This window comes from Apus apus, chromosome 3 (assembly GCF_020740795.1).
Source record: "Apus apus isolate bApuApu2 chromosome 3, bApuApu2.pri.cur, whole genome shotgun sequence".
NCBI classification, from domain to species: domain Eukaryota; kingdom Metazoa; phylum Chordata; class Aves; order Apodiformes; family Apodidae; genus Apus; species Apus apus.
The window spans coordinates 102,752,533-102,874,428 of NC_067284.1; the positions used below are offsets into that span (position 1 = coordinate 102,752,533).

Consider the following 121,896-nt stretch of genomic DNA (forward strand, 5'->3'; position numbering starts at 1 on the left):
CCATGGTGCTTGCAGGAATGAGTCCTCTAAAGATTCTAAGAAAGTGGGAGGGTTTCTTCTTCACATACATTTCCACCTTCTCCTAGCAATATAACCTAAAGATTGCTCTGGAATCTGACAGGAGTGTAACTAACATGAAGCAATCAAACCGAAATTGCACCAAGGAACAAAGATGGCTTCAGGCATTGCAGTGGGTTATCAGCTCCTAGAATTTATTTAAATAAACATTACACAGATCATATACATTTCATGTTTTGGGAAAGGATGCTTTTTTCTAATGTCTTAAACATTGCAACAGGTGGGGTGCTAGTGTGGATTAATATTGGACATGGAGATTGAAATTCAGCAACCTTGTGTCATCAGAAAAGCTCCAATGTGAGCTGTGTTTATTTATAAATTATTGTGTCCAAAAAATCAAGATGTTTGGTATTAAATTTGGCTAAATGATTGATTTCTGCTATTCTCATGTACTTCAGCCCAAAACAAAGCATTTATTTCAGCTTCCTTTTCCCAGTACATTTTTTTTCAGATTTTAGAAAAATACAATTTTGAAAATAAATATATAAACTTTATTTCAAAAGTATGCAGGTAAAACATTTCAGTTGTTTCAATTTTATTTTCTAGTGCATTTAAATATTCACAATTTACAAATCTGAGAGTTTAAAGTCAAGCTGAGATCTGACCTGCATTTCAGTGAATTATCTATTTGCCCCAGAACTGGCCTGGTTCTGTTCTTTTGCTATTAAAACTAGTAGTATAGCTAATGTAATCTAAAGAGCTTCTTTCTTTCAAGTTGCTAGTGATAATGTACAAGCAGGGAGTGACAGGCAGAGAAAGGCATGGCTTTGCAGGTTATCAGATGAGAGATCAGAAGGCTGAGCCAAGTTACAGATGACTGGGCTTGTATATGGGCTCCTCCTCACTTACTCGCCCCGTTTTTGAGAGTCCTTGCCAAGCCAAACACAAGGACAGGTTGACAGCCTGTGAAAAGCATTTTGAAGGCAGGGAGGCACTGCAGACAAATGCCAAATAATCACAGTCCTGCTGCCGTATGCTCTTGCCCCTAACAATGTGATCTCTGCATAACAACAGCTCTACAGATGTTTTGGTTTCCTCACATTAGAAAGCTTCATTCAGTCTGTGTTAATAAAGTGAAGACGTAGGCTGACCTGATGCTAAAAAAAAATAATAAAAAATGAAGTAACATGCAGAGGCTGTTTAAAAAGGGAATGGTTGTGTCCTTCTTATGGAGTTTCACCATCATGCTTCCTTCTTCCCTCACAGGTGTAAGTGCTACAAACCACCTCTTGAAAGCAATGAAATAGGAATTGATACCCCTTAAATACCAAGTCTCCTCAGACTTTGGGACTGCCAAAATACCTTATAGATGCCCATACCAGGGATCTATCTACTCATATGAAAATTAAGCATGTGACAGTTGATCTGGGCAAGAAAAAGAAAGCTTCAGTTCCAGCTTTGGGGCAGCCGGCATCTTTCGACTGTCACAACAGATTAAGAAATAGTCCCAGCACAGTCCCAAGGAGCTGAATCTGCAGAAAGCTCTGGGCCAAGACACTGGCAATGAGACATTCGGTATCAGTTTTTGGGCAGAAAATGGCCCTCGGGCTAGGGCTGGGCTGTTCCAAACCTCCTCGGCAGAGGCAAGAGGCAGCACAGGCGGTGCAGGCATCTCACCCGTGGTGCTGGGGAGCTGCTCCTCTGCGATTGCTCGAGGGCAGTGAGGCAGCTGGCAGAGAAGCCACCACAGCACTGAAATTAAAGTTACAAGCTGCTTTCCCATGGCAGTGCTGGGTCATAACATGGTGCTTTATAATTGCTTTTATAGGAACCTCCACCCTCTCACCCTTATTTCCAATTCACAGTGGTACCCTTCCCAGTAGCAATTGCAAACAACCTGCAAACAAGGGGAGGAGGCCAGGAAGGACCATTCTGCATAGGTCAGTGGCAGGCTGCAATCTGGAGAAATTGCTTATCCTCACCACCAGCAGCTTCTCAGCCCTGACACCTAATTAATTTTCTTTTGTAGACTCACTAATGTTATATTTAAAGCCACAGAGAAACAGGGCCAGGAAGTGGAACGGAAGCAGGGGGAAACAGAGGCAAGGCAGCAGGATTCAGTCTGCAATACTTCAGTCTGGATATTATTTCTCTTGTCAGCCAACTGTGACTTGTCTAGAGTGAAACAATACGCTGAATGTTATTTTCTTTAGTTTGTTTTCCTAACTGTATCTGGATGTTACACAGTGTCTTCTCCAGTAGGACTCTTCTGTTTAGCCCTGCCTCATTCCAGATGACACAGAAATTGCAGAGAAACCAATGCTGTTCTGTAATCTCACAATCTTTCAAAACGTGGATGTCAGAGACCATTTAGTGACCTGCAAGGATATGTGGAACATCCGTTGTTGTCTCTTAACAACTCAGGATGGTGTCCTGTGTTAGGCAAGCATGAACACTGCAGGCAGGATGGCAGGCTATCCCACTCCCCCAGCTCCTCTCCAGCTTGCCTTCCCAGGTAAACTTCCAGCAGCTGCTCTGTGCATGTGCCACCCGCCAGGGCTCACCTTGAAAGAAGCCCCTCCCCAGCCCCGTTCCTGACTGCACAGCTGTGGACTCCAGAACCTTCTAGAAGGAGGAACTGTGCAAGTGCAGAAGCTCAACTGTATGTTGCCACCCCGAGGAGGGTTTCTGAGGGGACAAGACATTATAAAAGGGCTGAAAGCCACCACACACTTATCAACCCACCACCTGCAGACCAGGACCTGAGGTTGGAGGCTGCCAGAGCCAGACAACACACTGAAAAAGACCTCGCTGGAAATAAGGGCACTTGTTTTTTATCTGTTTCTCAACATCTAATAAGCAAGATGGGAATGCCAATGCAGGTCACTTGAACAGATTCAAGAACAAAGGAAAGGATAGTACAGAAATGAGAATGCAGCATATTGAACTGAGTGTAGAGCTGAGGAAAGCTAAGAAAGATGACCAGATGCTTAAAAGAAGAAATGTTAACACTTTACCAGATGATGCTACTTCTCCCATTCAAGCAAACAGGAGCAAGAAGGTTTTTGCACACTGGTGGGCCAAAGAAACAGTCAATGGAGTTAATAGTAATAACATGGAGCTTCAGCCTCGGGCTACTCAAGCTGCCAGGAAACTCCTTGCAACAGAGAAGCACGCTCCCAAAGACAACGTAATTTGGGCTGGTTTGATTTCAAAATTTGTCTCCTTCTTGGGTAGAGCAGGCTGCAGTCCCATGCAGTTTGAATCTGCCTGGGTGCTTACTGACATTGCTTCTGGCACCTCAGAACAAAGGCAGGAGTAGATGCAGGGGCTATTCCAGCCTTTATTTCACTACTGGCCTCTATCCATCCTCACACCAGTGAACAAGCTGTGTGGAGGTTAGGAAATACTGCAGGGGATGGTTCTACCTATAGAGGTTGAAAGTGGTGCAACTGAACCACTGCTGAGTCTATGAGATCTCCTGATCTCTGTTCTCTGGCTTCTGGGTGTTTATGCAATGTGACCTGGACCCTCTCTAACCTGTGTCAGAATAAGAATCCTGCACCACCTATAGAAGCTATTGAGCAGATTCTTCCAACTCTTGTTCCGTTCCTGCAGCATGACTCTGAGGCGCTATCAGCCACGTGCTGGGCATTTTCCTGTCACTTGTACTGACCGATGAGCAGACACAGATTGCGCCACTGACTCGGGAGCACTACGTCTTTCTAAGTCTCACCATAAGAACAAGCAAGGCAAGTACAGCAGGTCAGCAAAGACCGAAACCGAGCACGGGTGACGAGCCTCCCTTATGGCGGGAGACAGGGTACAAGTTTCCGAGGAGGAAACACGGGGGTCGGGGAGTCCGGGTGCGTTTCTGACAGCAGACGACAAGCGGGCTCCCTGCTCCCCGACGGAGCGCACAGCTCACTGCGCAGGCAGAAAAGCCGCCCCAGCCTGGGGAGACCCCGCAGCCCCTTCCCCTGTCCGGGCCAGAGCGACTGCACGGAAGCCTCAGGCAGCGCCTTGCCCGCAGCTGATGATGGGTGACGGGCTGTTAGTGCCTCATCAGCCCTCCCCGAGGCAGCTGACACTCAACCCAGGTAGACTGACACCCCCCTCCCCCCGAATTAAAGGTCTCCCTTAACGACTGCTCCCCAGCGGCGGCGGCCCCGGGCAGATCCCCCCGGCCCCTCTCGGGCAGAGCCCACTCCCACCTGCGTGAGATGGCCCAGGAGCTAATCCCTTACAGCCTCCGGGTAGGAATCCCCGGAATTGAACCCAAGGGGAAGGTGGTTAGGAGAGCGGAGGTGGAGCCTCGATCCAAAAGAAACTCGGGAATGGGGCCGACCAGGAAGCCCATCTGGAAGGAAGGACTGGCTAAAGGAATAGCTGGGGGGTTGATGCGTGAGACGTTTCTTTCTCACTTAAAGCTGTTAAAATGTGGAACCCCTAGCAAGGAGAACTCTCCTTCCTTTCCTCCCTCAGCTCCTCCCCGCCTGTGCCGACCCCCTGAGCTCGCCTCGGGTGAAGCCCCCTCCCCAGCCCCCTCCAGAACTCTCCGCAATGTCGGACTGCGCAGCTGCGGACCCCAGAACCTTCCAGGAAGATGAAGTGCGCAAGTGTAGAAGTTCAACCCTTTTCTGTTTTTGATCTCCTTTCTCCCCACGTGTTCAGGAGCGACAGACTCCTCAGCCGTTTCCCTGGTTGGATCCATTCATCCCCCGGTTGCACAGCAGTCATTGTGAGCCGACCTGGCCATTGCCCGCCCTTAGCACTAAGCACTGAGCTCTTCAAGCATCTGTTGTGGCTCCTCGGGGCCATTTGCCCTGGCTCCTTTTTTCACCGCGCCCTGCGGCAGAGGTGGCCTCGCAGACTTTTGGGGGATCGAAAAAAATTCACCTCCCTCGAAACCCGAGACAATGGAACATCTTAATTTTACAGCTAATAGAATTTTAATTATTTTTTTTTCTCTTAAATTTTGTGAACTGTTTCGTAAGCCGCTGCAGGTTTGTACACAGATTTTTAAGATGTCTGCAACTCCTGATCCCAATTTTAAATGCATAAAACCCACATCTTAACCTCCAAAGGTTGTCAACTCAAATTTTCCGGAGGCTTTAAATGACCAGTAAGCTGCTCTGAATGCTAAATAGCACAGATGAAACCCGGATTTGTGATGGAGGCCAGCAGCACCCACTGTAATGATGAAGAAAGGTGGCCATAACTGCTGAAAATGCTCTGGTTTACCACGTCTGCATAGTCCTTCTCTGCTGGGTTATGTTCCTGGGTCAGGAGGTTGCAACCGTGAGGGAAACATCACTTCCCCATCACACAGATTCTCTCCTCTGACGTCCTTTCCTTCTTGTTGGCTGGTGGAATGAGGATGGTTTCACAACTCTGAACCAACCACTCTTTTCATGTGGATATAAATTAAGGAAAGACCATAACCTCATGAGAGTAATTTAAAGGAACAACTTTGCACATTGTCATGATAGTAATTTAATATCTCCAATAGCATGTTAAAAGGATGTTTCACCCTTCATTTGTGTAATAAAGAGTTTGCTTTAAACTTTAATAGTCTTTGTTCTAACATCTATTACCAGCAGAATGTATTACTAGCAACAAACAGAATGTATATAATTAGGTATTTATGGATTTATATTGAACCCTTTACAAGCCTTTTTCTGTTTTTGCAGCTAGTAAAAACCTGGGTGGCCATTAAAATGGAAATGTGAAGAATGTTCACTTAGAAACTTTTTCTCCTGAAAAAAGCAGGTTTGGATTAAAACAAACAAAACCCACCATTTTTACGAACCAGTTTGATTTAATGAAGACTTTCACCCCAAAATTATTAGAACAGACTGTAACACTTAGTTTGCAGAGTCAGGCACTTAATTTTGATATTTTTATTAATACGAAACAACTAAAATAATGTTTAATGAGATGCATTTTTTTAATCTTATCAAGAAAACTTTGATCTTATGAAAATAGTAACTCCTTTAGATCTTTTAAATGTATCTCAAAACAGGTGGAAATATCAAAATATTAAAACATAAATTGCAGAAAATAAAATTCTGTCTAAATGGGGTTTTTGGGGATGTGTTTTATAGAAGTTTTTATACTGGTGAAATGATCTGGACTGGTGGTATCAACTGGGAGTTATTTTTCATTAAGAAACACATTTACAGGAAAAAAGAAATGTGAATAAATGTGGAAAAGGAAAAAAATCGTGTGCTTTGACGTAATGAAACAAAAAGGTAGAAGAAATGTGGATTCTTATGAAATGATGTGTGTCCAGTCCATTGGACGAGTAGGCACTAAGCCTCAAGCTCTGTAGCTGGGGCTTCAGCCCATTTGGCTAGGGCAGATGCTGCCTTAGGGTGAAGCCATGTTCAAACTGACACCCCAGTGCTGGCACTGTTGGCCTCAAGACAGCGAGTACGTGGCACATGTCTCCTTAGACCTGCCTGAGGAAGAATCTTGGGACAAAGCTGCAGGAGAAGCCCAACTGGATCCAGAGACAAAGCTGAATAAGAGCTTGCCTCATTCTTCATGATGGACGAAGTTACAACACCACCAATTTATGGCCAACGTGGCTGCTATTGGTAAGGATAATGTGTGGTAAGGGACTGGCTTCTGCTGCAATACAAAGTGGCATCTGTGACATTTTCTTTGTTTCCTGTATAGTACAAGGTGGATTACAAGCAAAGGGAAGAATATTGTATAATTAGCAAATGACTTAAGCTGAAATGTTACTGATTTAGTAAGAGGTTTTATTGCAGCACAAACAAGCAGCCACATCTCACATAAAAGCCTTTTGCTCACAGTTCTTCAGGAGTTATTAGTGGTAAAGCTTTTTGAAGCTGGCCTGGACTAAAAGGTTGACTGAGTGATCAGCAGCTGCACTAATTGGAAGTCTTTCAGCCTTCAATCAAAGAGGAAGCAGGGGCAAAGGACAAACACCTGTTCAAGACAAGAGTCTGCATTCCAGTTCAATGAGTTAATATTAACCCACATTTTTATACACTCTCATATGATATTACACTTGAAGTCTTATGATAGCAGGAATTCAGGACAGCTCATCCTTCCATTGCCTGAAGAAGGCTTTCCCTAAGTATTGCAGGGAAAGAAAACCCTGAATCCACACAGAAATTATAAAAACAATCGGGTTGCTTTTTTTGTTTGTTTTTTTTTCCCGGGAAATGTGGAGTGACCGTAACTGGTTGGGTCAGTGAGTGAACTAGAGTAGAAGCGAGTGATGTGAAGGAGGAGGGGGCCATGCTGAGACCCTTTCTTAAGGAAGATGTGACAGTGAGGAGGAGCTTGTGCAGCTCGAGGAGAGCTTGAAATGGCTGCTAATCCTCATGGGAGGCACCAGTATTACAAGTACTGCAGCAGATTGCTTTCAGTGTTGTTTTTCAATTACATCTTGTCACTGCTGCAGCTAGTGATCCATGTGGGAGTAGTGTGGGGAAAGATTTTAGCAAGCTGCATGTACAAACTGGGCTTTCAGTGTCATAATTTGCTTCAGGAAAGCCATCATCTTTCAGCAGTTTGTCATGTGTGAGGGTTTGGGAAGAAAGAGAATCTACAGGGGGTTGAATTTAGCTCTCATTTATTGAGTGGAAACCTCAGTTTTGCCTTCATGTGTGAATATGTCAGATGGACAGAAAAGCATGGCAAATAATCCAGTGAGCGCAGTAAGAGGGCAGTATAAGCCTCCAGTGCCACTTAACTCCTCTGCGCATCTGCTTCCACATAAAATGGGCATAACAGTATCCTGTAGGGCTGTTGGGAGGATGCATATTTGAAATTTATGCTGAAACTGTGGATGTTTTTGCATTTAGCTGTAGCTGATTGCTAAAGCTGGCAAACAGTCTTGAGGTTGTTGTTCTCAGGATGCCAATGCAGCCACTCCTCAAAGGCAACGCCCAAGGCAACACCCCACCACCCTGATCTGAAAAGAAATGAAGAAGCTGCTTCCTTTCCTCTCGCTCCTCTGTGTCCCAAATTCACAAGTTGCTCACGTCAGACACTGTGGTGATTGAAGCAGGTGAAACAATACTGCCCTTTGTGTCCTTTCCCATGTTTTAGGGAAAGGCTAACTGTGACAGCACAAAATAACTTCATTAGACTCATGTTCAAAGTACTCAGAATATTTTCAGTAACCTTTGTTGCTGATTTAGAGCAGCCTGCAAACTGTGTTGTCTTAAAAATGGGGACTGTCACTCAGTGTGCCAGAAGCTGATCCACACACTGAGCAGAGACACTTGCTTAAATATCCAGTTCTGTGCAGGAAAGGGAGCAGGGCGGTATTCCACAGAGCCAGCTCAGCTTCCTGAAAGGCAGGTGCTACTTTTATACCCAGAAACGTGAGAAAGAACTTTTATCTCTAATATTTGCTATCACTGGCACCCACAATTGGTCAACTAATACTTCACTTCCATTTAAAGTGGCAATGCACAAAGATTTCACTACGCCTGCTCAAAGAGTGAAGGGCTCTTTGCTAGCAGGGGTCCCTCTAGCCTGTGTGTGAATTGTAGTATGCTAATGGCTCATTAATATATTAATACCGTTATTTCTGTTACTCATTATGTTTTTCCCCGGTGCTCAAGGCTGTAACCAAGACAAGATGTGGGGAGTGATCCTTTCCATCCCTTTCATCTCTCCTGTAGGTGTCTTGCAGGCCTGTCTCAAAGCTGGGCTGTTGACTACTTGGGGACTGGGTTTCTATAATTTGAGGCCGGTTTTGTCTAATTCTTAGTGTTTTGCTGTTACCTAGGCCTTGTTTTTGTTCTGTGTGTCCCTTGTGTTCTCTTTTATGTGATTTTTTTTTCCAAATGTGTTTTTTCCCCAAAATTTGACTTATTTCAGTTAATAAGTGACATCATTTGGGAGGTGTACATGCTCCAGCAGAAATCAGCATAATTTTTATTATTTTGTTTTTTTGGCAGGCCTGGTTTAAAGTATGTTAGGTTAAAGCCTACCCTACTGTGATTTGCAGGGGTGGTGCTGTACAGGGGTAACTGCAGAGGACCAAGGACACCAGGATAACTTTATCATTGTTGCTTTTTAGCAGTGTTAGCTTTGCCATTCTCCCAGTTCATGGCACAGCTGTGATTTCCTCGGGTGTCTTGGAAGCTGCCCCATGGCAGAAGTCAGTTTGTTCTTGTAACTGAGCAACACGTTGCTGTCCCATGGGAGGACGATGAATCATGAGGGTGTTGGTTAAGGTTCGGCAGGGCTTGGCTCAGGGAAAGCACTAAACAAAGGAGCCTAACAAATCTTGTACAGACCATGAAAACACTAATGTTGTCATTGTCCAGGACAAGGACTGGCCCGCAACAGATAGCAGGGAGTGCACAGGAAAAATCCCTGGCCTCGCAGGCAGAGGTGCCAGCTAGCAGAGGCAGCCTCATCAAGTGATCAGAAACAAATCATATTTACTCTGATTTTTTTTTCCACCTTAGGGATTACTCTGTATTTAACAAAAGCAAGGCTCTACTATTTTCCTGTGTGAGAGTGAGCAGAGAGATGAACAGCACCTGGGCAACGACGTTTGGAAGAACAGTGGCATAAATGGATTTTAGGGCTTCTGGCAGAATTAAAAGCTTTGAAATTTGGTACCAATTTTAGAAACATACGCAGACTTAAGGAATGGATACTCTTAATCCATTTTTCTTTTAACTTTAAGCATATTTATGGAAGTTTGATATCCCAGAGTGACTATTACGCACATTTTCCTATTCCCTGCTAATGAAACAGGAAGTAATGAATGATGGGGCTGTATCAATTACATGGTTTGATAAGACCAGTAAATAAACAAGCAAACCAACCCATGAAATGCAGTTCTCGAGTCAGTATGTGTATAAATCAATAATTTCACTAATGAGAAATGTGCAAATAGTGATACATTTGGTTTAGGTTGTATGTGAACTGTGGGACAGATTAGTCTTTACCTCAGAAGGCAAACCTCGTTATCCAGAAGCCTCCAAGTGGGAATATAAAGGTAACCAACTGAAAGTTTGTCCTTTATCCCAGGTATCATGGGCCTATATCTTGAATCACTAATTATCTGTTGTTTCTTTTTAAAGATAAATCAACTTTGCTTTAGTTTCAGCGCAGACATTTAGAAATCCCTGTTCTAAATTGAGCTTCCTTGAGCTGTAGGGATTTTTGTCCATATCAGAAGCTGTCTGGTTCTCAAGTCTTCTAATTTGTCAGTATTGGAAAGATCAATTTTGTCTTATAAAAATGAGATGTAACTAAAGCTCTTTCATTCCCAAAACCTGGCAATGGCTGTGACAGTTTTTCAAAGCTGCAGTGAAGGATCTTCTTCCATTTTATTTCTTACTACTGCCTTTTTTAAATTCATATGGCCTCCTGCCATAGGTTGTACCTCACTGATTTGCCAGCAGAGTGACTTGCGTTAATGCTTCCTAACTTGTTTCAGGCACAGTCAGTTGTATTATTACAAACTTTTTTTCCCACCAAGTCTCTCCTTATTTAGCCTTGTTGATTAACAGTGATGTGAATTTAAAAAAAGCTTCAGCAATTGTGGTGTCGACAGGAGCTGTGGAAGAAAAAAGTAGCTGGGAATAACTTTTTCTGCTCTCACTGGATCCAGAAGAGGGCCCCTGTCCTTGCAAAATGAAGTGCATCTCTGAGAGCTTCTCTATCTGGGTCCAGCCATGTTTTCATCAAGGTCTTTGGCCAGCTTTTCTTTAGGAGTACAGGGATGTGATTTGTTTTTTCAAACACTTAATTCTCTGCCTACTTCATTCAAAAGCCCACAGACTTCCTTTAGAAACACCCACATAAAGTCACAATATAAAGCATTTCTGTGTAGGCCAAACATACAGGTAATTCTCCATTAATGCTTTATCTGTCTTTAAAGGAAAAATCCACTACCTGGGGAAAAAATGAAGATATAACAGCACATAAAAGGTGATATTTTCAACTGGACATGTAAAATATCCACAGGAGCTCAGGATCATATGGCTTTCTCATAACACACAACAGATAGTCCAAACTAATCAAGCAAAATCCAAATCAGTTGCCTATATTCATATTCCAAGTCACACATAGAGTACAACAGATGGGTAGTTGGTTTTGGGATTCTACAATTTTAAGAAAAATCCTCCTTTGAAACAGAGAGACAAAACTAAAATTATTTTCTACTGGTCCTAAAAAGCAAATGGAGTTAGTTGATGGACCTGTTGGAGAGGGTCCAGAGAAGGGCCACCAAGATGATCAAAGGCCTGGAGCACCTCTGCTAAGAAGACAGGCTGAGAGAGTTGGGGCTGTTCAGCCTAGAGAAGAAAAGGCTCCAGGGAGACCTTATAGCACCTCCCAGTACTTGAAAGGGGCTACAGGAAAGCTGGGGAGGGACTTTTCATCAGAGAACATAGTGATAGGACAAGGGGTAATGGTTTTAAACTGAGAGAGGGCAGATTTTGATTAGATACTAGGAAGGAATTCTTCACTGTAAGGGTGGTGAGGAACTGGAATGGGTTGCCCAGGGAGGTTGTTGATGCCCCATTGCTGGAGGTTTTTAAGGCCAGGTTGGATGAGGTTTTGTGCAACCTGATCTAGTGGTAGGGTTCCCCGATCATGGCAGGGGGGCTGGAACTAGATGATCTTTAAGGTCCCTTCCAACCTGAATGATTCTATGATTTGCACCATTAGCAGGAAGGATTGATTGAATTGAACTACCCTTTCTCAAATCAAGAGTTGAAACACATTAATAAGCTGGCACTGGGGAAGCTTGCATTGTTGCCTCTTACACTGTACCTGTTGGTAAACTAAGGGACGCTTGTGTCTTCTACCACAACTGAAAACTTCTCGGTCTCTTCATCCTGAATAAGAGAAGGCTGAGGGGAGACCTTATCAATGCCTATAAGTATCTAAAGGGTGGGTGCAAGGAGGATGGAGCCAGACTCTTCAGTTCCCTGTGACAGGATGAGGGGCAATGGGCACAAGCTGGAACATGGGAAGTTCCATTTAAATATGAGGAAATGGGGTGCTGGACTAGATGATCTCCAGAGGTCCCTTCCGACTCTTGACAATTCCGTGACTGTGACTTCATGCAAAATAAGTGTGCAGGAAACATGAAAATAAGGAAAGTTACAAACAGAACTTTGAAATGGATATGAGACAAAAATTTAGCTGCAGTGCAGACTTTGTTCTGGCTTTGATCCTGATCCCTGTGTTCCCAAATCTTTGTATTCTTTAATCTAGCTCCTGTCTGTCACTGACTCCAGGAGCCCAGTCCAGAACTTTCCTAGGGCCTGCCCTGCAGCCTTGGTGGTGATGAATTACTGGGGGGGGCGGGGTGATACTCATTTTGTATATATTTGTACATACTTTTTTTCCCCCCCATCATTTCATTAAAGCTGTGTAATTTAGTTTCCAATCCCTCTAAGTCTCTGTCCCTTACTCTCTTTCTTTACTCTTTCTGGGAAGGGAGAGGGGTTACTACAGAGCATCTGTCATTGATTTAATCGCCAGCCCAGCATTAAACCTCGATCTGCTGATACTGATACTGGTGGTATTGACATTTCCTATCGTAATACGAGTAAATGGCAATATCCCATCTGACTATATTTTATGGAAGGTAGTTCAAGAGCTGGGTTTGTATCTGCTTTTCTAGCCCAATTAACCTGTAAAGAGGTTCATTATCACCTCCCCCTCTGGAGATGATGTGATCTTGCCTTCTGCAATCAAGGCCCCATAATTTAACTCAAGTTAAACCTACAGCCACAAGCTCAGCTCAGGTTGGAGCATAGGAGGTTTTACTTCAGTTTTTTGCTTTATACCCCACTGAGCTTGACTTTTGCCATGCAGACCTCTTAGAAAAAAAGATTTAACTTAGTCATCTTGAAGTTTTCTATTCACCCCCTTTAAAAAAAGAAAAAACCCCTCTCAGTCCAATCTGCCATGCATATTTCAGTAAGTAGGGGACAGTGCACGCAAGAGGAAGAATTAGCTGTAGTGTTCAGAAAGGCTAGCAGTACTCATTGGCACTGTTACAGCCCAATATCTGTACGAACAACCTTCATGTGCCAATTTATTATTAAACAGGCTCAGAAGCAAACCTTCTGCAGCTCTAACAGAGTATATACGAGCCTATTCCACTTTGCCTAGATTTTCCTTTTATGCACAAAGTAGTCAAAAGACAGTTTTTAGGAGCCTTTTCACCAGGAAGAGTGTCAGAAATTCAGCTGCAGCTTATGCACTGGAGTTCTTTGTAATTTATCTTAAACCCAAGTAAACAGTAATCAGCTGTTGATGGGTATGGGTCCCAATCAGAAGACACAAAAGATTCATGTTTATTAATCCTCTTGCACCAGGTAAGTTTATCTCCCAAGTAGAAAAGTGTTAGGACCTTCCATGGCTCTCTTAAAAATATCACACAAGAATCTCAAGGATGTTACCCTTCCCAAACTGCTATAGAAAAGGCCATCTGCTTTCTCAGATTGAATACAACAACCAGAATAGTAGCTCCTAAAGTAAACCTTGAGGTATCAATGCTCTGCTTTGGGCAGTTCACTCGTGTTTTTTTACATCTTGAGTTGCTTGTTTCACACCATGAGAGCAGCTCAAGCCTTTCTGTGTCTGTGACGAGGAGGCAGGACTTCACTCTTTTAACAGCATTTTGCAATTAATAAGTTATTTATTATGTAGGAAAAACACCAATTTTTGATGCAAGGGTATAATAACCTTAAACATTGATCAGTGAGTCCTCCTACGTAAAATTAGTTTTTGATGTGGTGGGTGGTTAATTTTTGAAGTTAAGCTTTACTCAGTTGTTTGACTTAGAAAGCAGCCTTAGCTTTCTGTATTATTAGTAGCTCCACTGACGTTTCTGTATTTCATTTCTAGATACTTAGTTTTTGGAGCAAGAAGGCTGTCAGCCCTGCTAGGGAATTACCTGGCAACCTATAAGCACACGTCCTTGGCTAGTGTCCTCAGTGGGCAGAGCCAGTTGAACCTTGTGGCTATAAAGGTCTGTTGTTTTTTGGAAGGAAGAGCTGTCAATAATACAGATGGTCTGATGCTCTTAGAGAGCCTTTTAACACTTCCCTGCCACAGTGATTACTAAATTTAGGTGAAAATCTGAAAAATTCCTTAAAATCTAAAAGGTGAATTTTTAAGCAGACGTTAGTAAGGATTTCCATTCTTTTTCATCTTTATGACAACTGAGCACCTAGTTCCCTTCAGATCCTTTGAGAAACTCAGCTCCATTGACACAAATTATGTAGACCATGTATTTATAAAATAAGGACCACCTGCACTTAAGCTGCCTTGGAAGCTCTAAGTATTACTTTCATCTACTCTAATAAAAAGTTTTACCGTTTTCCTGTGGACATATGCCCAAAACAGCTTACACTGAGATTTTAATAAGGGATCTGAAAGACTCAGTGGTACAATGAGTTTCAACTTAAGGAGAAACTTTGGTAAATAGTTCAGGTTTCATAGCTCTGTAAGACAGAATTGATTTCTTGTATGTAGACAAAATAATTTCTTCCCCTATATACTAAGGGAGAAAACAAACCTGTTAGAGCAAGTCTAGAGGGGGGCCATGAAGATGATCAGAGAGCTGGAGCACCTCTCCTATGAAGACAGGCTGAGAGAAGAGAAGGCTCTGGACCTTAAAGTAGCTTTCCAGTATCTGAAGGAGGTCTACAGGAAAGTTGGGGAGGGACTTTTTACAGGGGCTTGTAGCAAGAGCATGAGAGGGAAAGGTTTCAAATGGAAGAAGGTAGATTTAGATTGGATATTAGGAAGAAATAATCTAATACGAGGGTGGCGAGACACTGGAACAGGTTGTCCAGGGAAGTTGTGGATGTTCCCTCCCTGAAAGTGTTCAAGGCAAGGTTGGATGAGGCTTGGAGCAACCTGGTCTAGTGAACAGTGTCCCTGCCCATTGCAAGGAGGTTGGAACTAGATGATCTTGAAGGTCCTTTCCAAGCCATTCTGTGATTCTATGACAATATTGCCTCCTCTGCCTCCCACGGTAGCAGGTGATTTTTGCTGGCTGTGCCCAGGTTGCAGGTGCCATGACAGGAGGGGTTTGTTTTTTTTTTTTGAATGTGAACATGGTGAGCAAGAAGGCTGAAAGTTCCCAGAGGGCTAAAAACTGCAAACAGAGCTATTGTAATATATCTAAATTGAGTCTCATGTGAGATTTGATGTATAGGCAGTTTAGACAGAGAAATTTATAGAAATCCCCTATTTCATATATTCTCCAAGACATTTTCAAGTGTGGAATCCTGCTCAAAAGTGCTAGATCCTCAGATTGAAACCAAAGCTCATTTTCTTAGTTCTGGTTTCAAGTTGTTGACTGAATCATTTAATGGACTAGCCAAATCCTGTCATCATGTGCCTCTTGGTGGCATGTGTCTGCATCGCTTACAAGGTTCACATGTCTGCAACAGCTGAGGTCATAGTTTCCCTTTTTTGTGTCACATTACAATGACACTGACTTCATATTTAGAGCTATTAAGCTCTTGGGGGCAGTGGAAGCTAAAGAGCAGTTCAACAACCTGCTTTTATTCAGCAGATTAGAGAAGGGAAGGTTTAATTTTCCAAACTTGCTGATGTAGAACATGCTGCATGTGAATGTGTGTGGGAGTGACCTATGCGGGAACAAACACATACTGATGGGGCCAGACTGAGGCTGCTAATGAGCAGGGTGGCATTAAGTGCTAGCAGGGTGTTGTGCCCGGTAGGAGTGCTGGCTGCACTAATTACCAGAGGAAGAAATGTGGCTTATGTAGTCAATTGTCTCTAAGGCAAAATAACAACAGTAAAAAATCGAAATAGACATCCAAAAAGACAGCTCCTCAGTGCAGTGCCTGGTGCTTCCTGACTGCAGCGCAGCACCCTGCCATAGCCACAGGAATGCCCTCAGCAAGAGGTCTGTGGTCTTGGAGTACATATTGTTCTGACCTCAGAAAATTATGAGGTATAGTCAGCAAGCAAGCCTAGGCCTCAGAGGACCACGACAAAGAAAAGCTCATTGTTTTGCCTGCCACTCGTACTGTGTGTCGCCTCGCGTAGTCACTTTGGGTAAATTAGAAAAGGACAGCTATGCTTTTAAAGATGCAAAATAGGAAACTTGAAGGCAAGAGCAGTTTTTAAAAACTACCTTAGTTGGAGTGTTACATATACTTTGCAGGGCTGAGAAATGTGATTTTTTTTTTCTCCATGTGGGACCTATAATTTAATATTTCCCTTAACCCAGACACCATGAGCTTCCTGAACTAAGCACTGGTCATTGAGACAGGGAGGAAGCTGGTAACTTCAGCAGGGGGACATGCTGCCAGCTTTGAATATAGGAAGCCACATGCCTTTGTCCCTGCTGCCTGGGATGTCTCAAGCCCACTGCTCCTCTCTGTCAGGTGGCACTCATTCTCTCTCCTAAGATGGGGACACTGGAGAGGAAAGGGAAATAAAAGAGCAAAGCAAGAGATGGAAGCACTGAGCTCAGAGATTAGACCTAAGATTCTGCCTTTTCTCAAGGTAGTAGTAATACATTTAAGAACTGTTACATAGTCATGAGTATGTATGCTCATGGACAGAGGTGGCTATAACCCAGTTCCTTGTGTCTTCTCCCTTCTCTTCATTGCTGTGCTGCAGAGCTGTGTTACCTCCGTAGCCCAGTGGGATGTGAAGCCATGAGGCTCAATGTGAGGAAAGAGGCTATAGCCATTCTTTCATGGGAAGCAGCTGAATCTAGGGCTCCCACAGCTATGTGACTATTCTACCTGCTGGTGCCTGTCAAGCCAGGCACCTGCAATGTTTAGAAACCTTCAGGAACAGACAGGAGCCAAACAGGAGTTTGCTGATCTGAGTCCATGTGCTTCATTCTGACAATGTACCATTTCATTGCTGATGTCATATCAAGTACTCTTTCTGCCCAATATTGAAGAGTGAAAGGAGAATATTTATAAGCAAACTGCAGGCATAAATATACTGAAAGGTTGTGAAATTAGACATCAGAATAATAAGCAAAAGTACTTCACATATCATGGCCTCTAAGTTAGGGATAAAGCAGTTAGCTAAGTGATTCCTTTCCAGCCAATGCAAGACCAACATTAATCATGTCTAACCATATAATTTGAGTTTGTAGAGATACATGCTGGCTCCTGTCCAGCTACTGAAAAGCTTAACCACATTATAATCACATTTTTATTATCTTTTGCTTAGGGAATCAGCTTCAGGCCTCCCGAAGGAATAAAGTTAATGTGAACAAAGGCCATCAGAATCCTGGCAGGCACCATCTTTTTTCTAAAAGCTCTCTAAGAATCATGGCAAAGATCTCCTTCTCTCTTGGGTGCATCCTTTCTCCTGGAGCAGGTGTCTTCTCCAGCTGCTGCCTCTGCCCTGTGCTAGTGTTGGGGTTGGGAGATGGTACCATTTCTACCAAGTCCAAAACAGAAGCTGTCAGTTTGGGAAGAAGAGCCATTGTTTGCATGCTGGCAGGAGGGGCAGTAAACTGTTAAGATCCACCTTTATGGCTGAGTAACAAATTGTTTGGTAGGCAGTGTGGCATTAAGGAGTTAATCAGCAGTGAGGCAGAGATTAATGTCTAATTGTAGCAAGTCCAAGCAGTTTAATTTGCTTCCCTTGGCCTAGTGACAGAGCAAAACTTCAGCTGGAGCTGGGTGAAGCCTGCTCCACCCAAACTGAGGTGGTTCCAACCAGAAAGTGCCTGCCAATCTGCCTGTCCTGCCTTCCTTCCTGCACACAGAAAATCAGAAATCATGTGCAACTGTCTAACTCGTAAACTCCAGCTCTTAAACACCTCTGCATCAAGGGAATCACCCATTATTATGTCCTCGATGGAAGCTGCCATCTCCTCAAATTGGTTAGGCACATTCACAGGCTGTAGAAAAGATAAAGTGGCTGAACAATTTGAGATTAGTTTCTGCCTCCTTCTGTTGGAGCCCTACTGAGAACGCACAGCTTTGGCCCCTGTGCAGGGAGCAGAACAGGATCAAAGGGATTATTACACAAAATTGCAGTGCTGCACTGAAATACTGTTTTCTTATCTGGCTTTTCTGTCAGTCACACTCCACTGCCCTAACTCTGGAGTTAGACCAGACTCCGGGAAAGAACATGCCTGCATTTAGCACTGGGGATTAATTTTGTACCTGCACATCTCCTGGAAAATGACTTGCGGAAATATCTCCACTGGAGCAGCTTTCTTTCAGAAATAAAACAACATCAGTACTTTGTACAGTAATTTATTTTTCACCTCTCCACACTGCCCAGGTCCTAATAAAGGAGCTGATTTACAGCATGCCACAGCAGTGGACAACTACTTGGAAAGTACCTATATATGCATGTATCTATATCTATATCTATATCTATATAGACACAACTGCATTAGCAGCAATAGTGGCTGAACCCGCTGTGGAACTTCCAGTAGCCTAGATCAAGACATTCAGATTTGAATTTGGAGAAAAGTCTGAATTATTTCCTTTAAGAAACCTGTGATGGAGACCCTAACGTCTTACACTGCATGAAAAATCATGGTCTCCCTAATATGGTAAAATTTGTCATTCACCAAAGTAATTTGAATTATTTTTCCTCATGCAAGGCCCTGTCTGGTGTAGCTGAGTGTCCTCTCCAGCCTTAATTCTGATTTTTTTTGGGTTCCTAGCTCAGAGTCTTCTGTAGCAGTTCTCATGCAAAAACGCAGAGAATATTTATAAGCAAACTGCAGGCATAAATCCCCTGAAAGGGTGCAAATTTGGGTGCACTCTGGCATGTACTTGGTGGCCTAAAGCTAGTGCAGTGAAACCCTTAGGTGGTGAGCTGCTCTGTGAAGGTGTCACAGGCTGCAGCAAGTGCCACTTTTGAGCCTCTGCTGAAACAATTATTGATACCATGGGGAGAACTGCTGTGAAAATTGACACGCTTTTTTAAAATGTGAGATTATTACTCTTGTGCCTCTTTTAAGTGAGAAAAGACAGGGTGCTTCTGTTGAAAGAGATCCTGGTCAATAAAAAAGTCAGGAGCAACTGCACATAAGAATCAGAAAATGCCTGAGCTGACACGATGGTTTTGGTACTGAACAGTGCCGTAGTGGAGAGACGGCATTCTTTTTTCTGTCTCAAGACCTTGGATTACTCTGGCCAGTGCTGTGACAAGTCGGCAAACCTTTACTTCCAGGCACAAGAAACCTGCCACCAGGAAGGAGGGTAGGGCTGAGCAGGGCACGGGTGAAGATGCGTCTGTGGAGCAGGGAAAGGAGGGAGGCAGAAGCCTGGATTCCTGCCGGTCAGGAGCCTGCTGCTGTCGGCTCTCCAGAGACCCGAGTTTATGGATCCATGGAGATGCTGGCAGGCCCCCAGGTCATCCTTACTCTTCTAATCCAGCTGCACCGGGGAGCTCCGCCTCGCCTTCTATGAATAATACAATAGCTAAACGCTGACTCTCCCAAGGGGACTCCATCTGAGCTGAACAGTTACCACTCCCCAAAATCTGCCGTCACCTCCCTGTTGAAATCGCCATGCTGCTCTGAGCCGGGGCGAATAGAGACAAGTCTGGCTCCGCACCGAGGCGGGACCAGCATTTATTTCCCTGCCAACCCTCCGCGCAGACGGGAGCGGCTCCCCGCCCGCTCCCGCGCCCCGCCCGCTCCCGCGCCCCGCCCGCTCCCGCGCCCCGCCCGCTCCCGCGCCCCGCCCGCTCCCGCGCCCCGCCCGCTCCCGCGCCCCGCCCGCTCCCGCCGCCGCCGCACGGCCCGGCCCGCGCCCGCCTCCTGGCGGCGCCCGCCGGCACTGCCGGGCCCCCGGGAGGCGGAGCGGAGCCGGAGCCGGTGCCGGCGCCGGGCGTGTCCCCGGGGCGGGCAGAGCGAGGCAGGGCCGCGCAGAACAGGGCGGGACAGGGCAGGGCAGGGCAGGACAGGGCAGGGTGTCACCAGCCGGGCGCGCCTCAGGAGGAAGGCGCGTCCGGGACAAACGCGGAGAGATCCCTTTTCGCTTCGGGCAATCGGTCGTTTACGAGCTTGTCCCGGGCTGGGGCTTTTCTCATGGCCATAAGGAAAAAAGCAGAGCTGTTAAGTTTCTCCACAAAGTGTTAAACCGCAAGAGTGGGCAGGGCAGGAAACTCCTGCGGCAGAGCCGTGTGTGTCCGGCAGCGGCGGGGCAGAAGGAGCTGCCATGGCTGCAGCACACGGGGCAGAAGGAGCTGCCACGGCTGCGGCACACGGGGCAGAAGGAGCAGAGGGAGCTGCCACGGCTGCGGCACAAGGGGCAGAGGGAGCTGCCATGGCTGTGGCACACGGGGTGTAGGTGGGGCAGTCATCCTCCATGGCATCCACAGTGCTCTTGAATGGCTGGCTGGCTGCAAGCCCAGCTTCACGCTTTCCAGCTTCCTAAGAGAAGGAATTGGCATCAGCCAAGCAACAGATTAGGCCACCTTCTTGCCTCGTGCAGCTTGGAAACTACCTTCTCCCGGTTACAATGGGCCACAGAGCTGAAGAAACTCACTTGAAACCCGGGACAGACTGCCCCAGAAGTTCCTTAGATTCAAAGCTAGATCTTCCCCAGATGGTGACCGACAGAGGGATTGGTGACCTCTCTCCAGGAGGAGGAAGGTACCACAGGCTGGCTGCATGGGATGGGCACACAGCACCACCCAGCTGAACACTGTCCCCAGGTGGGATGTCACCTTACCAGCTGCTGTGGGCATAGGGTTTGTTTGAGTGCTGAGCGCACACACACAAAGAGCTCTGTGGGGTCAGCTCCCACACAGCCCTGTAACAGTGCAAAGTTCAGTGACGCTAAATAGCATTAAAATAAAAGAATTTGCAACAGGACGGCCCTAAACCCTCTCTTCTCCATGGAGATCTTGATACTAACATCATGCTGTGTTGCATTACATCCTTAGTGGGATGGTAGGATGTTCTCAGCACAGTACAATTCATAACCGTCACTTCACTGGTTTGCTTTTGCTCAGACATCTCTTTTTGTGCATGAAAGTTGAGCTAGCAGGACATGCACGACTTTATGAATATACAGCAACAATCTGTTGACTAAAACACAGAAGATATCTGGGGCTAACATGCTACTGAACTGCATTTTAGCATGCAGACATGCGATATGTTCCTGCAGGCCCAGCAGCTCTCAGTGCCAACGGGAGCTAGCAGTCTTCATCGGTCCTTAGAATAGGCTGATGCTTGGTCTTGTCGGAGCGTTTTGATTCTCTGCTTTATTTCATAGGGGTTTGTATTGTTTCACATAGGCATTTGTCGCTCAAGTCTTCTTCTTAGCATTGAACCCTGCCCGAACAACTGTACTCTTGTCTTTGCTTTTACTTCTTTTATGTTGTATAATTTCATCTTAAGTACTCCCCCACAGCTCATCGCAATGTCCTCACTAAAGCTGCACCATAGTCATGCAGTCATGCCTGGCAAACCTGGGCCTTGACTTGCAGACACTCAAATCCCTGGGGTGAGGCCTGACTTGTGGGTGTGTGAGCTCCAAGTGGGAGTTCAGCAGGACTGGCTCATTGCTTTCCTGCAAGGTGGAATAATATTCATGCTCCAATGCACTGCAAGCAAAGGCTACCAGTGAAATTTATTGCTGTTATGATACAGGAGGTTAAACCAGGGAACTGGAATGCTTCCTCTGGCCCTAAATTTCTACATTTTTCTCACAAACCGGTATAAATTCACGTGTTCTCCTGTGTTAATAATGTGTGTCTGAAAGGGCTTGTCTTCATGATGTAGCTGTAACCTAAAATAGGACTTAGCACATCTGTGTGCATTTCATATTAAAATGCTGGATTTCTTCTGTGGATGAGTTACCACACAAGGTGGAACAAGCTGTATTGGTATGAGAATACACAGACAGTGAGGGTTATACTGTCTAATTTTGGTTTTGACAATTTAAGGGCTAGACTGTGATGCATGTCCCCAGTTAGAGCAAGTACCATTAAGGGCTGGAGTGGCCATCCTGCCTCTTTTCATGCATTGGTCTCAGGCGGTACAGCTGTGTGAGGCCCCTAAATAGCTCACACAGCACACAGGCAGTGTAGCACTGGGGGACTTGTGGCTGGGTCAGAATGACCAAAACTGCTTTTTCTTTCCTCCTGCTGCAATAAACCCATTCCTCCCACTGCCACTCTTCACAGTCCATTGGCAACTGCTTTCTGCTTGCAGGGGAGAAAGGGCGGGGTGTGTGGTGGTGCTTGTCCCAGACCAGCGATTAGCTGGCATCCTCTTGGGAAGTGAGGGGAGAAGATAAAACAGAAATGAGACACTAGTCGAATTCTGTTACCTTGTGATAATAATTAACAGGAAATAGAAGCTGATACTCAGGCCTTCCAGCAAGCTTTTCTAGTGAATATGCATTCGATCAATCATTGGTCATTTCTACATTCTTCTGCAATTCCTTTTAATTATTTGACTGTTAGTTAAATAGTAAGTATTCCTACACAGCCTATTTAGGATGTGTGAAGTTTATATGAAGTAAACTTGCAAGGTACTTGTGCTCTTCTTGTTTCAGTTCTCATGCATTTCTTTAAGATTCTTTGAATCAGCATTTCTCTGACCCAAAGTAGAAATGCTAAAATAGACCAAGGATTTTTTATTTTAGAAAGTAACAAAACATTTTATTTAGGAAATGAACTTGTTTTGTGTAAAGGAAAAGGTTGAAAAGTACACCAGGAAGTGAAGTGTTTGAGTATGGGATTATTATAGATCTGTAATCACATAAACACTGAATTAATACAAGGAACAATAGAACTGTTGCCATTTCTGCCAGGAATTACCCATCTGATATTGGTAGGCACTCAGTGCCCAGACCTCATTGTGGCTCCTTTTTAGAAAGTCTGCCCACAGCCAGAAGTTGAGATGGCCAAGTGGCTGCTTGAAGTCAGACTTCAAGGGTAACCCTCATATTCTGTACAAGAAGGAAGGGAATTTTCTTGCTTGTGCACCCTCATTCTCTTGGTCTTTCTCGACTTGTCAGCATGGTTCTCTTTTGAAAACTGGAATAAACGAGATTTAACCACTAGATGGCTGTGTTCAGTAACAAAAGGCCATACATATATTCTCATTCTGCTATAATGCATACTAAAGATGCCTTATTATTTTTGTAAGCTCGATTCATCTTTTCATAGAGAAATTCATGTGGACAGGCCAAAGAGGCAGGACAGCCCTCCCTGACAAGGTTATTTGCTATAGAAGAAACCTTGGTTATTCTGTGCATTCATAGTTGAGCTACCCTAGATAAAAGGAGGGCTGTAGGGTGCAGTGCAGTGCAGTAGCTCCTCACAAAACTAGACTGAACGGGACAGCTTGGTCAGCATTGGTCCTGAGCAGGTATATCTTGAGCTGTCCTCTAGTGCTAGACCCAGACTAATTCTAAGGGAGGCCAAGGATGACATTTCCTGTGCAATATAATTACTTGTTTTAAGGATTTTTTTTTCCCCCCTGCAGAGCAGCTTTTTTGTTTCCACTGATTAGAAAGAGTAATTTTTAAAAAGAGAAAGGTTTTAACCGTTTCTTGTACATTTAAAATATGAAAATTGTGGGTTTACCTTAAGAGAGGAGCAGAAGTTCAGAGCAGTTCTGCCTGATCTGAAGCGATGCTGCGACCCAGGTACCAAGCATTATGATGAGTGCCCGGGGATAGGAACACTTTGCTTCTGAATCCATATCTGATAAAATCTTTTAAATAGATTCCTATTCTTTAGTATAAAACAGTGAAATGTAAGCATTCAGTAAAGCACTGGGTTAGTCACTGAGGTGTCCTGGAAGAGTGCTGTGGCACCAGAAAGCTTCTCTGCCCAACAAGGCTGAGTTCCTGGTCACTGTCACTCATGGGGACTCTGATATACACTGCCAGGGATAAGAAAAAACAGCAATGGAGAATGGCAGACAGGTCAGGCAATAGCTATTACAACTGCCTTCAAAAATTTTGGAGCAAATTCCCAGGCAAAGTCTATAGGGTTTTTTTGTACACCTTTTCACTGCTCCAGCAGTTACATTTGAATTTAGATTATTAGCTACTATATTAAAAATGAAACTACTGGGGTCAGCTGAGAGTGTTTGAGATTAAATTTAACTGAGGCTAAATTAGTTTAATTAAATTTTTAGCTTAATCTTAGTTTTTTTGGTGAAAGGAAGGCTCTTTCTACAGGGTATGTCATGAGAAAATGGTGACTGCAGATTTATTTACAAGACTTCATCAAAATTGTGCAAAACCTTTTTTTCAGTTTTTCAATTCATGTCATGGCAATAGAAATCAGTATAAATGTCAAATTATGCAAATAAGGAATTACACAAATATACTCTAGAGTATTTTCTTATCCTCAGTGGTGATTTATTTATTAACTTTTTGTCCATTTATGTCAATTGCCAGTAAGTCTCTGGAGTTCTCTTTGTTGTTTCTAGTAACAGGCCCAGGACTCATGCAAATTCAGAGAAAATACACAGTTGCAGCTTTCTAAAATGGGAAAGAGAGGGGTTTCTTAACAGACCATGAAGCTAAACTTGCATCCCTGTTTAGTCAGTCCTTGGTGAAACTGTTGTGATGCCAAATAGAAAGTGAGTTGTGATTGTGAACGTCTGTTTAGAGCCTGCCAGCTACGAGCTCAGCTCTGACCATCATCTTTTCTTACAGAAACATTGTACCTTCAAGACATTATGGTGTCTTTTGTTTGCTGCACCAGCACTAGGAGGCAGAATTAGGTATGTATATGTAATACACCTTTTTATAGAATATCTCAAACACCTGATCTAGTATATGAAAATGTTATGCAGAGCAGTGTATCGAGGAATGCTATTAAAAAACACCAACAACTGAAGCATTGATAGGTTAAAGGATTTGTATAGGCTGTATAGGAAAATTCTGGGAGACTCAAGAGCTGCCTCAAATTTCCCCAAACCCACAATATTATCTTACACACAGACAGGCCTGTAGAGAGTGGAAACTGAACTCTGGTGCTTGTTTCTTCTCTCCACGTAATTAATACCTGGTTGACCTTTTCCTTCTTTCTGTATGTGGCTGAAAGTGCTGCAGCTGTACCTTGCTCCTTGTGGGCACATACTGTTTGTTCTGCATACCTTTAGCAGTTGTCACAAATGCCCATTAGCAGATGTGTGTATGAAGTTATTGCTATTTAGTTACAGAAGTGACACATAACATCAGGGATGAACACTGACAAAAAGGCAAGCTGTCAGATACTGATTCAACAGGCTCAGGACTGCTCATCTGGAACCCAGGGCACCACGAGGTCAAGTACTTCCCCTTATTCAACCACACACAATACTCCTGGCTGCTCTGTATTTTTAGTTTCAAGTGTTTTCTATCTTTGGTATTGCATTGTTCCACCAACAATCAAGATGTAAGAAAAGTTTTGAAGTGAAGAGCTGCCAGGAAACTTTGTTGGAAAGCTTGTGGTGTTAACCCAGGTGCTGACGTGCTTCTTGCACTCAGATTTGAAGGGATGACAATGGAAGATTTCAAGCTGCAGGCAAAGCCATGTCAGTCCTGGATGGTTTTCTGTAAGCAGGTGGAGGTGACACCTTCCTCAGGAAAGTAATATCAAGTAGTAAAAACACAGGCAGAGAGGCAGTGTGTAGCAGCAGGATTTTCTAGGGCCTTCTTTCTAGGAGAGCTGAAGTGCGTTTATGAGAAGCATTTTGCCTGGCTGGTGGTGCTCCTTGGGTTGGTAACAATATTAATGGCTGTTTGGGTCACTTTCAATTTCAGCATTGAAATTTGCATGAGGTTTAAAAGGAGAAGAGATTCTTTTCTAATCTTCTCCTTTTGCAGTTTTAATCAATGAATGAGTATGCTTAGGTAGGCAGGTCTTCCTCTGCTGTGCTGGTAACCCAGCCCTCAGAGAGATGGGTTTGAACTGGAGAGCCTCCAAGTGGTCACTTTAACAACTATCTGCCTCCTTAAAGCTGACAACAATGCTGTCCGTAAATAAAGTGTTCAGGCAAGTGTAGGTTGTTTACCTGATTCGTATTCAGTGTATCACCCCTCTTTTCTGTTTTTAAAAAGCAATATGTGTGAGTTCTTTCATGAAGCTCTGAGGAGCGAGCTGTAGCCCACATAGTTATGTATTTCTCATTGCTGTGGTATTTGGATATTTTTTGACTCTCTAGTGGATGAAAGTCAGCTACTGAAGCTTGTTTTTTCTCTGCCTTCAACAGACACTGGAAGAGGAAGGAACATGGAGAAAATTATTAAAGAGGGAGAAAACATTTAGGAGTAGTGACTATGTGATTTCTCAAGCCAAAAAGGCATTAAGTGGTTCTTCAGGGAGTAATTCTCCCAAGCTCTTGAGTCATGTTTAGCCTTGATCACATAAGCAGAGTGCAGCAGCTCTTGAAGGACTTGCTGGCTCCACCGGACACATGTGGGCACTCTGCCAGTCAGCCTGAGTGAGAAGGCAGAGAGGGCAGGGACGTGCCTCTGGGGAGGTGATGCCTCCAAAAAGGTATCTATAGACGATGTCTGTAGAGGACTACAGATGACTAGATGTTTTCTCTGGGAGGTCTAGAGAATACTTTTTGTTGTTGCTATTAGGTAACATTGTCCTGTACTTTTGTTATGGTTAGAAATAAAACCTAGACTTGTGGTAGGATGGATGCAGCACTGGCTGGTCTGGCTAGCAAGAGGCAAGGTGAGGTTGTACACCCACATGGCGTTCTCCAAAACCTGGAGGGTGCAGTTGGAGGGTGTGAGAGCCAGCCCTGCCTTACCCACTGAGGTGGGGACCCTTTGGTCTCTCCCATGGAGTGTAGGGATGGACACAGCTCACCCAGGGTGAGCTATTCCTGAGGCTTTCCCACAGCTCTTCCCATAAGATGAACACATCTTCAGCCCTTTCCTCTGAAAACAATTGCAGCGAGAAAGTGCAAATAGCTCAGCACAGAGTCCAAAGCCTGGGTGTGCTCCCAAGCACAGGGTGAATAAAAGAAACACACAGCTGGGTAGGCTGCTAATCACTTGGTGGAAACATTTCTTAATTATGCAACAGGCAGCCTTAAATAACCTCCTAGAAAAAAAACCCAAACACTTCTGCCCTCATGATGCATTACCTCCTTAAAGAGGCAGAGAAGCTCTGAGAGACAGCAGAGATGGGAAGCCACTGGGAAGTCCTGTGGGCTTCGCAGAGCAGCTGTGGTGCAAGGGGTAGCCCAACAAGAACCATAGGCTGGAAAGCCAGGAACTTCAGACAGTCTAGGGTGGTGGCTGGTTGTGGAGCAATGTGCTTGTTTGCAGAGGGGAAGATGAAATATAGCAGGCAGGAAGGCCAGCTGCCAGCCAAGCAAGCGGGAGACTGTGACAAGCAAAGGGGAGGCAAAAAATGGCTAAAAGAGGAACTGGGTAGGAGAATCTACCCACAAGCAAGCTTCTCAGCTAGCAGTGTGACAGCACTCTCACTGTACGATGGCACCTGTGCTGACCACAGGCACTGCCCTGATGCCCGGGCAAGCTTGGGATACTCCACACACTCAGTCCCATCCCAGCATGGGCAGGCAGCAACGAGCCTCTGCAACTGGAAAGCACAGAGGTGAAGATGTGAGGACATGAAGACCATGCATGCAGAGAAGGTGTTGTGATCCACCAGCCCCTGGAAGGCAATGGACTAGTGGGAACTGAAGGCATCATTTGAAGACATCAGACAAGTGTGCATGACTGCTGCTCCAGCCAAAATCCTGCTTCCCATCTGACATCTTCTCACAGCAATGGATGGAAGTAGCTGAGACATTTTAGAAAAATAGGACAATATTTTTGTCACAGTTTAACACTAGGCTAGCAATTAAATGAATGACAGATGTTCTTTATTAGCCCCTCTCCCTTCCCCTACAGGGAAAGGAGAGAGAATAAGGAAGGGAGAATTACGGGTTGGAAAGTAAACTACACAGCTTGAATGAAATAACTAATGATGAAAATGAAAATAATGAGATATATACAAAACCACTATCAGACCTCCCCCCATAATGCTTACATCACCACTGAGGCTGCAGGCCAGGCCCTGGAAAAGTCTCACACTGGGCTTCTGGAGTCAGTGGCAGACTGGAGCTGGAATACACATACTCAGGAGTGCATGGATTGGGATTAAAGGCAGACAAATGGACAGAGTCCTCTCAGGATGTGGGCCATGGACAAAGAGAGCTTGCCCCTCATCATCCCTCAAATTTATACCAAGTATGACACATATGGGACTTAACTGAAAAGTAAAATTACTAGAAAGAAAACTGGTTCTATCCTGGCTCAACCCAGGACAATTTTCACGTTGCTTGGAGAGATGCAGCTGGAGAACAGAGCTGTGTCTAAAACAACTCATCCTGGACTGAAATAAAGAAAAAGAGACTTACATACAAACATGTGCACCTAGGGTACAGAGACGTGTGAAAAGCATCTAGATATAGTGTCTGTGGAACAAGAACTATTTTCACATGGGAAAGGAAAAGGTTGCATGAACCACAATACACTTCCAATTTCTGTTTTACAGTAGGAAGATAAGATACCATCTGAAAGCTGGCACAATTTGTTTTTAAAACACGTATCTGTGGAAATCCTATACTTAAAAAAAAAAAAGTGACAGAAATCAGAATAAACCACTTTGTTTACGAAAATAGCTAGATGATCTAGAAAACTTTTCTTGTGATGACAAGCCATGTGAAATCTGTGCAGATAAGCCATCACCAGTGGCTTGTTTCTCCTGTGCCTCACTGACAAGATACGGGGAGGAGTATGCGTAATTAATACCCAGGGGAAAAGTAGAGGACATCTGTTGAAGTAATCCCTCCTTACTCACAAGTGGGTATTGATCAAATGAAATCAAATATGCTTTTGTACTTGTATTCCTCTGGACAGCAGAGTCTGGAGATGGTCCAAGCAGAAGCAGCAGAGGAGCTGCTAAGTGGCCTGGTGGTACAGCATCCCACCCACCACTGCATACCTCGAGGGGTGGAGGAGGTGGGACAGGAGAGACCCTCAGCTGAGATGTGCCCATGCACTGCTCTGCTGGTGGTCACAAAGGACAGACTCATCCATTCTGGGTGAATCTGACTGATTTTTTATTATTTTTTTTTAAGATTTTCACATGTGATCTTTTATTAAGCTAAAAATAGGAGGACAAAAATGAGTATTTGAAGGCTGGAAAAAATCACCTGTAATTTGTTCGGGAAACTCAGGTTATTCTGTGATGTGCAAGAGAAGTTTCTGGGTGTGGTGTGACCTGTCTTTTCCTGTTTCTCACTGTTATTCAGCAAGATGATGGCTTTTTAATTGCAGTTATTATCTTTATGTGATAAACTTAGTTCTGGTGACAAGATAAATAAAGTTGTAAACAAGAGCTCATCTGCCTTTCACCAGTTTCTTTGGTTAAGTAACTTAGGTTAGTCATGGAGTAAAGCAAGGTACAATGTAAATACCCTGTCCTTTTTAGCCAGCCCTTCAGTAATATTGTGCCAAGTAAGGACTTAAGGTTTTAACATTGTGTACAATGATATTGCAAAAAGCTTATGCTGTTTTACAGAGGGAATTTTACAGCAATAAGCTGCAGTGTTAAAGCAACAAAACTGTCTGCTTTCTCTTTCTTCATCCTGATCACAATTTTTCAGGGAAAATGAGTTACACAAAATTTTTACCTCTTAAATTTGTAATTACAGTTCCCTTGACATTTCAAATCCTGGAAATATCTAGAGTACAGATGCTGTGAGCAGTTCATTTGCTGTGAGCAAGGCTAAGCACAGCTCTGCACGTCGCTCTGTCGCAAGCAACTGGTGCAGTGTGAGCGTGTCCGCCCGTACTCGCGCCTCCGGTTCTCTAGAGAGTCATTCTGAGAAAAGCTGAGATGGACAAACCAGTATTTAATGGCAAAAAAAAGCTGTGTGCTTGTGGGTGTCTGGGGTGGTGTCAGTGGTTAGAGACTCACACCTAGCTGATGCTTCACTGCATGATTTGGGTGGGGGTTGAATGGCCAGGCTGGGCAGCAGACACACTGCTGAGGTCTTCCTTCCTCCCATGCTGGAAACACACTTGTTTGTGTGGGGGACACAGTCTGGGGACTTTCTGAGACAGTTGCTTTTGAAATTCATGGAAAATGTGGCAAAACCTGGAAAAAAACCTAGATTCTGCTGGTCTGTTTTTCTGGAAGCAGCAAAAAGATTTCCAGGGGGTTTGCCACACATCCTAGAGACCCTGGGCCATATTTTGTGTGATGCGGGTGAACTCATGGAGGCTGCATTGAGCTTGGGGTGAAAGCAAGTTCTAATGAGCAGACTTCGTCGGCTTTCCACATTGCCTTGGTCGTGCTGGAGAACCCAAGGAAAGGGCTTTGGCTCCTGCAGGCTGCCTAGAGGGGACTGCCTGAGGAACTGCTGGGCAGGGATGGATGTCTTGACCTGCTTGAGTGCCCTGCTGGGAACCACCTCAGTTTACAGCCAGGCAGACCTCAGGGTAAAGCTGCAATGCTGGTGTTTGGTGCCATGCAAAATACATGGAGAGGCGGAAAGAAATGGCATCCCACTGGCAGAGACTGCTAGTGGGACACATGACATTTGAACACCACCTGAATCTGGGCTGAGCTGGCTTGCAAAGTGGCTTGGAGCTGGACAAGGGGGATCCAGCAACCTGCCCCAGGAGCTGTCGAGCATAATAGACAAGCGTAGGTGTGGTCATGCTGAACTCTAGTCACCAAGATGCACCACATAGCATAGAGGTTGATGACAGTTGGTCTACTGTAAATTTGTCATTTTACATTTCTTTTTGTAAGAAAAATAAAAATATCTCAATTCTTCATGAGCTTCTCACCTCCTCCCCCAAATATAAACTAATCTGAGAGCTATTTAGTTGTCACTTACATGGCACTTTTGATTCTGATAGCAAATAAACTTAGTTCTTTTACTTGTGTTCCTTGGTGCAAATAATTATAGTTTCTTAGACTAATGCTTGAAAGTTTTCAGTGACCTGATGGAGGAAAACAATAGCACGTTGTTGTCTCCTATTTAATAGGAGGAGAGGGGAATAAAAATATTAATTATGTTTGTAGCTTGTTTAGCCTTTGTACAATACATCAATTGAGTAGAATTAAAAATAAAGACCATCACATTTTCCAGACTGAGGGACCAAAGGGTCCTTTCCTCAGCTGTGCTGGAGCAGCTGAGGAGCCAGAGTGGCAGTGGAGCTGGGTGGCTGGTGCAGACACGTAGGAGTAGCGAACTTTTGGCATTGCCACATAATGCCAAAACCTGACAGTTGAACTCTGAGTGCTCAGTGTGTCATCAGCTTGTTCTTTTGACACCTGACTTGTTTACAGCATGAATACTTGTCTCCCACATACAGGGATTGAAACTCCCTGAAGTCTAGCACCAGGTGCCAGAATATAGGGTGGTTTACACATTTTGAACAACGGGTAGGAAAAAAATGTTACCAGGTATGAAAATTTTTCAAGGGTTTGACCTTGCTTATTTTTCATGTAGATTAGGTGACTACAGAGGGGCTGCTAAAGGTTAATGACACTAGAGAGCCCTTATACTGTAGGTTTTCTCCCTCAGTCAATTTTTGTCTCAAGTCAAAAGTTTCTTGCATTTCAGAACTGACAGCTGATGGGCTGTGTAAAATTATTAGATTTTTTTAAGGGATTTCCACTTTATCAAAACAGAACATGAAAATTTGTAGAAGGATGAATTTAAGAACATTTTGGACATCTGAGTTGCACTCACACTGAGGGAAAATCAGAGTTTGGCAATTCTAAAGGCAATAAAGAATTTTTTATCATCGAATTAATCTCAGCAGTAGTAAATGTGTCCTCTGGGGATAATAAAATTCTAAACACAGAGGGAAAAACTGTTCAGTAAACATCCTGGTTCTGTATCTAACATTTCCTTTAAATATTAATGTAATGGAAAGTATTGTTCTTATGTGAAGTAAATAACGTCCCTTCTTCCTGAATGCAACGTACACCCAGAAATGCTACAATAGTTGCCTGAAGAAAGAAAACAACCATTGCAATTCTATGCTATTAGAAAACCAGGCTTCTTAAACCTGATTCCATCCTTTGCTGGTATCAACTACTAGCCTGGTGATAAAAGCAATTATGTAGACTTTTTTGAGGTATTTTGTTTCAGTATTGTTCAATGTTTCGGCAGAAAAATCCTTGCCAGCAACTCTTGCTGGCAAAAAACTCATGCCCATTAAACTGAGAACTGATGCCCCAGCAGAATTACTAATGGGTTGGCAATAAGAAATCTTCACCACATGACTTCTCTAGTTACTTTCTGCAGAGATCAGTGCCAGATTTGATCTCATTCTACATTTTCATCTGTGGCCAGGAAGAAATTATTAAGGCACTGGTGATAAAACCCAAAGATGACAGGAACACTGGGAAAGCGGTAAAAAAGAGGAGGCTGAGGAGTCAGACTGTGGAAATTAGATGGATTAGCAATCTAGACCCACTGAAACAAATGCACATTAATACAGGCAAATAAAAGGTGGAGTATTATATCCTAAGAACAGCAAAGTACATAGGGGGCACGGTGAACAAGTAGCTGAATATGAGTTCAGAGTTCATTACAGGTTTAGAAGGGAATGATGCAATTCATGGATGCATAACCAAGCTAGGAGAAGAGGTGATTCTTGCCCCTCTATTTCTCATTGCTGGGATTTCTTGCCATGCTAGTAATTCTAAGTCTTTTTATCAGTACATCCCAGGTCTCACTTAGATCATCATTTTATCTTTATTATGAATATTTATCCACTGTAAAAAAGGGTATTTATTCCTTGATTATGGCAATAAGACACTGCAGAAATAGGTATAAGCCAGTTGGATGAACTTCTCACTTAACTTCCTTGTTCATGCCACAGTGGTTTATTCTCATCTCCCTTGGTAACCTTGAAAACCTCGGAGTAAACAAGTGGGTCATCTGTTTCCCCCAGTTTGTAGCATTAATCACTGTGTAAGCCGGATACAAATTCCCTGGTACATCTCAGCTGTGTTATGATTCAAATAAGCTAAACATACTGATCTGCAGCCAGCTACAAGTGGTGTACAGAGATCTGTAGCCCAGTACTTTTCCTTGTCATTTGACAACATTTGAGATCTTTTGCTTTGTTAGAAAGAGAAATTGAGGATGGAACCAGGTAGTTCTTGGATGAAATTCCATTGGCTACAAAGGAAAAATGTGTTTTCTTGAATCCATTATTAAAGCAAGCAGAGGTTATATTCTTTGGCAACAATGCCAATATCCTGCCATTAACACTTATTCCAAACAGCCTTGCTGTGATATAACTGTATTTGCTCTGATTTTCTACCATTTCTACCATATTGAGCCTGAACTGGAAATAATTTGAGGATTCAAATACATTTCTAGAACCTAGGAAATGGTAATGAAGAGGCCTTAGTATTTAGCTGGTTTTGGCACAGAGACATGCATCTGGTTCCACACACTCCCTTTGGGCAAGTTTTGTTTTGATTCCTGTATATTCCATGGAGTACCTGAAAGAAAACAAGATAAAGTGACTTCAGAAAAATGAAAGAGAAGTATCAAAAGGTAAGACTTGGTTGATCCCAAAGTTACTTTGTTAGTCGGAAGTGAATACGTCCTCAATGCCGATAGAAAGTACTGTTATTTGCATACTGGACCTGTCACCTCAGGATGTCACTGCATACTCTAATAATCAGTGAACTTCATCACATAACTACTGAGGAGAGTTAGGTGAGTGTTATTTATCTGATTTCATGCAGAATCAATATATAAATGGAAGAAATGAGACGTTAATTACCCCTAATATGCAAGGCATTTAAAAGCCATTGATTTCACAAGGCACTAGTCACCATAAACCTCTACATCTGGAATAGTCATCTGGACGCTCCTTTAGTCAAGGGAGGGAAAGACAACAGAGGCAAATTCCACCTGGGGTGTCTGCACCACAAAAGTGGAATACCAAAATGCAGCCTACACCAGCTGTGGTCATCCACTTACCCTCATCTCATGTATTTGCTATCCTGAGATTCTCCGGAAAAAATTACAAAACATATCCAGGGAATTTCCATGCAGTCCTTGATGCTATCTTTAGAGTGCTCTAATGCAATTTCAGAATAAAGAACTTGTTTGTACTTTTTCATGTGTCTACTTGTCTCTGCTTCACCCAGCTCAAAACAAGAGAGTTTATAGATTAAACACTTACTGGTTCCACATACCTATAAAGTTATCATCTCTTGGTTTTGCTGACCTCTGTGATGTCCTGTGATTATGTTCCATCTACTATAGGCTTTGCTGGGTTTATTTTATATTATTATTATATTTTAATCATTACAGTATTAAAACAGAGGTTTATTCAATCTTTTATACATTAGCAATTTTTTTTAATAGCTTATTGCTCTTTAACTGGGCAAAAATAAGTCAGGATCAATATGATCTAGCTACACATTCTCTAGTATGGAAAGTATTTAGTTACACCCTGAAACATAATATAAAGAGTATGTTCATAAAAAGAGGGCTAGGTACAAACAGCTCCAGCAGCTACACTGCAGATGTTATTATTACAGGCTGAACCTTCCTTGTAGAGAAGAAAAAAAGAGATAAACCTACCCATGACTACTAATACATTTCCTGCTGGACTTTGATGAGAGCTTAATTCAAAGTTAGTTCCAAATAGGAAGCACTGTTAACTCAGAAGAGTAAATACTGTGAATTTGGAAGGTCAGTCCTTTGCAGAGCATGGGTGGACTTCTGTATTTCTACCGATGAAGCCACCTGCAAGATGAAGAAGGCAAACATAAAAGAGGAGCATTAGGCACCGGAAATTTTCTGCAAGCCAGGCTGTGACCTTCACCTTCTCTGAAGCCTCAGGAGTGGAGGAACATGCCTAACCCAGAAGCAGGTGTGAAGGTGGGGGAGCAGTGAGGTAGAAGTCTTGTTGCTGTGCAAAATGGAACCACAGGTAGCTTGGGGAACTGGCTGAAGCTAGAAAAGCTGTGCCATCTACAGCACATGTAGACACTTTTGTAAGTGAATATAGTCACACAGTGGAAAGTATAACAAGGCTCTGCACATTAGAGATCAGCTTGTTCTTGGTCACAGCTGTTGGCAGGTTTCTTTTCTGGGAGAAGAGTGAGCCTGGATAAGAAAACAGATGAGTGACAGTGAGGTAGCTCAGCATTGTAGGTAATGATGTGGTTGTAGTTAACTTCAAATATGCAGACACGTGAAAAACACAAATCTTTAGAAAAAAATCTTACCACTCTGAGGAGGACTGAGTACATAATGGAGCCCAGAGTGGAATCTGGTGTAGCCCCAATGCAGTGGAGATGAGCAAAGCTTAAAGGTCTGATGTCACAGCAAACTGCCTGAACTGAAAGTTGGTTTAATAAATAATGAAACTCCGATGATATTAAATTCTGCCTTAATAGGTCTTCCCTGTTGTGTGCCCAAAAGAAAAAGCGAGAGGAAGAAAATTTTGGTGATTAATATGTTAAATTTGACATTCATGTAGACTCAGGTTTTGCTGGGCCTGACGGGGCCTGAGCTGCACGTCTGGTCGAGTAATGCATTTTGAACTTTAACGGTGCACACTACTGATATGACTCAAATGCACAGGAGTGCCAGCAAGTACCTGAGGCTTTCCTGCCTCCAAGCACCTGACCTGGCACCAGCCTTCAAAGAGAACAGCTCTGCCAAGGGTCATCATTCATTGCTCTATCACCACCACCCAAACTTCCCTTTTTTTAAAAAAAACATATCTGGAAATGATGACTTTTTTCTTTTAGGCAAATGTAGGCTGGTCTAGACATGCATGTGATTGTGAAAAAGCCATGCAATATCATCCTTTTCTGTTAGACTGTGTGTTAATAATACGTAAATGAAAAATAATGGGATCTCTTCCCTCCAGTAGAAATAAGTCTTGTCCTCACTGCAAGTAGGAAGTTCCAGGCTAAATAAGCTATAACCTATCATGCTGAAATACCAGTTGGGATACTTTTCTTGCTTTTAAAGTGGTTGTGCATTAAGGACCACAGCAAAGGCTAAGACACTAATTCCCAGTAAACTGTAACCAGCAAGCAGTGCAAGAAGTGCATGTATTTAAATGAGATCTTAACAACAAGGTCTGCCTAGATAGGCATGACTTTATGGGATGAAGATTGCAATAAAAGCCGTTTTAGGTGCATCTTTTCACTACAGAATGTATAAGAGGAAGTGACAGACATTTTTATAAGTTAGCTGACCAAATGCCCATCCTAATTATCCTACAGCATGCCTGGAGTGAAGTTGCTGAAGTCAACTGAATTATTAAAGGTTTACAGCAATATAAATATTACTGGAGTTTGCAGTAAGGTGTTTGCCAGGCATCACTGCAGCATGCAGTCGTCTGTCACCAATGTCAGGCAACAGGAAGCAAAATTAGTCCTGCAACAAGTAATGTTAGTTAGTGGGAATTCTGACTGGTGATCTCATAGTACATAATTCTTTGCCTCATGACCAAATTCTGCCCCATGGTACTTAGCAATGTATCTCAGAGTGGTCAGTAAGAAAAGCGTTGATTTCGAAGCTCAAACCACTGCACTGAGCTGTGTTCCTCGAAGCAGATCCCCTGCTCACTGCCTTAGTTTCACATTGTAAATGATAGGGGAATTTTGACCTCTTCTTGTGATATGCCCCCAAACAGTCACTTTTAAAAAAAACAACAGTACTGGCTGGGAGTTGGACTCACTCATGATGTGCATTCATATGAGCTCACATGAATCCCATGACATGGAGCCATAATCAGAGAACAAAACCTATGTTTTTTCCCCCTCCAGTAATTCACCAGGGGAAATCTGACTTCCTGCCTAACACAGATGTGTACTAGAGCTTAATAAAAAAAAAAAAAATAAAAAAAAAAAAAAGGGAGGGGGAGAAAAAAGAAGCTAAATCAATAACAAGAAGAATAAGTGCTGTCAGGGCTTGAAGGTGGTGGGAGGTGGGGGAGGTTACATACATAATGTTATTCACTTTAGTGAGGCCGGAGGAGGGGGCAGTCTGGATAGCATGCCGTAGGCTGTCTTTCAATATTAGACACAGGGAGTTTTTGGAGAATTAACATTAGTACAAAAAGAAGTCATCGTAAAACTCCCAAGCAAAATTACCTGCTCTTATTTTAGGTTTCTGTTTGACAGGCATTAAATAAGTTTTTGGTTTTTTTAATATATATATATGTATGTATATATACAGACAGGCTTTTTTGGCAACAGACATTTATCTTGACAAATGGAGACATAATCACACCGGGGTGCCTAGATTTCCTACAGCAGTTGTTTGGTGTAAGAAGGCTGCAAAGGCCCCTTTGTAGGGGTGCTGGGCTGCCCAGAGCAGCAGGAGGACAGCCAGGGCTCTGGCCAGCCAGCAGGGGCAGGGGACTGCTGGACCTTGGGGGAACTGACTAGGTTGGCTCAGGTTGAGAAGCAATAATGCTCATAGAGGAGCCATGGCTGTTCTTCTAAAGATAAGAGGAATAACCCTTGTAGCTACTGGCAGTCTTCTCCAAAATTGATGGTCAAGGAAAAGGGGAATTAAGGTAGCAGCTCAATTAAACCACTTCTAAACATTTTGTCTTTCTTCCTATGCAGCTAGGACAACCCTTTAGAACCAGGCAAAGGTTGATGCTACCAGCATTTATCAGCAATGTAGAGAAGGCATCAGCACAGAAATGACTGAACAAGTTGACATTAGTGCATTGAATCTGCTCCCATCAGTGACAGGTTTGCTGCACTGTGTGTTAAACACAAGCACCTGAGAGATGGAGCACTTGGGTATAAAGGCACCTATACTTCTAACTCAGGGTTTTAAGGGGCAGTTTAATAAAAACTGAAATTGTAACTGTTCAGTGTTGTGGTTTTCTATTTTGGTGCTGTACATATTACACTGCATTGTCCTACTCAAGTATGCAGGACAGTTATGTGGTGGCTGCTTCCCTGTGGCTCTCACCTGAACAAAATCATATCACTGTGCTGAACTACTTATTTTGCACGGATTGAATGCGTAAGCTGACGTCATGCACTGTGGCCTCACGGCCCCAAGTGCACAAAATTATGCTCAGCATTAATTTTTTGAGATCTATATCCAAAACTCTCTTATAGCCAACATCTAGACACTACTGAAATCTGCACAGCCCTTCCCCCCAAATACTGCTTGAGGTCCTTCAGTTCCATTGTCAGTAAAGTCCCCAGGTACTGAGGATCTCTCTAGTGAGTCTGTGTCCCCATTACCACACTGCAGAGGTGCTTAGAGACTTTCCTGGTGCCAAAGTCTCAGCAGGACTCTCAAACAAAGCATCGTCCTGGGCATCTGAATGACCAGGTGTGTCCCTACCAGATATCCCTGACTCTCACTGCCTCCTAAACACTGCTAGGGATGAGCAGGTCCAGGCTGTTAGTGTGTCAGCTGGAATCTGTACACCAAGTTGCATGGCACACAACTCATGAATGGCTAATCAAATAACATCCTAACTTAAATAACCACTTCTTGATAACAACCTCAAAGAAACACAGTTTGTTGATGGGGTCTGCATGCAGCAGAGTAGCACTGCACATTTTGGGGCCCTGCATATGCAGGTAACTTTTCTCTTCCGCATTGCTGGGCAAGGGGGAGTACTGTGAAGGATGGGAATAAACACATGCAGGAAGGAAGGATGGGCAGATGGCTCATAGGCAGTAAATAGAATACCTTATCTTCTGTGTAAATGTAGAACATTACAGCCTGTACCTAAGCCTGTACCAGCAGGGACTCTATTCTTGCTTTCCCTGCAACGACCAACAACAGAGTCCTGTGTGGGGCTCCTGGGACACACACTTAGGTCAATAGCTTGATGTGTTTTGATCTAACTTAGTAAACACTGTTTGATGTTCCCAGCCCTACTAAGTGGCCTTAATACACCAAAGACTTGCTAAGCAGGGCACTGAAGTATCAAAAGATAAACTGACATTCTCTCTACATAAAAAAAATGTCTAAGTGCTTTCTTCTTTTCTTTGACATAAATTTTCTGTTATTATAGTGGATAGATCCCTGAGAAATACAAAAACAAGATAATATTCAGATCACCATCTTCCCAGTCAGGAATTACCGTAATGATCTAAAAATGTCCCTTTCCCAGACAAAATGAATGTGTAAGCACAGCCTCAGCAACAATCACTTCCTCCACTGTATTATAAGGAATTCCAGTGTAATACAAGTAGTCATGAAGTCAATTGTTTCATACTAGTTTTGCCTTTCCACTAAGAAAAGAATCTCTGTGAAAGATTTGAATCTTAGCAAAGAGACTTCCAGAAGTGGTCACAAGAAGGGAGAATCCAAATGAAAGTTCTCTTTTGCAGAACAGGAAGGAGAAAAATACATGAACTTGAAGAGGTGTCTGGGCAAAGAGCAGAAAGCATCAGAGGGTCAAAATCCCCTATGGACATTAGGGAAATACCAGAGTATATATTCAAAAAAAGGCCCTACAAGCTTTAATGTTCCCACACAAGTAAATCATTAGAGACAGGCTGGGTACTCATTTACATAGGAGGTTCAGAATGAAAGAAGCCTCATGTGACTTCAGGGTTATGAGTAACGGGTCCAGAAAGCAGCAGAGAAAAATCAGTGGGATCTGGGGCATTTAATCTGAAATCCTTCCTTTGTGCAGAAGCTGCAGTTAACAGCAACTAGAATTAACCAATTGTATGCTTACTTCTAGGTTGTATGCTGTGAAAGGAGGGGCACATGGGTCCAGAAGTAGATGGGCTAAATTTTAAGGAGAGCAGTGGACATAAGAAAGGTGGACAGGCATCAAGGAACATGAGCTAGAGAGCTGAGTGAATTACAAGGACTAGCTAACCTGTGGCAAAAGTACTCAGAATTTAACATCTACATTATTTCAACTGGGACAGCACTGAAGCACATGCTGAGATGTGCTCCTGAATAGTAAGGGTTTAAAGAGTTAACCAAGACAGAGAGCAGCTGCTGTAGAGAGGTCAGCCTCTTGGCAAAGGGTCCTCTTTCCTGACCGCATTTGCAGCCTCATTTTTTTCCTTCAGGTCATGAGCAGTACCAAGAAGCCATGGCAGTTTTCAGTACTGCCTGTCTGGGCAGAGGTCTGAAACACCCGCGCATCTCGTGCCACACTGGGGGAGCGCTACAGTGCAGAAATCCCCTGGCAGTTCTGCTGGATTAGGCAGAGCTTGGGAGGAGAAGAAAACACCACTTTCAAGTACTTTTTCAAGTAGCAGTTGGCAGCTTGCTTTTCAGGAGCTATCAGGCAACCCAGATGCTGAGGCCAAAAGGTAAGGGAGGCTTCCCTGCTGCCCCTGGTGAAGGGAGGTGGTAGGGTGGCGTGTGCCTCCCAAGGCACAAGGGTGGCCGCATTACCTCCCAAGGTATGTTGCAACTCAAGCATATTTCTTCACATCAGTTGAGAATCCCTGGCATAGCTGATGGATAAACGAAGAAAGCCAAGTCAAGTTACTCTAAGCTTAGCTTCTCTTGCAGCCTAGTCCTGACCATCCTTGCTTTCCCACACCCATAGTTATGGGGACTGAAGATACTCTCCACCCACAGGAGCCAACTCCTTATGCACAGGGACTGCACGGGTCTCCCACAGTACCAAGAGCTCTTCCTGAAAGGACAATGATGTAAGGTGGGAGTATGCAGAGACTTAGAGCAAGTTATCACCTCCTCAATTTGCTTAGCTACATCATCTGAACAAGGGAGCACCAGGTAACATGCTGAATGGTTGTCCTGAACAAAAATGTTTTCTTTAGGGGGTGTCCCATGATCAACTGTGCTCTTTCTCACAAATATAAAATAGCTTATTCAATCCTTCAATAATTTATTTATTTATATCAGATAATGTTTTTCAATTATACATTTAAGTTCATAACTTTCAACACAAGAGTAAATATATGTAAAAAAACAAACCCTAGCTGTGCAAATTTCAAGTTGCATTGTTTCAAATAATATAAATATTTTAATAAAACAGATGTTCACATTAAGGTTCACAAAATATATAAAACTTAACAGAAATGAGTAATGAGTTATTTAGGTTTTTTTTCTTTTTAAAACCTGTTTTTTAGTAACTAGAAAAAGATTCTAAACTTGAGAAGCAACTTAGAAGAGGTATTGCCTCCAAAATCATAGCAGCAAAACAGATGCTGGAAACTTAAAAGATGTGAAAGAAGAGAGAAGCCGGTACCAGGCACAATGGTAAAGGCAAAGTCACTAAAGATATTCCAAATTGAGAAGTGGATACATGAACTCTAGGAGTAAAATCTCAACCCCAAAGCACTCTGTTACTGAGCTCCGAGCTGTTAGCACAGTAATAGAATCGCATTTAGGATAAGAAAGAAGTGTGACAGAAATGGGGAGAGAGGTTGAACAGCAGCACTCATATTCCTGGCAGTTACAATGCAAGAGAAGAGATTTGCTCTGATTTCAGAACTGAAGCCAAAGACAAAGGCCTTTGGGTTGTTTTTTTTTTTGTGGTCTGTTGGAGGTAATTCCTTCCCTACGAATGGGGGACAGTGACATTCACTTTTCCCATCACATGCGTAAGTCCATTAAAGTTGTTTCTGTAATCACCTGTCTTTCCAGCTGTCTTGGGATTTGGGAAAGGACCTAAATGCTGTTTAGGTTAATCATGTTAAAGGAACAGATCACAGCCAGTTGTTTCTGGCTGTGGTTTGCTGAGGGATCTGCAAACACAGAACCACTTGCCATTAACACCCTGAATGCCTGTGGGAGATCCTGCCTTGACAAGCTCTGTAAGAACATCAGCAAGGACGCAGGCATCCCAAAACGATTTTCTTCAGACATCAGCTGCAAGCTGCATCAGCCTTTCCCAGCGGGATTCCTCTCAGGAAAGACTCGCCTCTGGTGAAGTACATGAACACAAAGAGCTCCTGCACCTCTTACAGTAGCTGTGGCTTCTCACCCAGGGGGAGGGCAGGTATTGAGGAAGAACTGGGAAGTTCTTTGGATTCAAATGCTTCACACTTCCTCCTGGGAAGTCCAAGAATTAAATACAGCACTATAGGAGCTTAGTCATGAACAACAGCTCTGTGCTGGAGGCAGCCTGCCTTTCTCAGCAGTCCTTGTATGCAGTGTTTAGAGGAAGTAGACATTTATTCCCATTCTTGGGAATAAACACGAACATGAGCAGACAGCTTATATTTCCCCTCACCCTCCCGCTCCCAGGACTGTTAAGTGTTTTGGACATAGCACCATTTCAGTGAAGGAAGTAGCTGGCATGGCCTTCTTGTTCCTTTACCAACTCCTCCCTTCTTCTAGCCATAGATCTGTTTGAACTGGTAGCACTCGTTGCAGTAGCCATGGCACTTGGCATTGCCATAGTGGTCGCAAGCAGGGGCTCGGCAGCGCTGCTTCAGGGGCTCCTCTGCAGCCGGGTCCCGGGCACTCCCCGACGGCGGGAGCTGACCGAAGCGCTGGCACTCAGGGCACAGATCGTTGCTTCTGCCAGCCAGGTTGTTTCTACACGAAGCCACAGCACACTGTCTCTTCTGGCTACTCATGGCTGCTCGCTGCAGATCTCTGTGCTGTCCCATTCTCTTGAAAAACATTTAAACACACCGTCAGTTGCTGTGCTGGCAGCACAAGCAGCTTTTCATTTACTTTCAACTCTGCTAATGGCTTCTATAGGCAACCATTGGGGGCTGTTGCAGACACATGCTGCTTCTGAAAAGAACAATACCAAGAGCCAAGTTGGCATTGAAAGAAAGTAACAAATTCTGACATTTCTTAGAAGAAAAAAAAGTGTGGGGTTTTTTTTTTTTCTTTGGTAACTCAATTCCAGAAGGGTCAAAACAAACCAAATTAAAAAAACAACAATCTGGAACAAAGAAATTCTGTAATGGACTCAATGAAAAAGGCAAAATGAAACCAACTACAACTTGATGCAGTTTGCATAGCTTTAAGGGTAAGAATGAAAATCTCCTTGATCAGTAAACAAGCCAACTGCTGGCTCAATTGCTTCCACTGAAATTGCTGGCAAAATCCCAGCTGAGGTGAAGTTGAACACAGCTGTGATAACCCTAAACAGAGAACAACTTTTAGGAATGCTGCTCAGCTGTAGCAGGGAAAAAAAAAATCCTAAGATCCTCTACACTTGTCTTTCCATGATACTTAGGATGCAGTCATTTGAAGATTTTTTTTTTTTCTAGTATATGCATCCTGAGTTGTTCACACAAGAAAAAAATGTGCAGGGCTAAACAAAAGGAAGATTTTGAGAAGTTCACACTTACTTCTGGCTGTCTCACCAGCTGTTCTTCCGTCCTCCTGGCTTCCTCAAATCGCTGGTTCTGGGCTTTAATGAAGCAGTTCTGGCAGTACCCTTCCAGCATGGTGCTGCCCAGGGTGCCGCAGTCGCGCCGCTGGCAGGACACGGTGTTACGGAAGGCGGCAGCGGAGGTCCCCGGCTGACCCACTACCAAGGACTTCCTCTGGGATCTCCTCTGTTGGCGTAGCAAAGCATTGTCTGTAACACAGAGTAAGCACAGGAGGAGTTTGAATGTGCCTGATAGATCTAATGACCCAAAGGAACTATGAAAAGCTCCTCAGTTTAAAAAAGAAAACACAAAAATAATTTTAAAACTCTGCTGGCCTCAAATGTGGGTTTTGGGCAAATCTGAAGCCACCCAGTTGATGCACTTTTCCCCATGTTACATAAATGAGATAATACAGCCTTCATATCAGAAGCTGTTGAAACAGCTGATTTGAGAAAAATTTACCCTCCATCAGAAAACTAGATCCCACTGAAGACAAAAGGAATTTCACCTTTGGCTTCAGTGTGTCTTCTGTGATCTACCCCAACACTTCCCTCTCAGCCTCCCCTATTTTGGGCATCAGGCAATAGAAGTACAGTGGCAGAGAGCATAATGGGAAAAAATGTCTTATGCTTTGCTTCATGAGACTCAAGTCTTATATATTCCACAATCAGAAGGAAAAAAGTTTCATTGTCAACAACGCTGGAAAATAAGCTATTGCAAGCTGGTACAGAAGTTGCCTAATTTGAAAGTATGGAGAGTGCAGCATTGGCACACTTGTCAGTAATGAAAATGCTTACAAAATAAGCAAAAGTACCTTTCACCCTGTTTACCCAAGGACTCTGCCTGGGTAAGAGAGCAGTTGCATGAAAAATAAAGATTGCATGCTGTGATTTATACACACACTACTACCTTTTTGAAAGCCTGCCTTTAAACACATATGTACAAACGTGCATGCATGCACTTGATACTATCAAAAAAAGACTTCAAGTTATAATAATACACTCCTAAATTACTCCAAAATAAAAGCTCATAATCTACAGTCAACTTCTATTTGCTCTGCTTATCAACACAACTTCAGTAGTTACTCTAGAGTGTTATACCTGTTACATCCAGAATGGATGTGGATCTTCAAATTCATCCCAAGCTCTCAAAAGCCTTGCTAACATAACTAGTTTTCAGTAGCATAAATACAATAGCGTCTCCTTCTTTGACTCCTACAACTTGTCTATCTGTGAAGAAAATTCATACTAAACCATGACTGTTCTAGATGGTGAGGAGGGATCAAAACCCACCCCTCTTGAGCTAGTTTTGCTTCCATGAAAGCCGATGGGAAGTTTTGTAAGAGATTTCACAGATCTTCCACTGTTACTGGGTGCCCCTTTACAGGATAATTGGCCAAAAAAGCACCGTCTTCTTGAGACTGCTGCTTCTGCTCCACACTGTTCTTGCTCCCGCCCCCCCGCCCTTTTAGCACCCAATACACACAGAGTTCCAAAGCTTGAGGAGGCTGATCTGCAGCCAAAGTGTGCCAAAGCTCACCCCATCTCCACTTACCGTGGTTTTCCCTGTACTCAAAGAAACACAGCGTGCAAAAGCCCTCATTCTGTGATGTCCCAAAAAACTTGCAGCCTGGTTTCCTGCAGAGGTTACCTCCCCTCTTCTCGGTAGGCAGCACCAGTGGCAGGGGCTCCTCACCACAGCCGTTGGGAGCCTGAAGGCAGGAGTGCTGGAGGATCTGTGGGATCTGGGACGGGTCAGACGTTGATCTCTGATGGCATGTAGGCAGGAAAGTGGGGCTGCCATTTGAGGAGTGCTCTGTAGTCCTTTTGAAGCAAGTGCTGCATGTGCCGTTGAAGGTTCTGTTGGCTTTCTGATGGCACACCTTGCACGTGGCATAGTCTAAATGTCTCTGGTCATCCAGGTTGTCACGAGGACCGACCTGTCTGGAGTTGTAGCAGCGTTCACAAAGTCCATTGTGTTGCACGTTCAATGTAAAGGGGCAGTCTGGTGTCCTGCATTTCATGGCCGTGGTTTCACTGTACAGGAAGAGGCTCGGAGCAGTTGGAGGTGCAGAGCGAGGCCCTGTTACGGGCTCTTCAGATGTCCATCCCCCAGGTTCACAAACATCTCCAGGAGAGGAGCCTGACCCAGCTGCTTTCAATTTCTCAGGTGCTGCTTTGGAGGTCTGCTTTCTTCCTTTGCTTCCCTGGGACCTCCGCTCAAAGCACTCATGGCAGTAGGGCTGGGTGTTCACAGACATGTAGAAAGGGCAGTTTGGTGTTTCACATTTCACCTGTAGGAGGGAGAGCTGGGAAACAGGCAGTTGCTGTCTGTTCCTGGAGCAGGTCTCTCTCCTGGCAGGTTCAGCGTTCTCCTGCCACTTCTTGTACTCGTGCTGTACCAGTTGAAAGTAATCTTCCACAAGGTTTATTTCTTTGGGTAGGTTGCCTTCATCTAACCTGGCAGTCAAAAAAAAAAAAGAAGATTGCATCAGTGGTTGAAAAGGGCAGAAAAGGGCAGATGGTGGGGGTGGAGGCAAATACAATACTGTGGGGAGGAAATGTAGAATTAATGCACATCCATATTACTCAGCTAGAAGATCCTGGATGTTAAACTGTGGCTGTAAATGGAAATAATTTCAAAAGCAGGTGTTCAGTGATGTCAAATGGAGACTTTCACATCTAAAGAAATGGTCTGACACAAGGCTAAACAGAAGTATTCTTAAAAGGATTTTCTAGGTGACAGTTTTCTGTCTGAGAGCTGTTTACAGGAAGAATATGGATAATTTCTCAGAAGCTAAAAGAAAGATCCCCCCAGCCCTAAGTTCTTCTGAAGACCAGTGCTCAGCTGAGCTAAGATTAGTGGAAGACCCCTCTCGTCATCAGCCCACACAAGCCTTTTCCACAGTGGGCTCAGCATTTCCTGGTAACAGTTTATAATGAAATCTGCTCCTGGTTTTTCCCTTTTGGGTCTGTATCTTCCAGCAGAATTCTTCAGGCAAACTACTGGGCTTCACTGCAGTGTGTGTAACACTAGCATCCCTCACACCATTCTTACTCTGCCCCTGACCACAGGGAAAGCCCCACAACAGAGCTTCACCATGCTACAGAATGAGGAGTTAGCATTAGTGGTAACACACAAGAACACATCCATGCAGAGGGACTAGGGAAGCTGGATTGGTAGTCTTTATGTATGCATATATCCTTTGGGTTGGAGGACTTCACTTTTCAAGGCTCCCAAACCACCACTCCCTGTGCAGTAACAGAAGAAAAGACAGTGGATACAGGGAGTTGCTTCCTTCTCACACTCATGAAGGGGCTGGGCAGACACTGCTGCCAGTGTTCCTTAAACATCAGAACCCAATGGGTGCCTACAGCTGCCTGCTGCATGTTACTGACACTCAACCATCAGGGGGATGAGCACAGGTGCTGGTTCCTCCTCCAGCCACATCTTTCTGTCTATGCCACACTGCAACAGCCCAGGGTGCCAAGGCATCTGCTCTAAGGACACACTGTCAAGCACTTTCCCTAGAGCAGCCAAGATTACACCAGCCACCTTTTATGCTATATGCCCTTACATAAAGCCAAAATGTTCAGTCTAACTAGTTCTGGGTTTAACTACTTTTCAGCCACCCTCCTGTGTAAATCCCACTTAGTCAGTGAAAAAAATCTACTGGGTTCACTCCTCTAAAATATTAGTTTCAGTCTGCTAAGTCTGAAGACATTTTGGCCTTTATATTGAGACTAGTCTGAGCTCATACCACTTCAAAGCATGTCGACAGGAATACCAATATTTTATATCTCAGAGGGTAAACACGTGTGCTACCTTGGAAAGAAGAAAAGACCAAAGGAACATGCTGGGCTGCCAAGCTTCTCCCACCTCTGTATACAAGATTACTTTGGGAAAACAGGAATGACACTCACTTTGCAGCATTAATTAGATGAGTTGTACCATGATCCCAGCCTTGCACTGGAATTTCAATCACTATCAAGTAGTCTTTTAGCAGCTGCTCTTTTTCCCTTTCTTCTGAGTCTGTCAGAAAGTGCACACTCAGATCCTCAAATCTGCCTCGTTCACTGGTGACCAGAGGGACAGCCCGGATTTCTGTCAAGAAACAAGATGGATTAGCATATATATATATATATGTTTGTTTGTTTGTTTGTTTTTACTAGGCAGGAATAACCACAAGATGCAACACATGGAGATGTCACCACTGCTCCTAAATTTCGGAGAGGAGAATGGCTGGCAAGAACAATAAGTTTCTAAACAGTGGTACTGGGAAAGGATGAAGACATGTCTGTACCACAAACCTAGCTCCACCCCATGGGAGCTTTAATGTCTCCACAGCAATTTTCTTCTCAAGTGTGGGAAGTATTGTAGATCTCAGTTTATTATACCTTTCCATGGGATGATGCCCTAACTTGAACCTACAGAACTGCTATCCATTCAGAAAAGATGCATTCAAAGCAGCAAAGCACATATCTCATTATCCCTGCCAGGAAGTGGTACACTGCTGAGAGACCACGTCCTTCAAAGCTCCTTCTCTTAGGAGGGGGTGAGGAAAAGAAGCCAGAACACAATGAAGCAGAGGCCACCCTTTGACTGATCCCAGCCTGCAAACATGTGAGTTATGCTCCACTTTCAACCATTTTGGAGACAACCTTCAGTTTCTACTTCAATTTACAGACAAAGCTGTTTCTGATCCCATTTTAAGAATGTATTCCAAAGGAATCTTTTACATTTATTTTAATTTTTGACATGCAAATCTAAACGAGATTATATTTTAAATCCTTTATCAGTATGATGATATTGAAGAAGCTACTTAAATACCAAACAAGGTACTTGAAAAATACCTGGCCCGCTGTCCTTCAGAGTCACTAGTGGTGTAAAATGCATGTTGTCGTAGCCAAGCACAATTGGGTATCTGTAGCATTCTTCAGCTGGCCAAAGGAGAGGCAAGTAAATACCACCAACATTCAGAGGAGCAAAACTGGAGCCTGACTCTAAACTTCTCACCACTTTGTCTGCATAAGGAAGTAAAAAAAAAAAAACAAACAACAAATAAACACAAAGAAGTATGTGCTACACGCAAGAGAAAAGGTATTCCGAGTGGTTTAGAAAAATTGCTGAAAACTCCCCAGTTCTGAAACACATCTACCAGAAAACAACAATGAGCAAAGGAAGATTAGTAATGCAGCACAGAGTAAGAGGGTCTGTAACATGAGATGACCGTCTGGGAAACTCACCTGCAAGGACAATGACCGGCCTTCTGAGGATGTTAGCAAGGATGAAGATGTGGATTTCTTCCAGTGCATTATATGGAAGCCTGTTTCTAGCCCCAGATGTTTCTGGGGAGGTCATTTCAATGAGATATTCCCACTCCTCCTCCCAGTTCTGAGGAAAGAAACATTCCAAGACATGAAGGTCAGGAACCAAGTGCAGCACAGCAGTGTTCAAAATAATCACATTTTCCCGTTTCCTCCCAAGGAAGACTATTTTTACTCTCCGTTAGCAGCAGAGTCCATGAAGCCAAAAAGCAAACAAAATCAGCAAGGCAAGGCTGATGAGTACCCAGAAAACAGCACCAATCCCTCAGGCCACCTTACCCGAGTGTCATAGTGGAGTCCTGTTTCTACAAACTCCTGGGATTTAACAGCCTCTCGCTGCCAGCGAAGCTTGAAGTTCCGTGTGTCATTCTCCCTGAGTGCACTAAACAACGTTCTTCTTAAGACAAGGTCAATATCCTCAATACCCCACATGTACTGTGATGCAGCGTGCATGAGGCAATTTCCATCGCCTGCAAAGACAGGAAGAGTACATTATTTTTAAATGGCCACTTAAATAATGGATGTAGAACTACACTGCACATATGCGTATTCCCTCTGCACTCCTCTCTAAGCCTTGGACAGAAGGGTTTTAAGAAGACCACAGCTATCAGCTCTTCACTCAGAGGAAGAAAGGAGAAAGTCTCCACTCTGCTGGCTTTGTGCCCTCAGCAGTGGGTGTGAAGCTGTCATTCAGCAACGATGGGAAGCCTGCCCCTTACTTATCTTACTTAACTTTGATTGATATAATTAACTAAATGTTGGTGTCCACTGCAAATCCTAAACAGCTGAAACATCTTTTAAACATGATAAATTCAATTTAAAATTACAGAAGAATGTGTAAATCTCCTTTATCAGTGTTTATAGAAGAACACCTGATGGCACAGGTTAGAGATAATGGAAACAAGTAAAAATACACTACAGTAACACCAACCCTCATAACCCTTGAGGAGCACTGCATGGCAAGGCCTAGCACTCAGCTGTGCTTGATGGAGGAGTTGTAATTAAAAAAAAAGACAGAGAGGGAAGAGCAGGTGATTCATGCAAAGCAATTGTAGGCACACCTCTTGCCTTCCTCTAAGAACTGATAGTATGTTGGGTATTTTATTCAGAGGGTTGTTTCTCTAAAACACAAAATTAAAACTGACTGAATGAAAAACATAATGATTTTATTTTCATTTAGACACACTTAAATTGAAAAAGTCCTCTTTACAGGTAGGAAAGAGATGATCCACAATTTCAGAGGGGAAGAAACTAAGAATCAGAGGAGTTAACTAACTTAATTAAAAGGTGTGACAAACTATATTTTGTCTGAGTTTCAAATACTATCTCTAGCCAACTTCTTCAAAGGAGGATGTAAAGAATCATTACTGTCGTATCCTCAGATTCAAAATTAAGTCTGGTGTTTACTACAGTAGTAAACAGATTCACCAAATGCTAAGAAACCACAGCAATTTTCTTGGAACAGAGGACATCAACCACGGGCTATAGATTTTTCTCATGTGGGAAAAAAAACACACCCAAAGAACCTCCACAAAAGACTTCAACCCAGCTTGCTACATGCATTATGAGCTCAAGTGTACCATTTGTGAACACTTTCACCACTTTTTTCTATGAAAATCCAGAGAAAAACCTACAACAGACCCCAGATCCTGAAAAAGATGTAATTTGTTATCTACGTAATACTTCCTAACTAGTTATGGACTCTGTGTATATCAGGTTCCTGCGAGTGCCCTCTGGTCTCTGAGAGCTGTCTTGTAAAGCTTACTTCAAGCCTGCAGGCTGCTCACGAGCTCAAAAATCAAGGAACAACACATAAAACAGAAAAACTGACTGGGTTTCCTTCTGACCAAGAAAGATGACATATTAATCCCATTAAAATTTTCCCTTCGCAAAATCTAGAGCAAAGATAAGATTTATTATTTTTTTTCTCTCTCTCTGAGAGCTCACTTTCAGTTCTTGATTGAGAAGCGCTGCCCAAAATTCCTTACACAGCACTTGGAATTCCCCCGCGCCGTTTGACTGGCAATTGAGCAACAGTTGTACTTTTTGTTCTGCTGCGTGCAGGGCTGCTCAGTGAAGCCGCCCTCGGACTTTCCCAGGGGGTGTGGCTGAGGGAGCTGGAATTAATGCCAATTCATTATACAAGTGAAATCTCTACAGCCAATAGATGCTGGAATTTTAAACACCTTTTTTTTTTTTTTAATACAAAAAAGAAGTTTCAATTTTTATACCTCCTACTACTTCTATCCTCCATTTACATGTCTGCAAAGAAATCTGTGGTGATTCAAAAGAGCCTTTTTAATTAAAACAACAACAACAACAAAACACCACTTCACAAACTCTTGTACATATTAGGTAAAATATACATTGAAAGATCCTGTAGGAAACACTTTCTCTGCTTTCAATAATTAAATCCTTCATTAGAAAAAACCCCCAGAATTTTCCAAAGAAAGCCCACTGTTGACTGAAAGAACCAGTATATTCCTCCCACATCTGTGGGTTAAGCAGCTAAATGCTTTTTTAAGTATTATTCAAGTCACATGGGAGAAAAAACACATAATTTTCTGGGATAATACAGACTTTCTCGAGGTTTCTGTCCCTTCTTTCAGGGATCATCTCCTTCAGTGCAGTCTACCTTCCCTCCCTTGCACAGGTCTCTCACTTCAACTACTTTGCATAAACCACAGGTTCCCAAAGCCACTCCTTCCACTCATACACTTAATGACCCTAAAGCACTGAACTGAAGCCGAGTTCATTGGCCATGTGGGGTACAGGGGGACCACAACTTGAGCCCTTGCTTTGCCTTCCCTCAACTTGTGCTAATATTTCAGCATCTTGCACATCAGCACGTCTGCTCACAGATGGGATCCAAGTCACCAGTCCAACAATTGTTCCCATTTGGAACACCAGCCAACAGTCATCAGACAACACAGAAGGTTACAGTTCCTCAATACAGTCAGCAACAAAGACCTAATCAGGCAGCATTAGCCCCTGCAGGATTTGTATTAACAGGAGATGTGGGATTCCAAAACTGTTGGTCTTTGCCCCGTGCAAAAATGATGCACGTTGTCTATTTTTCTAGTTGATCTGTTAGTTTATCTCCTGGGTTGAAGTTTTGAAGCTGCAGCACTTGGGAGTACCTGCAAACTGTTGCCTGCCCTAGTTGGAACTCCAGTCCTTCTGGAAGGGCAAGCGTACATGATCTCCCTGCACAGTCATGAGAATTCCACACATGTACAAAAGCCTACCAAAAGGTTAGTGCCCCTATGTCAGTTACTGCGAGACACGTTGGGATCAGGTTCTTCTAGGTCATGGCAATGCCATCTACATGGTGGTTCTGTTTCTATGGCTTTTGCACAACACAGCCATGTGCAATCAGACTGAGAAGTATGGCAGAACTTGGGACAGGAAGAATGTGGACTATGAAGATAAGGGCAATAGATATGAAAAGAAGCATCCACAGGACACAACATAAGGACTTCAGTGAAGCTGCAGGTCCACCACACCCAGTATTTCTATAACAAGTCATCTGGACCTTGAGCAAAGAATATGTATATTCCATGTTCTTGGAGTCCTCACTGTCCTTGTCTGCCTTTGTGGTTTGCAATCTGTGCTGCTCCCTACAGCAATCTGTGCTGTAGGGAATCCTGAGTCCAAGTTTGTAGCTGTGTGACCGTAAGTCATAGCCATTACCAAATCTTTCCTCCACTGAATGTGAAATGCCTAGCAACTCTTAGAGTCATGTGCAAAAGTTTCCTGCTCAAGACTGTGGACACACGTACCCTATTAAGGAAAGATTTGAGCTACTGCTGCACTTTTTCATTTACAGCACTTGATGCAATACACACAAAGTAACCCAAAAGCCAAGTCCTAAAACCAGCACTGACCCTTGAAAAACAAAAAAAAGGGCACTGCACACTTTGTGTTGCACAAAGATGGCTGTCAGTCACACACGAGTTACTGGTGATCCTAGAGGAAAGGCATGAGCTGGCAAATCCCAGAAGGTAGCTGAGGATGAGGGAGCTTAGCTGGGAACAGTATGATGTCTCCAGACCAGTGAGACTCCATGCCCAAGATATTCCAACAGGCACTGCTGTTACAGCTGGATCAGCAAGTGAACCTCGCCTGCCAGCTACAATAGCAGGGCTTGTAGTAGGATATTAACTTCTGCTATATATATATATGGGAATGTACCTCTGTCACTCAAAACATCCAAGTCTCCTCTTGCCTGGCATTAAGGGCTTTCGGCACTTCCGACAAGGCAGCAGACACATAACAGAGTTGGATTTGTGGAAAGGTGATGGGTTACAAGTCAAGGCTTCCACCTGGTATTTTACTCTGATGTGTCACAGGTTACTGATATTATGAAAATATCTGTGAAATGTTCAGGCTATCCATAATACTGTCACACGTGCAGGGGATTGCTGCAGCCTCAGGAGAGTACATCACATGGAAAGAATTTTGGTTTACAAAACCAAGATTAAAAGGTATCGCTTTTTTAAAGCCCTGAGCTTCTGTTTCAGCAATGTGAACTCAGATGCTATTAATAAAGGTACTACATTTATATTACCCATTCTAACACAAGTGCAAAGACCTGCTCATAACTTACCATTAGTCTTCAAAGGTACAAGTCTCCGAACTTCCATGCACCAGTTGAGCTTTCGCTGGCGCTCCAGTGAAGTCTGGGTGGCCTGGTCAGTCAGAGCCTTCTGAAGTGTTTCTCGAAATTGAGGACAAAACTGACCCATTCTGAACATTTCTATGGTGTATCTGTGCATAGTCCTGAAGTGGTGAATGACTCCACTGGGAGGCCTGACCAGATCTTCAGGTGTCCTCTCTCTAATCTTCATGGCTTTCAGCATATTGCTCTGATACAAAGCTTGAGGAAGGATGTGTTGGCCAGCCATTTTTCTAGAATACATCTGAAATGAAAAAGGATCCGTTTATTGGCATGTTAGTGCCCTTGCATCACAGGGCTGTCACTTCTGCAAAGACTGAGAAGGCACTTTCAGGGGCAGGATTCTGACTTCAGTGTTGCCTAAAATGAGCACTGAGTGGATGCGGTTCACTGAGCCTTCTGTAGATAAAGGTTTTTGAAGCTCATATCTATTAGCCTCTCTGTGTTAGTCAGATATAGAAACTGACCAGCTTATTCTAATAATTTACTGCTATAATTTACGAGATATTAAAGATAATTTATTCATAACTAAGGAAATTACATCATCATTCCAAAAAAAAAACAACCAACAACATTTGAATCAAAGTAAGGATAAAAGAAGGCAAGATCAAGGGAAGGGAAAATTATCCTGGAAACATGACTAACTGATAATTGCATAATGTAATCCCATATGAACCTGATGAACTTTCTGCACGTTTCAAGCTCTTGTTTTGATGACATGCCAAAAAACACAGATAATGACCATTTCAGATTCCCACAAACCATACATTCTGAGAAGTGATGCTGTGTACAGTACAAAAAGAGCCCCAGGAATTACATGCCATGCTAGTTATCTGTCCCATACTTACAATGGCTGAAGATGGCAAATGAGGCATTTGTAGCAGAGCAAGTACTCAAGGAGAGACTTATGTTATTCTTCTGGAGGCTCCTTATATTTTGTAAGTGGTAGAGATACTGCCCAGAGGTGCTTGTGCTGCATGTGGGGGTGCAGACTGCAGTGCTGCTATTACTCAGTGGTAAGTCAACATAGCTGAAAAAGCATTTCCACTTGGCTCAAAAACCCCAATATTTTTCCACAGTGGGACATGTAATGTTTGCTACACTGCATCCCTTCCTTCAGTATCTTTGCCCTCATGGGCTACAGCAGGAAGAACAAAAAAACCCCATAACCTCAAACTGTCTACACTCTGAAATACTTCTTCAGAGGACACTAACTTTGTGGCTAGCTAGAGACAAATGTAGGGACCACATCCCTCAAAACTCCTGTGCATTACAGTAACACCAACAACCTAGTTTTACATGGAGAGACTCTCCATGCTGTCCATGTACATCACTACTCCGTTTAAAAAAAGGAAAATTTCTGTGAAGGCAAATAAAGGTATGCATGCCTAACATGCTTAGGTCACATTAGGACAGCTCACCACTGTGATTATGAATCTAGGGACAAATAGGTATATTTTAAGGTCTCCACGTATACCATGCCAAGTACAGGGAGACAAGCAGCAATTGAAAACTGATTTATGCAACTATTAGGAAGTTTCCTCATGGAGGTGGGAGTCTGGAGGGCCAGAAAGGACTGCAGCATGACAGACTGACTGGCAAGGGACTCCTGGGGCTGTGGATGCAGAAGACCTCTTTTGCACAGAAGGACTTAAACACTGCCTTCCCTGCAGGGAACCAGCTGCTTTCTCCTCTTCCCTCAGGCACCTCCACTGGTAACATCCACCTCCAGCCCCCCAGCCAGAGCCAGGAAAGGACCCTGCCAGGGTAAGCAGGGACCTCTATCTCCTGGTGTCATGAGCTGCCCTTAATAACCTCTTCAAGAATGAGCTAATAAAGAGACTCAGTGGATGTCCTGTCAAGCTCTAAATAGAGGCAGGTGAGACACAAGATGCTGCAAAGTCCTTTCCTCTCAGTCAGGGCAATGTCACTCACAGTGTTTCCTCTGGTCCCTTTAACAGCCTTAGGGACAGGGCTCCGAGCTGTCACATCTTGCAACACGTGGAAAAGCTCTCCTTTAGCTAATAAAGATGGCATATTCTTGTAACGCCCTCACCAACATACAACTTAAAATGGAGAGAACACATTTTCTCATCCACTCCCCCCACCAATATATTTTACACATGCTATTTATGTAATCCTAGATTTAAATGTATGGATGATTTAAGGAATATAAACAAGCTTTTATTAATCTGTTTAAAAACCACAGCTATACTTTGCTCCAAGATGACCAAAATACTGAATTCCTTACTCACGTAAGTAGAGCCATTGAGTCAATGGGAATTTTAAAACTTAATAGACTAATCACATGATTAAGCACTACTGGCATGGACCCTTGAAATGGTTGTTTCCAGCATTAAGTAACAAAAAGTACAGAGTTTACAGAAGTAACTTCACTGAAGCTATATTATTCAACATTGTATTTCTATATTTTCCCCTCCTCACATGGAAAGTACTGTCTGTGCTATTTGTGGTCATTTAAACATCTGTCAAGGCAAAAGCTGAGTAACCCTTCTTTTAAAAAACAACGTGATGAAACAAGCAAAACTCAACAGGCACCTAAGCTAGAGATTTAAAGAATAGAAAGCTCAGCTACAATTAGTTTGTACTGTGCTTTACTGTATGCTATACTACTTTAACCTTTTGACATGTAATGACTGAATTCTCAGAAAAGCACCGCTGTGAACAATGATTAAATAGCTCTCTGAGGCAGCATCCCTTCTGAACACGTAATCCTGAGGATGCTGGGCTAGGGAAAGCTGAATGCTGTTCTGAGACCAGCCAGTGGCTTCATCAAGTTATTTTAATGTTCTGTCCTCTATCTGAAAGACAACAATAATAAACTCTTTTCCATAAAGTGCTGAGACACTGCAAAAATAAACCTGCTTAATACACCTTCAGCACACACGGATTCCCATGCGTGGGGCTCCGAGTGCTTGGTACAGAACTGAGCATATTATCACTCTTTGCCAAGACAGAAGATGAGGACTGAAGGTGTTTTAGAGACGGCAGGGCTGGTGTACACAGCTGAGCTCCCCCACTTACTGGTCTGCTGGAAGCATGTGTATGCCAGGTGGAAGCGACAGCCGCTATTCCCACCTGCCAGCTTTGCAGAAGGAACTCAAAGCAGGCAAGTTTTCCGGCAGCAGCAAGCGCTGAAAGCGAACCCAGCAAACCCGCTGCCGCCCGCTGTCCCCGGGACCCGTGCCGAGGGGCCCGCTGAGCCCCCTCGGAGGCCGGGGTCCCGCCGAGCCGAGCCGAGCCGAGCCGAGCCCGCCCCAGCGCCCGACACCGGAGGCACAACCTCCCTGCCCGGCCACAGGCTCCACAGGGAACCGGGGACCGGCTCATCCCCAACTTCCAGCGCCAACCGCTCTGGAAAACCCACCCAACACGGCGGGCAAAACCTGCCTGGTGCCCCGAGGGGTCCTCCTGCCAGCGGAACGGGGCCGAGGAGGCCGGTCCGGGGCCGCCCCGCCGTGTCCGCCCGGAGCGGCGCTCACCTCTCGGCCGGCGGGCTCCTCCTCCGCTCGGTCCTGCCCGGACCCCCCGCTCAGCAGCGGGGCTGGGGCGGTGGGACGCAGCCGAGCTCGGCAGCCATCAACCCTCGCCGAGCCGCGGGTCCCTCTCCCTCCGCCGCCCCCTCCCCGCTGGAGCTGCTGCCGCCGCCGCTGCTGCGGAATGAAGGGCTGAGCCGAGCCGCCGGGTTGTTATTTTCCCCTTTTCTGTTTTCAGCGCCCGAGCGCAAAAAAAAAAAAAAAAAAATAAAAATAAAAAAAAAAAAAAAGGAAAGAAAAAAAAAAAACAACCCACACCACAACCCAACCACACAACAACAAAAAGCCCCACCGGGGATTTCCACCGGCAGCGCCGGGGACTTTCCGACATGTGACAACGGCCGCCGCCCCCGCCGCCAGCAGGGGGCGCCGCCGCGCTCCCGGCCCTGCCCGCCCTGCCCGCCCTGCCCGCCCTGCCGCCGGGCAGCCCCGCCGTGACTCACCCGCGGGCTTTCGGCAGCCGGGCTGTCATTTTTTCCTTCCTTATTCCGTTTTTCCTCCCCGCCGGGAGTGTGTGTGTGTGTGTGTGTGTGCGTATGCCCATCCGGTCCCACAGGCTTGGCTCGGCTGCCGGGCTGCCCCGGTGCTCGGCGGGGAAGGGCAGCCCCTTAGCCCGAGGCGCTGGGGCCGCCGCGGCGGGGTGGAGCTGTGCGCGGCTCTGGGGGGGCGGCACGCGGAATGCTGTGTTCTGTGTGGGGCCCCTCACAACACAAAGGACGTTTTGGTGCTGCAGCGAGTCCAGAGAAGGGCAGCAAAGCTGGTGAAGGGGCTAGAGCACAAGTCTCGCAAGGAGCGGCTGAGGGAGCTGGGGGTGTCTGCTCGGAAGAAAACGGAGGCCGAGGGCAGAGACCGTATCACTCCCAACAGCTACCTGAAAGGAGGCTGTAGCGACGTGTGTGTCAGTCACTTCTCCCGAGTTAGGAGGGATAGAGCCAGAGGAAATGGCCTCAAGTTGTTCCAGGGGAGGTTTAGGAAAAATTTTTTACTGAAAAATCCTTGCGCCGTGGCTGCTCCCAGGCTGTAACCCTCTGCACCCTGGAGCCCTCCAGCACCGGCAGCAGCAGCAGCGAGAAGCTCCAGGAGCTGTTACCTTGTCCATGCAGACAAGAGTGACAAGAGGCCTGCTGGACTCCTCGCCCACACCGTGAGGCCTCAGGGTGTAGGTGCCCATCTTCCTGGAGGTGACATCCCAATGGGATGGAAGGGCAGCCCATCCTGTTTGAAGCTATTGCTCTTCTAAACTGTTTTCAAACCCAAGCAAGTATTTCTTTTCCTTTAGGTTGCATGTACTTCACAGTTTCCGCTTTGTATTGTAGGTCACCACAAGTGAGTTGATTTCCTTAATTAGAGGTTAGGTTGATACATAATCCTGTAACTCTGGGCTGGGATTTTAGGCAGGAGATGTTAATGTGCTTTAATCTAGCCCCGCTCAAGGTAAGGTTGTTGTAGGCAAAGGGCAGAACTTTGGACTAGAGTTATCAAGTCAGGGAATGTGTAACCTCTTGGCCAGGCCTAGCAATTTGTGGGAATCATTAATGATTGCAGTAAGTTATCTCACACTTTTAAACAATACCCTAAAACCTCTGCAATGGGAAAACTCACTGAATAAAGCACAATACTTAAGGCCTTTAAATATGACTTATGAATATGATTTATGTTGGAAAAAGAAGCAGTTCCACCAGCCTGGCAAACTGTGGGCACCCAGAAATGAAGTGTGCTGCAGTAAAGTTTCTTCCTATCTTCAAAGACTTTATCCTCACAGATGCTGAGCTCCTGCCTGACCCGAAGCACTCACTGCTTCCACAGGCTCAAAGAGAAGCTAGGGTTTCTTCACACCTTGAAATCAAGTCTTAATTCTTGACTCCATCAGAGAACAGGTGGACTTTGGAAGAGTTCAGCCTTGATCTCCCTCACCTCACCGGCAATAGCAGCAGCTGGCGCAGCCTCATGAGCTGCCATCCCATGCTGTGGTTCTGTGGCAGCGTGCTCCTTCTCGGGTCACAGCCTCTGCACAGCCTGACATCTTTCTTTCTCTGCCTTTGTGGAAGAAGAAATTAGAGATGTGGCTGGAAAAAGGATAATCCCTTCTAATTTATATATTTATTTTATCCTCTTCTTGCATAGATTTCTCTTAAAAGTTTTTTGTTAATTTTTTTTTTAGTGAAGTGTCTTTTTTTTTTTTTTTTTTTCTTCCTCCCCATTAGATTCTCTGCTGCCAAGGGAAGTATTAGTTGGGTAGCAAGGCTCTGCACTTAAGGACTGATGGCCTGAGGGATGACAGACCCAGTGGGATGGATGCCTGAGGGAACTGAGCCTGAGTGATTACATGCATAACTAGCGCACCATCCATGGTGTGGTTTACCCATGTGGTTTACCCTTCAGCATCTTGCCGTTCCTTGCTCCTGGGTGTTTTTCCCTGTCCCTTTAGGTTGGTTAGGTAATGGATTACTGAAATGATCTAATTAGAAAATTGATTTATTTATTTATTGGTTTGATTTTACCCAAAGCATTTCTCTTGTGATGTGAAGCCCAGTTGCTCCCCGAGTGTTACAGAGAGTGTTTGTTTGAAGTGATGGAGAGTTTCACTGTGGAGTGGGAATGAGGAGCTAAGGTATGAAGCAGGGAAAATTGGGCTGATTTATATCCTGCTTTGTATGTGAAACTGCAGCAAATAGATTGACAAGTGGTCCTAGCCCCTTCTGATTTTTACTTACAGGAAGAAAGAAAGGAAAATAAGTTTGAGTAAGGGCACTGACAGTTCTGCAGGTGTTCACTGTGAGCCTAGGCGGGAGATGCTGAGTCCCAGGAAAACCTGAAAAGGCAAGAGCTTATTTTTGTTTTTCTGAACAGTGAGCACATCTGAATATTCATAATTACTATTTACATCTTGATAAACTGAAAGTTGATTGCACGTGGCCAAGGCTGATGTTTATCATACAGGTCTGAGCAGGATGGCAGAAATTAATTTGATCTGAGTTTGCACAGCACAAAATGCAGTTCTATCTCGTCAACTGGATCTCCTTGGCAATGTAGGAACACATTAAAAACATCAGCAACATCAGTAATTATAGAATGCATTAGTATACATTCCTCTTTTCTGATTTACTCCTGTTTCTTGTAATTATAGTCCATACTTTATACCACCATTTATGATATCATGTTTATATTTGACAGAATATAAACATATATACATATATGTAAGGGCAGGGAACATTTTCTTCTTTGAAGTGCATGTGTATAGACACACACATACACCTCCCCCCCATATATATAGACACAAGCATATTTTTGTGTATATATATATATATACACCTGTATCTTTTTTGAGTAAAGGGGGAAGTTCTTGCCGTTGAGGACAGGATAAAAAATACTTTAAATTGCAGTTACCTAGATTCTGGTTAGACATAAGGGTAAAAAGCCCCACCATTATAAGTGGTGAGCTTTGTATAACCCTGGAGCAGACTGTCTAGGGAAGCTGCATAAAAAGGTATTTAAATAATGTTTTATATACATCAATCAATAACAATTCTTTACTGGGCTTGGGAAGAAGAATAAATCTCTCAAGGCCCCATTCAGCTCCACATCTCTAAATTATTTTAATTCTTTTGCTTGTTTTTACTGTTCAGGAAGGAGGAACTCATGCTCATTAAATTAAACCAAGACCTCAGTGTTCAGAACACCATCACCAAATGTTTCAGCGGTTGTATTAGTCAAGACCCATTGTTAAGACATAAGTCATATAATATTCTCTCATAGGATGATGGCGATGATAATATTTCTGGATAGTAACATTCAGAGTTTAATAGCTCAATCATTTGCCAGGTCTTTTCATATTAGATAATTCTGTAAGAGGTGTGATTCATCTAGAAGGGAGGAAAAGGATCATAACAGGGAAATCCCTTCTATTGCAATAGCAGTGCTTGAGGTCATGCTTGAGTTCAGCACTTCTGTCTTCCAGGAGCCGTTTTGCTGCTCTTTTCCTGTCGGAGAAGTGATGAGAAGAGCTTGTCAGTGCAGAGGAAAAAGAGGGAGGAATATCCTTTTAACCTCTATCAGACAGAAAACTGGTGCTTTCTACTGAATCAAGTATTTGTGGTTAAAAAAACCCCAACAAAACAAAACAAAAAACACCAACTCATCTCTGCCACTTAGATAGCAAGAGCTGAATGGATTTTGTTAATTTTCCATTATACTCATCTAAATACAGTAAAAGAAACTCCAGATTCTCAGGGAGACTTTTGCAAGGGTATTGCAGTAATGGCCTTCACTGGGATTACAGGTTCTTATTTATGCCACAGGGCCAAGCCTCCCTTTAATGTCCATGACACAATGTCAGAAATAAAGGGCTGGAACTGCAGTGGGTTCCAAAGAAGCTGAAAGTTCAAATCCTGCCTTAGCCCCTCTTGTTGAGCTGTAGGTTAAACATGAAGGATAATATTCTCCCATTAAAGCTGGTGAGACATTGTGATAAATGACCTATGGAGGCAAACACTGGGCATTTTTCAGAACAGGCTATATTAGCTAGAAGAGGGTTAAGTGACATGAGCCATACTTACCTCCTGGAATGGAGGTTATGAACAAGGTGAAGTCTCAGAGTGCTTTTCCAGCACTGTTTTATGAGAGTCTGATAAGTTGAAGGGGTAATCGTAGTATCTTTCCAACTTGATTTTTAGCTGTCATACATTCCTCTGACATTTGTATGTACTGGATTGAGCCCCAGGGTCCCCTGAGGCCTGTAGACATACAGCTACTTTTGTGTACCCTTGAGATAGCAGCAAAGCCCAGCATTACTGCCCCACTGCAATGCACAGTACAGAGAATGCCAATAAGCCCCCAACAAGAAATAAACAAAAGAACAACATTATTTTTTGCCCAGGAGAGCAAAGTGCTTTCAGGGGATTATGAAGCAAGCTCAGACAGCTTGTGGCTTCAATTCAGCTTGTGACTGAATTGAAGAGAGTAACAACAGCAGTAGCAAGCCAAATCCAAGGCCTGTGGAGCTCGGTGCTCTGTTTCTCACAGTGGTTAAAAAGATGCTGAGGAAAAAATATAGAAATGGGGTGGTTTGTTTCTGGTACTTTTCCAGCCTGCACTTTGCCACAGTTTTCTTGTGGGATTTGGGGCTGTGGCTTAGCATTCTGGTACTTTATTTTCTGCTATGTCTCACACTTCTCCGTATCTTGCTAGTTCATTTTTTACTACAAACTTTGTAGGATACAGACTTTTCTTGTTTTGTGTTCACTGTACCTTAACACCTAAACACATGGTTATATACCATGCATGATTACAGCATGGTCCCTGCTTCAAGAAAGTTACTGTCCAAGTTTAGCAGACTTCACTTAACTGTGAACTGTGGCTGTTGTAATGGTTTTTTATTTAGGCTGACGGTTGTAAGCATATAGCACTGTGTCTGTAACACAGACACATCTGGAGGGATGGGTTCTGCACAGGGAAGATCTTCTCTTTCCAAAACTGTAGTGGTCAGCATGCCTTAATGCACAGAGCAAATGGCTGGATTTAGATAGTGGAAGCCCACTCATTTTAGCCTTTACCGTGATCTTTAGGCTGGAACAACTGCTGTGCTGCCTAAACATACAGCATACATCACAACAGGGACTGGGGGAACTACTATTCTTTTCCTTTATTCTGTATTCCCGTCTGATGAGATTACATAAGCAGCTATGCTAACTTTAGGTATGAGGTAAGCATTTAGCACAGAGCTGTACCCTCTGGGAGTGGATGGGAAGGGTCAGGCAATGGAGCTAGCAAATGCCTGCTTACATAATTAAAGCGCTTACTCTTTTTATTCCCCAAACAATTTCAACATGTAATGCAGTCAGTCAAATTTTCTTAGATAGGACAGCTTGCAGTTCAGCGGACTCACCACTCTTTCAGTTCTTTAGAATCCTGTGCTAAAGGTTAAGAACTGCTTTCCCAGAGCTCCTTTCTAGTCTCATTGGAAGTTTCTGGGTTTTTTTTTTCCAAAATATATGCAGTTTGTAGAGTCTGAATGGTAAAAAATTCAGTGCAACCTGTTCTAATTTCTTTTAGGTATTTCCAATAATGTATTTCCTTATGTATTTTTCCACTTATCAAGCCAACCTTACACACGTTAAAATCACTACATCTATTTTAAATTGTGGTTAATTTCCATGTGCTTGATGAATATGTGAATGAATGACTCTGTATCATTCCTTACTAATATGGGAGAACTGCTGACATTCCCTTCTCTCAAGATGGAAATATCTCTTTTCCTCAGCACCTCTCAGCAATGGAATTATGTGGGGACTACTAAGTTAATAAGAAGTCACCATGTGAAGGTAGTCTTTAGTCATGAATAATACAGCATGAAGCTTGTCGATCTTTTTCCTATGTATTTATTGTAAATTCATCAGAATGTGGAGAAATAGCCAAGAAACATGAATTCTACAGTACATGGTGAATGTTTCTGAACTTGTTATGTTCATAATTTTCTAGTGTGGCCTCCTCAACAACAGGCCATTAAGCTTCATCTGCAGTTTCTGTGTCAGCTCCATAATTTCTTCTAGATGCATAGTGTCTCTTTCAGGAAAAACTATTCTGATTTCATCAAAAAGAAGTGGATTATATAAGGAGTCTAGAATCTCCAAGCACTTCCCGTAAATCCTATCTTAGAATAATTACTGTAGGTGTGGGATTTAATCTCATTTATCACACCCCCAGACAAACAGTTTAACTGGGGTTTTACCTTAAAAGTGGTAAGTATTGAATAGGTTTCAGTATCTTGTATCTTATGAGGTTAACTACATTTGTGCTCAGAGCTCACAGCCATTTTCAATGACAAAGAGGAAGTGAATTAATTCCTGGACTTTCAAAAGCAGAGGAAAGGCCTTTCCTTTATGTAGAGCAAATTCTGTGCATGGGGGATAACATGAGAGGCTTATATGAGTGGCCAGAATTTCAAGCTAGCTTTCCAAATGGAGAGAAAAACCTAATTGCCCTATATTAGCAGTACCAGAATTTCCCCAGGAAAAATTCTTCCAAAGAAGGACATTTGTTTATGCATGGGAATTTACCAGCATTTCCTGAATTCAATAACAAAGTCCATAGATTGTTTCCTAAAAACTAACCATCATCTCCCACCACAGAAACTGTACATTTGCTTTGTAAACATGGGTTTGGTGAATGTCTGTGGGGTGACTCTGATCGTGTGTTTTAGCTCAAAAAATACATTGCTTTCTTCTGATTCATAGTGATTTCAGGGAGAAGAGACTCCCCATTTTTTTCAATGACAGCACTTATTGATAACTCTAATGTAATCATTTATTCCTGTTTTCACAGAGAGAGTTTTGTAAGATTTCTGCCGTGCACGTGTGGGGAATGTGTTTTCATGTCACATGCACCTACTTCTGTAATTTTTGCAGCTGCAGAACACAGCCCACAAGCTGCTTACTATAAATTATCACTCACTCATTCAGGTGGAGAGAAGTAAAAGTAGTGTCCTGGATTGAGCCAGGATGAAGCCAATTTTCCTTTTTACTGATATTTTTTCCTTCTGTAAGCTTTCTTTTAACTAGCAACATTCTGTTCTAGCTAGGCTGATAAGACATTGGAATGTTTTTCTAACTGCTGGGGCTTCAAGGTCACACCTTCACTCTGCCAGCTCAGACACCATGGGGAGATCTGTGACCCCACCCGTAGGAGGCTGAGTTAGACAGACAGCAAAATTGGCCAGAGATATTCCATTCCATGTATCTACGTAAGCTCAGAGGAAGGTCAGAGATCACAGAAGACACCTTCCTTCCTGTTTCTTCTTCCCTTCTCTTCCGTCCATGGCCGGTGTCCAGGGAGGACTCCGTCCATCCAGCACCCTCAACCCTTAGGCTCGAGCTCTCCTGACCCTCATCACTCTCTGCTTTCTCCAGCAGCAGCTCCGGGATTTCTCGGAACTGTTCCAGCTCAGGGGAGTGTGGTGGGAGTTGCTGGGGGTGGAGGGAGGCGAGAGGTCCTTGCACATACCTGAACAAATCTGTATATAATTATATATATTTTCTTATATCATTAGTGTTTAATTAAAGCTGTGTAGTTTAGTTTTCAATCCAGCCAAGTCTCCCTTTTTCTCTCTCTCTCTCTCTCCTTCCCTACCTGGGTGGGTGGGGGAGGGGATCAAGAGCATTGTTGTCAGACCTGAGTCAAATGTTGACAAGTAGTCCCATGTAGATCTGGGAATAACAGAGAAAGAAGTAGCATATCATGGCTAGGAGATGCTATAGAAATTCATCTCTGGCCTATGTGGAACACCCTGAGTAACTGTGTTTCCATCCTCATGGTCCTAGAGCATTAAAATTTAGGACTGTCTGATCTGGGTCACCTGCATCGAGCAAATGCATCACTCTATGTCTTGCTCTTCTTCATATGGAGTGAGTGGCCCTTTTCATGGCAGAATAACATAGTCCAGACTGTGTGGAATAGGCAGCTTTTGAGGGGCCATAGATTTAAGATTTTTGGTATGTTTTTGTAATACTTTCTTTAATGGTTCATTGTCCAAAAGCATATTGCATGCTTTCTAATTCGATTGATGAATTTGCCATAGCCTTTAGAGGAAACATTTCTTTATTTGGTTGACTGATTTTACAGAAAGCTGCTTTTTGCTTTGCAAAACTGTTTGAGTTTTGGTGCTTTGTTTTCAAATGGGAGAGTTGGTGAATTGCTAGTCAGCTCCTCATGATTGTGATCAAAATGTGTTCACCTTTCAAGTAATCTCTGTTCAGAATAGATGTTTTGTTTAAGGAAACTAAACGGGTGCTTTTACATGATAGCTGAAAATAGATTGAAGGAAAAATCCCACTGTGGACAAAGTAAAGGCTGAAAGTCCAACATCAAAGATTTAAGGACAGTATGACAGTATGACCTGGGTCATGTCTGGCTTGTGGAGCAGTAGTTAAACAACCTAAGAAGTTCAGTGCACAGCTGATCCTGATCTCCTCAGCCTCCCTGCTCTGCTGTTCTGCCATTTTTTTCCTCTTATGCACATTGACTGAACTCATTCATTTTAAGGATAGATGAAAGGGATGTGAGGCAGAAGCACAAGGAGCTCATAGTAACTATTCTATGGGATTTGTTACTGCAGTACAGTTCTGTCCTGGCTTGACATGTTTTGATGAGAGCAATTGTATCTGCCTAAATAGGTTTCTGCTTGCCACTTCAGCAGCTTTATGTCATCCTGTAATTTCCTGGCCTAAATAAAGTCATGTAGGTGTGCACTGAGGAAGAGCTATGATACTCTTCTGAAGAAATGGCTGCACTTCAGAAGTAGTTCTAGTTTACAAGAAGAAAAAGAGAGAGAAGAGTATTAAATAGATTGCCTTGTGTCACATAATCTGCTGAGATGAACAGCAGATGTCAGAACAGCATATGCTGGTTATGCTTATGATAGTTCTTCTATCAGGCAAGTACTACATGGGCTGTATTCACTGGTAAGCATATACATCTGTGTACCCGTGTATGCACAGATGATAGAGAAGTGGAACAGACAAGGCTGAATCGTGAGACAAGAGAAGCAGCAAAATGCAAACAGCAGGGATAAAGACAGTACAGTGATATATATGGAGTACAGAGTGGGTGGTCTTCACAGCTTCCTCATTAATTTCTTCTCTTTGACACTCCCAGCAATAGCGTTTCAGCTTTTCTTCATGATTCCTATGAACCTTTGTGCCTTTCTGTTCTAACAGGTACAGTACCAGGTTCCATACAGCTAGTCTGCAGGCTGCACCCATGAGGGCACCCATTCCCACTGCTCAGATCTCCCTGCATTGCACTACCCTGACCTTCTGCCTCTGGGAGCAGCCAAGGCATCTTAAGCTCAAGTCTGTCTCCTCAAACTGTGCCCTTAACCAGTCATTGCCCTACCTGAACAGGAATGTCTCTCTTTTGAAGTATCCAGCAGATCTAACAGCATCATGATCAGTTATAACTGATTTAGAATCCATGTTGTGAGAGGGTCTTCATCTGGTTCACTTCAGTGGGTTGGAAAATGAAATGGAGTGATAAGCTTCAGTATTTTCTTGTGATGCTTCAAGGTCATGAGTCCTAGGGATGAGATCTCAGTGTCTGTGTGACTCACTAGGTATGCTCTGACATTGTCACTCTCACCTTGCCCCTACAAGTACATTCAACCTGGACATATCTGTCATTTAAAAGTTCTCCATCTGAAATAGCAGTCATTAGTTACTCCTGGTCACAGACCAGGGCCCTACTCTAAGCAAACAGGAGTCTATGGCTATTAACATTTTTGGCTGCAGGTACATTTCATTGGCTGTGGGAGCAGGTATATATCTCATCTGTCTCTGTTCTCTTTCTATGGTACATTGAGTCCCTTGAGATGCAGAGAGGAAGTAATCTCTGCACCCTCTGCCTTTGTGGTAGATTCTTGTGGAGATTGCAGAAGGAAGATGTGTTCTGTCCCCTTGGCTGCTTGGTTTGTAGACTGTAAATAGGAGTTAATGAAACCAGGATTATCCCTGACCTTACGTTCTGCAGAGAGAGTTTAGTTCCTTTATAGACAGGACAGATGGCACCAATATGGGAAGGGTTTACAGCAGGCCAAAGTAGAGCAGCACTGTTAACTTCAAAGTTCAAAGTGGGAATCTGCAAACTCTGGAGAAACTTCCTCATACTGGAGCACTCCTGGGCAGAGAGGGCAACTCCTTCTAATGAAGTCCTGCACAATTCTAATGAAGCTCTGCAGTAGTTCACCTACTTCACTGAACTGTGCGTGAAAAGCCCACAAGGCTGTTGTAGTCTGTAGCTAAATTAATATCTGAATTTCTCATCAAAGGTAAATCCCCTAATTGAACATTCACTGTTACCCAAACACTTTTGCAGATTAGAGGCAACTACGCACACTTACCCCTTTCTCACTTTAGTTCAGTACTCAGTGTAGCTGCTTGATGGGAAGCCATCACTGTTACTATTTAAAGTTGATACAATGTCTCTGAGGAATGAAATTAGAGAATGTTTCAGTCTAATGTCTTAATTATAAGCAGAATCAAGGAAAAGCAGTTCACTGAAGTGCTCAGCATTGCTGATGTTAGAAACCAGTTTCTTGTTTTTTCCATGTTTGTCAAACCACATATTTTTTGGATGAAGTGTCTCATATTGGTCTCCATAGTGAATTTGGTGAGAGGGGTGAGAAAGAGGGAAAGTCTGACTTAAAACAGCTCATTCTTTCGTATCAACAAGGCTAGAAAAAAAATACGTAATTTTGTCTATGTAAAAAAATTCACAGAATCACAGAATCTTAGGGCCTGGAAGGGACCTCGAAAGATCATCTAGTCCAACCCCCCTGCCAGAGCAAGATCACCCAGAGCACATCACACAGGAATGTGTCCAGGTGGGTTTTGAAGGTCTCCAGAGAAGGAGACTCCACAGCCTCTCTGGGCAGCCTGTGCCAGTGCTGTGTCACTCTCACAGAAAAGAAGTTTTTTCTGATGTTTATGTGGAACCTCCTATGTTCCAGTTTGCACCCATTGCCCCTTGTCCTGTCACTGGACATCACTGAAAAAAGCCTGGCTCCATCCTCCTGGCACTTGCCCTTAACATATTTGTAAACATTGACGAGGTTGCCCCTCAGTCTCCTCTTCTCCAAGCTAAAGAGGCCCAGCTCCCTCAGCCTTTCCTCATAAGGGAGATGTTCCACTCCCTTCATCATCTTTGTGGCTCTGTGCTGGACTCTTTCAAGCAGTTCCTTGTCCTTCTTGAACTGAGGGGCCCAGAACTGGACACAGTATTCCAGATGTGGCCTCACCAATGCAGAATAAAGAGGTAGGAGAACCTCTCTTGACCGACTAACCACACCCTTTCTAATACACCCCAGGATGCCATTGGCCTTCTTGGCTACAAGGGCACATTGCTGGCTCATGGTCATCCTCCTGTTCACCAGGACCCTCAGGTCCCTTTCTCCTACCCTGCTCTCCAGCAGGTCAGTCCCCAACCTATACTGGTACAGGGGGTTGTTCTTCCCCAGATGCAAGACTCTACACTTGGCCTTGTATTTAAGTTCCTCCCCACTGTGCCTCTGGACTACATTCTGCAGAGCTCGCCTCATGCCTTGACTCAGCTGTGCTGCTTTCAGTGAGTAGCGTATTTGCCTGCCATCGGAGATACATGCTTTGGTTAACCTGAAACCATCAGGAGCCAGATCAAATACTTGCACCTGGAAAATATTTCAGGATGAACATGAGTGAACACCATTGCCCGATGTCCCAGAAGAGGTCACACATACAGAACATGATTGGCACTGTTTAGTTTAGCCTCTGCCACAGAAAGCTAGATGAGAACAGAGGTAAAACTGGATTTTCTTTATGCTCCTTGGTGAAGTAAGAAAATCTCCAAGCTATGCTGAAGCACTGAGTAAGCAGGAGGAGCCTTTCAGTCCCTCTTGCTCAAACTGTGGCACATAAATATTTACTTATGGGGCTGGGGTGGGAGGAGGGATGAACGGTAGGAGGGAAAGCACCAAGGATTTAGGTTTCATTATAGACTCACAATGAGGAATGTGACTGAGGTTATTCCAATTAATAGTTCCAAATAGTCTCAAAATGCAAGGTTGGGAGCACCTTACACTGACTATGCCATCTGGTGATATGAGCTGTGGAAGAAGGGTCTGGGTCTCTTCACATACCAAAAAAGTTAACCAAAGACTCATTTAATTAAAAGGAAGTTACAGCACTGCCTCCTTGTTCTTTAGTTTGTGCTCTTTTATGTTTTCAGTGCTGCAATTGGAAATTAAAGGATTTCTAATGAGTAAAAATGCAGGTGAATATAATTTTTCAGGTTAATGCAAGGAACAGAAAAAACTGCATTTTCCTCCAGAGCAAACCACTGATATTTCAGTTTTTCCACTAAACCAAATTAGCTTTCTCCAGAGCTGGAGTAAGTTTACATCCTGCAACTCTGTGCTCCACACCATGTGATGCAGCATACACCATCCTCTCACAGATCCAGTGTTGCCCACAAAGTACAACTGTGCAGGGTGATCCAAAGAAGGTTTGCTGCAGCCCACACCTGTAGGGAAGGCTGAATCTCCTGCAATTCCTGGCCCTCACTAGTCCAAATCAAGGTGAGAGGCAATGGAAGTGAAACAAGGGAGCTTCTTCCTATCTCATGCTTTTAGTAGCCTTTGTCTTGCCAGCAGGAATGGTATCTGTAACTCAGGAAGAGCCTGGTATTCTTTGAATGGCAGCTGAGATGAGTGCTGGTATCTAAAGTTGAAGAAGACTGAATTTCAGAGCTGGGGAAATGGGGCACACAGAGCAGTTTCTGTGGGAGATGGGAAACCAGGAGCTGAGGAGCTGCATACAGGAAGTGATTCAATCAAGCAGTTCACTCATCAGTGGTAACAGATTAGAAATCAACTGGAACTGGGGAAATCAGTAATTGGAAAAGTGCCAACTCCTACTAGGAAATAAAATAAGGGATGAGAAAAGGAAATTACTGGAGAAAAAAGATCAAGTAAAGGAAGGAACTGAGTGGGACAGGGATAGTTGGAGCCCATGGAAAAGGCTACATCAAGGAGTCATAAACCTGAGAACATAGAAGGTGAAAGCTATCAGGAAAATGGCCAATAATGTGAATTTTGAAGAGATGGGGAATGAGCCTGGAGGGTTACAAAAAATAATTGGAACTTGGTAAAACAAGGTGATGGGGGCTTGGTGGACAAGCTTGAGGAATGGAGACTGAAAGTTGAAGAGAACAAAATCAGAGGGAAAAGAAAGAAACAGGTGGAATCTGAATAGAGAGGAGTGAGGAGAAAATGTGAGGCAGTGGGCAGAGACGTGTGCCTCTCTACACAACCTGTACTTGAGCCTGGATTGGTGTTCAAGCCCCTTGAGTTTTGCCATTTCTATCATATCATCATTTAGTCTACTTGATAATCTATCCATTATCTTTCTCCCACGCTTCCTGCCACTCTCCCTGAAATCAATTAATATTAAAGTCACTGAATGCGACATGTGAGAATGCCTGTCTCCTTCACAGCATGAGACATTTGTCCTGTGGCAGTCAGGGATGTGAGGCAGAGTGAACAGGACTTTCCCCGTGCATTCAGGACCTCTACCTTACTTACCATCTTGTTCTGAAGCTGCAGGCTGAAGGAAGGGACTGCACAGAGAGCAAGGACAGCCCTCTCATGAAGGTGGTCACATGTCAGCCTGGGAAACTGTACTTTGTCCTCTTCTTTGCCACAAAATTTCTGTGCAGTGCCGGGTGGATTTTTGAAATCAGAGGTGGTGACCGTCTGGGTGCTCCTCATATTACGCATGTGTGGGTGGAGATTTTGGGTCTGACATGAAGGAGTTCTGAGTTCTCACAGCTGGAGCTGAGGTAATGCATGCTCTGCTTTGGGGACAGAAAGTAGAGAATTAAGTAAACGGAGAAATCAGGTCCTTGTGAGTACACAGAAGTAATGGAAACTTTTGACCTTAATCACTTTGTGCTTCAGTTCCCTATGTGTAAAATATGGATTCTCCCACCCCCTCATGTTGCAGGGTTTATGAACAAAGATTAGCTAACATTTCAAAGATACTCAAATGCTTTAGCGGTGAGGCAAGAGCAAGAGTCTCTGAGTAATTTTATTTTCAGAGATATTTTTGAGTAGTATGTAAAGTGTGAGGCTCGGGGCTGAGCAACACAAAAGCCCAGATAGCTGCTCACCACATGACTAGCTTTGCAGCCTGTGTATGCAAAGAGATGGTAGTGGAGTGGAAAAAGTTATTGTGAGATCATGAAAGGACTCTCTTCTGAAGCACAGAGCAGCTAAAATAGAGTTGCAAAGGTAACTTACATTCTGGGATTTCCTACCCTGAGTGGTTAGTCTGAGGAACGTTTTTGTGTGCAGTGTAAACTTGTGTTAGCAAGCTCTTTTTGGTGAAATGGACATTTCTCTCTGTCTATAATGCAAGATGAGTCAGGCTTACCTTGCCATAGTGTGGTATACTGTGTTGGTCAATAATAGTGTTATTAATGCATTAATCTTAATTCATATATTGACATTCATAGTAGCAGGATTTTAGGAAAATGGCCAAGTATTGCAACCATTCTACAGAACTATCAAGATTTGAAATGAGCATTGAAAAGTTGGGAACGAAACCCCCAGATCCCTGCATCTTGCTCATTCTCCTAAAGATCAAACAAAACATGCATTTTTTTTCCAGTCACATGGGGTTAGAAACAATGTGTAAACAAGCATAGATCTGCAGTTTACCTTGGAGTCCAGTGCTTATCTTGTCATTTAACATAACTAGGGGCAGGTCTGGAAGTCTACTAGTTGTCTCACTATTTAACGTAACAAGGGGATGAAGAATTATTTGGGAACACGGAGTATGTTAGAGAAATCCAGGCCTGACACTGAAGGAAATCTTAATGAATCTTGATTTCACAAAAATCTCTGGGGTCTGGATGAATGTGATTTGATAGAATCAAAATACCTTCTGGTATCAACAGCTCAAAGTCAGGGACACGGATGTGGGGTCTGGCTTTGGAATTAAAGGCAGTTTCCTTGAGTTGATTTTTACCTGTACCTTCATGAGCAAAGGGATACTCCTTTCCATTGCACTGAGAGTCTGTGGAATCCCCTCAAATAACTGACAATGAAACCATAACTGATACTTCTAATGTCACACATTTGGTGGTTTGTTTTTAAAAATTTCTGTGAGTCACAGGAATCTGTAAGGCCAGTTGGGAGTAGGCAGAGAAAAAAGAAACTCTCTAAAGTGCAGGTTGCTAATTATAAAAAAGTCAGTGGAGAAAAAAATAAAACCCCCAAACTAATTATAGGTCCTTACACTAGTCACTGTTTGGGTACAGAAACATTTAATTTCTGAGCAAAAAAGAATCATAGAATCATAGAATGCCAGGTTGGAAGGGACCTCAAGGATCATCTGGTCCAACCATTCTAGGTAATACTATAGTTTATATGAGATAGCTCAGCACCCTGTCAAGCTGAGACTTAAAACTGTCCAGTGCAGGGGAATCTACCACTTCCCCTGGGAGACTATTCCAATTTTTAACTGTCCTCATGGTGAAAAATTTACCTCTTGTGTCCCACAACTTTTTTTTCTTCTCCATCATGAAAATAAGATTGGAGATAAATTTATTCCAAATGTTGTTACAGTCTGTGGATTCAGTGCAATGAGTCTGCCACCATTTGGGATATTTATCAGTAACATTTTAAAACTCAGTACACACAATTTTCCTGGTGGCTGTCTTCAGTGTCTAGTGTCTTCCCTTGGGCTCAGACATGAGATTTCTTTTTCATATACTCTGTATTCATAGCAGGAAAAGCAATGTTTTGTCTCCTTTTTACTTTCTTTTAAACTTTCTTACTTACTTTAACAATGTGACTTCAAACTAGTACTGAAGCTTTCTTTAATTACACTGTGGAAGTAATAAGTAAAAGCATAATATAAATGCATCTCCAGCCTTTCCAAGGCAAATCCAAGAAAAGCAGTCATTAAACAAAAGGATTTGTGCCAATTCTTATCTTTTCTTCTGCTGCAGCTTGAAATTGTGGGTCTGACATCAACTACTGGAAAATGTTTAATACTAGCTGTGAGCAGAAAATGCTGCAGGTCTCAACATACCATTTTTCTTCACCACAATATCAGCATGTATCTCATTTAGACAGCTGACTCTCTGCTGTATTTGCTGTTGTGGTGTATTAGGATTTGCTTGCAACAAACACTGTCAGTCAGGATTAGGACCTGTGGCATGGAGGAGGCAATGGGCACAAGCAGTTCCTGAGAGTTATGTTGACATCTGGAAGAGAACTTAGAAACAGTAACACAGTTCAAGGAGGTCTTAAGTTCTATGATTCATCTCAAGCTATTAAGGACCCTATTAATGAGGTTTTATGGCAGACAGATTCTTAGGGAGTGTCTCTACTACGTTACTTCTGAAAGACAATCTTTTTGGCATATCTCTTCTCCTGCAATAAGATATTTTTTTTGGACAAGGATTCAGCATGGGGTTGCTGATTTTAATTCTTTATGGTGTTGTCTTTAATCCAATCCATTTGAACATCTGGATTATTATCTGGAATAACATATCTATTTTTCATAGTGGCCTGATGCATGCAAACACACAAACATACGCCCTAAAGTTTCTACTCTATTTTTTGAACAACAGAGAAAAAACAAAGGGAGAGGCAGTTCAGTGTAGGTAGAGTTCATATCTTACCTGAACAGCTGATATAGTTGGAAAAAATAGACAAAAATGGGGTGCACAAGCCCTCCTTCCAGTTTGAAATCACAGAATCACTGAATCACCAAGGCTGGAGAAGACCTTTAAGATCATCAAGTCCAGCCTATGACCAACACCACCACATCAGCTAGACCATGGCACTAAGTGCCACATCCAGCCTTTTCTTGAACACATCCAGGGATGATGCCTCCACCACTTCCCTGGGACGTCCATTCCAATGTCTAATCACCCTCTCCATGAAGAAATGCTTCCTAATATCCAACCTAAACCTCCCCTGGAGCAGCTTCAGGCCATGCCCTCTTATCTTGTTGCTAGTTGCCTGGGAGAAGAGCCCAACTCCCACCTGATTACAACCTCCCTTCAGGTAGTTGAAGAGAGGGATAAGGTCTCCTGTGAGTCTCCTCTTCTCCAGGCTAAACAGCCCTAGCTCCTTCAGCCTCTTCTCATAAGACTCTCCCTCTGGTCCCTTCACCAGCCTCGTTGCTGTCCTCTGGACCTGCTCCAGCACCTCAGTATCCTTGAAGTGAGTGGCCCAGAAGAGAAGATTCAGTTTTCAAAAATGAAGAGGCATATTTGTAGGCTGGAGAAAACATCTTTCACTGGGAGATTTAAAGGCCACAGAACTTTGGGCTGAAAGAACATTAGCTTAGTTTTTGATAGGCATTTTCTAAAGGAAACAGGATTAAGTACTAATTGTAGAAAAAGGCAAACAAATCCCAGTGGCTAGAGGTCAAAGCTAGACAATTTCAAATGAGAATTTAGACTCTCATAGCTAAACTATGGTTAATTGTTATTGGAACAAATAGAAGATGGAATCGAGATCTCTTGAATGTCAAATCAAAACAGGACAGTTTTCTGGATGATAAGCATCAATATAACACCACTGAATGCAGCTACATTCAGTGCGGGGGTGACTAGAAGACATGTTACGCTGAGATCAGCAACCTATCTGATTGCCTCTTTCAGCCTATGAATCTCTGAGGCTGTAGGTGATCACTTTGTTGAAGAACACATAAACCTCCCACTGCTTAGATAAACAGGTCACAAACCCAACTGCACTACACCTTCTTTAGGGTAAAAGGGCTGGAAGATATTTTCAGAAATAGCTAAATGATTTGAAAGTGCAGGTCCCACCTTCAAAGGTGACCTTTGTCTCATCAGGGCTGAAAAGTGTGGATTATTGCTAACATGAGCTGGCAATGTGTCCTCATGGCAAAGCCAGCCAACAGCATCCTAGGCTGCATCAGAAGGGCTGTCACCAGCAGGTAGAGGGTGGGGATCCTTCCCCTCTGCTTAGCCCTGGAGACACACACCTGGAGTGCTGAGCTCCACAGTGCTAGTGAAACATTAACTTGCTATGGTGAGACCACTGAAGGGCCACAAAGATGATGAAGGCACTGGAGCATTCTTCATATTAGGAGAGGCTGGAAGAGCTGTATCTGCTTCACCTGGAGAAGAGAAGGCTCAAGGGGATTTAATCAATGATGTACAAATACCCACATGGGAGGAAGTAAAGAAGAGGGAGCCAGCCTCTGCTCACTGGTGCTCAGTGACAGGATGAGAGGCAATGGGCACAAACTGAAACACATAAAACTCCACTTAAACATAACAAAACCTTTTTTATTGTGAGGGTGGTCAAACACTGGGAGTTGTTGCCCAGAGATGCTGCAGAGTATCCACCCCTGGAGGTATTCAAAACCCAATTGGACACAGTGCTGAGCACCCTGCTCAAGTTGAGCTTCCTCTGAACTGGGTGACCTCCACCAGATGATGTCCAGAAGCACCTTCCCACCTCAGTGACTCTGGGAGTCTGTGAGCATGGTAAAGAGGCAAACTCAGCCAATATATTCCACCCTGACAGGTTTCTTTGTCTGGATGTACCTTGGTTTCTGATAATCACACAAATACCACTCTCCATACTTGCCTTGCTGGATGTGGGAGCTCACAAACAAGTACATTGTCTCACACTACAATACTATTTATATTCATTGGGAAGTGTGTTTGTATTAATACATAAATAAAACCAAAGATATCCATAAACGAATATATACAAAATAGTGTTTCATACCAATGCAACTTGCTCCAATTCTACAGCTAGTAATTAATAAAAAGTATTGACTACAGCTATGTCTTAGAACTGTTACCAGTACAACTGTGTTGGCAGAAAGTCATGTCTCTTATTACATGTTTATACTAATTTAAAAAAAATAAAATAAGTAGGATACTGAAGTCCTAAGTATTCATGTAAAACATCTGGCATAAGCTCCAAAATCACATAGGTATTTTTGAACCATTCCATCTTCATATGCAGGTAATATAGGGCAAGTAGCCATCTGCTTCCAGAGGAGACATATTTACACTGCTGTGAAGGTGCTCTATGCTTCTGTACTGCAGCAAACAACAAAGATTATATTGATAGAAGTTAGCTCTTCCCTGATAAACTGTGTCTGAAGCAAGAATTGTGCTATTCCAGTAAAAAATCAGGCCACTCATTTACAAAGTTACTTGCCAAAAATCTGAGGTTGTCTCAGGAACTGACTCTAGTAAGTAAGGCTGCCTAGGTGTGGATACTTCAAACACATCCTAAAATTGGATTAGCTCAGGTGGAAGAGACTTGTGTTTGTAGACATTGGATAGAAAGTCTGTTCACCAACATACACAGGATCTTCAACTCAAGTAGAGTGAAACATCATCCTGTTAACCCACTCACAAAAGGAGGGGGTGTAGTTCTTCTGTGTAGGGCCTCTATCCACAAAGCAGTTATCTGTCATAAAGCTGTGCTCACTTTCAAGAAAACCAAAAACGGCCAAGTCGGGTAACAAACATCTTTGTACAGCTGTGTTTTGAGTGGATGAGGTATGCACAAAACCAGCAATATTCTCCTTAGGAAGGTATATAGAAGCAGCCTTTTTAATATAATGTAACTAGTAATTATTTTTTTTTAAATAATCTTTGCCATTAGGTTCTTCAAAGATTACTGGTTTTTTGGGGTGTCTAATTTTTTGTCTACCAGCCACTCAAAATAAACTCAAGGAAAGACACTCATGCTGCACTATAGAAGATTCTGGTCTTTTGAGTTTCTCAAAAAGACACTGCCAAACAAAGGCCAGGGAGGTGACAAGTCACTTCTGAGGGGTTTCCCCACAAAGGCTGGAGTATGCTTCTGGGTGCACATTAGCAAGTATTACTCCTGGGTTGTTGAAGCACTGAGCTCCATGATTTTCAAACACAAGTGTTTAATGCTGCTGCAAAAAAAGCTTTGGCATTTCCCTGCCGAGCAGTCATGACAGAGGGTAGTTTCACCTTGTGAGGGTTGCCTCTGGCCAGCAGTATAAGGCTGCCATGGCTGAAGGGACAACATGCATGATCCTCCTGACATTATTTTATCAGTGGGAGGGAGTCTGCTGCTGCTAGATGCTGCTGAAGAGGCTTGAAAAGTTGCACAGTAACTCAGGTTGCTGATGCTGCATGATGGTAACGTGCACCAGGTTACAAAGTTGCTGCCATTGTGACTTTAGGCCATAGTACTTTTCTGCTGGCAGGTGCGTGTTTACAGAATTAAAAGAGTTAAGTATGAAATGCTGATCTAAGAAGAAAGGTCAAACCATTTTCATCCTTTCCTGTTGTCTCCCTGGATTTCCACGGCATTTTGGCATGATAAAGTTTTTACATCTTTCTCCACAAATAATTAATCTGCTAATGCATCTCTCTTAACTTCATTGTTCTTTTCATACCTGTCAGTGCCCCAGTGGTTGCTTAGGGACAGCTGTTAACATCCAACCCATTTTCGTCACCTTAGTTACATGATCAGTATCACCCAAAAAGGGTTCAGATTGAAGTCACTGGTTCACTGCGTGTCTGTCTTCTGCTACATGTTCAGTGGAAAGGCCCATCTTTGCTACACTGGTCTGGAGTACAACTATGTGCTAAAGATACATGCATGTGGGAATGAAAAGTCCCTGTGGGAATAAAAAGCCACAGTGTTCTTAGAAATGGATGGCTCGTGGAAGTGGTGAGTGTAGTGGTCAGTAATCTCAGCCCACTTTGTGTGCCAGATATGGGAGGATGCGCCCACGCTTGTCAACCTTTTTATAGGTATAGGCTAATTTAGCATTGCTTGACTGCTTTCTTTTAAGTAATAACTTATTTCTTCTTTTTTTTTTTTTTCTTTTCTTTTTTTTTTTTCAGAGGGGAATGCCAGACTTGACTAACAAAGACAAGGGCAGACTAAATGTTTCCTTAACAGGAAGCCACTAGCTCTCCGCTTAGCGAGTGGGGAGGAAAAGCCTTTAAAGCTGTTCAAACTTTCTTATGCAAATTTCAGTTGCACACAAGTTAAACTTTTGGAAGAATGTCCCAGGGAAAACCAATTGGAAATTGTGCCCCTCAGTCCCTGTGGTTTCTCAGTGGTTATAAATGCATGGTACAGAAAACCACATGCAGCACCACACAGAAGTCTAAAGGTGAGGAGTCTTTCAGGTGTCCCAGGTTGTTGTTCCCAGTTTCCATCAGATCTGGTTATGGCTGAGGATAACATCTCTTCTAAGAAAAGCATTAGAAGAGCTTTGAAGCAAAACCAGAGCATTGAAAGGCAAAGTAATGCAGTCCCCCTAGAGGAACATGACAGCTTCTCAAATGAAGGCATTTTCTAAAGTTATAGCCAGAAAATTAGTGTTTGAGTGGCTATTTAGAATATCTACATATACAATTGCCATTATTAGAAATTATCTTAGAGTCCTGTCAAAGATCCAGGATGCTTTTTATCTGCTCTTCTCACAAACATCAAGGATATTATTTCTATATTCAGACTGTTGTGCCTTGGACTTGCAGCCTGTATGCATACTTTCTTTGTGACCTTGGTGGTGCTGAAGATAAGCACATGTGCAGGGACTGAGGCCTTAGTCAGTGGCAAGATGCCATTAGAGGGTAAAGCAGAAAGAGTGATAAGTGAGAGATGGGCCGTTGTTTACATGTTGTCCTCTCCAGCCCTCAGGGAGCAAAGGAGTCTTATGGATGTAAAGCAGTTCAGATTAATTAAGAGCCCTTGCAGCTGCCATAAACTTTCTTCCCTGGACCTCTGCCTCTCTCTTGCCGAGAGGCACAGAAAACAGTTGTGTTGGTTTCCATTGGACTTTGTGGGACAGTCTGCACAGGGACAAGTGTCTTGGTGTGTGTGTGAGGTTGCCTTAAAACTTCATGGTCTGGCACATACATCCCAGGGCTGAAGATCCTCATGTGCCTGGCCCAGTGGTGGTCAAACAGACCAACCTGTGGGTCTGCTTTTGTATAGTCCAGCATCTAATGGTTCTAAGGAGGGGACAGCACAGCTGAGTATCAGGACAGCAGAGGCATGCCCCTGCCTTCACCTCCCAGCCCCCTCCTGTCAGAAAAGCAGGCAGTAGCTTATACTACCAAAGATGCCTTTTGCATTTGAGTGAGCTGCCTGCAGCTGAGGTATCTGCCTGCGCAAAGCAGGCACAAAGTCCTAGGAGGTGTTGCTGCCTCACCTAATGCTTCAGAGCAAGAAGTGCAGTCTGTTCCTTGAGCTCTGGGCCCAGTGTCCTCAGCAACCCCTTCACTGACCAAAGGGACAGTGTTTTGTTGTGGGAATATGGCCATGCATCTTCATGAGGACTGTCTGCCTACTATCCAGCTTTTGGTGTACAAGACCTGCTTTGTATTCTTACTTCTGCTATGGTATCTCTGTCCCTCAGTTTATTCACCCATCACATATGAATAAGGATGCTGCTCTCCTTTAAGTCTGTTGAGCAATGTGAATGAAAGCCATGCACAGGGGAGAAGAACTGCAAGAGGGGAGAACATAATGCTGGCCTGTGGTGTGCTTCTGTGCTATGTGACAGCTCTAATCCTTGTCAGATAAGGAGAGAGATGGTCTGAGTTGCTTAGATATCCTCACTTTGAAGGCATCTTGCTTTTTGAGGAAGCAACCACTTCTATCCATGTGGCTGATGTCTGAGAGAAGTGACCATTCTAGAGAACTGAAAGTGCTTTTTGGCACACTGGAGAATTTCATTTCCAAACAGATAAGCACAGCGCTTGTTCCTGAGAAACAACCCTAGTCAAATTGACTGTCCACAGCCATAGGTCATCAGATGGCCACACATCAGCAGATAAAGTACTCCAGGCCCTGCTGGAGGGTGAGAGATGTTGAAGGAAAATTCCTTGGTGCTGCAGAAGGTAACAGGGCAGCAGTGGAAGCAATGCTTCAGGAGGCAGCATTGTTTTCTCTGAGTGATTGCTGATCCTTTAGCCCTGCCTGATGTTAGAGAAACTGTGTTGCTGCACAGTTACCATCTTTCTCATGATACTTAAAATGGAGGTTTTAACACTTTTTAGCATCAGTGGAGGCTACATTGCTTTTTGCAGTATAAGGATGAGATGAGTTTTTATTGAGTCATAAGAGACAAGGTAAGAAGCCTGGCACTCAGAGGTGATCTGTTCTATCCCTGCCCTGAAGCAGGACCCCACACACCTCAGCTCATCCCAACATATGCCCCTATTACCTGTTTTAAACACCTGCAATGATAATGGCTTCACACTCCCTCTTGATGGTCTGGTACAGTGTCTCTTTAGCTTTACTGACTGCAGGTGTCTCCTCACATTTACCTTACAGCTCCCTAACTTGTGCACTCTGCAGTTGGAGCCAAGCAGTATGTGTATCAATATTCACTTCCATTTTGCAGGGGAGAAGTTTCCTTTTTCCCATTAAAGGAGAGGAATTAGGTATTTTTAGGGCAAATGCCTAGTTTCAGACTTTGCTTTCTGTCTTTGTAATGAAAAGCCAACCTAGAGAACCCACCACTGCAGGCTGGATGTCACAAGTGCCCCTGACCTGTAGCGAGGACCAGTGGCAGCACCACACCAGGAACACCAAGACACTGGTGTTACTGGTGCTGGTCTGAGATGTGTGAGCCCGGGCACAGCTTCACTTGGACGTCTTGTGTGCCTGCAGTGGAGCTGGGGGCTGTGGTGATGGAGGTGGGTTAGAGTGTACTGGGTGACTGAGTCACTCTGCGGTGGCACAGTCCCATTCAGTGACCTTGTCCACACCCACCCATCCCTGAGCATCCACTTGCCCTGCCGTAGGTGACAAGCACTGCAAAAATGTAGCGTATTTCTTGTTTTGATTGCATGCCAGACAAGTAATTCCTAACGGATGTCAGTGGTTTGGAGCAAGGCTGAGGCAGCACAGTGAGGCAGGGAGTGGCACAAGGCAACCCGGGAAGTCACATTCCTGCCGTGGTCGTGCCAACAAAACTTTTTAGGGCTCAGCTTGCCATAGAAACAACCACAAATGAGGTTCATGTGTCTTTGGAAAGCTTTCAGAGAACTTCAAGTCAGGTCCTATACCCCTTCTTGTCCTATAGGCTTATCTTTTATTTCAGTTTTATCAACCAGGTAGCTAAGCAAAGAGCTGGATCCTCAATAAATCAGAACAGCTCAACTGAAGTCAGTAGCACAGCCACATTGTTTTAGTACCAGAGAGTGGGTTTAGATTACAAATCGAAAATTAGTTTATTATCTGCCTGGATATAAATTCATGGCACAGGTCCTCACTTTCCCCACTCTGTCCTATTCTGCTAAATATGCCACTAGGCTGGCTCAGCTTGTTTCAGTGTAGATGTGCCATTAGTTTTTGGTGCTGAGACTCATACTCAGCAGCCACTGCCTGCATAACAATTCCCTTTTTAATTTTCTTTTTCAAAGGTGGCAACCTAGCCTTCTCTGCACCCAGCAAAATTCTGTCCTCAAACACCAACTGCAAATATATGCGTATGTATCCGCTTTTCTGTTAATTCATTCCTGTACCTCTGTGTAATTTATCAAGAATTTAGCATTAGCCAAACTCTTGTAATTGTGTAATGCAGGAAAAAAATAACACAAAGGGAAACCACTTGAATCATTTATACTGCACATTTACCAATACTCCTTAATGCATCTAGTTCTTGTGTATCAAGTATGTGGCAATTTCACAAGAATCAGCTGCCACTTTACTGAAAGTGATTTTTAGCTGTATGACCAGGGAAAGCCACTATTTCTTTTAATTTCCCAATAACAACCAATGCAGTTCAAAATTAATATTTTGTAATAGCTGAACTGAAGATATTTTCTACCAGACAATCCTGCTAACTTTTTACCATAAAACCAGTGACACCAGGCAGATAGAAGTGGATCATTTCCACAACCGGAGGTCATCACCTCTGTTGCAGAAGTGGCTACTGATTCTAGCTGGACACACTATGACTAAGTTTTCCTCAGCAGTTCTTGAATGTCTGTTGGTTTGCTTGTGTCACGATCTGGTATTCAGATACGTGGCAAATGTTTTACGATCTTGCCAGGACAAAACAAAGATAACACAATATCGGGTGCACAAGGAGGCACTGGGGCTGGTGTGCGGTCTTATGAGAGATGGGGCAGAACCCCCTTGCTTTCTAACCCTCCTCAGTGCAGGGGGAGGCTGGATTCTGCCTTCCCTCTCCTGGGATAAACCACTCAGCAGCTGCACCCTTTGTTGTCCGGCAGGACCTGAGAAAAGGTTTAAGGTGATCCCAAATGGTGACATTAAGACACAAATGAGGACAGATGTCACGTGCACAACAAACTTTACTGGAGTAACACAACAAAGGACAGGGAGGAAAACAGAGACAGAAAATAAAAGGGAAAGCAGAGATACAGAGGACAGCAAGTGAGAGAATGGTTACCACCATGGTCCAGCAACATCGTCAGTGAAGTGCCTCCCTGCACCCACAGTGTCCCAGATTTTTATACAGTTCTTGGCCACTACACCCCCACTCTTCTCCCTGTACAGGTGAGAAAACCCTTCTATCTTTTCCATGCTCCCCCGAGATGGGGGGAGGGTATGGTGCTGGGGCTATGTCCTGCAGATAGTCTTTGTATGGCTAATTAATGAGATCAGCCATTGCAAAACAGGAGGTTGAGACAACTGGCACCACAGGATTAGTTTCTTGCAGTGCAGGTTCGGTCCTAGGAGGCGGCGTGAGACTGGCACTCTTATCTTTTCCTGCTAAGTCGGTAGTTTTCATGAAATCTCAAGGCCTGGTTATCACTGGATATTCTGCTCCCAGGGCCAGCTGCAGAACTCCTTTGTCTCCAGTCTCAGCAGGTCCCACACTAAACTCCTCAGTTCTCAGGTACTCATCGCTGGGAGGAGGGAGTAAAACGGTTGGGTGGGTTGCTGAGACAATCTCTGTAGTCCATCAGCAAATCTTGTTAAACTCTTACATTTCTCATGACAAACAACAGATAATCCTGAGTGCCTAAGTACATCACTTATCTCTGGGGTTGTTCGAGACAAGCACTATACATCCTGAATGTCACAGCTTGGTTTTACTTTACCCAGACTTCCTACATTTTCTACTGTTATGACAAAAGCTCCGTAGTTGCTGAAGTACAACTGTTCCCTGCTCAGCTCTGCCTCTAGCAGTCACTGACATGTGTTTTACCTTTAAGGGCATGTACCCCTGCTGGTACAGATAATCACCTCTTAAGAGGAAGGAGGATTTTCTATTTCTCTTATTTTTTTTTTTATATATATTATTTTTTGTGTGTGTGTGCGTGTGTGTAATCTCCTTTTTGACCTGGCAAACCTAGATGTGACCGGGGTGACTACCAGCTATGCCAGAGAGCTCGCTGTGGCAGAGGCCAGAGGCTGCTCTCACACACGTTGTTTTTACAGGCGTGCGTCTCTGCTGACGTCCTTCAGCTTCCTGTTTGATGCGGCTGTGCTCAGCGTCCTCGGCTTTAGGTACAACCTGTACCTTCTTAGTCTTCACCCTCTGGCTCTCGATTTGTTTCATCAGCCCTTCTGTGCCCATGAATAATGCTTGCCTGTGATCACAGCACGGGGCGGCTGCGGGGAAGGAAGGTCCCCTCTGCTGCAGCCCTTTTGGTGGCCACAGTGTGGGAGAGGTAGGTGTGCGTGGGAAGGAGAGGGAGCAAGTGTCAGGTAGTTGCTGGTAGCATGTGAGACGCAATGGGTGGTGTTTCCCCTCCAACATCATTAAACCTTCAGGTGGTTAGAATCCTGTCAGGTCATAGGCACATCACAAAAATAAACTCAGACCTCTGCAGTAGATAGGTTACCAGTAAGGGGCAGTAGCATGGCTAAATAAGATAGTTCTTCTGTCTGGTAAACACTGAGAGTAAAATCAACTGTTCCTACTGCAAGGCTTTTCCTCCCATTTGCGTTGCTGGTGATGTTGCTGTATTGCATGTCTTGGTTGGCAGGAAAGGTCCAGCTCACACTGAAGTTCTGAGAGCATTCAGTAGTCCTGAGCACAGTTTCCTTGTGTCAGACCAAAATAATAACAATGGGCTAGTAAGGAACTTCTCTGAGAATTACAGAGACCAGAATCAAAGATTATGCCTGTTGACCCTTTTATTTTTGAGGTATTAGTTAGGGAGGGTATTTCAGGTGTTATTCAGAGGAAACCAGGGTAGACAATGCTTCTCCCTGTGTTACTGGTCTGTTGTTTTCAGATCCCCATTTCAGTAATAAAGTCCTGTAGCATTCCTCAAAACAGATACTTCATCATATAAGCTGAGGATTATGCTGGCTGAAGTATTCTGCTGTCTGTAATTCAGAAGTAGTGCTGTTTTGTCAGTGGAGACAAAAGAATGCAAAATATATTTAACCTTCTGCAAGAACTCTTTTTTCTTATTGCCCGCTTAAGGCAGTCTTGTTGCAAGTACTTCAAATTTGCTAAGCTTCCCTGCAAACATAAAGCACATGAGGTATTAAAATCAGGAATCACAGAATCACAGAATATCTTGGATTGGGAGGGACCTTAAAGATCATCTAGTTCCAACCCCCCTGTCATAGGCAGGGACAACTTCCACTAGACCAGGCTGCTCAAAGCTCCGTCCAACCTGGCCTTGAATGCTTGCAGGGAGGGGGCAGCCACAACTTCCCTGGGAAACCCCTGGGTGCCAGTGTCTCGCCACCCTCACAGTGAAGAATCTCTTCCTACTGTCTTATCTAAATCTCCCCTCTTCCAGTTTAAAGCCACTCCCCCTCATCCTATCACTACATGCCCTTGTAAAAAGTCCCTCCCCAGCTTTTCTGTAGCTCCTTCAGGTACTGGAAAGTGGTCTAAGGTCTCCCCAGAGTCTTCTCCAGGATCTTCACAGCACTACACGTTACAAGGACAAGAGAGAAGTGACTGAAGCTGAAACAAGTTGCTCAGGCATATAAGGAGACACTTTCCCATGAGGACAGTCGAGCACTGGACTAGGTCACCCAGTGAGGTTGTCCAGCCTCTGTCCTTGGAGGTTCTCCAGACTGATTGGACAGAGCCCTAAGCGAACTGATCTGAGCTTACAGCTGTGCCTACTTTCAGCAGGAGGTTGCAGTAGAAACCTCTTTGTGTCCCTTGCAGCCTGATACCCCAAGACCTCATGTCTAGGTATCCCACACTCTGAGTGTCATGAAAAGTTTCAGAACTGGGTGAAGGGTTTCTCTCCAGTCTAGCAGCAATGGTTTCCCTAACTGTGGTCAGGCAGTGGGCTTGTACAAATGTTGGCTTGGCATCTGGTATTTTAAGATGAACTCAGAGGACATGGGTGCTGTGCAGAGGAGATGGTACACCCACTGCCTGAGGACCTTCTAACGCTAAAGCACAGCTCAATCAAGCAGGAGTGCCCAAGTCTCATGGGATACTTTGTAGGCTCAGAGGTAGGAACAGAAACCCAGCTTTGCCCAGCAAGATCTACCCAGTGGGGTGCCCTGGTGAATGAACTGCTGATACAGAGGCAAGGCATAGAACACTGGCCAATTGTGACAGTTTTAGTCTCTCCAGAATACAAAATCAGTATTATACCACAGCATTAAAATAATTGCTGTTACTTGGGGTATTTAACTTCCCAACATAAAATAAGTTGTGTGCAAGTTCAGCTCTGAGACTAGGGCACCCATGCTGCTGGTGGGGCAGTCACTGTGCTGCACAGTGCCACTTCATCACACTTCTCCCTTCCTCATGTCTCAGAAGCTTGGTGTGGGGTCTGTCCCCTCCCTGCAGATCCCCAGGGCTTAAGCAGCCAAGAGAAGTCACTGTGTTTGTGTTAGTTGTTTTTTTGTTGGGTTTGTTGTGTTTTGGGTGGGGTTTTTTTTAGTGAATGCAGGAATTACCACAATTGAATGAATAATTCATTCATGAAAATGTTGTGTGAAAAAGAAAAGTGCTGCTCTGTTATTCTTGGAAATTGTTAACCCAGTTGCTTTTTTTTGCCTTTGCTGTGGTGGGGGCTGGCAGCAGCTGTTGTGGAGAGCCAGCGAGCTTGGGCTCAGTGAAAGTTTGTGAGTGGGGGGGAGGAAAGGTGCACGGGGAAGAGCTCTGACCCGCTGTCACTGTTGGCTTTTGTGGGCGTTCTCAGAAAGTCCTGCTGGGTGGCCAGGGTGACTCAGCGGCAGCTGACTGAAGGCAGGAGGCCAACAGCCCCAGCACAACTGGAAAGTACAGAGCAAGCCCAGTATGAGCCAGAAAAAGGAGAAGATGACATGAGCGAAGTGTCTGTCTGACTGTCTTGTCTGCCTGTCACAAGGCTAGAAAAAGCAGAGACTCTGTATTCCTTGTAGGATGTAAGGGAACCAGGTGCTGTGAAGCCACCTTTGCTCTTCCAAGACGGCATGTTATGTGGTCACATAGCAAAAGGGACGAGCTACTGCAGGCTTTCTGCAGAGTGCTTGGCAAATCAAACTTTCTAAAACAGATGTGATATTTAATCCTTTCACAGGTGCAGCGTACTTTAGGATCCCTGAGGACTAGCATCAGTTTTACTCTTATCACACCTCCCCACTCCTCTATGAAGTTCTTCTTGCTGCTTTCTGGCCAGCAAGTGATGGAGATCTGAAGAGATAATATGTACGGTTATAGAGGGGTAAGGGTGTAAATACAGCCCATTTTGTGGCATCTCCTTCACTGGGGGTTCTGAAGAGCAAGTTAGAGTAGCAAGTCCTCTGTGTTAGCCCTGGAGCTCATGAAGCCTCGTTTCCTACAGAGCTGTGCCTTCAACTCTTGTGACAGGCAAGCTCTAACTGGAGATCTTCCTGTGATGGGCTTGTTTATAAGAGGCCCCTTCCTTGTGGACTTTCTAGTGTCCTAAGAAGGTTATCCTGTTGTCACAGCATCCCTACACCCACTGGACTGTTCACCCTGAGAAACTGCATCTTCTCTCAGATTTGGCAGAATGTAGGTTTTTTTCAAAACTCCTGCCCCTGAGAGTGGTGGTTGGCACTGGCCAACAGGCTCTGAACTAGCTGGCAGGGTGTTTCTGAGTGAGAAGGCAGGCAGGAAGGCCAGGAGGAACATGCAGAAAGACACTCACACACTGTGACTCCTGGCAATTCTTAATGATGCCGGGGTCTTTAAGAAGCCATTGTAAGAAGAACAGCTGCAGGGGTGACCCCCGGTGGGAACCCCAAGATAAGGCAACCCTGGCAGATCACCAGTAACACATGCCTGAGATTTACCCTAACAGGCCTTACCATGGCTCTGCCTGGACATCCTGGGGCCTTGTTGACACTGGTTCCCCTCACCAGGCCTGATCCTGACCCTCATCCCCAACATCCTGACCTGGGGAGTTTCCCAGTTGCTCAGTTCCGGCCATTTCCTTCCTGGCCCTGGATGCCCAAGGCATGATAACCAGGAATTAGGAGTCACTGGGGTGCTTAAGGCTGAGGAGCTGTGGCTTGTCCCTAGCTGCAGCTGAGCCGTGGTATTTCAGAGAGCACCACTCCCCCAGCTAATGCTTCCACCGACACGAAAGTTATTCATCAAAGGCAGGAAAAAAGCCTTCCTGGTTTCAAACCACTAGGGAATCCCTGAGGCATGGGCTCAGCGTGATACAATACAGAGCAAATAGTGATTCAGTTTTGATTCAAAGCCCCTAGCAAAGGCCATGGACAGCTTGGCATTCTCTCTTTTTTCCTTGAAAGGGCAGTTCTCCACCAGCATTACACCCCAGGGGAGATATGTGTTTTCTCCTTCCAGTGGGGTCAAAAGCAGGAGGTTTTTGTGAGGGAAGTCCATCAAAAAGCCCACAAAATCCACTTTGCTTTTCTCCATCAGACAAGGACCATTCAGCTGGCATATCGTGACTCAACTCATATGGAAAATGCAGCAGGCTGCTCTCTGGGAGTTGAGGTGCAGGAATTCCCACTGCCATTGGGCAAAGCTCTGAGGACAAGCCTACGAGAAGTTTACATACCAGCAGTTCAGGCTGGGTTGGTTAAATCACCATTTAAGTATCTGTCCTAATATGGGCAGGATATAAAACTCCGGAGTTTAAAGAGGGAACTGACACTAGTGTTTAGGGATGAAAATATTGTGTTCCTTTTTTGAGTAAGAGTGACTAGTCTCCAACTGCAAAGGGAGTTTTTCAGAATGCAGGCACATACTTTCTGTGGTTTGTATCTCCTGCCAACCATTCAAGCTACAGAAACTGTAAAGTAAGACTTTTCTGTGATGAACGCAAGAGAAAATTGAAAAGCAATCCTCTAAAAGCAACTGACCTCTACAAATGTTCAGTACTTTGTAAAATTGAGGGCTGATAATGCCATGGCCAGAGCAACACAGTTTGCATGCAGTAGGCACTCCTGTGCTGAGTTCCTGGTTTGTAAAGGAGAAGGTGGAGGGGAGGTGAGGTGTGTGGTGGGAGCAGAAGCCCATATGAATCAAGCAGTGACCAGCTAGTTTGCATTTGCTTGGAGCAACTGGAACTTCTTTCTTTTTCTGTGGGTGTTTTGTTTAGTCTCCCTTTATCCAAGAAAAAAAATATGAAATTTAGTAATTCCTTTAGCCTAAACTGAAGTCCAAGGCAGCAGACAGGTCTGTGACACTGAACTCAGGAATGTTCATTAAAGGACCCTAACAACAAGTCCTGTGGAAATATGGACCCTACCAGAGCTACTGACAGAAACCTTTTAGGACACCTCTACCCCCACTGCTGGGACAGCAGCACACAAAGCTGCAGCACCTCAGTGCTTGGCTGCCGGCGTGTGTGGAGTGGTGCCACATCACAGGGAATCTCCGGGACAGCTCAGGATCCTTTTGTTAGCCTGGCACTGTGCCAGGAATTATAAACTGTATGTCTTGGCAGGGAAGACTGGGTCCAGAGCCATACCAAGAACACTAGTAGTTCTGTACTAGCACTCTGAACAAGGCTACTGAGGGTCATAGAAGAGAATGGACTAATTTAGGTTGGAAAAGACCTTTAAGATCATCAAGGCCAACCATTAACCTAGCATTGTCAAGTCCACCACTAAACCATGTCCCTCAGCCCCACATCTACATAGCTGTTAAATATCTCTGGGGATGATGACTCCACCACTTCCCTGGGCAGCCTGTTCCAATGCTTGACAACCCTTTTGGTGAGGAAATCTTTCCTAATATTCAATCTAAACCTCCCCTGGCACAACTTGAGGCCATTTCCTCTTGCTCTGTTGCTGGTTGCCAGGGTGAAGAGATTGACACCCACCTCACTACAGCCTCCTTTCAGGTAGTTGTTGAGAGTGATAAGATGTCCCCTCAGCCTCCTTTTCTCCAGTCTAAACACCCAAAGTTCCCTCAGCTGCTCTTTATAAGACTTGTGCCCTAGACACTTCACCAGCTTTGTTGTCCTTTTCTGGACATGCTCCAGCACCAAAATGCCCTTCTTGTTGTGAAGGGTCCAAAACTGAACACAGCATTCATGGTTCCGCCTCACCAGGGACAAGTACAGGGGCATGATCACTTCCCTAGTCCTGCTGGCCACAGCTGATACAAGCCAGGATGCTACCAGCCTTCTTCGCCACTGGGGCAAGACATTAAAGAGAACTGGCCCAACACTGAGCCCTGGGGAACACTGCTGGTGACCAGCCACTGACTGGATTTCCCTTCATTCACTACAACTCCTTGGGCCTGGCCATCCAGCCAGTTTTTTTACCCAGCGAAGTGTACACTGGTCCAAGTCATGAGCAGCTAGTTTCTCCAGGAGAATGCTGTGGGAAAATGTGTTAAAGGCTTTACTGAAGTCCAGATAGACAAGATACACAGCCTTTCCTTCATCCACTAAGCAGGTCACCTTATCATAGAAAGAGATCAGGTTAGTCAAGCAGGGCCTACCTTTTATAAAACCATACTGACTGGGCCTGATTGACTTGTTGTCCTGCATGTGCCAATAATGGCACTCAAGATGAGCTGCTCTGTAATCTTCCTCGGCACTGAGGTCAGACTGACAGGCTGTATTTCCCCAGATCCTCCTTCCAGCCCTTCTTGTAAATGGGTGTCACATTTGCTAACATCCAGTCAACTGGGGCCTCCCCACTAAGCCAAAACTGCTGGCAAAGATTCTCCTTAGCCCTCTTTTTGTTGCTAATGTATTGATAGGAACATTTTTACCAGCTTCTATGGCAGTAGCCAGATTAAGTTGTAGTTTGGCTTTGGCCCTTCTCATTCTCTCCCTGCATAACCTCATGATATCCTTGTAGTCCCCCTAAGTGGCCTGCTCCTTCTTCCACAGACCGTAAACTCTTCTTTTTTCCCTGAGTTCCAACCAAAGCTCTCTGTTCAGCCAAGCAGGTCTTCTTCCCCTCTGGCTCATCTTTTGGCACACAGGGCCAGTCTGCAGCCTTGGTGCTCCCTGCGCTCTGCTGTTTGCAGTTCCCTTCCAAGCCTCAGCGATGGGTGAAGCCAGCCCAGACTTTACTGCACTAAACATTTGAAACACTGAAACAACTTCTTGTCCCAGCAGAATTTTTGAAAGCTGGTTTATGCTGCTAAGGAGCTATGTCATTCCCTGTTTTCCATGTCAGAGGTTTTGGGATAGAGATGGCAAAATGCAGTTTTTGGTTTCTTGTAATGTGTTGTCCTATGACAGAATAAATGAAAATAATACAGAATCTTGAAGAACAAGAAAGGATAAAAGTTCTGGAGATCTCCACGATTGAAAAAGCCTGAAAGAGGTATAGTAACTTATGTTTGTTAGGCCACTCAACAGGTGAGATTGAGGGGGTTTTTTTAAATGAAATTCAGACTCCTGCCTATTAAGAAATAGGCAGCTGGTTAAAGGGGAACTGCTAAGGCAGTTCTGATACAGGAGGTGGACTGGAGTGCCTCATCATCGAGTCCTGTGGATTGTAGGTACATGATAATCTGTTAATCAAAAGCAAAACCCCAAGTAGTGAGTGAGGAGAAGCCAGTTACAATCAGGAAACTCCCTTGCACTGATTCCACAGTTATGCTTCAGGTGGTGCCTGAACTGCAGGAGACAACTTAAATAATCTCCTGTGTTACTGTTCTTCCATCTGCTGCTCCATTTCCTCCTGTGCCAGTCATCCAGTGAAACCAGTGTAAACCATCAGAACAAAATGTATTTTCTTTCTCTGATGCAAAGACATCAGCAATTCCAGCTGCTTTTAAGAAAATGTACAGTGCTAGCAGATAAGCTACTGTGACCTACATTATAATTCCTTCTTAAGAAGAAAAGAGATATGAAAAACATTGCGGGCACATCAGCCATGGAGAAGTCTTATGGGAAGGTCAATGTTTTGCTTAAGCCAGTACATCCTCCTTATATTTAATATATTCAGGGCTTGTGAAAGACCCAAACAAAAATATAAGTGAGAAAGGTGGAGAAATATACTGGGCTGTGAGTGTGCTTTAGTGCTGGAGCAGAGAAGCCAGCTGCAGGCAGGAAGGCAATCAAGTCCACTTGTCGGATCTGTTTGTCTTCTTTGAGACCTCCAGCAGGGCTGTTGCTGAGATGTTGACGCCAAGCTGCATGTCAGTGTGATACAGCTTGGCAACATTTCACCCTGAAGGGAAACCTAGCAAGGTTCCTGCTTGCCCCTCCTTTAGGAAAGCTGTGTTGTTGCCTTGACGTTCAGTACAGAAAACCTTGTAATCCCTTTAATTTATTTCTGTTGCATCCTGGAGAGCTGCACCACGAATGACGTTGCTTCAGCTGGTTCCATTAGTAGTATCCGAGAGTGTTCGAAATGTAGTTCATGCAAAGGTCTGTCATATACCAAGAACCATAAAAAAATTAAAAGCTCTCTTGAGTAGGGCTGTTTGCAGACACCTGAGTTTCTGTGACCAATTTACCTACTGTTAAGAAAGGAGATAATTATATTCCCATGGCAAAGCTCCTGGAGATCTACTGACAAAACCAGCTGCATGATATTTGACATTGCTATCACTGTAACTACTGTTAGCAGTGCATGTGCAGTGAAAGGATTGCAAGCCAAACTGGTACACGCCATGTTTAAACCTAGCAGTAGGAAAACAGGAAAGCAGTCTGAGTCCATGTAAGGGGAAGTCTCTGACAGCTGAGCTCTGATGATGTCTTTGCGCTGCTTCTCCAGCAGACCCTGCTCTCACTCAGCTTTGAGTCTGCATTCTGCTTGTGCCTTAGGCATCCTCGTTTACAGTTTGATATTCCAGGGTACCCAGAGAGTCACCCTTTGTCCATTAAGGTACCCAAACTGTAGAGGACAATAGCTTTGTGCTAAGATTTTAGTGCGTGTCACATTCTGCCTCCTCCCTCACAGGAATGGAGACCTCTGGCTTTGTTTTTTGGTGGACCAGAAGGGTCAGTAGCATCTTCATCTGTTCTGGCTGGATTTTCTGGCTGAAGTTGTGATGGGGTAATACATCTTCTGTTAGTTCTACAGTTACAACACTGGCACTGATCATCTTGCCTTCTGTGCCTCTCTGAAAAAGTATTCAGGGAAGTTTTATTACCCTCAATTACATGTCCTGCCCAGAACAGAAAGATTACAAGATCATAATGAAAATGGTCAATATATTTCCACTTAAATATTTACTTGCTGAGAAATAATGTTTTAGCAAAATCAGTCCTTGCTTTTGGGAATTTGTCATTTCCAGGAAGAAGTAAAATTTTACATGGGAAACATCAAAGTAAAGCTTGTAATATCATGTGACTTTCATTTTCTTTTTGTCTCTGTTTATGGAAAAATTTCTTTAAAGCTATGCTGAATGAAGGAACAATGTGTACTCAAGGTTTAGAAACTGAAGTAGAAATGCTTGTAGTATAGATCAGGGTAGATTAAGTGGTTGTGAGGAGCAATACACTGCAACAGTGATCCAGGCAAAACTTTCACACATGTTGATTTGTTCACATTGGTCCTCAATGACTTGCCCAGACTTTGCGTCCTGTGGGGGCATCATCAGGTCAGGTTTAATTTTCTTATTCCTATTGCAACTTTCAAACCTCCCTCTACTTCAGCAAAGCTACAGAGCAGGTTAAAAAAACCAAAACAAACAAACAAACAAAAGGACCAAAAAAATATACAGTTTAACACTGGCCCTAGGAAAAAGTGAAAAGCTGAAGTTTAGCAGGCTGAATAGCTCACCACCATACATTTTCCCCAACTGGAGACAGTATGAAAAATCACAAAATGGGAAAAAAAAGTGCGTGTTAAAGGAATCCTGCATGTGGATCCTTTTCATATTCTTACTGGTAGAAAGAGGGAGAAAAACACGTTATCATTACAAACGAGTTTTAAGCCCTTGAAGAATATGATATATGCTCACACATGCTCTCACATACACAAAAGCACAGCCCCCTGCTGCCTGACAGAAGAAGTACCCACCTGCCCTCTTAGTTTTCAAATTCATAGCTGATTTTAAAGCAGCTTACTTGCTGAGATGTAATAGTAGCACATCTTTTCATGGACAAAATTCTCATTAATTTTTCTGTTTATTTACAGAATTTCTTAGAGACTTTATAGAAAGTAAAAATGGGTCTGTATCAGTATGGGAAGCACTCAAGCTTTGTGAATATTTGAAAATCTGACTGAGAATTACAGGTGAGATGATTTATGTTAAAATGTTTTTGTTAGGATGTAATTAAATCCTCAGGAAACTAGTTGTCTAAAATAGCAGAATTAAGGCTAGGGAATCATAAATGTTTTCAAGGACAACATTTTCAATTGAGAAAACAGCCTCCTCATGAAAGGCAGCAAGTACACATTTTCATTCTCCACTACTTCAGTGTTTCTTGGCAGACTATCACAGCAAAAGCAAATTTTGTTTTGAGTCTTTTGTCTTGCCTTTAGCTTCTTCCACTTCTTCCTTTTCATTTCCTGGCCTTTGCAGGAAAATTTGGGTGATTGGCTGTTAACCTGAATTCTCTTTGGAAGGAACCTACTTCTCCATGATGACTGTTGGGATGTTTAAAAACTAATTCCCTTTTCTGAGTAAAAAATTCTCCATTCTAAACTCCTGTAACTAGTGACTGTGTAACTGGAATTGATTCTCAGGAAATAGAAAGAGAAAGAACTGTGAAAACGGAAATCACTTACACTGGGAATCCTTATTTTTAGAACTTCCAGGTCATTTCCAGACCCAGTGGGTTGCCGAGATTTAGGATTTTACTTATTCTTTCTCATTGTTGTAGAGTAGTTAAACTTGGAGTTATTATAGGAGTTGCTGGTGTCAGACCAGTCTCACTCTAACCCATATGAACATCTCCCTTGTCCTTCCTTGTTTGCCTGGAAGTTCCAAGCTTGCACGATGATGGCATAGATTTAGAAAAGAGACAGAAGTTAGTAGGCAACTGGTGAATCAGTCACCTAACGTGTTGTGTGTCACACAGCAGGAATGCCATTGTCTTCAGCATCCAGTCCCTTTACTCCCCAGTGAGGTAATGTTTTTACCATTTCGTACTGTCCTTTTAAGACAAGAACTGGTGCTGCAGGGCCAGCATTGCCAGAGCTCTCCCTTGCATCATCTTCCAGTCTTGATGAGCCTGGCTTGCCAGCTTTCTGGTACGACTAGCTGCCAGTGGGACTGGCCACCAGGAGGCTGGCATCCCATAAGCATCCCCCAGTAACCTGTGATGACTTCTGTTTGCTTCAAATCTGTTTGAGAAGAAGCCTCTGCATTTCTGCAGCACCATGCACTGCTAGTGCCAAAAATTTAGGCTGGGAGTGCCTGACTGGCTTTATTTTCAATCTTTTGTCCTTCCTGTCCTTCAAGCGGCGTTCCTGGGGGAGCTATATGGGAGGTGAGCATGCTGAAGACAGCAGGCTGACCACTTATGTGCAGATGCTTTTGCAAATCAAGGGAGGAAAAAAAAGGCTTCCAAAACTTCACTATGCAGGTTCAGCCCCACACCTAGGAGTGAGAAATATGTTCCCTTTTGTCAGAGATGGAGGTCAGAGATGTTTCTTTCTTTCATCGTGAAACAGTGTTGTAGTTAACACCTGCATTTCCTGGTAACAGCAATACTGGGATGTGTTGTCAGATACCTCTCTCTGGGAAACAAATTGCTGCCAAGTTTATCCCATTCCCCCAGAGGAGCAAGTAGAGCAGGACACCACTGTCATAATTCCTCCTGGGTCAGCATACGTAGGGTAGCTCTGGGTCATGTGTTAGGACACCCCTCTGCTGTGGGCTATCACAGCAGATGGGTGCCAGGCACCAGCAAACTACTGAGCCTCTCTCACCCAAAAATGCTTATGTGAGAGCACCCACCATCACAGGGAGCTTCAAGTTGCAGACAAGATCTAGGTATCCTAAGTAGGCATCTACATCACATTATCTCCAAGAGGAGGAGAGAGCATGTTGATGCTATATGCACAGGTGCATGAGGGATGTGGGAACCACCTGTGGAAGTCTGGCTAGTCACTTTGCCTCCATTATTGGCACTGATCCAGAGTAAAGTCCTGGAGGAAGGCTGCAGAGAGAAGCCAGCATCAGGAGCCAGTGCAGGGGATGAAGAAAGCATCCTGCAGTTTTGACTGGGCTTTTTTTGGAATGAACAGCCCAAAGCCTGGGTCCCATAGCTTCCTTCTCACCCATCCCTTCAGGCTCACTCTGCACACTCCTGTCCTTTTCTTCCTTCCAGATTCTTTCTATTCTTTCCTTCTTGTGGTTGTCTTTCCATTTCACTGATCCTTCTGTTACTTTCTGATCACAACCTTAACATTTCTTCTCTTGGTGTGGGTATTACATACTTCCCTTTGCCCAGCATCTGTCTGGTCTAGTGGAGCTCTGCAGGGGGATCTCAAGCCTCCTGCCTCTGCACAACTCTGAATTTGATGCTGCATCAAAACTGTGAGTCTCCAAATCAACTAAAGGCTGCAAAGCAACTGTTGTGAGCAAATAATTTTTAAAATTTTGCTTCAGTTTCTGTGAGATAGGTGTTTATTAAGTAAAATATACACACACATGCTCACACAGACTTTCTCCCCAAACTGCAGCCTTTTTTACCAAGCAGTAGGATGTGGAAAGTACGAAGAACATGAAAATATTCAAATGAGCTTAGAGAGCTAGACTGTGTCTACTGGTTGATCTTCTGGATAAACAGAGCCTTTTGTGGGGAGGGAGGGGGGGAAGAGAGAGGGAAAAAACCTCAAGAAAATAAGTTTTATTTAAAAAAAAACATAAAGACTCTAAACAAGCACAGTTTTTGTGGTGTGACAGGAGCTCATGATCCAGCTTCTGTGTTTAACTTTAGGAAGACAATGGTTTTCTTTGGAGACTAAACACCTCAACATCAAGGGGAAAAATCTTGCAAACTTACTGACAAAAATTACAAAGGTCTCCTGTTAACTGAAATGAAGTGCTGCCTAAACCAGGCAGAAGAATTTGGCTGTATGACAGAGCAATAAGTGATTTTGCAGTGTCAAATTACCACAGACCAGAACTTGCTGGGGTGATGATGGGCTGATCCTTCTGTCTGTTAAAAGTAACATCTCTGTGAGTCATTCTAGGTAATTTATCAGAGGTTTTTTTCTGCCTCTACAGCAGGAAACCTCTCCTTTCTGGTGGGAATTTTCCCTGTACAATAGCAGAGTTTGCTGTGGTTTTATAGAAAGGGAATCCATATGTGCCTCCCAGGTATGCAATTGTCAGGGCTGTGGTTTAGTTTGGTAGTTCTGATATTTTAACCACATGATCCATAGCATTTCTTCTTCCACTAATTGAGCTCTCTGCAATGGCTTTCTGGGGTCCTGGGCTTTACCCATAGCTCGTGCCTCCTCCTGGTCGCTTGCTCTACCACTTGCAAATACCCACTGGGCGTAAGACCCTTAGCACCTTCATCTGAGACAAACAGGGTGCATGTATAGAAAAGTGGCCGCAAAAACAGTGGTCTAAGACTCTCCAATGTAAGACATCTGTCAGTTTGCTCCCTGGGTGCATGTCTGCCAGGATCTGGCCAATGCCCCAGCACAGGTGGTTAGTTTTATACCAGATAAGCTGGGCTGGTACAAATGGCTCCTGCCCCCTGGGCTCTCCTGTGAGCACAAAGCTGTGCCACATCATCCCCCCCCCACTCCTCATGAGTGGCCTACACCCATCAGTTCTGCTGTTGATCAAATCCCAGCTGGTAATGGTGTTTCACTCAGCCCACTCAGCCTGCATTTTAATCACTGGAATGGCATCAGTCATTTTTTCTGTGCCATTTATATAGCATGGCACCTAACAGGAAAATTTCTAGACATATAGAGGATCTGGAAAAAGAGATGGATATAGGAAGAAACAAAGAGATCAGGAGGGTAAGGCTGACATATATTATCCTTTTTTTTTTTTTTTTCCAATAACTTCTCTTGAATCTCATGTTTATATATGAAAATACCTCCTGTTCTTCATGAAGAAGTTCTGCCCACACAAAAAGGGGCTCTGTGCTGCACTTTAAAATAAGCACTGTTTAATATTTTTTGCAGGGCAGAACATCTTCTTAAAAAGAAACCATACAAAACCATGTTTCCATTGCTATCTCTGCCCTGTTCTGGGTGGTAAGCACTGAAAAAAGGGAAGGTGTGCCCCCTGACAATGTTCCTTGGCACAATTGGTGCTTTAGCTTCCAGGCAGTCATCTTGAAAGAGAAAGTTCTCCCTGTTAATGAAGGTAACACTGTGGTTACTTAATTACAGCAAGCAAATGGCTGTGAAAACAAACAAAGTAAAAAAGACCTTTCATCAGTAGCTGAATTATGCCAGTAACTGCAAGTTAATGTTCCTACAGGTAATAAACATATAACAAGCAATTATATTTGGAAGACAACAGTGCTGTAGTTGGTGATGTCATGAAATGTTGACAACTCTTGCTGTGTCTCCTAAAGAGAAGTGAAAAGCACTGGGGACGTCTGGGGCTCTGATGCTCTGATGAACATATTTTCACCAACACATGCATGATCACTGTCCCAGCCAGCCAGTACCAATGTCTGTTGCTGTACTGCTCAGGCCGGGAGCATGGTGACTGCATCCAGGCCACAGTGGGCTTGCCTCAGCCCTCCTCTGAGCCCCATGTAGTGGAGCTGGGACTATAGGACACAATGAGTGTAACTTCTGTGTTTTCTCAGTTCAAAGTGTCTGAAGCAATGAGGGGGTTGCATCGCAGCCCACTACAGAAGTACTTTTAAAACATGAAGCTGAGGATACCTCCAGGCTGCTGCATGCCACACCACGTGGAGTGAGGCTGTGGGGACACAGGTGCCTGGGGCTGCCTGTGTGGAGCAGTGCTGGAGGACCATGTGGATTGAAGGATGGCAAACCTGGTGCAGATTGCCCATGCCACCTGCTCAGGCCATCCTGGGGTGAACAGTTCTCCCCACTGCACCTGGGTTTGTTTCAGAGCGAATGAGCTGCCCTGTCCTGAAAGAACTCGGAAGTGAACAGATGCTTCTTCATGGCTGATGCGCAGGGGGCTGGGAGTGGTTGAGTTAGCTTGCAGCCTAGATGAGAGTATGACAGCATAGCCAGAACAGCATCCTTTCTCACCCATTTCGTCATATGTGCCAGTGATCTTATCTTGCCATCAAAGGGCAAGATCTAGAAGACTTCCTGGAAATGGCTCTGTGACCCCAATTCTCATTGGCTTGGGGATGCAAGAGAGGATGTAATTTTTCTGAGTCCCAGAAGTAATTTTATGTTACACCAAGTGCAGCATAACTGCTCAAGATGCTGTTGAAAGGGGAGATCTCACTCCTCCCTATCCTTGGCTGACCTTCTTGCTGCTTTCCCAGTGTCAGCTAGTGACTGGGTGGCCAGACACTGGAGCTGGAGCTCCTGTGGATCTGCCAGAAAGAGAACACAATAAGCAAAGATTGCCAGATTGGGAGGTGCCAAGCTACCCCTTTGAAGAGCAAACCCCAGTCCTCAGTCACAGGAGGAAATGAGCCAGCAGGGCTGTCCTGGGACCCAGCTGCATGCCCAGTCCTGCTCTCTCCCACATCACTCCTGGAATTTCCCCTCCTCTCAGCTCCTGGTGGTGTGGTATGTGGTAGGTGTCTCATAGCCCTCAGGCACAGGGAAGCATCAGGATGCAGTGGGGAGGACCGGGGAGTTTGGCCTTTGCTGGCCCACCTCCCAGGGGCAAGCAGGAAAACTGGGATGACTCAAATAAAACTGAAATCTTGGTCTGCAGAAATGAAAGCAACTTAGCCCTTTAGAAGGCACCAACTGTGCTTTTACTTGTAGAAATGGAGTTCACAAATCTAGCAGAGTCATTTTTCTTGGGAGTCAAGCTAGTCCTGATTAGACAAATCTTCAGTGATTTCCAAATGGAAGGCAAGGAGCCTGGTTAGTGTCAGTGTAAATAAGGCAAAAAATATTCAGCTATCAAGACATGTAAATAAGGAAGAATCTTCAGCTAACAAGCCATGCCTTGGGCTACCGTCTGAGAGGGGAATTTTGGTAATATGCCCTTTCACAAATAAATCTGAACAAGCAGCAGCTGCCAAATTCAAGTGAGAAAGCGCCGAATGGCAGTCACTTGCCTGCACAGGAGCTTTCAGATGCTGGTAGGTACTCAGAAATAAAAAATAAAGTTAAGGATCCCAGCCTTGGTAAGGACAGACTTGTGTTTTGTGTTTCCTGGGGTGAGGCAGGTATATTAGTGTCCATGGCAATTGACTGTGCAATAAGCTTGTCAGTGAGAACAATGTCCTACCTGAGCTGTTATAGAGAAGAGGCCCCAAAAAAAGTAGTTTAAAGACTTAGATTTTAAGAATTGGACCTGAGGCCATGAACCAAGATCTCTTGCTCCAGCTGTGCTAGGTTACTGACACAGCTAAAGAGCACAGCTGCTCTTTAGGGCTTTAACTTAATGTCACAAGAGGAGCTTAATCTAAACTGAACCCACTGCACCATAAACTGGGGAAAAACATCTTTACACAAGGGTTTCTACTTTGTGCATGGTTTTACACTTATTCCTGCTAAAAAAAAATAATAAAATAATTACATTTCTATCAGTTGGTGGAAAACATCCCAGGAAAACACCAATGGGAGCTTCCCCTCCAGCTATCAACACAGTGCCAGGGTAGAGAGTACAATTGATGCCTGTCCCAACAGTTGTCCAGCCACAACCTTGTCATCCACTTTCTTCATACAGTAGTGATTGCTCTGGTCACAGCTTTCATCTGCCCTGGCCTAGATACTTCCCTATCCTCTTTAATCCTTCTTTATAACCTACCAGTTTTGGAAACCTTTGTTTACTGCCCAGCTTCCCAAGAAGGCAAGTAAATGAAGTCCATTACCAAAACCTCCCCTCACTGCATAGACCAGGAATGGTGTCCTCAGTCTCCTCAGCCTGCAGAAATAAATAGTTAATGGGGTCTAGGTACAGGGCAGCCACAGGACTCAGGCTAGGGATATGAGCCAGGAGCAGCAGAGAGCTGGGACACAATGCAAAAGATCTAGGAAGCATGTAAGTGAGGGTGGAAAGAGGGGTGGGGAATCAGCCTCCAGCCTTGTTGTCGTTGCAAAAACCCAGCATGAAGCAATGAAGCAATCTCTGAAGGCCACAAAGAGAAGGAGGGCACAGAAGCTGAGATGAAACAAACACAAAGTCTTGTGTAGATGCAGGATGTCTTTAAAACAGAGGGGCTGGCCCTAAGGCAAATGTAAGCAAGGAGGGAGGCTGTTGCAATGAAATCCTCTCTCATTCCTTTTTAAATCTGTGGGCTTTTCTCCTGGTGTTCTTCCAAAGAACAAATATGCATAAATACTTCTTTTGTCCTTGTCATCTCTGCATTGTTTTCTGGAAGATGCCCTTTGCTTCTTTATCTGAGATCCTAAAGAAAATTCATTCTCCTACTTCCACCACAGCATGTCTTTTAATAATAAGTTCTGTAGGGACCATCACTGTAAGGTGCTGTGTATCCACAGTCTCTGGAGCCACAAGCAGTGCCTACCTTCTGTAGGACTTCATCATCTTCAAGGGTACTTGAAATTACTATCGTATGCCTTTGCTGAGACCATACCTATAAGCTCTCTTTACTTAAAATGATGGGCTTGAAAGGAACCCCTGTACTAACCATGCCTGGAGCTATACAGCTGTCCCGAAACAAGCTGTCCAGAAAGGTGCCCACTATTACTATATTGATAGGCCTTGTCATGACCCAAGTAGGGCAACCCAGGGAGATTCAGATCAGACCCCCTTGCTTTCTAAACTTCTTCTCAGAGAGGAGCCCAGGTGCAGCTGGATCCAGCCTTAGTCTCAGACCTGGCCCTTGTAGGGAGAGTGGTTGAAATGTCACAGTCCGAGGAAATGCTTGACTGTCTGACACCCCTTGATCAGAGTAAGGTGAAATGACACTCAAGGTCTGTATTTGAATATTAGGTTTACTTAAAGCTATAGAAGGAATATGGATACTTCAATTCTTATCTTAGGCTGCACAATCATAAAGACTGACAGATCACAAGAGTACAACACGTGTGTGTTTAAGCTGCACAACCTGAGGAAAAAAATCGTGGTTAGGCCTTGTGTTACTTGATGATAGGAAGGGAGAGAGAGAGAGAGTAGGAGAAGAAAAGTTTATAGAGAGGTAGATAATCGAAAATCACCAGTCCTGGATCCAGCATTGGGCCAGCCAACAGGGGAGAGCTGGTGTCAGTGAGGCTCCCAAAACCCACCCTTGCAGCCCCCTGTTTTACAGGCCTAGTTACCTTGTTTCACAAGGGTGACCAAGCGTGTTTGAGTCATAAGCCTGAGCAGCTGGAGTGGACCTCCGCCCCCTCCGCCCTCCATGCTTATCTCAATGGCTGTACATGCAGGTGGCAGCCCATATGCAGACCATCAGTGCAGTCTCCATCCTCTCAGGCAGGCTTTTTGGGATGCAAACGAGACTTTGTTTAGAGGTTACAAGGGGCTTTTGACACCAATTCCAGCAAGTATAGGTCCTGAGGGCTGGTCTGTCACAGGCCTTTAGCTGTGAATGCTTTTTCTGTGGAACCCTTACAGTTGCCATGTTCCTTTTGATACCTGCTGAAATATGAACAATTCTTATTGTTTCTTCCCAATGATACCCATGCTCAGGAGAAGCTCAGCCTTCCTGGTCTCACAATAGCAACCCAAAGCAGTGCTGAAAGAAAGAAGAGATACACCCTTGGAGCCTAATGCCTCCATGGTAACTTCCATGTACTTTTGACTGACAGAAAATATCTGGCTGCAAACCAAGATTGCACAGAGGTACCACAAGCTTCGAGGCAGGTACTTTAGGAAAACAAAAGAATCCTGGTGTACCCATGACATTGGATCTGCTGCAGTAACCCAAATGTTACAGGCTGGCATGGAGCAAAGGGTCTTCACTAAGAGGTGCTTTGCTGTGTGTCTGCAGACAGAAGTGGAGCCAGCTCGTGCCTTCTGAGTCCAGTTTCATTCTTTGTCATAATTGCAGGAAAATTAATCTCTCTCAAGATGAAAAACAAATCCATGCATTGTGGAACAGATACTAATGCACCAAAAAAAAAGATGTCCCAGCAACAAAAAAAAAACAGAAACAGGAGCTTAAGCATTGTTTCTTTCCATTCATACATCAAACAAGAGAAGCACCACAATGTAGGATACAGCATTGACTTTGACAGCTTAGGTGAACAGCTCTGCAAATGGTTTTAATAACTGTCCTTGTATTTCATGCTAAAACAAAGCAGACAGTGTGTTCAGCACTGGCTGCCATCTCAAAACTTGCCCCGTGCCTCAGCTTGTGGTCCCAGTGCCCAGAGTTCTTCAATAACAGGACGGGGTTTGGTCTCCTCTGAGGTTCAGCCCAGCCTTAAGGAATTACCTCTGGCCTTTCAGAAGCATATTTAGCAGCCATCCTACATGTCCTTACGTGGAGGTGAATCTCTGCTGCTCTCCTTATCTCCAGTGAGCCTTTCCCTGAGACATGCTATGCCACTCCTCACTCATTGCTGCTGTTCTGATCCCACCAGTATCTCAGGAGAGGACTATCCATGTGCTTGTGTCTTACAAGATGTCTCATGTTCTGGAAAATGTGTTTGCCAAAGCAAATGGCAGTGGCACGTGCCCAGGGACCCAACAGTGCCTGCAGGGAGCAGAGAAGGGGCAGAATAAAGAGGCACAGCCCGTCTCTTGCCCCACTTCAGTCCCTGGAGACCATTACATTTTCAGCAACGAAAATTGTGGCATGATGTCATTATCCTGTGTGGAAGATACTCCTCGTGGCTTTATCCACCTGCCTCTTGCCCATCCTTTCCCTCTGCTCCGTCCCAGCTCTTGCTAGCCCCAGGTTAGTGGCCATTCAAGCTCTGAGCTTATTCCCTTCTCACCTCCCATCCAAGCTGCCATCCCTAACTGCCTTCCAGGTGAGAAATAGCTTTCCTTGCACCACTGTGCTGTTGGGGGATGGAAAAAACATGGGTGTGCAATTCCACGAATCTGGCTTTCCCCCCCAAAGAAGACTGCTGTTCGTGAGATCACTAGTCACTGTTAATACAGTGATGGCTTTCAGCTACTGCAGAAGGGTATTGCAGCTGGTCTCAAACTGTTATGCAAATTCTGTTGATCCAAGGATCTGCATGAATGATGGACAGAGTAAAAATATATGGAAATAAAGGATTCATTTTAAATAGTGCAAAAGGGATGGGAAGCTAATGTAGGATGGAGGAAGAGGAAGTGTTAGGCACACACTCAAACTCTTACAATATTCTGCTGCTGTGTAGGATTTCTGAATACTGCTCTGCAAAAATGTTCTACAAGGCATTGCCCAGGGAGAAGCAGGAAGGACTATGGGCTTTCAAACCTGAACTCATATGCAGGCTGAGAATGCCCAGCACTGCTGAAGTACTTGGATTTGCATATCAGGCAGTGACAGAGCATGTTGGCATGATGTGCACCTGACTTGGTACAACATATGAAAATAAATAACCAGAACTGCTGGTGGAGAGGCAGGAGCAAGAACAAGTGAAGTTAGTTAGCATTAGAAATGCTTTGATGAGAATGAGGAAGAACAAGGAAATGAATTTTTAACACTGGCAGTCAGCCTGGGGACAGACTCGCTGGAAGTGGTGCTCAGCCCCAAAGGACCACACTTGGGAGGGGCAGAAGTGAAGAGAAAACCAGGGGCTAGGGTGGGCCAGGAGAAGGGAGAATGGACTAAAAGTTGGGCAAAGGCCACTTGGCAGGTAACATGGATTATTTAGCAGTGCTGGGTGAATCACAGAATCCCAGAATGTTAGGGGTTGGAAGGGACCTCTGAAGATCATCGGAAGGAAAGAGAGGACTCAGCAGTGCTGGAGGGAACACAGTGCTTCAAGAAACCTAAATGCTTTAGATGTCAGATGTGGTGTGTGGGAGGGCTGGAGGGCACTGGAAGGTAGCGTGGCAGTATGAGAACAAAGAAATAAACAATTAAGCAATTACAGGGGCCGGCAGCAAAATATTGATGTTACAAGGAGGAAAGAGAAAGGACAGCAGTCAAGATCAGAGGAAAAGTAATTGGGGAAGAGGGACAGGAGATTACAGAAAGACAAGGGGGTGATATGGAATACAAGATAAAATGGGAAGGAGAGACAGATGCAGGTTCACTTTACAGTTATTTAAAGAGGCTGCAGCACAGTAATTCATACTGTCTTAGCTTTCAGTGTATGAAAAGTGACATGCATGTAGTCCTAGTCTGATTCCCTGTTCCTGACTCCCAGGCTTTTATCCCTACCTGTTCCACCCATCTCCCTGCCTTCTTTTTGGTGCCTGGTCCATCTGCATTCAGATTGGCATCTGACTTCTCCATACTGCCTGAACCTAGGAGAAGGAGGCAGGAACCCCCAGGAGTGTTAGCAGCCCTACTCTCAGCTCTGGTGCTTAAACCTGGTAGCAGTCTGCATCAGACTTGAGCAGGGATCTTTCTGAAGTCCTGATACTAAACATGCTCAGTGCAAACTGTCCTTGGGGGAGACCTGGATAGCTTTTTTCCTGAGGATATGTAAACTGAAATTTCTCCAAAAGCTTCTATATCCTGACCAAATTTGGGCAGATTGTTCCAAGAACTGCAAAACAGAAAGCCATCTCCCTGCTAAACATGAAGCCCTGCTCTGGCATGTTAGGGCACTGCAGCTTTGCAAAAATAAGACATCTGCCAAAATTCTGGGCTAAGGAGAGCTCATTCCCCAATCTCACTCTTGCAAATTATTTTGGCTGTGTTTTCCTCCATGCTCCTAAGAAAACTTCACCCCAAAGCAGCCACTTGGGCATGAAATTACTGGGCCTGAATGCTAAAAGTCTTAGTATGAGAAGTGTCATGTAGTGCTGATCTTTTGTGGACATCTTCCCACTCTGCCTCGTGACTTCACTCTGCTTACACATTCAAGAAGTTTCTCCTACCAGCACTTTCTCACACTTTGTCTCTTTCCTTCCAAAACCTTTGCCTTTGAGTGCATACACTTGTCCAGTTTCTGCACCTTGGAAGGGGCAGACCCTGCTCTCCCCAAGGTAGTGGCAGCATCATGCAATTTTACAGGTGCACTGGCAGAAGTCTGCTAGCCTCCTTACAAAGACACACATGGCACATGCACGTTTCTGGGATCAGCTCTCCCGGGTTAGGTCTGTGAGCCAGTGCCCCAGTAATGGCTTTTGCCCTGTAGCCACACGATGTCAGGGAACAACTCAGCTGAGGCTGGTCATGACAGGATGAAGGCATCTGGCCATACTTGTATGCCACTAATAGGGTATAAGTAGACAGTGTACACTGAAGGGAAAGGCAGCCCACAGACCCACAAAAAACAAGGGAAAGCAAAGAAGACATTTTCTTCTCTTCTCCCCTTCTCCACTAGTGGTAGACACCATACATGGACACCTCAGTGGTGTGTGACATAGGGAGGAGTACTGATATTACCCAGCATGAGGTAGCTGCCTGAACTGGGAGACTGCCTGTCTGCTCAGTGGGAGAAACTAGGACTTTTGCCTTAGTGTTGTTTTCCAAATATGTGGGGGGCTCAGCTCCCACCTTAGGGCTGCCGCGTCACTTCACTGCCTGCAAGTCGATGGTATCAGCAATCCCCCATCTTGTTTGCCTCACAAGTGGGAGCAGGGGAGCAGTGCAGAGCGTGAGTGGTTGGGGATTAAAGAAACATCAAACAAACACCTGTATTTGTGGGCTGCAGAGGCCAAGGTGCCCCAGGCCCGGGATCTGGCTGTGCTAGGCATGGCTTTAGGCAATGAACAAAAATGCCTCCATCACGGTGTAGTGCTGCCCTTCCCACTGCTTATCTTACCTCCCATCACCATTTGAGCTTCACTTTGTATTGCACATCCTTTTTCTCTTCAGCTCTAACCTGTATTCCTGCACACACCTCTTTTACTTAAGACAGTGGTCAGGACCACGGTAGGAAGAAGCCCCGGGAAACTTTGCCTCTTCCGCCTACTCCTTTATGCCCGCTGGCAGGGGGAGGTATGGGGCTGGCCACTGGAAGGGCCGTGGGGAGAGAGGCAGTTTGTACCCTCTGCTGGACCTTCATTTAGCTTCCAAAAAAGTCTGCAGAAGCATCTCAGGTCGAAACTAATCTGATGCTAAATTGAGCTAACAGAGCCGAGCAACCTGCACCAAGACTGTGCTGCAAAAACACAGCTCTTTGCTGCCTTTACTACAAAATAGTTCATTTCTATGGGTTAGTCTGGGAGAGCAACCAGCCGCATCTTCCCGGGCTGCTCAGGCCTCTAGAGACCCTGTGCGGCGACGCGAGGCATCGCAGGCTGTGGGTCACTTTAGTCTTCAATTCAGGAAAAATTAGATCCTTCCTCCAGCCGGTGATCTGAGCTGGACCATAGAGCCAGAAGCCAGTGCCACCTTCTGTGGTGCAAGCGTGATGCTTTGCGAGCTCTTGGGGGTGTCTGGCTCTGGGCTTTGGTGCTGAACCGATCTCTTTGCCTTTGGAAAGGGTTTACATTTGCAACAAGGAGGGAGCTTGAAGGACACAGGGAAGTCCTAATATTTATTTGTCAGGGCCTTGAGTTTCCCATCGTTGCCCAGAGGTGTAAAGGCTTTTCATTTCATTCCGGGCTGTTTCCCAGTACAGCTCTACTTGTTTTCGCTGCTCATCTTCAGCAGGACCTCAGGGTGAGGAGGGCAGAGAGGGGAGAGGAGCAGAGGGGGTGTCCAGAGAAGGGGGAGCAAGGCACCCAGGAGATGGAGATGGGGATGGGAAGGGTCAGGGTTAGTGAGGAAGAGAGGATCTCCAAGAAGCCTCTGAAGGACACAGAGGCTGCAGGGGGAGGGAGTGAACAGCAGCTCCTTCCCTGAGTGGGTGGTGAACTTGCTGGCAGAAGTGGCCTGGATGCGGCCACCTCCAGTACATTTCCCTGGTTTGTCCTGGGGTGCTGAAAGGAAGAGTGGTCTGATTTTCTGGGGTTCTGTTTATTTACCTAGGCAGCTTTCTTACAGACAAGGATTTGGGTGCTCCAGGGCCACTTGTGGCCATTATGCCTCAGTGGCTGCTGCTGCAGGCTTCTCCATATATTGGGAAATCCCTTGGACACACAGGTCAGAGGGGAAATGAGAGCTCCCAGCCGTTGGGGCAGCTTGGAAACAATAGAGGATTTTGCTCTTGGACACAGCAGAGACAGAGTTCACCTCACTTTGCTTTTCCAAACACTTGATGCATCAAAATGAGCTGGAAAGCCCACCTGGGATTTTTTGCCCCTTTGCCTGCAAGCTTAGTGCCTGAGGGCCTGCCACTGTAGGACGTGGAGAAGGGGGAGGTGAAAACAAAGAGGTGATTTCCCCCGGTGCTGTTTGTGATTCCAGCTGTGCAGACTTCCTTTTCTGGCGGTGGGAGGGAACTGTGACTTACTTCTTCTGTCAAGAACACGCTGTTCCTCTTCCTGCTTCACCTGCCATTTGATTGCTACAGGGTAGTACTTTAGACATTTGTGGAACAAAAGGGATACCTTAAAATAAGTGTAAAGAAATGCTTTCTGGCTAACAAGTGGTAGCTAGCTAGCTAGAGTAATTTCTTTGCACCTCCCAGCTGTGTGAATCACAGCTATTCATCACAGAAGGAGACTTTAATCTTTCTGCATGTACTTATCAGTTAAATAACTGATATATCTCTTGGATAGACCTCATGCTGATATAATTTTCCTTCCTTCAGCTCCTGCAATCATGATTCCAAATGTCTAAAAATATCACTCTCCTGTTGACTGGAAACCTTTGCTTCACTTACCTGTGTTTTAGGAAAGGCAGAAGGAGCTTTGCTTAGGGACAAGCTCTGATCTCACTGAACAATTTATATTCCCAGGGCAAGGATGTATCTGGGATCTGGTAATGAAATATCTCGTTAGGTGCCAAAGGACTAGTCTGCTCTGCTGCCCATAAAATCAGGATGTTTTTAAGGAGAGCAAGAAGGTATTTCTTAACAATGAAGACATTTTTTTTCAGGGCTATCTTAAGCTACTTTAAAAATTTGTTGATTTTAAGGCTCATCATAGCTTGCCATGTACTTTATGCTGTGTCCTTCCATGCTTGCTTTTCTCTTACGAGCATTTTTCTTTGGCAACAAAGAACTCTTTCTCTTACAGTATTTTTTAAATGGGGGAGGGGGGGGGAAAGCTAGTACATCCCTGGCAGTTTTTTCACAGCCTCACACACTGACACACTGCAGCCACCTGGCACTGCCTTGTCCCGGTGGACGCTGGCACTGGCAGCCAAGGAGCATGCCAGCTATTCTGCACCAATGAGCAAGACTGGTGAGTCCAGAGTTTTTCTGGACCTCTTCAAACTTTGCTGCCCCTTCCAGCTCAACCTCTGCCTTCTAGGCTGTGCTGCCATGGCTTGACCCAAAGCCAGCTGTCCCCAGGGAGCAGCGATGCCTTTGGCACAGGCTGGGTTTTCCCCATGTGCCTGCCCTGCCTAGCCTGGGGTGGATACTCAAGTCAGGCAGCCTTCCTGGAACCTCCTCTTGAAGTTCACCTGGTGCCAACGGGCTGCACTACATCTTACTTGCCAGACCAGGGCCTCGGCTACTGCCCCGCCGTCCTGGACATCCCTATGGCCCACTCTGGGGGTAAGAGGAGTAAGGGGGCTGTTACTGCTAGGTGGTCCCAGGTGGGTCATGGCACCTCAGCAGGGCTCAGGTCACCCCTGGTTCTCTGCCAGGAGTGCTGTACTCATGAGCAGCTTGGCCAAAGGTTTCCATTTGAGGGACTATTGTTCGCTTGCCCACTGCCCCCACGCCACCTGTGTGCTTCCCATTGAGGGATAGTCCAGTGATGGGGAACCCCAACCAGCCGGTCATCACAGCCATGGAGTGCTCTGAACATGACATCTGGCATAGAAAGGCTGCTGACAGAGGGAGGAGCAAACTGGAAGAGACTGGAAAAAGGAGAAGTTGGTGAAGAGGGAAGAGTGCAGAAGCAGCCTGAAGGCCCACAGGAAATACTCAGAGAGGGAGAGAACATGAAAAAAAGGAAGATACAAACAACACAGAAAGAATTTAAAGACACAGATACCTGATGAGATTTTGAATAAAGAAATTTTTAAAATTTCCCAAGGAATATTTAAGCACCAGCCAGGTATTCCTACAGGCAAGGCTCATGTTACCCTCATGAGGACACAGGCACCCATGATGGCAAGAACTCCCTCCATAAGCCTTGTCCCTACTACTTGTCCCCCCTAGCATGCTGTCCCATTCCATAGGAATAGCATCAATGTTCACATTTTCTTGACCATGTTTGAAAGCATCAGTAAAGATTACCTTGCACAGCTCTTCCCACAGCCTGCTTTGTGAAGACCTGTGGCAGATGCCTTGTTTGTGTGTCTGGAGAAGCTGAAATACCAGACATGAAAGGACTCAACAGCTATCCTAGAAGGTATTGCCAGAACTGAGCTCAGAGGCTGAGTCCTCTTGTTTGTCCATAGGGCCATAAAACAGCCAAAGTTCCAGCATGTAACTTCTTTAATATCTCCAGAGTGCATGCAAATGTAGTTTGAGGTGTTTATTATCAGCAGTGCCAGGATCTTTATTTAAAGCATCTGTTTCGACATTACCATGTTAGGCCAAAGGGAACATTCCCGTGCTTTGTCAGTGCATTGCCAGCCAGACTTCTGAGCAGACACCTTACTGATATCCAGCAAATGGTATTTTAAGTTGCCTTATTCTGAATAACATTCTCTAGTGACAGCTGCTGCTTCTTCCTAAACTAGCATCCTCCCTCGAGGAAAAAAAAACCCCAAACATGCTAATCATCATCATCATTATTATTACTGTTATTATTATTTAGTTTGAGTATGTCATGAGGACTTCCCCTTCAGCTACCCCAAGAAGCCCGCTGGCACCTGGTGAGGGATCTGAAAACTATTTACATTCCAGAGGAATCTGCTGGGAAAGTCCAGGACTCTCAAGGCTTTGAACATCACACATCTGAGGAGAGACGCCTGATTGCTGTAACCCGAGATGAGGCTCTTTGCTGAAGTGTCTGAAGCCCTAGTCCAGTTGCAAACCAGCTCTCTGCAAGTTTGACTGACTCACTCTCTACCACCACCAACAAAGCAAGCACGCAGGTGCTGGCCAAGCATGTCTGCTTGAGTTTTTGAGGCTAGGTAGCCTGTGGCCAGAAACCTCAGTTTTGCTGTTTGTTTGCCACGTACTCAACATTACAATTGCTATTTTACTGCCTATACCTGAGATGCTTCACAGTTGCAAATATCAAAGGAAAATACAATATTTTAGCATTCTCCCCCACAATCCTGTTAACAGAATGTGTCACCAAAGCAAAATATGTTCTTACAGATATGTCCCCCCTTAATCACAGAATCACAGTATCACTTAGGTTGGAAAAGACCTTTAAGATCATCAAGTCCAACCATTAACCCTACTCTACACAGTCCAGCACTAAGCCATATCCCCAAGTGCCACATCTAGACAACTTTTAAACACATCCAGGGATGGTGACTCAACCATCTTCCTGGGCAGCATGTTCCAATGCATGACAACCCTTTCAGTAAAAATTTCTTCATAATGTCTAGTCTAAACCTCCCCTCGTGCACCTTGAGGCCATTTCCTCTTGTTCTATCACCAGCTACTTGTGAGAAGAGACCAGCTCCTACCTCTACAATGTCCTTTCAGGTAGTTGCAGAGGGTGGTGAGTCCCCCCTCAGCTTCCTTTTCTTCAGACTAAGCAGCCCCAGATCCCTCAGTTGCTCCTCATAAGGCTCTTCACCAGCTTTGTGGCCCTTGTTCAGACACACTCCAGCACCTCAATGTCATTCTTGTATTGATGTGCCCAAAACTGGACAGTTTTTGTGGTGTGGCCTCACCAATGCCAAGTGATGATGAGACAGGAAAGACTCAAAGGTGATCACCTTCAACCACAGGTCATTTCACAGTGGGAGAATGCAAGGACAGCTTTATCAACTCACTTACCTTCACTAGCACCTCAGCTTACCTTTTGACTGTGTCTGGCCTAGAGAAAATATCTTTTTTTTTTTTTTCTTTTTTTTTTTTTCTTTGTAGAAAAGGAAGGGCAGTAAAGGCCTATTATCCAGGTGAAATGAGTACCACTCAGTCACCTTTAAAGCTGGGTCAGAGATTCTCAGCACTGGGGGGAAAATTGTGTTTTGGTGCCCTGCACATACCAGCCTGGATTCCCACAGCCCTTACATGGAGCCAAGGCCATCATCACACCCAGCCTGCTCCTCTAGGTGGGTTTTTGTCTGCCTCAATCCCCCCAGCTTGGGCTAGGAAAAGAGCTGAAAGGATTTTTAAAACAGTTTCGCTTAACAGGCTTTTAAATGAGCCTGAAAGTGTCTCTGCTAAACGTAACCATGGGAGACAACAGCTGAAGAATGAGAGAGCGTGTGAAAAGAAGTGTTTTTAAGAGATTCAGACAGAGAGGGAGAGATGATTTAATCCCCACTGTTTTGCCAGCCTGTTGAAATGAAAGTCTGAGACTGTCACTGCTCCAATGAGACACAAGAACCAGCTGCATCACCCTCAGCCAGGACCAGTGTGGGGGCCAGTTCTTAAGAGCTCGCATTCCCTCCCACACTTCTCTTACAGAGAGTCAGCAGCTCCAGCTCATCCCCACATCATGGAGCTTCAGCTTTTGCCTCTACATTCACGGCCATGCCCATGCTGTCTGGTGCAAGAGATGGGCTCGAATGTGTCTCTCCAGCCCTGGCCACCGGGTCCTGCCAGATCCAGGGAAGCAGCACGAGTGGAGCGAGCGGTGCCGGGTGCCTGCGTAGCTGCCATGTGGCTTTCCCCAGCATCTGGCCAGTGCTTGCTGCTCTTGTCCCTGCCTCTGAATGGTCCCTTGCTGCTCTGATTTACCCAGCCTGCTTCTGCTAGCTGCTAGCATGGCCTGGGAAAGTTTGGGGAACCTCTTACTGAACACTGCATCAACTCATTGACCAGATTTCACCTGTGAGAAACACTCAGTGACTGCCTGTACAAAACTGCACTTCACTCTTTTTTTTCTCTGTCTGGATGGCATATTGAAGAAAACAGAAAGAATGAAAATGCTCAGCAGCCACAAGCCTCCACACAAACATTTTATTATGAGTGCCTAAGCAGCAGCCCAAAACAGCATAAAAACACACGTGTGTGCTGGGGAAGCTAGATTGTGACATGGCAATATAACCTTGGATCAGATTCAGAAACAGGAAAGGCACTTTTCAGTTTGTCAATAGTGTGTTTGTAGATAAAAATTCCTTGTGAGGAAATATTGTCATTTCAGCCTGAACAACAGCTTGGTCAATCTGAGCTAAGGAATGTTCCCATCCAGCCTGAGTTATTGTAATTCCTCTGAACAAGTTCAACATGAGCCATGGGGAAACACCAGCCGATACGACGAGTGATTGCCTGCATGCTCTGCTCTCCCAGGAACAGTGCTTAGGGCTTTCAGGCTCCACATTGGTTCCCAGTCTCTTTCTGAAGTGACTTTAAAGCCAAATCCTTATGTCAGATACTGAATTCAGACTCAGGAGTGGTTAAGATGTCTGCACTCTTACAAAGTGTCAAAGAGTCTACTTATAGGGCAAGTTCCCAGATGAGAGCAGGAAAAGCCCCTTCATGAGCTTTCCAAAACCTTTTGTGCCAACTGAGCCTTCCCAGCACCATGAGGTCTTTGGAAAACTGAAAAACTTTCAGCTTGTCTCCCAACCCTCAAAAAACACAGTCTATCCTCAGAAACCTTCAAGTTACCACCCCCCCCCCCAACTTGTTGCAGGAGTTAACCAACCCAGCCCTTCTCCAAGCTGAAGTCTTACCTCCCTGTGTGGGAGAAGAGCCAGAGTGCCTCCCAGCATGTTGGGGCTTTTGTTATTGCCCATTGCTTTTTTCCTAGAAAGCCCAGACCTAATTTATATGTCACGGGTACAGCAGAAACCACAGAAAAGTGCTGTGTTATCAAATGTCTGAGCAAAGTCCTTTTTTTGTGCAAGTGTCAGAGCAACTACTGACCACAGCATGAGGGCATTTGTGTGCCCACCCTGGAGAAGAGTGGCTTTCTGTGGTAGCACACTGGGGCAGAATGGGATCCAAAATGTTGTGGGGGAAAGGGAGGAGAGGGTGTGGGGGTTTATTGTCCCCACTTTACTACTACTGGATTGTTCTGAAAAAGTTAACTTCTCTGTTTGCAGATCCATGAGAAGACTAAATGCCTTCAGGTGACTGCTTTCTGTCCCCAGTGCTGCTCTTTAGCCTGAATTTTGTCTGTCAGATGAGCAGAGGAGGCATTTAACCCAGAGTCCATTTTCTGTCACGCAAAGCTTGATGGCTGTCAAGGGCCACAGGTCTCTGACTCACTCCCAGCTGCAGTGGTTTATGACATTACTACCATCCTCCGCCTTTCTCTGCCCTTTTGACATCCCTGCAGATGTCAAAAGAAGCATGGCCAACAGGTCAAAGGAAATTATTCTCCCCTGATACTCCACTCTCTTGAGACCCCACCTGAAGTACTATGTCCAGTTCAGGAACCCTTAAGACAGGAAGGACATGGAGCTCTTGGAGCCAGTCTAGAGAAGGACCACGAAGATGATCAGAGGGCTGGGGCATCTCCCCTATGAAGACAGATTGAGAGAGCTGGGGCTGTTCAGCCTGGAGAAGAAAAGGTTCTGAGGAGACCTTGTAGCAGCCTTCCAGTACCTGAAGGAGCCTACAGAGAAGATGGGGAGGAACTTTTTATGAGGGTGTCTGGTGATAGGACAAGGGGTAATGGTTTTAAACTGGAAGCTGTGGCTGTCCCCTCACTGGAAGCGTTCAAGGGCAGGCTGGATAGGACTTTGAGCAACCTGGTCTAGTGGAAGGTGTCCCTGCCCATGCAGAGGCGGTGGAACTAAGTGATTTTTAAGGCCTCTTCCAACCCAAACCATTCTATGGTTCTGTGATTCCATATCTGCACCTCTGCTCTTCTTGGCTTAAGCTGGTGTGCCAGGCAGAAAAAGCTAATAAACCAGCTGTGAGCTTGAGCAGCAAGGCAGTAAATACACACTTACTCCTGCACACCTAGCAGAGACTTGTTCCCAGCATTTGCTTGTCAGAGTCCAAAGGATTCTCTGTGTCTGCGCTTTGGCTACCAAGATTCACTCTGGTCTTCCCTGAAAGCATAAGAATTTTCTTCCTTTTCCCTTTAACCATTAGGGTGAATGCTGACAGCCTTAGGAATGATTCTTTTCTCCTACTGTCATGGTTGCCCTATGGTCATAGTATCATTTCACAGGGCATTTGAAGTTTCATGCTGCCTTGCTGCAATCCCCAGAAGTTTTGTCAGCAACTTCAGCTGGCACAGCCACAGACCCGTGCATAACACCACTCCCGTGCATCTCTGTGTGTGCCAAGAAGAGTAAAGATCACTGGTCTCAATGTGGATGGCAGGACTGAACCTGCTTAGAGCTGTAGAGCTTTCAGGATACAGCAACAGCTATTTGTTTATATTACGTAGTTCCAAGTCAGCTACAACACTCAAGTTTAAGACTCTCTGCTGTACAGGAGAGCAAAGATAATGGATCTTTTTCTTAGTAGAATCAAATCTGCAAAAGGTGTAGGAAGGACCACGTGTTTCTTAAAGGCTGAGCCTCCAGAAAGCAGGAGCCTGGAGTTCAAATGCGAGTCTCCTGGACTACACAATGCAGTGTAGTTTTTTTTACTTTGCTGTGAGCCCACTGGGGAGAGATGTGCTTTCAGCCTTGGGTAAACCAGTGGCTGTCTCTCTAAAGGCCATTTGTTTGTTCAGGTTATGAAGTACTGACTTTGAAGGGAGGGGGGAAAAGCATCTTGGACTTCCCCTTTGACATTTCTATTCAGTTTGCCAATAAGCAGTGGAAGTTTGATACTTCCTTTTATGTCTGCATTAGAGCACAAAAATACATGGTAAACTCCTCTTTCTGTTGCAAACAACTCACACAAAAATAGCAGCATAAATTGGAGGGTGATTTCTCCTGGAGATACTCCAGGACAAAAGAACCTAACTACCCCCCATTTAACCTCCCACGAGACGCTCCATGAGCCACCAGGGACATTCTCTGTGTGTGTCTGTCACACTTACGGAAAGGATTGGGGAATGAAATAACCTTCTGTGAACTGGTAGAGTCCTTCTTTAGTATACAGCATTCTGAACATCCCCCAAACTAAGAAGTAGCCATATGGTATGCTTCTTTAAAGTCTGACATCTGGGAAGGTCCCCAGACTTCTTCATAGTTGTTAAAAGAGGTAAAATTTGAAATGGGAATTAATATATTTTGTTAGGTGGAAACCTGGATATATCACAGTTCTGTTGTAATTCAGTGCAGCAGTCCTGTTATGAGGAACCAAGCAATTTCTGTTAAGACTCAGCATAGCAGATCCATGCAATTGCAAATTCCATGACCTTCAGATTGGGCCATTAACATAGTTTGCATATTCTCTTTTATAAGAAACAGACCAAGAGACTGAATATTCTCTCTTGTTTCCACTATTGGAAAAAAATAAACAACGGAAAACCAAAAGAAACTTAAAATTTTAAAGAAACTTAGAAGTGAGGATGTCCTTTTTGTCTTCACACTCTAACCTCTTTCAAAAAGGAAGAAAAAAGCAATTGTCCTGTAGCTTTGTATCATTTGTTTCAGCTTGAGCTGCAGACCTGTAGAAGTATTTAAAAACAGTGGGCTTTACCAGCTTTCCAAGAAGATAAAAACATAACGTCTGTTTCAGCACTTCCTTTAGAGACAGTCAGGTTTTTCTTTCAGGTTGTTGAAATTTTGTAACAAATTTCACCACTTAAAGGCGAAAAAGCAATTGCTTGTCTCCTGAATTTCCCCCTTACCGTTGTTGAAGGAATAATGTGCAAAAAAGTTTTAAGAACCTATCAGAAACTGTTTTCCCTTGTAAGTAATATTTTATAAACATGTTCTGGTTATAAATGCATCTTGTTAGTCTAAATAAATATGTTTTGATAGCACCAAATGATTATATTTTCATGTAAGTCATAAACTCTGGACAGTCCCTGCCTTGCAGAGAAAGTGTTTGAAGTAGGAATGAATATGTGTCTTTATGTGTATGTGTGCATGTCTGAGATCCACATGAAAAATATGTAAAATTCTTTTTGACTCAAAGTTGCCACAGATGTGACCACTACTGTATTAAAATAACCACAAACCATTTTCCCTGCCAAAATGCAACTTCCATTTTTGGTGCCACCAGAAATGCGGTACTTTTCAAGCAAGGGGATGATCCTAAGAATTTCCCAGGGAATGCTGAGAGGAAATAGAAGACATTATAATAAGAACCGTCAGATTTCTGACCTTATCCTTGGACTGCTCAGAGCTATGATTAGATCTCATTTTTTTTCTGACTTCTTTGCTTTCAAAAGAAGAAAAAGCTTCCCATGTTACTCATTAAAAAAATACCAAAACGCCACATATTTTTGAGTCATTTTTTGACAATAATGATGTTTGTTCCCTCTATTTTGAATCTTGTGCTTTCCATAAAAGTTTGTTGAAATGTTCAGCAGGCCTGGAAATCCTCTCAGAAGAAGCCAAGATATTACTGTCACATGCCTCAGGAATCCTGGAATTACCCAACTTTGCAGATGGCTGTGCAGTGTTGTCCAGTGACTGCAGAGGATCCCAAGCATGACCAGTCAGGACAATATGGACATTGAACCATGTGTTTCCAAAGCAGCCTCCTCCCACGTAAGACAAACAGGGACAACATATAATCTCTTCTTATTAATGTTTGGAGTTGTGCCCTAAATAATCTAGCTGACAACAAAAGGCAGTGCCGCTGCCAAGTACATCCAGGAATGCATCACGCAGTTTTGACCTTTCCTGTGTGCCCATGGATAGCCTTTGTGTGAAGTGGTAGCAGAGAGAGGTTTGCAACTCTAGACAAACCAATATCAGCCTCATCTTGTGCTTGGGAGTAGGATCCGGAAACACGGTGGTAGGGCCCATTCTTGACTTGCCCATTCCAGTTTGTGAGTCTGCAGGCAGCAGTAAGGCAGGTGAGACTCAGCAACTGAGTTTGTTGCTATACCATGTGGTCAGGTACAGGTAGGAGCAAAATGGCTTCCCCCAAAGTCACACTCCATGTAGGGAACTGTGGGTATGTTTATTAATATCACGAGTTACATTGGATGGAAAAATCACATAATGTATTAATAAAAGGCTGCAAAGGTCTAGAACCAAAATCTCAGTAGTTTTGGGAATTATTTTCCTAGATCTTTAAAAGTTATGAGTTACAATACCTGTGTCCTTACAACCAGGGAATTTATAGAAACAGATACGTGTCTGTGGGCATAAAATGTGAACACTTTGCCAGACAGGACAATGGGGTATATCAGCATTTAATTTCTGATATTCTAAAAATATTATTTTTTTTTTAATTTGCTGAAGACACAAATGAAGATAAGACAAGCAGATGTTAAAGCTCCATGTTGAGGAGCTGAGGCAGTATCTGCTCCAGGGAGGGGACCTGCTCAGCTCTGATACCAGTGGTGCCTTCTCACATGACTGCAAAATGCCAGAACAAGCTGTTATTTTAGTCAAAGCTTTTTGTCAGGTCTAAATGTCAGATGACTGGCTGTAATCAAGGTAGACCAGTGAGTTTGAAATGAAGTTCACCTAGACAGGTCTCATAGAGCTCTTGCTATGTGAGCTGTGGGGGCGGAGGAAAAGCCAACAAAATGGCAAAGGTTACTGAGTTGTTTTCATCTCAGTGGCTCCCTGAGCCAGAGTGGGGTTTCTGTGCATTTAGTCTCTCCCTCCTGACCCACACTCCATTTCCCCTGCAGTCCTACAGGCTCTGACAGCACCCTTATGCTGACCATCCCCTGGCCATGGGGCCACCTGCTTCTTCTTGTCTCGGGGCCACATGTGAGAAGGAAAAAATCAGCCTGGAACCTTCTGACCCTGCAGTCACCCCCACAAAGTGAAGTCTGGTTGTCCAGACCCCGCCACCAACAGAAAGCAAGGAAGTGCCCACTCTCTTTTTTCCCTTCCTGTCCACTTCCCACACCGGAGCTGCAGCATGTCCTGGCGTGGTGATGGGCACCTGGCTGCCCTGAGCTCCAGTCCCACAGGGATTGCCCATCCCTGGTGGACAAGGGCTCCACAGTCCCCTACCCAGGTGTCCCCCCGCCCAGGGCAGCCATGGGACAAGCTTTCACAGAAGCAAAGAAGGGGGAGACTGGAACAGTCCCACCCCAGCTCCCATGTGAGGCTGTACACCCACACTAAGACTTGTTAAGTTTTCAGGAACTGGGATAAATTTTCATAGTGCCTGGAGGTATCCACATAATTTTAGAAAATACATAAGATCCTCTGCCTCAACTGACCTGATTTTCATTTGTGAATTGGGATTTTTTTCCTTGCCAAAACTCCTCCGGGGGTTGCAATACCCAAATTAGGATGAGAAGGCAAAAGGGACAGTGTGTTCCAGTGCTCTTATTTTTTTTTTACTTTCTATTTGTTAATTAGCAGAAGTAAAAAATAGGACTTAAGGAAAATTAGTTACTTCCTTTTTTTTTTTTTTTTTTTTTAAATGAAATGTTCATTTGATGTCGGCCGTTTCCGGGACAACAGTTTCATTTAAAAAAATATCTCTTTCTCCTGGAAAATTTGAAATTACAAGCTTTGATGAAAAATTTTTCATTGCCTTTAATATTTTCTTAGAAAAACTCTTCTTTCTCATTTTGAGCAATTTTGCTTTGAAATGTTAGCTGTTCAAAATAGTAAATATATAAAACTCAAGTGATTCTTTTTTTGTCCCCAGTAAGCAGAAACATTCTCATTTGGACTTCTTCCCTCTGTCCTGAATAAGAAAAAAATTAAGTTTATTGAGAATGTTAAGCTATATTCTGCTCTGAAAAATACCTGTACATCCACTACCCATGATACCATTTCAGTATGCAGCAGTGGCACTTCACAGTACCTATCGGATTTCTTCTTGTTCGCTTGCAAGCTTAGTTCCTCCTTATCTCTAGGGACAGAAATCCACAGACCAAGTTTGACCTTGCTGTAAATCTGAATTATGTCATTCTGTCATTGCTGAATTTAGTCCATTATGGTTAGAAAGTGTGCTTAGCTGGCAAGGAAATTAGCTGAGCGTATGTGCTTAATTTTAAGCATGCTTTTAATGCTATCCCTTTTCAACAAACCACTTAGACACATGCTTAACAGCCTGTGTGCTTGAAGTTAATTAAGTGCCTAATTGCTTTTCTGAATGTGGGCCTGAATAGGGATGGACTAAAGCATGTACTTCAGTTCTCAGTTAAATTGCATCCTAAAAAGCAACTGTTTTCTAACCTTTCACCTTCCCTTCATCCTTGCTCAATTCATTTCATTCCTGCAACAGCCAACTCATCCCTATGTTTGCGCAACAAAAATCCAACCAAAACAAGTTGTGGCCTCCTCATACCAGCTCTAAATATACGTTTAAATAGCTGTAATAAAATCCAGAATTCTAGTAATGTGGCATTAATTAGCCTAATGGAGAAGTGAGAGAGAAATGTGGTTTCTGAGGCAGTAAAATTCTGTGCCCTGCTATACAAGACACGCCAGTCAAAACCTGGCTCTGAAGGCCTCTAGGAAATACTAAACTTTGTCAGGACTGGTTTGTTGATTTTTTTTGGTGGAAAAAAAAATGCAGAAAGTTCAGATCTCCAGAACTTTTTCAGCAGTGTAATCAGATTATTTTCTTGGCAGGTGACTGGGCTGCTGGTGGGAGAGGATGACCTGCCCATTACCCTGGCAGGTACTCCCTATGGATGTAGGAGAGCAGGGCTAGGCCAGATTACAACGACCTTGGCCAAACAAGGCAGGGCACAGCATGGGGTCAGCTGATTTAAGCCATGTTACCTTTGTCCCACGGGTTTCCTGCCCGAGGAGGGTTGTTGATGGCCGGGTGCAGGCCAGGCTGGTGCTGCAGCAGGGGCTGGCTGACTGATGGGGATGGGGTGCTGTGCCCCCAGGGCTGTCCTGGTTCTGATGGGCACCCCACAGGTGGTGGCATCGGGCAGGCACTCGCTGTGGGCACCAGCCTCTGGCCCAGCTCTTGCTGCTTGCAACAGGGAGGAGCAGCAGCAGCTGAGAGGGGAAGACTGAGGAATTATCACGCGAAAACATCCCATAAGAGAGAAGAGCAGCTCCCACAAACCCTCTGAAACATCTCCATTTTTCCAAAATAATACAAAAACCCAACAAGCACCCGTATCTCTGTTTTGCAATAGGGCTGAATTCCCATTCACCAGGCAGTTCCAAGTTTGCCTTTATGCTCCCGCACAGTTTCCCACTGCCCGTCGAGCACCGGAGCACAGAAATGCTCCACCTAACAGGTGTCAAGAATCGTGATCGCACAGCTGAAATGAATGGGCGACTCGGCCACGCAGCTTTTTTCGCTAAACCCCCCCCCGCCCACTGAAGACGGGGTTCGCCGGGACCCGGGGGGGCTGCAGGGCGCTGGCTCTTGCCTCGCCGCCGCCGCTTGTCGCTCGCCGCGCTCTTGTCCCGACAGAAGCCGCTTCGCTCCTGGTCCCGGCCGGGTGCTGTCGTGACATGTGCTGCCCTGCCGTGCCAGAGCTCGGTACTGCAGCGCGGGCGGCGTGACGGCAGCGGGGACGCAGCATGGTGAGGAGAGCGCAGCGCGGAGTGGGAGGCCATTCATTAGGGCATTATCCCTTAATGTGCTTTCCCTTGGGCTCATGCAGTAAATATTGGGGTGTTAACCCCTCCACTGCTTTTGTGATCGTGGGTTTGGTAATGAACTTCCAGTAAGAAGAGGAAACGACTGAGGCACGATCTCATCAGTGCTTATACATTGAAAGGATGGGTGTCAGAAGGATGGGACCAGACTCTTCTCAGTGGTGTCCAGTGACAAGATAAGGGACAATGGTTGCAAACTACAAAACACTGTTTAGGTTCAACCTAAATGTAAGAAAAAACTTTAATCTGAGAGTAACAGTGCCCTGGAACAGGCTGCCCAGAGAGGCTGCAGAGTCTGTGTCCCTGGAGACATTCAAAACCTGTCTGGACTTGTTCCTTTGTGGTCTCAAGAAGATCATGCTCTAGCAGGGGGGTTGGACTAGATGATCTTCAGAGG

The 121,896-nt window shown here is 44.3% G+C and overlaps 1 protein-coding gene and 1 pseudogene across 2 annotated transcripts; both read right to left on the reverse strand.

Moving 5' to 3' along the window:
- Nucleotides 1–40,941: 40,941 nt before the first annotated feature.
- Nucleotides 40,942–56,935, reverse strand: TNFAIP3 (TNF alpha induced protein 3). Of its 2 annotated transcripts, none has more exons than XM_051615633.1 (9): nucleotides 56,808–56,935; nucleotides 53,236–53,548; nucleotides 48,906–49,096; nucleotides 48,546–48,693; nucleotides 48,153–48,323; nucleotides 47,223–47,403; nucleotides 44,854–45,758; nucleotides 43,276–43,508; nucleotides 40,942–42,582 (listed from the first exon to the last, which is right to left on the reverse strand). In XM_051615633.1, exons 2-9 carry the CDS (start codon nucleotides 53,546–53,548, stop codon nucleotides 42,301–42,303), a joined length of 2,424 nt encoding a protein of 807 aa, XP_051471593.1. In that variant the 5' UTR covers nucleotides 56,808–56,935; the 3' UTR covers nucleotides 40,942–42,300. The 2 variants fall into 2 exon arrangements, with proteins under 2 accessions (XP_051471593.1, XP_051471594.1); XM_051615634.1 differs by lacking the exon at nucleotides 40,942–42,582 and adding an exon at nucleotides 42,612–42,709.
- Nucleotides 56,936–89,399: 32,464 nt separating this feature from the next.
- LOC127382904 (uncharacterized) lies at nucleotides 89,400–121,461 on the reverse strand (annotated as a pseudogene).
- Between the last annotated feature and the right edge of the window lie 435 nt (nucleotides 121,462–121,896).

Bases quoted from the DNA above. Each gene is read 5' to 3' on its own strand.
- TNFAIP3 (XM_051615633.1), bottom strand. From the start codon at position 53,548: ATGTATTCTAGAAAAATGGCTGGCCAACACATCCTTCCTCAAGCTTTG. The intron at 49,097-53,235 runs GTAAGTTATGAG...CTGTCTTTGCAG, and splicing joins TGTACCTTTGAAGACTAATG to GCGATGGAAATTGCCTCATG. The intron at 42,583-43,275 runs GTAAGTGTGAAC...ATGTTTTTCAAG, and splicing joins AGCTGGTGAGACAGCCAGAA to AGAATGGGACAGCACAGAGA.